Raw genomic sequence first — 144179 nt, 5'->3', positions numbered from 1 at the left:
GCCACCTATTGACGTTTGTGCTTGTAACGTGACCAAAATGGAGAAGTTTAAGGGGTAAAAATATTGTAAATGCACCTTCTGACACGAGTTTCGGTATAGTCAGGGATTTGACCTGTACTGTGCAGATATTCAGTACAACGGCACGACTGAATACGTGTGATATTGCTTTTATACAATAGTTCTGCAAACCTAATTTTTTAATCATCAGATTATAATTTGATTGTTTATTTAACTAGTTATTTTGCTCCGCCAGCATACCTCCACCTATACACCCTTCTATGTCTGGCTGAGCAAACTAACCGCGGAACTGGCGTAATTATCTGGGGTAAAAGTAGTTTTAAATTCTTACCAGTACTATGTAGACAAAAGTCGAAAAGTTGAAAAAAAAATAAACCATGTAGGTCGTTGACACTCCTGAGAAATCGTTTTGGATTTTCCCCCAATTTTCTCCCTAATTTAGTCGTATCCAATTCCTCCCTGTCACTAGGGGGCTCCCACATTAAGGCTACTACTACAACACACATTCGGAGGACAGCGCTATCCGCTCTTTTCGCGTGCGTGACGCCCCCGATTGGCTGTAGAGCCGTGATTAATGTGGTAGCACTAAGTACCTCTCATCCCTCCCCTCTGAGAGAGCTCGGCCAATCAGCTCTATTTAGAGCTTCGGCTACGAGAGGTTACAGCATCACCCGGGAGTCGAAATAGTGTTAAATGGAAAACTAGTGCGCTATGTGGGGTGGAACAACGAAGAAGCAGTTACAGTACTAAGGAATTGCTGTTCACAGTGCTGTTGTGCTCTATATCAGCACCTATGGAATGGGTGATATTAGTCGAAATCTATTTATACAACAGTTAATTCAGACCAAGGAATCTGAACGACGGATGGGAGGCATTTCATGAGTGCTGATAATACATAGTAACACCACTGCGCTGTTAAACTATATGTATCCCTCCACGTCACTGTCGGTCGCCAGTGTACAGTGTCGTCTGTACAGTCTACCATACAGAGGGGAGCAGCTGCCTGTTAAAAAACTCATACAAAGAAGCACTTTCAGAAATAAAACACATCTGATAATGTTATGTCATCTTTAAAAAACACTTCGACTCCTTAATAATTGCTTTCAAGTTGTACCAAATTACATCTGAACCATCCCTATTCTTTTATTTACAGCTAAAATTAAATACTCCTAACACATGGCTGAATTCCAAATCACTCTAATCAAGGTCCCTACTTGGTCTGTGTGTGTGTGAGAATGAATTGTACATCATAACGCACTAGCTTTGCATTTAACATTTAACTGGGATTCAACCCCAGAACCCGAAAGTTAATGGAATTGATGTTGTAAAGCTGCGGCCTCGTACCTACGACTGCATCACACCGTGCTTTATCCAGCAGTACAGCACACCCTCTCGTGTGATATTGCTCAATTATACAACACCACAATAAGCCACTGTCTATTACAATATTAAAGGATGCCTACAAATATCATGTATTAAATCAAAAGGGTGCTAGCATGAAACTGGTATAGACACACAAATGTTCATTTTAGTTTAGTTAATTAGTCTCTAGAGTTTTACGGGATGGTGTGAAAACCGAAAGTCACAGTTTTTATGTGCAGCACCATGACTGCAGTAGCACTTTCATCGATGATGATATTCACATTGCTTTGCCTCATCAAGGCCTGAAGCTATCACACACACACACACAAAGTGTAAAAAATATGTATATTTTCATATCAAAGTATGGCCTAAAGCATTTCCGTTAATTTACTCGGGAGTGTAATGAAGTCACTTAGGCGCGTGTTTTAACAGATGAGCACAGCTTTAATAACAACTCTTTTATTCATGAAGAATTAAATTAAATACACTTCCACATTACCATAAAGATTAAAATTGCACTCATTGTCCTTCCGGTTATACGGTACAAAACTGTTTGAGATTTCTTTTGCGTCTCTCGGTGTGTCTGATGGATCTCGTAATCGTGGCCCTCACAGTACGAGCACGGCGAGGGCAGCATTAATACAGTGTGTGAAATTAGATTACTGTGGCATAGAAGTGCTCTGAAGCGCACGCATCCGCGCACGAACCAGGGGTTCCTTGTAAAAGCCGCAGAGCCACAAGCACACATCAAGGACGCTGGCTTTGTGCCCGTGCACGTGAGTGAGCGCATGTGTTACACGGCGTTAAAGCTTCTTTAATTCGTTCGTCTCCGTCCAAATCCGTGTCACGCCGGCCCTAAGAACGTCTCGCCCCAGTATTTGTCTCCCCCAAACATCCATCACGTCGCAGCGAAGACGGGACAGGAGAAGAGACGACATGGCCGCTGCCTTGTCACAGCCCCGTTTTGTTCGGGGAAGTGTGGAGCTTGGCTACAATTCAGCTCGGTGAGGTCGAGTCAAGATCTGAGGAAAGGGCACGGGTGTTGTGAGCTTTACCGACTCCGTGAGACCGCACGATCTCCTTGTGAACTGGTGCAGTGTGTGTGTCGCAACAAAGCAATAAAAATGTATTCAGGTCCCCAAGGGTTTATCCAAGGAAAAGAAAGCATTCTGCGCATAGCACCGATATAACACGGACAGAAATATTAACAGGATATTAACAATAAAAACAACGCGACCTTCGAATCCGTCTTCTATTGTATCTACTGGACGATTATAATATTCTCCAAGTTAAGTGTGAGGTGCCAACTCTAAGACAAGATTATATTTAATGTTTCTATCCAAGATGTACTGTATTTTTTTTTTAAAAAGAGAAAAAAAAGAATAAAAAATTAACTTCGAGAGTAAGTCAAAAATTATTTACACTCTGAATGTAAAATAAATTTTTATTAACTTTTAGAAAAGACAAATACACAATTTTTCGGCATAATCTTCTTGCTTTTCATACGTTTTGTCCATCAGATCAGTCAACAAGCTGTCGTACTGTATTTCCTCTGTTTTAGCCTGAGCTGCAGGCTGTGAATGCATCGCTGTCTTCACTTCTTCATCAGAAGTGAATCTTCGACCTCGTAGGGCTGCTTTCAGGGGACCAAACAGAGGAAAGTCTAATAGAGAGAGATCAGGACTATATGGAGGATGATTTAACATTTGTTTTGTTTCGGATAGCAGTCCTCTGTGTTTAATCAGAAGTTTAGGCTTCAGCTCTTTAATAAGCGTTTCACTGTAACATGATGGTTGACTTTTGAACTTTTTCTCCAGGATGATTCTGTTCCATACTCTGACGTTTACTCTCAGGCTCATGGTGATGAATCCATGTCTCGTCAACAGTGAAGACTCTTTTTAAGAAACTTCCTTCTTTCTTAGGGTTCAAAAGGGTTAGGGTTCCAAATTTTGTTTGCAGGTATCTGAACCCTTCTGTTTATGCTCTTGGGTGAGTCGTTTCAGTACCAGGTACACCCTTAGACCATAAAAAAATAAAATAATAATAAAAATAAATTCAATTATTAAAAAAATAATCAATCACTGCACGAGTCAGCGTTTCAGGGCAATGATGCTCAAGGTTCCAAACTCTAGAGGTTTGTATGTGATATATTCTATAGTTAGAGGGGTTCTGTATAGGGGATGGGCTATTCAGAAAGGTAGCCCATGGAGTGTTTTAAATATAATAAACAGAATCTTATACAGACTGTGCCTGAAAAGCAGGTACAGGGCATAAAGTTTATAATATTCAAGAAAAAAAAGTTTATTTCAGTAATCGAGATGTGATGTACTAAACATGCTGAAAGCTTAGACAGGGCCAGAGGCGGGCAATACTGTTATCATTTTATTGCAGAATTTATAACAGATGACCGAAAATGGCATTTCTGTCTTGTCAGAATTCTTTCTGGGAACGTCTGAAGTCATTCAGCATTTGCTTTCCTGTAGGCAGACGAGCAGGAGGAGGGAGAGCAACAGAAGGGTTCGTGCTGAGATAAACTGGTGAATCATCGGCATAGAAACGCAAATTTAAACGATGTTGGAAGAATAACGGCGCTGAGTGAGATCGAGTCGATACGCTGCATAGCCACTATTTATGAACATCTGACCAACATCATATTCTTCCTCCTCCAGATTCACCCCCTTGTCTTTGCTATTAGAAGATCCCACACTTTCTAGGAATGCTTCCCAAAAGGCTAGAACTTTGAGCATGGCTGCGGGGATTAGCTCATACAGCAACAACAGCATTAGTGAGGTCAGGCTCCGAAGAAGCCTGGTGCATGTTGGCATTTAAATTCATCCCGAAGGTGCTCAGTGGGGTCGAGAACAGGTTTCTGTGCAGGCCACTCGGTCTTGATCGTTTACTTCAACCTTGTTGAACCGTGTCTTTGTGGAAACGCATGAACATAATTTTACAGCATTCTATACACCCGGGTCCAGTGTAGCTTAGTGGATTACGCTCTGGGTTACTAATCAGAAGGTTGCAAGTTCAAGCCCCAGCTCCACCAATCTGCCATTGCTGGGCCCTTGAGCAAGGCCAATAACCCGGTCTGGTCCTCGGGTGCTGCGTCACGGCTGACCCAGAGCTCCGACGCCAACTTTCAAACGGATTAGTGAAGAAAAAAGAATTTCACAGTGCATTAAAGTATATCTGGCTTTGTTTCTTGCGTCCTTCCAACTTAATGGCTTGGGGAAAGTTTGTGATGGTCGGGGGTCCATTCACTTTTCGTCATATTGCGTGCATTATAAAGAAGATCCTGCACCTTGCAGGATGTCGTAAGGAAACTGGTGCAATGTTGGATATAAACTGACCAATGAAACTGTCTGTCAGTAAGATATGATTTTTTTCCGTGCTAGTTGGATTCTTTAAAAGTTCATGACTGAAGATACACGCATAATCAATAAACAGACCATGAGAGGATGTCAGTCTCTGTGGCTTCTTAACAGAGTCTCTGGATCATCTGTTTCTGGTCCTGATACAGAGTGTGAAAGGCTTGGGCTAAACTCAGAAAAGGGGCATCACAATTCTCCATCTCTTTCTGCAACACACACACAAACACAAATGGGTCGGTAAGTGGAAAAGTAAAAGCCTTTCACCAGCACAGTGTGTAAAGTATGCTTAACTCGGGTGATGAATGAGAAGTGGTGGTGTGGATCAGAGGCCACTCACAGCGGAGGTCTCGTGGTACTGAAGACCTTGTTCTTGTGCCCACTCCTGTGCCATGGCTGTCTCTACCTCTCTCCTCGATGCCAGGTCCGACTTATTCCCCACTAACACACCTTTAAACACATGAACATTCTGTAACTCTCAGCTCACACAGATTGCTGGAGGCTTGGTCTAACATCAGCCAAGCCTGAGGCAACTTTTTAATATTCAGTTTGCTCTTTTTTTTATCTCGTTATCTAATTTTTGATTACTTAACCCACTTTATGTACTAGGATTTCTGAAGCTTTCTCTGGAGCTATGAGCATGAGACCCAATTAATCAATTAATATCTCTTTCTTTGTCCAAGATAAGATGGAGTTTTCTGTTGCAGCTTAATAATAATAATAATAATAATAATAATAATAATAATAGCACCCCCAAGACTTAAAAAGTTTATTTAAAAAAATATTTTTATTTCCCCAATAAAAGATCTGTAGTGTCGACTCCTATTTGCTTTATTCGATTTGCCTTTTTTATCTCTGGTTCTGTTTTGTACTGCTTTCTGATTACTCCATTTATTTATTCATTAAAATGAATAACCTTTTTTTAAATGAGATTTTCCAGAGCTCATTTTATGCTTTACTGCATTTTTAAACACAGTTAAATAACAAATAATATAAATAATGGAAGATACTATCATTTAATGTAAACAACGTTTCTTAATTAAAAGCTTATTAGGATTAAACACGAAGCATCCCAACTTATCCTGACTTAAAACCACTCTGTCCTTATGGTTGCTGGGTGTTTATATATATTTATATAACATAATGTTGTGGATATGAGTGGAGCCTATGTGGGGGGGTGGGGGGCGCGTTGGGACGGGAGCCTATTCCTGGAGATTGTGGGCATTAGGCGGAGTCCAGACGTTGAACAAGCAGAATTAAATGCTTTAATACTCTATTAATATACATAATTAAATAAATATCATTTCATGTTGTTATAGAAAAATAATAAATGATGGGCCAACTGGGATAGTGATAGTTAACTACAAAACAATGTGTCACACAGTAATTTTTAGGTCACATGATCTTTATGAATAAAATATTTAAGAAAATGTAAAAAAAAAAAAAAGATTGTAGTCTGCAATTATTATCCCCAATGTACGTAGCACATACAGTATCTATCTACAATATATAAATAAAAGAAAGTTTTCATCTGTACATTGGTCAGAACTTGTTTTTTTTATATGTCTTTACGTTTCATACCTGAAACAGGATAATGTCTGTCTGTGTTTATGTCTGTCTGTAGGTGTGTCTGTAGATTTATCTGTCTGTCTGTAGATTTATCTGTCTGTCTGCCTGCGGGTATGTCTGTCTGTCTGTAGGTATGTTTGTCTGTGTTTATGTCTGTCTGTGTGTAGATATGTTTTTCTGTCTGTAGGTATGTCTGTCTGTTCGTGTTTATGTCTGTCGGTATGTCTGTCTGTAGGTGTGTCTGTAGGTATGTCTGTGTGTCTGTAGATTTATATGTCTGTCTGTCTGTAGATATGTTTTTCTGTCTGTAGGTATGTCTGTCTGTATTTGTTTATGTCTGTCGGTATGTCTGTCTGTAGGTGTGTCTGTAGGTGTGTCTGTAGATTTATATGTCTGTCTGTGTTTATGTCTGTGTTTATGTCTGTGTTTATGTCTGTGTTTATGTCTCTCTGTCTGTAGGTATGTCTGTCTGTATGACAGAATTTAATACAACGTAATACTTAGATATCTGCCTTAAGGTAAACCCAACATAGTGAAATCAAAAATGTTGAGAAAAACAACGATGTTATGTGTCGGATTTAATAATCTACATTAAAATAAGCTGCTAATAAGCTACTTGCTTGATGTCGACAAATACCTGCACAAGAAGATATCAATTAGAAATTCTAAACTGAATATTTTTACTGGAATTAGCTAATATTTACTGACATAACAGCGCTAAAGTGGAATAAATGAATTTTAATGCACTTGAGTCATTTTAAGACAGATTAACTTAATCTTTATTCAATACTTTGGCAATTCCTCATCTGTGATTCACTCTTCGATTACTGAACAAGGAGTGTATTTGGCTGACGATGAAAGAAGTACAACCGTTTAAGTATTTCGACAAACTCTTTCCCCATCTACGACTTCAACTTAAAGAACTGAGTTATTAAACATGTAATGCTATTGTGAAAGGAATTGAATAGCCTTGGTGTGTACTTCATTATGACCCTATGCGATGTAAAGAGCATTACAGAAATGTCTGTGTGTGTGAGTGTGTGTGTGTCTCTCACAGAAGCGTTCTCTCACCTGGTAACTGCAGTCCGTTGCAGTGTGCCCGGACTCTCTCTAGCCAGCGACTGCAACTGTTGAACGAGTCCAGGCTGCTGATCTCAAACACCACGCACACCACAGACGGCTGCCCCCACTACGCAATAAAACAGCCTGTAAATATATACGCTGACGGACAAAAGCACACACACACACATGCGTTCAGCAAATACATACAGGAGCTCAATTAGCCCAGTGGAGCAGTGAGAGTAAAGCTCTTAACTAATAGGGCTAGGGAATTTATTACAGCGTGGGAAAAGACCACTGTTCTCGCCAGACACCAATTTTCCGATGTTTCTTAAATTACTGGTTCTTGCGCGAGTGTTTCCTTAGACCCAAAGCCCTGTGCAATTTGCCGTTTCTTCAGCTCTAACACGGCAGCTAATTACCGACCCATCCCCGAGTTTAATCAGGTGTGCTGGAGCAGAGAGAACATGAAACTGCAGCACAGGGCAGCAATCAGCGTTTCAGATACATCACACCCACGCTGCGTTCACACAAGCCACCGTTTCTTTCTTATGTAAGTCCATGACACAGAGCTGATCTGCATTTTCAGTGGCAGTGACAAAGTCATCGGAGCCACGTCCGGCGTTGGAATGAAGATTTTCTGCTGATTTTTATTCAGATTAATTACGACGCAGTAAAGCAATTAACCAAAATGATTCTCTTTAGTGGTTTAATGGTGTTTGTTTAAAAAGAAAAATGCAGTACCATTTTCTCACATGCCTCCACAAAAGTCTCCCGTCCTGCAGAGTCGAAGATATATAGCTCCTGAAAGAAAGGACAGGAACGAATCAAGGGAGTGAGGTACTGATTGAGTGAGTGAGTGAGTGAGTGAGTGAGTAAGTGAGTGAGTAAGGACAATAAATAACTGAGTGAGTGTGTAGGGAAAATACTGTAACAGCGTGAGTGAGTGAGTGAGTGCGTGAGTAAGGACAATAAATAACTGAGTGAGTATGTGGGGAAAATAAATAATTAAGTGAGTGAGTGACAGAGTGAGTGCGTGAATAAGGAAAATAACTGAATGAGAGAGTAAGTGAGGAAAATGCATAATTTAGTAAGTGAGTGAGTGAAAGGGTGAGTAGGAAAAATGAGTAATTAAGTGAGTGAGTGAGTGAGAGAGTGAGTGAGTATAAAATAAATAAGTAAGCAAGTAAGTAAATGTGAGTGAATGAGTGAGTAAGTGAGTGAGTGAAAGGGTGAGTAGAAAAAATAATTAATTAAGTGACTGAGTGAGTGAAAGTGAGTGGGTGAGTACGGAAAATAAATAACTAAGTGGGCAAGTAAGTGAATGTGAGTGAGTGAGTGAAAGAGTAAGGAAAATAAATAACTGAGTGGGTGAGTTAATTAGCAAATGAGAACATGAACAAGTAAAGAATATTAGGTAGCAAATAAGAGAAGTAGGTAAATAATTAAGTGAGGAAATAACTAAGTTAATTATCATACAAGCTACGTAGTAATCAATGGAGTGAATTAATTTGTAGGTGAGGAGGGAACGGGTGAGTGAATGAGTGATTGAGTGAGTGTGGAAATGAAATAACTAAGGCAGACTAACTAAGCGGGGAGTAAATAAGTAAAGGTGGTAGATAAATACCTGGGTGAGGAGGCAAGTGAGTGAGTGAGTGAGTGAGCGAGGGCAAGTTAAATAACAGAGTGAGTAAGTGCTTGATTGAAGGGGCAGTTACACAACTATTTGTAAGTGAGTGAGTGAGTGAGTGAGTGAATGGGTTAGTGTAAGTGAGTAAGTAATGAGTGAGTATGTGTATTTGTTTTTATTAGAATTTAATAAATGTGAGTAAGTGAAAGGGTGAGTGTGAGTGTGAATAAGTGAATATATAAAAAATAAGTTAATCAATTAATAATTTTAGTGCTTCAGCGAGTGAGTGATAAAGATACATAACTGTGTGTGAATAAATGGAGGAGTGAGTGTGTAAGTAAAAGAATATAAGTGAGTAATTATGAATGGGTGAATGTATAAATAAATAGGTAAATTCATTTAAAAATAAGCAATTTTAGTGATTCAATGAGTGAGTGAGTGAGTGAGTGAGTGAACGAGTGAGCAAGTGAATCTCACCCACCACACTGTCGCTGGTCCCTGGAATGTTGACAAACCTCATTAGAAGCTCCACACCAGCGGTCTACAAAGTGGACACACATTCACACTCAAAGAAGTGGAACCTACACCCCACATCATAAGTTGCCAGTTTATTAGGTACACCAACCTCATAATGCATCAACCCTGACTGTGAAACCTTGACGCCCGATTGTATCTGCAGTTGAGGAATAAATGACCTTGAGTATATTTAGAGACGGCTTTTTTTCCCCCCAGTCATTATTTGTGGCGGTCATGCCTTAGCCTTGGTCAGTTTCTGACTCCAGGATGGGAATTTGTGGACGGAGGATTGTATCCTGAGCTGAAAATGAAGCACCACATGCTACATAACATCTGGTAAAGTGGCGGCTCTGTGGCGGTCTTTGTGTGTGCAACTTGAACGGACATGTCTTAGATCAAGCGAATCACTTAATACAACGCTTGACTGAATTTGTTCTACAGGCCTGGCCTTATTAACTTTCTGTTCGGTATTATACAAATCCCAGGGGCGAGACGGAAAGAGATACACCGTGATCTTGGAAAGATGTGCCGGCTGGCAGAGGTAACGACTGCACACACACGCACCCCGGAATGCCAATGAGAGCTCGTTGCTCATAACCGCGGCCCATCCCTGCTTCGCTAACAAGCCTGCCGACATTTTCCACGAGTGCCATCGCTTATGGCGTGCCCTTCAAATCCCGCCTACACGCTGTCCGTCGATTCATCGATCGCTCGCTCGCTCTTCCTGTGTCATATTTAATGATCTTTAATGTTGCCTGGTTTACCTATTCGACCTGTATAAGCGCTCTCCCTCTCTCACTCTCTCTTTCCGTCTCACTCTCACTCTGTCTGTCTGTCGGTCTGCGAAACAACAATGCTCTACCCTTCTCATGCCGAGCACGTTGGCACTGTACCTACGCCTGCAAATCTCTCTCCAATACTACGACCTCACACAGGCACACGCCCACACGCGCGTGCAGCACCCAATTACTGCAGTGGTTGTATAAATTATTGACGTTCCTGTCACCTGTAGCCGTGCAGCATGCTGATGCAGGCAGCTGTGTGCGACAGCGCCTCTGCGTCCTTCTCTTTTGTATTCAAATGGCTTCGTCTCCGTTCCATAGGGCTCCATTGACTTTGCCACGACCACATAAGAGCCGTGCGTGAAGTCATTAGATCCACTAAAGTGGGTTAGCGGCGGGAGACGGAGCTACTCAACGAATGGGTTAGAGTCGAAACTGACTAGTAGATTGAGGAGACACTGCAGAGGGAGAACTCAAACGTTCCTCAAAAATCCTCTGGTGTTTTCCTACGTTATCTATGTTTTTTTTTTTACATGACAACATGACAAGATTCTTTTTTTGCTCATTTTATTAATCTTAAAAACTAGACCTACAACAGGAAAAAAAACTAACATGTTGCTTTATCCCAGGGAGCTTAGGGCACTTGACGGAGTGAGTGCACCCTATATAGTAGAGATGGTCAGGTATGTATCGCAATTCTTTTGTCATTTTCTAAGATCACATAAACTGAGACTTTAGTAATGATGCAAATTACAAGTCGACAAAGTCTCCTAAAAATGAAATTATCATTCTAGAAATCCTAGAAATTCTAATATTTATAAAGAACCGCCTGCATTCGATGCTTACTAATGAGTAGCATAAATAAATAAGGATTATAGTAAATTACAATAAATAGTACACAATAAATAGAAGACTTTAAATGGCAGATCCCAATAACCCACACACATCTGTGATCACCGATCAGGATTACAGATGATTCTTGAGATGATTTCTGTGATCAGCCCAAAAAACCCTGATTGGGGCAGTATGATTGTGTGTGTTTATATATAAACAATTTTGGAGTCAATTATTGCCACACCGATACTAATCGATGTACAATACAGGGTGATTTACTCGAAAGAGGCCCCAAATATTCTGTAATAACTCGATTTGAAAAAAAGGCATCCAATGTAAATTTGCTGCTATTCCTCCCACATATACTTCCTGATATGTTTAGAACCGAGGAGCTCCGCATCAAAACAGAGATAACTTCCAGCTCTGCATGTATTGCAATCGATTACACATACATTAAGGTATGTAGCATATTTTTTTGGTTCAGATTCCTTTATTATAGTGAGAGTTATTACAGAATATTCGGGGCCTCTTTCGAGTGAATCACCTTGTACAGTATATGTTTGCATTTGAGGTGGTAAAATGTTGCAGTTCCTCTACAAACCTGCAGGTGGTGCAGACTGAAATATCCACACTGGGAGGTAGCAAAGGATCCTTTTTTTATTTGCTAAGTTTATTTAGAATTGAACATTTAGTATAAAACATTAATAATAATAATAATAATAATAATAATAATAATAAAGAATTGGAATATTTATAAAACTGTGATACTGGATAGGGTGCCAACTTATAACGAGGCACAAGCACACACACACACACACACACACACACACACACCCTGTGTCCACATACTGTGGAAATGATCTTTGAGTCTTTGGACTGTGGAAGTAAAACCCAGAGGAAACCCACTAAGCACATGCAAACTCACACGCACAAAGGACCAGAAGTGGATTCGAACCCCTAACACACCGGGACATGTGAGGCGACAGCACTAGCCACTAAGTCACTGTGCTGCCATGTTGGAAAAATAAAAATGCAAAACTACTTTATGAAATGTTTTCTTTGGCTTTTCCCTCCTTACTCGTATAACAAAAAAAATCTAAACTACAACCATGATAGACTAATAAATAGTTTTTAGAGATCTTGTTTTTTTTTTTTGTTTTTTTTTAAAGAAAAATGTGTTTTAGAAAAAAAAACAGTGGATAAACATTTTATGTAAAGGTAAAATCCCCAAAAATGTGTCAGATGATTCTCAATTGAGTGCTTATTACAAAAGTCTTGAATTATTCTTTATGAATTCTGACGTAGTCTTCATCCTTCTTTAAACCCCGATCAGAGGCAGCATGCTTCATCCTTCAAGGATGAAGACTGTCCTTACCATGCTGTAGTTTTTCTGGAAGTGTGAACCATCGCTGCAGAACGTCTGAGACAGGGCAGTCTTTCCTACCGCTGCATCTCCTATGCACACACACACACACACACACACACACACACACACACAGAGAACCGTATCAGTATCAGTACCAGGGCTAAGGATAGCCTAAACCTTGGATGAGTCCCAGATCAGAGTTTACTTTTTATATGATCCTCTAAATCGATGGAATTTGCCAGATGCGTGTTGACAGACACGCTGATCTCACTCGGATCTTGCAAGTGAACGCAGGATACTGAATACCACCAGTAGCCCACTGGTACTCGGCCTGGAAACAGGAGCTTGCTTAGAATCTATAATCGTGGGATCAGAGTGTCTATAAAACTGTGGTAAAAAGGTCCGAATTGGATTTTCTCATATTATAGGAGTGTCTATATTTACCAGAGAACATCTTCTGCTGTTCAATTCTCAGTGCTTTCTCATCTTTAGCAATTTTACAGTAATTGCTTCTTATTATGTTGGTGCAGTTTTTTTATGGAGATAAAAAGAACATTTAAATATAAACATAAACTGGGAAAAAAAAACTTCAATTAATAAAGAGGACTGTAATCTCGCTGGAACTAATAAAGAGGTGTGTAATGATTAATGGGCAACTTGCTGTGGAGTACAGAGGGAAAGCTCTGTGAGGTGCTGCTATAGGAAAATAGTCAACCTGACCCTGGTCAGATATAACATTAATATTAAAACCAACTAGGTTTTTGGGTTCCCTTTAGCTTGGCTCTGCAGGGCCTCTGGTGGTACCCTGGCACCAAGACGTTGGCAGTGGATCTCCTGGGTGTCTACTTTAATGCCAGGCAGGCTGATGCAGCAGAGGAGAAAGTCTATAGCGGGGGTAAAGACTGCTACATGCCTTCACTACGGTCAGGACTGTCTGGATAAAAACTAGCCGCAAAATAAAAACATTAGGCGCCATGTTGTGCCCTGAACGATAAGTTGTGTTGTGATGGTTCTGCAAAATAGTTGAAAAACTTGATGTGTAAATTCTACCTTTTATGGTACACAATATGATCGTGCTAGGTTTTTTCCCTATTTTACATGGAATATTTTAGATGTTTTTAATATAATAAAACATTTTATTTAAAAAAAAAAAGAAGAAAAAAAAAGGAATCATTCATTTTGAAATTTATGGCCTCAAAGCAACATCGGGCTACATACAGTAGTCATTTTCAAGCAAAGGGTCAAACAGGCTTTTTATCAAACCACACTGGTACACTAAAATTACTATTACATCTGCATATATTGACTAAAACTTTTACTGGGACACCAAGATCCAATTCTGAGCATCAAAAAGCACAAAGAGGCAAAAATATAATGAAAACTACAAAGAAAACCAGAGGTAAGGTAAGAGAGTTGAATGAACAAGGGAAAAATGTTCTAAAAATGATTTAAGGTTGTTGCTTAAATGTTTTTTTTTCCGCAAAAAACAAAAAATCTGTAGTGTCTGTAACCATGTCAAATTTATGTTGCAATATCTTATCAATTTTGCATTTTAAATTAATACATATTTTCAGATTTACGTCTTTTCATGTGAACTCTAAACTGGCCAAGTTTCATTTGAATAACAGTTAAAATCATTGAAAGATCTAAATTTTAAAAAGTTACGGACACTACTGTACATAAAAGGGCATGAAATTGTATTTAGCAACTGTGTTTCTTTTTATCTGATAAAAATAAAAACATGCATGCGTATTTACAAAAAAGTGAAGCATGGATCGAACGATAAGAAGCGAATGTTATATGATCTGAATTCACTTCTCAGTGGGTCGAACACTTTTTAGCACCAATACGATGTTTTGGCTGATAGTACAAACTAACAGTTTGCTACAGTAAGTCTTGATGTCTAATTGTGCTAATGTAATATACTGGGTACATCTTGTCTTCCCTTCTCATAGAGAGTGGCCACACACAGGCATAGAGGCATAGACTTTAACCCATAGTGATATGGTAATACAACCCAACAGCACACTTCAGGACCTGCTGTTACATGAAACTAAACCACTTTCTTAAACCAAAATCCAACAGCAAGGGGTAGTGCTGATTAACAAACTAAAGAGGGACTGGAAAATAAATCAAGTGCATTACTAATTGTGTAGGAGCCTCTCTCAGGACAGACGAGTGGATTAGGACGCAGCCACTGCAAACGCGCACCGCGAACTAGCTCGTTAGCTCGTTTAACCTTATATACAATCAAACTGATCTTACCGACAAGAACACACCGGGCTCGTAATTTCACCATGGTGAGGAAATTTCCTGCAATAACTCGTTAATCTATATCTGTTTTAAACTCTTAAGTGATCTCCCCCTGAGTTGTTCTCTTTCGCCCCTTCCAAGCAGCAAAACAACACGGAAGTGCGTTGCTAAGTAACCGAAATATAATGTTTTCATTGGTGCAAGCCACAGCACGCGGACGAATTCTACAATATAATTGGTTGTTAGATACGGTGACGCAGCGCATGCGCGTTAAATATGGCTTTGAGTTGCAGTACTGATCTTAACCCCAAGTGGTCGTAATTTCTGATTTAATTTTATTTTAAATAACTCTTTATTTGTTCTGGACAGAGGTTTCAAAAGGTGATTGGAACAAAATACTGGGGAGTACTTTTACTCATGGCACCTGGATTTAACACATCTGGTTCTGGAGCATAATATGTCAACGTCAATTATTTTGTGTAATTAATGTCAATGACGTTTGGTTTTAATGAATTTTTAGAAGATTTCAAGATCCTGAAAATGTAGTGTCAACACCTTTTAAATTGAATGAATAAAATAAAATGTAAAAAAAAGAGTATAGTATACATAAGTTATAAGTATAAGTATAATATATAAGTTTGAAGAGATGATTTTATACTGTACGAACCCCAAACAATAATAATATGCAAATTGTTCATATTTTAGATATTTTATTTTAGAGTATTGAAACGAAAATTGGTGTTAGCTTCTAGAAGCATATGACCTGTAAAGATTGTTGCTTAAATGTTTTTTTTTCCGTAAAAAACAATAAATCTGTAGTGTCTGTAACCATGTCAAATTTATGTTGCAATATCTTATCAATTTTGCATTTTAAATTAATACATATTTTCAGATTTACGTCTTTTCATGTGAACTCTAAACTGGACAAACTTCATCTGAATGACAGTTAAAATCATTAAAAGATCTGAATTTTAAAAAGTTAAACTACTGTACATAAAAGGGCATAAAATTGTATTTAGCAAATGTGTTTCTCTTTATCTGATAAAAATAAAAACATGTTTGCGTATTTACAAAAAAGTGAAGCATGGATCGGAAGATATCCATTATAAGATCATGGATGTAATTCCATGGTCGTTCCTACATTGTGAAGCAATGCTGAACGCGTCCAAAATATGCAATAATCTTCATTGGACAGTTAATGTTGAGATGTATTTTCTTCTCATGATTTATGAAGTCTTTATAACTGCTCTAATCCAAGGTCCTATTAATTGTGATTTCTGAGGCTGGTAACTCTAAATGAACTTCTCCTTTGCAGCAAAGGTAAACTTTGGTCTTGCTTTCCTGGGATGGTCTTCATGAGAGACAGTTTCATCATGGTGCTTGATGGGTTTTGCAAATGCACTTGAAACTACTTGAAAATACTGTTCCTGCAAGAACTATTACAGAAAGGCTGACCTCCGTGTCCTAAAATAACAACTGTTGTTGTTGTTACATACAGTAATTACCTAATTCCATATGTGTCTTTTCAGTATTTATTTCTTTAATAAATGTAACCTATTTTACGTTACATATTTTTTTACAATTAATAAATACACCTATTACTAATATTTTCAAATGCTTTATTATTAGTAGTATTGTTATTATTATTATAATTATTATTATTGTTGTTGTCGTTGTGGTTAAAATTGAGATTTGATGTCCTTGAACATGTAAATAGCATATAGTAGACTGTATATAATAATACTATAATGATGATAATATATACTATAATAATATAATAGTATATCATATTAATTAATTATAATATATGATATATATTATAATAATTTCTTATAATACTATAATAAATGTATAATAAATAGCAGAAATTATAATTATTGGTGATATTATTATAGTCATTTTATAACATGCTCACCACGCGCGCCGTGTACGAGTTGCGCGCTCACTGTAAGTCATTGGCACGCGCTGGAAGGTGCGCCTGCGCGTTCACGCATGTGCAATCATCCTTTTTTCTTTTTTCTTTTTTTCTCTCCGAGTCCATCTGTGTGTCGCGGGGAAGATGGAGGGCACGGCGTACGGAGCGGCCAGGGCCGGAGGAGCCTTCGACCCCCTCACGTTCCTCCAGCAGCCTCACACCGTCCTGCGCATGGTGTCCTGGGTGAGTGCGCGAGCTTTGTTTATTAAATAACGCAAATCCCCCTGTTTTTTTTTTCTTTTCGTTTTTTTTTGGAGTCAAGATAAATAAATGCTGATGGGCAGCGCGCGAAGGAAGTCGCGCGCTCGGCATCGCGTGCCTCAGTGCTCTGGTGCTCGCGTGCGTTCAGGAAGCCTGTGAAGGTGACTTGTTTTAATATACATACAGGCTGCATGAGATTATTATTATTATTACTATCATTATTATAAATATTATTATTATCTGAGCTGCATTTTTCTGAGCATGAAGGGTGTTTAAAAAAAAAAGACATCCACTGCTGGTCAGGTTGTACGTTTTGCCCATGATAAGAGGATAACACACTTATACACACTTCACCATGGTACTCTACTCTACAGCATCCTAATTGTGTCCAAAGGGAGGAAAATCAACAGCTGAGGCAAAGGAGGATGCTCCTGCCTTCATGTTTTTCTTTAGAGACCACTGAAGTTTATAAATGAATACGATGCTTTCTTTCTTCGGAAAACAGATCCTTATGTACGTTGCTCATTTCTTACCACCGGTAGGATTTCAGCAGTAACATCTGAAGTGTTTAATAACTCCAGCAAAGCTGCCGCGTGTGATACGCTCGTCCCAGCACCGCTCGTTCCATCATGTCACACGAGAAAGCTACTTAAGCAATATCACATGCGGGAGAGGGCTGTTGTGATGAATATCAGCACAGATGTAATGCAGTCGAAGGTATTATAACCATGCTGATGGCACAACTTTGAGTGTGATTTTTATGCAATAGTTCAGCAAACACTAATTATTATCAACAGATTATAATAATTATTATTCCTTTTATTAAATACTTATTTTGCTCCGCGATTACATATCCTTCTGCAACCGGCAGAACTTACTAACCACGACTGGTGAAAGTAGTTTTAAATTCCTACCGGTACTATGTAGCCAAAAGGTGAGGAGAATTAACAATGTATGTGGTGGACAGTGCTGAGAAACTTTGCTTTATATTCCAATTACATGTGCATGTGGCACTATGTCATCTTTGGTGGTGAGGTTTGAACCTGGCACCTTCTAAGGATTAGTCCATGACTTTAACCTCTGAGTTATCCCTGCCTATGTTCCACTTATTCTGCTTTAGAATACAAATTTGTAGAATACAAATTTAGAATGTGTATGTGACAAATAAAATTTGAATTTGAATTTGAATATCAGCTCTGTTATCTTTCAGGTTCAGGAAGATATTGCATTAAATGGAAAGCTAGTGCGCTAGGGTGTACAATTACTTGTTCCAAGCACCAAGTATTGCTTTTAATTAGGGCTTACAGAGAGGATTGGGATTCAGACTTGTGTTAGAAGCTAGGTAAAAATGCAGCTCGGCGTAAAATAAAGCGGTTCAGAGCCAGTTCAGAATGACTTAGAAGCAAGTGCTGTTTAAGATGACATTATGTTATCAAATGAGTTTTCTTGCTAAAAGTGCTTCCGTGACTGGTTTTGACCCATGCTGTGACCGATGCATTGCCATGTTCATGGACATGCATTGCCAAGGCAGCACTACTAACAAAAAGACTAGATGACCAATGTACCATAATCACAAACAGAGCTGATTGGCTGGTAGAGTGGAGTGTGTGATGCAGTCTGTGCCAAATGATTTGTTTCCCATTTACGGACCAAGCGACTGTCTACTCTACGAACGCCACTTTTTTTTGTTGTTGTTGGTTTTTCTTTTGCCAACACACAAAATGTAAAGCTATTGTATTGGACTTGGTGACTCCCCCTTTAAAAACATCTGTGTGGCACAACGGAAAAGCATTTGCCTGGGTTTCTTGTCTGGAGATTGCAAGATCGAAGCCATGCATTTGGCCAAATCCCCAGACATAATGAACAAGATTTATAACCACTGTAAGGAAAGCAAGTAATAACAACAAGGTACAGAAAAAAAATATTTAGTTGTTGATCTATTAAAATTATGGAAAATTATAGATGAAGCTTTAGCAATTTTAATCTATATACCTATTTTTTAAATGCATCCATACATGCTTTGATTGGACAACATGTGCCTAGTCTATCTATTTTAATTTTCAACATATCGCAATTACAAGTCTAGGGGTCGTTTCATTCTGTGTAATCACCTGGCCTGACTAAAATGTAATCACCCTCTTATCTTCACACTATTCTTATTTTTTAATTGTATTTTTTACAGTTGTATTGAGTTTCACAAAATCCTAAATATATAGCTGTAAGAAGGAACTAATCTGATATAGTTACAAAGATGCACATAGCATGATTATGACTACTGTACACCTACAAAGTGATCTACTGTATATGCTACTGTGTACCTTATAACACAGCCAACGAGTGACACAAGTACCCAGAACTGGTAAAATATTGGTTTATACTGTGTTAAATATTTTATGGATATATTATATCCATTTATAACTTGTGTTAAAATAACCTCCTCATGTTGGTATTATAGATAAACATATACCGTGTCTGTGCCATAAACCCCCTAAAAATTAAAAGGAGCAGTGTGGTCTGAGTAACGGGGATGTTTTACAAAATTAAATGAAAACAGCATACACTGCATATGATATTTCTTGCATAATAAGTAATAGGTAATGATAAACATCAAAATTTAGATTAACTCCTTAATGTTCTTTTCAACTGTCTTTTTTATTTCCCTTGATTTTTCACTGATGTCAACCAACCAGGAAGGGCACAAACTACAGTAACATGTGATTCCTCCAAGGCACAAGAAGCCATCAACCCTATCTTTTTTTTTCTTTATGCTGCTGCCCGCTCAACGTTAGAAGGGTCATAAAACGCTCGGCAGGAAGCTGTATCCACCCATTCTGCTTGTGTGAGCTCACAGATGTCCTCAAGTCACTCGGGAATCACGCTCGTGATCTCCGTATGATATGGCGAACGTGTTTCCGTTGCAGCACCTGGGGGCTTGAGTCACTATATCTTATTGAAAAATGTGTAGAACTTAACCTGATTAAGTCATTTCTTCCACTTAGTATTGGTATGCTTTGCTAAAAAAAAAATTCACTATATTTTAGACACAACTAAAGATTTTGCATTTTATATCAGTTTTATATTGTTTGTAAATATATTGATACTTTTAGCATGAAGCAACATCTCAACTTGGCAATATTGGCAGTGACCTATATTTATGAGTGGTTTGGAATTTTTTTTCTTTCTGTTATTTTTGCTCCAGGGAAATAAAAAATGCATAGAATTTTTTTCCGTTGCTTTTTTCTTAATCAGGATGTTAAAGGGCTAACAGTAACCCATGAAAGTTTCTATTTGTAGATCTTGTTGAAGTCTTTCCTCGTATACAGCGTTCCTGATCAAATAGGATGACTACAGGACGCAACCTAACAAATGATTCTGAAATGAATTTGCAATTGATCCTCAGACCTGGCTGAAAGAATGGAAAAGAATAAGTTTGCTAATACAAGTTCTAACAAGGCCTTCAGAAGCAACAACGGCATAACAACAAAGCAAACGTTTAGTTGTCCTTGGGTTTAATTAGCAAAATTAAGATCCTGCTCAAAATATTTTTATAATTGATGACTAATTGTTCCAAAAGAAAATTTATGTTATGATTTTCTGAATTGCTTTTGGTTGAGAACTAAGTTTGGTGGGACTGGCTTATCCTTATTTATTGCTAGTGCTGATGATAATTAATGCTGCGTTATTAAGGTCCATTGTTCCAAACTCTCTGGACATCTCCAACATCTCACCATATTTCAGTGCATGCAGCGTTGGGGGTACCCATGGACAAGCAACTGTCCTTATTGCTTTCTGAACCAAGTTCCCCTTGTACTGCTCAGTTGGACCTGCCATTTCTCACGGTACAAAGAAGACAAACTTCCCATGGCTGTCTGAACTTCAATCAAAGACCGAAAAACATTAGTACTTTTTCCTAAACCAGACACGCACTGCTTCTGCACATTATAATATGATGGTGTGTTAATGACTGTAGCTTTTTAAATCTAACAATGGACAGTCAGTAATTCAACACAAATCTCATATTATGTTTAGTTTTTTTTTTTTTTTTCTGGTAAATTCTTAAAAGAAGACATATTAACACCACAAAGCTAAGTGTTCCCAGTGGGTTTAAGATGCCATTCTAATCCAGATCAGTGTCTGCTGTTTGATAGAGTCTGCCTGCGTCTCTCGTAGCAAAATCCAGGACACAAATCAGTCGGACTCTAATAGGCACGCGCGTACATACAGACACGCAACCAGACAGCCGCTCGGTCCCGTCGTTTCAAGGCCTGTGTGTTGCCACGGCAACCTGGAGACACAGCCACAGGCGCAATGCTGCTGACGTACACGCTATCCCATAATTCTCCTGTGCCGCAATGGGATCGTCACCCGGAGACATACAGGGGTGGAATGGACCGGAAAATCAGAAATGGTTGACAGGGGAAATGACAGAGAGAGAGAGAGAGAGAGACTGCAAGGAAACATGAAAGACATGCTTGTTCCCTCACAGCTTGGAAACACTACAGCACATTTTTGCAGCTACGATTTTGTCTCAGTCTGTAGAAGCATATACGATAAAGTCAGTGCAATAATACATTTTAAACAGATTTGAAGCACCTTGGTATTGATTATGCTTTGCGTGGTGAAAAAAAGAGTCATTGGTCGGAAGGGTCAAATTATCGGCCTGCATCAAGCAAGGAAATCAACTCAGGGGATTTGAAATGACCTGAATGAACCATGGATAGGGACACAAATCACTTAAACGCTTGCTAAAGTTGCAAAGGAAAACAATAAACAGTTGAGCTGAACTAAGAAATGTTTAATAGTGAAAGTAATAGCATTTGCGTGTCCATTAGAGTGTCCATAAGTACAAAATAAAAACTTTTAGGGAGATAATCAGAAAAAAAAAGGGTTAAATTTGCTAGGGAGCGTAACAATTGGACTTTGGAGCTATGAAAAAAGGTCATGTGGTCTGATGAGTCCAGATTAAACCTATTCCAGAAGCATGGGCGCATCAGGGTAAGAGGGTAAGCGCACAAAGCGAAGCACCCATAATAGATAGTGCCCAATGTACAAGCCTCTGGAGGCAGTGTTATGATCTGGGGTTGCTTCAGTTGGTCAGGTCTAGGCTCAGCATTGTTATGTGGCAATAAAACAAAGTCAGCAGACGACCTGAATGTATTAAATGACCAGGTCATCTATGGATTTTTTTATTCTTTCCTGAAGGTGTGTTCATATTCCAGGATTTATATTGGTTGTGGATTCCAACCACTGTTTAAAAAACAACAAAGAAGAAGAAGAATATTAGCAGTAATGCTTCTCTTGCAGTAGTGCCATTCAAGTCAATCTGCTCAATTTTAGCTAGTTTCAGTTTAGCTAGCTGGTTATCTATAAAAGTCCAGTAAGTAGAAAAGGTCCCATAAAAGGCTCTGGTTCACCTTCAGGTTTCAGATGTTGTGTTCTGTTTATTCTCAAATTCATCCCACAGCATGGGGCACAATGACAGAATGAAGCAGACTGTTTAAACGGTTCACATTGACTTTGCTTATCTTACAGGGCTAGTAATGTTATACAGCATTTGTCCATACAGCGTTGAAACATTTGATCCCAGCGATGCACACACAGACACATGAGCGTGTGTGTGCACCGAGGACGGAGTGTACTAATACTGTATGATGGTGAATAGAGGAGGATGGACAGAGAGACGAGATGTTAAAGGCAAAGAAAAAAGTGACACTCTAACAGTAGCTGTGTTTTCATGGACCCTGATAATCAGAATAATAGCCCACTCGGAATAAAATGGAATCATGTAAACATCTCAGTCGTAACAGTCCGACCCGATAATCCAGTAAATATTAGCCATGTAAACACTAGAGCTGATCATTTCTCTCTTGTTGGATCAAATATATTCTTTCTGCACATCTTTGCCCCACGTAGGGGTAGTTCGAGGAGAAGTGACAAGTTTCCATGAGAAATTTCGCTTCCATTTCCTGTGAGAACTACTGTCTGTCTCAAGTTTTTATTCTCATTCACTGTGTCTCTGGCTGAGGAAGGAGCTCTGATAGGTTCGCATTTGACAAATAAGAAAGCATCTAACCAATCATAGATTAGACTGAATTCTGGTAGCCAATCATAACAAAGACTGGAATTCTGACTTATCCTCAAAGTTGGAGAAAAATACTTCTTCCCCTTCTTCTGTTATATTTGTCGTAGATTAAACACTTTACAGCTTTGCACATATCCAAGCAGATATATTCAGATAAAATTCTTTGAGCATGTAAACGCCTATCTTATCCAAACAGTGTCCATGTAAACTGTTATGTTGGAATCTCTAATCAGAATTATTTTCCTTGGATAAAAGAAATGTTGTCTATTTAAATAATATCTACTCTTATCGGATATATAGGCTAAAATACGATACGATAAGATATATTATCGAAGAGGTCAAAACTGTACGTAGTTACATAACGCAGCACCTTACTGGACATACTGTACTGAGCATGGAACAGAAGGTTAAGTCTATAAAGGTTAATTTGATTAACTTTACAGTTTAAGACAAATACAATCTCGTTGCTCTTCAGTACATTATGTCTATCTGTTAACATATCTGCTTTCATATACCCTCATTAAAAATGTTTTAGGCTGAGCTGCGAGCCATGAATTCGCCGCTGTCTTCACTTCTTCATCAGAAGTGAATCTTCATCCTCGTAGAGCTGCTTTCAGGGGACCAAACAGGGGAAAGTCTGATGGAGCGAGATCAGGACTATAGGAAGTTTTTGCGCGACATGCATTGTCATGTGTTTAATCCAAAGTTTAGGCTTCAGCTCTTTAATATCTGTTGAATCCCAAAAAACTGTAAGCACTGATGAATTTTCCAGCTGATGTTTGACTTTTGAATTTTTTTTTGGTTGACGATTGAGGATGTTTCCGTTCCATACTCTGCCGTTTATTCTCAGGTTTGTAGTGATGAATCCGTGTCTCGTCACCAGTAATCATTCTTTTTAAGAAACTTTCACCTTCCTTAGAGTATCAGTCCAACTTGTTATCTCCAAACACTTCTGTTTATGCTCTTCCATAAGTTGTTTTGACACCAAGGTACACCCTCAGACCACAAAAAAAGTTCATCACTGGACACTGTTTTTCTTTAGTGCAAATCACAAGTGGGGGCTCCATTTTTGCTCACACTGCAGTTACAAATGAATGATGTAACACATTCACACCTGCACAGCAGTGACTGGGGAGACAGTAGCCCTGAACGGAAAGCGGCAATAAGACACCAACACTAGTCTTAATATATCTTTTAAATATATATAAAAAAAATTGTACAGTGTACTTGCAAGCTAATTTTTAAATACACTGCGCCAGCAGTTATGGGATTGTTATCACTGATGCTATCTTGTTAAGCAAGCAGAAACTGCTGTCACGGTGTTATTTATCTTTTGGGTTGTGAGATGGTGTTTTTGCAGACGCAGTTGAATCATTATAAGTAACTGATTTTACTTTTGTACGAATTTTTCTTTCTTCAAGACGGATAGTTCCGTTGTCCTTAGTGTCCACATATCATATGATGTAAGAGGTCAGAACTGGAGTTACATAACGCAGCACCTTACTGGACATACTGTACTGAGCATGGAACAGAAGGTTAAGTCTTAAGAAACTGCCAAGGATTTTCTGATGAATGTTCTCACACGCACACACACACACACCACATGGATGTGAACACTGACTTATGCAGCCAAATTGCTGTTTTGCACTTTGAAATCTCAAAATTCTTATATATTTGAATCATTATGAAGCCTTTTATGTTAACAAAGGATTAAAAAAAGAAAAATTGTGAGAGAGACAGGAAGGAAGAACGCTGAAGAGTCTGCAAAAGACTACAAAATTAGAAAAGTTTTAATAAAGTAAAAAAAACAAAAACATAATTTAATTACTGTAATTATGCCTAAGAGTGATCCTAACCCTAACCCTAACCCTAGCAAGTTCCTTAATAACGTAATTGCATACTAGTACTGCAGTGTTGTGTAGCTATTAATAAAAATCTGTATCTGCATCCGTAAGCCAATATTGTGATAAATCACAGTGCAGGAAGATATTTATTATCCCATGGATTTTTAGTACAGCACCAGCCCTGGTTTAGTCTTGGAGTTTTCATTATTTTAATACAGAGGGCAAAATGAAAGCATATTAGCATCATAGCAGCACAAGATTGTCTAAATTGCTGTTTATTTTTCCTGTTTATTACATTCATTCATACATTCATCATCCCCGGCTTAAACGCTGCGTTCGACGTAACTCAGACACAATCTGTGTCAAAATGTCTCCATGTTTTGTTAGGAACCAGGTAAAGCATTTGAATCGTGCAAATGTTTTAAATAAGAAATCAGTCCCATTTCTCCTTTAATGGATATAATAGGGGACACAACAGAGCATGGAAGACATTCTGAAAGAGCTCACATGACATTTTCTCTGACAATTTTATGTCAGGACTTGGAAGATGATGCCGTCAGCATGGCTGCCTCACGTTGTCAGCACAGACACAATGTCACAGTGAGATTTTATTCAAATTTATTTGATTTGGATTTGTTCGAGAAATGCAATCAGAACAGGTTGAATATTAAAGTTGATATGTTATTAAATCATTAGAATCGGTAAGTATGATGGAACTTCCTTTCAGTAATTAAGGGTTTTAAAAGCTTTATAAAATTAGCTAGTTCTGTCACATGTGCACCATTTTGGGAATGATGTCATTGGTGGACGAGTTTACAGATTGTCACATGACTTCATGATTTCAGGAGGTAAAGTCAAGGATAAAGACAAGAACTTGCATCGGCAACTTGCGGAAGAGATTAATCTGTCTGTGGGAACTGCACACGCAATCACTTGTACATTACCGGAACTCAACTGGAGGGTCCTGTCACACCCCCATACAGTCCTGACATTGCTCCAATTTTTTTCCACATGTTTGGGCCATTAAAGGAGTTCCCGGGAGGCCAGGGTTTCAGACTGGAAGCAGGCAGTCCGATCATGGCTCCGGTGTACTGAGAAAACTTTCTACCTTGATGGTATTCATGCACTAGTGAAACACTGGGATAAGTGCAGTAGTGTCTATTAATCTGTACAATCAAGAGTCCCAGTTTCACTTGAATGTCCATCGTGGATTTAATCGACTTATATCTGTGCTGATTTACCTATGTGAATAAAATTCTAAAAAGTGGTAAAGTGGTGTTTCATTTGGTGTTGACATCATGAGCAACCTTGCTAACGTCATCATTTTCTGATCTCCTGACTTTCTTGGGTATGAATTCCATTTTTTTTTCTTCCTTAAATTCCTAAATATGAGATTAACATGTAGTTGAACACAGCATGTTAGTTTGAAACAGGGCTACTGTGTTTGGGTGTAAGTGCTAGTGACAGTACAGGACTGGATCGTCAAAGAAAGAAAGACAAAGAGGAAGTGGAAAGAGTGAGAAAGAGCAGACCAAGAGAGACGGAGACTGAGATAGACAGCAAGAGATAGATGCTTTCTGTCAATCCACAGCAAGGTGTTCTTTAATGTCAGAGTTGTAGTCAACAGCTGTGCAAACCACGGCACCCACCAGAGGCACCCCCCCACACACACTCTGTCTCTGATCACCACACACACATACTCATCCATGACACCGTTGGCAAACAACTGCCTAGAGTGCAATACACACACCCACACGCACGCACACTAAAGCAGTAATCTTTCCCTCAGGCAAAACAGAATGTTTCCCTGTAGGCATCGCGTCCATTGATTAACTTCTGAAAGTTTTACAGCATCGGCACTGTAGGGGAAACAAAAAAACTCACAAAGCGAAAATTCTCAAAGTTTTTTTTCCCTACTTTTAGTAAAGAAAAGTGTGTGTCTCCACATTGAAACAGAAGGATTCATTGCAGTCCAGGTCAAATAACTCTAAACAGGCCCCTTAGGTTCTGTAGTCTTGATGACCTCACTTAAGCTAAAAAGAGGAAGCGATGGGTTGCGGTCACGCGTTCTGCACTGTCAGTGACTCTTGTCAGTATCCGTTTATCACTCCGAACACATCTGTTCTTCTGAATTAGGTACCACCTGCCTTAAAAAAAAAAAAATCCCCCTGAAACTCTTTTTAGTTTCAGCTTCAGATTTGAAATAAATACCGTAAACATTTTGTGCAGCAAACTAACATTGCTGAAGATCATGTGTATTATTGAATAGTTCTTGCAAGAACAGCATTGTGTCAAGTGCATTTGCCAAACCCATCTAGCACCATGATAAAATTGACTTTGATGAGGACCTTCCCAAAAAAGCAAGGTCAAAAAGTTCATTTAGAGTCACCAGTCTTAGAAATCACCAATAAACAAACAGCACCTCTGATTAGAGCCGTTCTGAAGGATTTACAGAGCTTAAGTAGCAGATACATCTCAATATCAACTGTTCAAAGGAGATTATTGCATATTTTGGACGCCTTCATCATGTATGTATTGTTTTACAATGATGTCCAAAGTGTGTCCAAACTTTTGCCTGGGAGTGTATATATGCCTGGACAAATTGGACATTGTGTAGATATTTATATCATTTTTAATGATTTAAGATTAAATGTTTCATTTTAACATGCGTAACGTTTTAGAAAGTGTTAATTTCTTAGCTAATTCGTTCCCTCTGATATTACTCTGACACAATAAAGTTTATCTGTACATGGTCTATGGTAATAATGAATGATGCTAAGTATTGAATTAATAAGTATTTGATTGTTATTATTGTGATTTAATATCAGTACAAAGCTTTAATGGATTTGATATCAATGACTTACTCATGCGCTCTCTCTCTCTCTCTCTCTCTCTCTCTCTCTCTCCCTCTCAGCTTTTCTCATTGGTAATATTTGGCTGCATTGCTAACGAGGGCTATGTGAACCGGCCGAACGAGGTGGTGGAGTACTGCGTCTTTAACCGCAACCAGAACGCCTGTAACTACGCCGTAGGAATGGGCACTCTGGCCTTCATTTGCTGCATGGCCTTCCTGGCACTGGATGTCTACTTCCCCCAAATCAGCAGCGTAAAAGACCGTAAGAAAGCCGTGCTCGCTGACGTCGGGGTGTCAGGTGGGTGTACGTCCTGATCTGGCTTAAGTCCCTCTCCATGTGAAGTTGTATGCTAATGTAATAGATGACGCTGAGGTGTAGCATTATGTAGGAAGGTTGGGGTCTTCAGCAATATTCACAGGAAAGAACAGTAGCAAGAACTAATAGCTAACTATATTTCAAGATGACAGCTTGGGCGGACGGACGGATGGCATTACATCATGATCTGAAAGGAAAGGACATTTAACTTATGAGAGTTATATTGCTAAGATAAAAAAAAATACTACAACACTGTCTAATTAAAGTGAAAGATACTGTATAGTTTGGTGACTGTTTCACTCCTGACCCTGATCTATAGCGTTCATTACTACATCTTCGTCCTGAATGTGGGTCCCTGTTAGTGGAGGATAAAGCTTCACTGAAAACAGAGGAGTGAAATATTGCGGCATTGTGCAGTAAACACTCAAGGACAATGGTCCTTTATGAGCCTTTTGTGAACCATTGCAACGGCACACACACACACACACCCACACACACACACACACACACACACACACACAGACAGACAGTTTGTCAGTTAAAGCTTTATTGGTATCTATAAAACAATCACAAACACAAATTCTAGCATAGTAAAGGGTCGATAATAAATTGACAAAATAATCAGAATAGATATGAAGGCAAAAGTAAAATGAGCTATGTAAAGCTATTTTTGTCTTATTTTATTGATGTCTAATGTATATAGGCCAGGTGCTTATTAAGATGCATTTTGCACCCATGTACTGTAGGTACTGGATACATCTACACAATGTTCATTTTGTACCTTTATACCTATCTACACAATGTACATGCATATACAGTACAGTATACATTAACAGTCAATAGTTTAGTCATCATTGGTCACTTTAATTATGATTGTTAAACAATACTGATGGCACCCAAAATATGCAATAATCACCTTTGAACGGTTTTGCTCTGTAAATCCTATATAATGGCTCTAATCTGAGGTGCTGTTTGTTAATTGGTGATTTCCAAGGCTGGTACTGTAACACTAAATGAACTTCTCCTCTGCAGCAGAGGTAAGATTTGGTCTTGCTTTCCTTATTGTCTTTATTAAGTGGTCAGTTTCATCATGGTACTTGATGGGTTTTGCAGATGCATTTGACAATCCTGTTCTTGCAAGAACTATTCCAGAACAGCAGACTTTCCTGGCTTAGTATAACAACTGACTGTTGTTGTTGATACTTAATTACCTGATATGCTATATGTGTTATTCAAAGGTTTTGAAAAAAATCCAGTACTGTTCAGAATATAGAAAATAAATCCGAATTTGTGTCCAAACTTTTGACTGGTCCTGTACATCTACATAGTCATTCTGTATGCTTAGTCACAATGCCCGCTCTATAGACATATATACAGTTTATCTACACATTGCCCCCTGTATAGACTTATATACATCTTCACAATGTCCTCTCTATAGACATGTATATATCTTTACAATGTCCACTGTATAGACTTATATGCATCTTTACAATGTCCACTCTATGGACATGTACATCTTTACAATATTCACTCTATAAATCTACAGTATATGCATCTTGACAATGTAAACTCTATAGACCCATATACATATTTAAAATCTCCAGTGTATAGACATTTATACATATTCATAATGTCCACTTTATAGACACATATACGTCTCCACAATGCTTACTATATAGACATATATATGTTTTCACAATGTCCAGTCTATAGACATATATGTTATCACAATGTCCAGTCTATAGACATATACATCTACACATTGCCCATTGTATAGACCTTTATACAGTGAAACCTTGGATTGCGAGTAACACGGTTTGCGAGTGTTCCACAATACAAGCAAAGATTTTTTATAAAAATTTTTTTTACTATAACACTGTGACCACGTGTGTGCGTAAAACATATTTTATTTTTTTGTTTTGTAAGCATGTGTGTACAGCTGTACAGTGTCTTGTTTATTATAACACGCGTGTGTAAAGAAAAAGCAAGTCTTATTAGAGAGGTTTAGATCCACTTTATCTCTCTCTGTATCAGCCTGTCGTTATGTGTGTGCGTGTGCGTAATTTGACACCGTGCCCCTTCACACCCACACTCTCGTCTTTATGCAACAGACCACCCCACCCCACCCCACCCTTTCCTCCTCTCGGCTTCACACACACACACACACACAGACACACAGACACACACACTCTGCTTTACACAAAAACACTGCTCTGTCGCGATTATTTTCAAAGGTAAGGTGCAGGTTCATTAGTTTGTTTTTTTACTTTACAGCAGTGATTCCATTAGTGTGTCGCTCACGCGAGTGTCATTAGAGATGTTCCTTGCAAATTTTTCCTATTAAACAGTCTTTCCGTTGATGTGTGTGTGTGTGTGTGTGTGTGTGTGTGAAACTCAAATAAGAGAGGAGAAAGGTTTAATGTGTAAGATGAAAAGGGGGAGAGGGGGAGGGGCTGATTCCTCCTCTTCTCTTACTTTAGCTTCACACACATACACAAACACACATACACACACACACACAGCGCCTGCATGCATTAACGGAAATACTTATCGTTCTGGATTTATTTTTACTTTATATTTTGTATAAATGATTTATATATATATATTTTTTTTTTGGGCTGTGGAACGAATAATTTGAGTTTCTATTATTTCTTATGGGAATTTTGCTTTGATTTACGAGTGTTTTGAAATAATCCCACCTCCAGAACTAATTATGCTCGTAATCAACGGTTCCACTGTACATCTTCACAATGTCCACGCTATAGACCTACAATATATACAGTACATCTTCACAGTGCACATTATATAGGCATATATACGTGTTCACACTGTCCATTCTATGGGCTCATATATATTTTTACAATATTCACTCTATAGACCAATATATACAGTACATTTTCACACTGTCCACTCTGTAAACCCATATACGTCCTCTAACTTTGTCTAACCTATAAACCCATATATAATTATACAATGTCTACTTTATATACTCATATGCATTCATATGAGTATATAAAGTACTCATATGAATATGAGTACTCATATGAATTGTCCACTTTATATAGCAATATAAAGCTGTAAAATATTCACATTATAGCCCAATATACACATATACAATGTGCACTTTATAGACCAGTATACAGCTATACAGTACAATGTCAACTTTGCTCACCCATATATACACAATGTAAACTCTAGGCTCATATACATCTACACATTGTTCAATTTTTACATCTCTATATAGGCAATACTCAGGGGTCATTCTGTATGCTAATTTACACCTGCACAATGTCCACTTTTTATACCAACCAATATACACCTACAAAATGTCATATCTATACACCAGTATACTGTACAGCTACACAATTTCCATTCTGTACATCCGGATACATCTACAAAATGACAGGAAAGTTGGAATTTAAGGAGCAGGTTCTAAAGGGACTAAAGACATTCTAGAGTGTTAATCCTACCTCTTTTTTACTTAGCATTTTGGTCCTTCGTCTGGTTCGTGGGCTTCTGCTTCATGGCCAACCAGTGGCAGGTGGCAAAATCGGAGGACAATCCTCTAAAGGAGGGTGCAGACGCCGCTCGCGCCGCCATCACCTTCTCCTTCTTCTCCATTTTCACCTGGGTGTGTACATTTATGTGCTTTTAAATGTTCTGAGAAAAAAAAAGAAACACTATATACAATACATTCCTGGTTACTGTAGTCGATAAGCTGCAAGTTTCCTGGAACTATCATGGAGATATGGTCACCATATTTAGCGCTTGCATGTTTGCTGATTTGTGTTTTCTCCATCACTGTGCGTGTGTGTATGTTTTAGGCAGCGCTCACATGGTTATCTTTGGAAAGGCTACAATCTGTGAATTTTGAAGAGGAATACCTTAAATTGTTCCCTACTCAGCCCCCCCAGTCTTATCTCTTATAACACACTAACACACACACACACACACACACACACACACATTATTTCTATGCTTTTTGTCCTGTAAGTGCCATGCTTTTAAGAAGGATAAAAAAAGAATATGATTATAGAAGAATTCAGCATTGTGCATGTGAGAAACGCTTATTTACTATTGTTTGTGAATTTATTGACTCATCTGGTGATAGATAGTTAGATCTAGTAGATAGCAAGTTAATTTTTAACTTTTGCCAAACTATAAACAAATTGAAATTAGCTCAAAGCTATTATTTATGAGGATGGTGTAGCATGTTTGTTCGGGCCCCCTAGTGGCGTGGATGCCAGTGTATACAGTGTGTGCAAATATAGCTTTCATACAAGCGGGGTACAAGCAACACTTAAAGTATATATACTATATACTCTATAGTGGTCTCCAAGCGTATAAGTGATCTCCATTCATGTGTTGTTGTTGTTGTTGTTGTTTTTTTTAAGCGTATTTCTTTTTCTAAAGCTGATGCTTCAGCACTGTCCTGCCAGTTTAATAATGCATTGGACAGTTCTTGGTCCAGTTGTTTCAGCAATCTCAAAAATTAGTTATTTAGCTTCAGTCATTTCCTTTGCATGATGCAGATCAATAATTTTAATCGGGCGACCTTTTTTTTTTGTCCAAACAGTTAATATGGTATGATTTGAAGCTAGTCAAGATTTATTTTATTTAAACACAAACTTAGAAATTCTTGATTGTTTTTTATGAATACCAAGTTTTTCCCTTGCAAATCATTTATGCATGAATGATTTTGTAAAGCAATTAAGCCAGGTGTACCTCTTTTATTATTTAAAAGTAAGAATAAACCACAAAAACATAAATAAGGTCTTATATTCTGTGTAACTACTAAATTATACTTACACATAGCTCTTGCCTGACAACCTCTTCACATTGAACTGCACTAATTGCTGCACTGTACTAATCACTGTATGCTCTCACTTTTTTCTCCCTCCCTCTCCCCTTTGATTTGCTTTTAATTACACCACTTTTGCTTCAATTTATTTCATGGCTTGTGGGTTGAAATCCATTATCCTTGGTGTGTATCCTTTTTCTTGCTCTTATTAAAAAACTCTCCCCCCACACACGCTTTACCTGGCTTTCCATTCAACACCAACCTTTCCAAACCAAATCCCCCCGGCCAGGCAGGACAGTCTTTCCTGGCATTCCAGCGCTTCAACTTGGGCGCGGATTCGGCGCTTTTCTCGCAGGACTACACCGATCCGAGCCAGGACGCGGCCGCTGCTCCGTACAGCGCCTTCACCAGCAGCGAGGAGCCCGAGAGCCCAGTGGGAACAGGCTCGTACCAGCAACCAAATGGAGAAGAGATTTTTGACGGGTCCACAGGTTACCAGCGTCAGGAGTACTAAGTAAAGGCAGGAAGTGGAGCTGTGTTAGTTTTGGTGTTATGTAAAATATGTTTCAAGTCACCACCATGCATCTGATGAGTTTAATTCGACTCAATGTCATTATTTTGATTTTAGGGCGTTATTTGGATTTTAAAGGAAGCATGTGGACAGAAGCAGGCAGCAAGGTTAGCATTTAAAAAGATATATGTGTGTGTGTGATTATACCAGTTTGCCTTGAACCTTTTTGTCTGGTGTCTTGCCTAAACAATGAAAAGAACCTTCTTTTTTGGGTTCGGACAAAATGTGACCAACGGCGGCCATGCTGAACAAATGATTATTAATGATCCCTGTTAATTAGGATCTTACATTGGGAAAAAACTACATGGCTACATTTGATTTCCTCATTAGTCAGAAATATTTTAACCCATACAGCATGAATTTTAAGACTAACCAGTGGAGTTGCATTGGATTTGCCACTTCATTGTTGTCGGCCTGTGTGAGGTTAAAACCCTAAACTCCGGTAGCAGCACAAATATTGATTAAATAACTAGCAAGACAACGCTGGTAAAGAAACCCAGCTAAATGTTAGAGACAGAGTTTTTTTTTTTTCAAACTGACTACAAACACACAGCACAAGAAAAGCAGTCTGGTGGCAGTTTGGTAGATTCAGCAATTCAACTCGAAATAAATAGAAGTTTTTATGCGGTTAGATGATAATAAAAATCACACTTGTTTAAAAAAAGAACTTTTATCCACAAAACACAAACAACGTTTTGATTAGAAAACGTGTAGAAAACGCTCAACAGCAAATTGTTCATGGTGCATCATTGACTTAGACTGTTTGATTTCGGTAATAAAGCGTAAAACAACATGATAATTATATTAAAATGCAAAACTTTTTATATGTTGAAAAGCTCATCATTTTCCGGTTCTTAAAATAAACAAATAAACAAATAAAAATGCACTACATAATCTGTATTGCTTTTCATTAGTTACATAGAGAAAACGTGCCACACTGAAAAGCAAAACATTCACTGTATGTATGGCCTTTTAAATTAAAAACAAACAAACAAACAAACAAAAAAACAATCAGACGTGTATTGGGTTTCTATTTCTTTATTTTATTTCTTTCTGTTTCATTTTCATTTATTAGTGGATATGTTGGCCGCTCTAATATAGACTCGTTTTAAGACAATATGAGTTTATGAGTTTATTTTCCTCAAGAGATTCAAGACAATTTTCATATTGCTCACTTGTCATAGAACAAACAATTGACAGTATATCTGAGACCCTATAAACCAAACACTGCCGCCAATACACGTCTGATCTCAGTGCCTCCACTTGCACTCATTAACCTTGAAATGAGCTGTGTTTCTTATGCCGTCAGAAAAGCCCCATGTCACTGTGAGTCCTTTTGTTTTTATGTGCAGTACGAGGGACGTTCAAGTGAAACCAAGACTTTTGATTGCACAGAATAACCGAACACAGTTATGAGATAAAAACTTCCTTTATTCTCTACAGTATATAATCTCCTGCTACACTAAAGCACTTATCCCGATGTTACACTAGTGCTTGGAGACCATCAGGGTAGACAGTTTTCTCAGTACACCGGAGCCATGATCGTACTGCCTGCTTCACGCCTGAAAACCTGGCCTCCCAGGAACTTCTTTAATGACCGAAACATGTGGAAATGGCTGAGGGAGAGAGGTCAGGACTGCACCAGTTCCTGTAATGTGCACATCTTCAAGCAGAATGCCTATCATGATCAAACCAGGTAGGGTTTTTTTTTTTTTTTTTTTTTATTAAAGGAGGCCAGCGTTTCAGACATAAAGCAGGAAGTCTGATTTAGCTCTGAGAAATGGTGTACTGAGAAAACTTTCTACCTTCATGGTATCCAAGCGCTGGGATAAGTGCATTAGTATAGGAGGAGATTATTATGGAGGTCAGCTCTGTGTTCCATTTTTTATGTCTTATATAACATGCCCTTGTTGACTTCACATTATGACTTCTAGAGGATGTATTAGCTACATCACTTTGTTCTCTATACTGTACAAATGTATACACAATGTACTTGCGCCATCGTTGAACCTGACTCTCGAATCCTCTTTGAAAATCCGTTTTGTCGCAGTTAATGGGCTTCCACTGTGCTACAGAACGTTTATGGAGATGACACCATTGACAAGAGCTGTGTGCACAGAAACCAGCATTGAAGATTTTCAAGGAGTTGGTTTCAATGATGGCACAAAAGCATCGCTAGTGATGGCGACTACAGCATATTACATTTGTACAGTATAGAGCAGAGATCGGCAACCTTAAACACTCTAAAGAGCCGTTTAGACCTGTTTCCCACAGAAAAGAAAACACCGGGAGCCGCAAAACCAATTTGACATCTAAAATGAAGATAGCACAGCATATATCGGATTTTAGCTTTACGCTGTGTATTTAAATAAAAAAAAAAACATAGTGTGTTGCATTTATAAAATCAATGAACTGCTCAAGAGAAAACCAAATCTTATTTCTTCGTGCAACAAAAACATGAAAAAAAAAAGACGCTGGGTGGAAGATTACTTTCAAATAAAATGTCTATTTGTCCAAACCAAAAATGCCGTGTGGTCAGTGGTCACTCAAAAAAATGGAGCTTGAAAAAGGATTAATATATTTATTATCATTATTATTAATGAGGACATCATATTAATATGAGACAATAATTTAAACTTTTTTAAAAAATCAAGAAATCTCTAATATTATATAGTTTAGTAATATAAATAAAGAAATCTCGGTACAACTTTATTTTTATTATTATCAATAAAACGGATGTCGAATTCCATTTGGAAAAAAAAAATCGAGCTGAAATAAAAGAAATTTCAATTAAATACTCATTATTTATTTCTAAAGCCACAGAGATCCAGAGCAGAGGTAATAAAAAGAGCCACATGCGGCTCCGGACCGCACATCACCAACCCCTGGTATAGAATTTATCTACCAACATGTGCATTTAAACCAGTTTGCCACTTATTGAAACATCACACACACTTTTGCATTATTTTTGGTATGACCTTCATACAGTATGATTCGCCTTACAAATGTAAAACTGCGGTCCGAGCAACTGTTTTATAAAATGAATCGACAGCTTCTGACCAACCAGAATTAAGAATTTAACAGCGCTGTGGTATGGATTGGTCAGATATGTTGTATTTCTTTGTTTCACTCTTCTTTGCATGCATTGTTTTCAGCCTGGAAATGAAAGGAGAGGGATTCAGCTCGGTCTTTATCCTTAATACAAGGAACAGGTATACTGTTTAAATGTTGGAACAGGAGGGATGGATTCAAGACGGCAAGGCAAGGTTTTATTGCCAAGACAGTTTGACTTGCAGGCAGTAGCAGGTGCCAAAAAGAGTTTTTATTATTTCCTGAAGAAGTCAACAAGGGCATGTTAAAACAGTACTGGAACATCTTATAACATGTAGCCAGAACAAACTCTACACTTCGTTATTTCAGTTTCACACTGGTAGCATCAGCATCTACAGAACGGCATCTCAATGCCAACTCTCCATTCGTGCTCAGACTTGTCACTCACTCGCTCATCTATACGTCTATCCCGCTTTATCCTGTATACAGGGTCGTGGGGGGCCTGGCGCCTATCCCAGGAGACTTGGGGCACGAGGTGGGATACACCCTGGATGAGGTGCCAATCCATCACAAGGCACACACACTGCTTTGTTGCTTGGTTTATCTTTAATCTGGTAAAAAAAAAAAATATGTGAATAGTCATGACTGTAAAAATGAAGTTATTTATTGAATATTATCATCCATATTTTCTGTGCTAGTGGAAATCACTTACAAGATAAAGCTTTAAACATTGATTTTTTTTTCAGACAGACAATATTTTTATGCTTAATGTGTATGACAGATCTGATATTTTGCTCCAAAGTCATGTCATATAACAGTATATATGTAAATCTGTAATTGAATATACAGTAAAACTTTATTTTAAAATGTTAAAGATGTGAAAAGTATACACTTTGGTGTCCTTCTCTGTCCCTCCTGTATGTACATGAACATCTTTTTCTCTTTCTAAATTTTTTTTTCTTGAATTCACATCCTAAAAATGTTTTTATTTTGGAATATTGCCTCTTATATGAATCTATATAAAACAGTTGGCAAATGAAACTATATAGCTATGTAGGATTGTGTGATCTCTGTATTATTCTAGATAGCCACAGAAAAAAAGGAAACCAAGTCTGTTGAGTGCTACTGTTTTTGATGTAATGGATTTTATGTATATATAATAAAAAAAAGATAATAAAGAAATGTATAACCAAAATGACTAATGACTAATAAGAATTCTTGAAAGGAGGTCAGGAGAGCACTGATAATCCTTTCAGCAGTCCGAATCGTCCTTTGTGGTCTTCTAATGTCTGACTTTGTAACTGACCCAAACCATTCACTGACAGATAGAGCTAGGAACAGAGAGCTGGGATGATTCTATTAAATGCCAACATGAAAATCACAAACAAGACCCTCGCATATGTCTCTGATTTGTCCAGATGTTGCAGGATGAAGTGCAGTCCCATGTTGACTGCACCATCCACAGATCTGTTTGCTCTATAAGCAAACTGCAGGGGTTCCAGTAAGGTTCCAGTGATTTCCTTCAGATAAGCCAGGACCAGTATTTCAAATGTCCTCATGACCACAGATGTTAAGGCAACCAGTCTATAGTCATTTAGTCCTGTATGACTATCATCTGTGTGAAGATGGGGACCAGCTGGTCAGCACAGGATTTCAGACAGGCTGGTGTAACGCCATCTCGGCCTGACGAACATCCTTTTCATAGACCCGAAGTGCAGAAGCGGAAAGAGGGGGAATTATTATTATAATAATAACTTTTCTTTGTGTGATATGATGTGATGTGGACACTTGCTGCCCCTCATTTGATGGCAGTTGTGTGTGTACACGCGTGACACTGTGCTGCTAGTGTGCAGCTCTTCCTGTCCTTCCCCAAAAGATGGGGCAATTAAAGTTGGAAATAATTTTGATTAAATTTGATAAAGAATTCAGTGCAAATGTGGTGAATATCTCTATTTTAGAGATTTTTTTACTTTTCCAGTATCATGGTTCTATTAAATGCTTAATGTTTGATGTGAATTTTGTATTTATTACTATTATTATGATTATTATTATTTTTAGAAGTAATACATGGGCTGTTCAATGACTTTTGATCAAGGACTTTTGAACTCAAGGGAATTTTTAGTAAAACAGATTGACGTTTACAGAAGACTTCAAGACTGCAGTAAAACATTTGAATAGTGCAAATATTCTAAAGAAGGCTGTAGGTCTGTGAATAAAGATCCCAGCTGAGCGAGGTCAGAATTCCTCAAGTTGGCAACAAGTTATCTGTGGATTTTCGTTCCACACGCTGAATTTTCACCTCTACAATGGGCTCTGATCTCCGTTCAACGTTTGCTCCATTCAAATGTTTTACTGCAGCTAAAAGTCTCATCACCGTACTGTACTTGAATCATTTTTACCAGAAATTACTGCACAAGTCCCACAAGTTTGACTTGAACACCCATTATTTGGAACTGTACACACAATCATTCACCAACACCACTTGCACATTACAGGAATTCATTTGGCAGTTATTGCCACATCTCCTGTATAGCCCTGACTTCACCCCGAGCTCGAAGTTTTCTTAATATGCCATGATAAGTCTCCTTTAGTGGCCATTTCCTTTATTGGGAAAAAAAACAGCCTGGTTTAATCACCAAAGGCATTCATTACAGGAAGTCGGCTGGGAATTATTGTCACATCCCTCCCCCCCTTGTTTAGATATTCCAAACAGTGGCTTGTTAGTTGTATTCATATTTCTGTTTATAACTAAAAGAAGAAAGAAAATGACTTTTCTATTTGTTTTTTTACTTTTTCTTTCCATTATGATCTACTGTACAATAGGTGCTACACAGAACTGTCCACTAGATGGAAGTACAATGAACCACTTGATGAAAGCTTTATGAATCTTTTGTCTCCCAAATGTGGCTTTATCTCACCATCACTAGCAGTAGTGCTATTAGTGTTTCTTTATGAAAAGTGACCACCCTACCAACTATTATCTCTCTGGAAATATTACAACCTTATTCTATAAATATAACGAATTTTAATACTTGTTTTTATAGTTAAACGATGGCTAGCGTCCTTATGCTAGTACACCATGTACAGTAGTGTAGTCACGTGCGCCCGAATATTCCCGAACGTTTCCGAATCTTCACGAAACCCTAAAAGTTCCGTTTCCGCTCCAAGATGGCGGCGTCGCGTAAGCCTCTGATGCATAGTGTAAGACAACAATTTCGTCTTGTCACTTTTTCCTCGTTGTCTATTGGGTTTCTTGGCAAAACTAACTACGTTGTCAGTTTTTGACGATGTCAAAAAATGACGCTGCAGTTTTCCTTTTGTCGCCGAATTATAATAACAGTTGTTGAGTTAGCCTGTTAGCATTTAAATACCCATAGGATAGTAACGTTACCCTGTCTAATTAGTCCTATATAAAAAAAGAACTGAATTAATGTTTGTACCATGTTATACATTTGAGCTTATAATGTAAGAAAGAGTTTTGTTTTCTTTCCAAAATGCTGTCTATTTTTTGAAAACACAGTGACGTTATTGTAAACACATTAGCAATGCTAACTTTCGTTACTAAATGGTTGTAATACTCCTTATTAAAGTGTTCTATAAAGAGTATGAGGATAGACCACTCTTTCCAGTTAAATGTCCTGGATGAGGCCAAATAGGGTTAAGGCACTGTACCTAACACTATACTTTTATTGCCCGACCTAAAACTCCTAAAATTATAAAAACTCTGGTCTTTTAAGATGGTTTAGTAAAATATTAAGGTACAGATTTATTTATTTTATAATTATTTTTTTTGGAAAAAGATAATCATGAACATAAACAGTAGGGATGTGCTTGAGGAGGCTCCTGATGTTATTAAATATATAAAACACAAATCTGTTATAAGCAAGTTAGTGTGCATGTATAACTAAAAACATATAAGAAGCCAGTATTGGCTATTTAATCCTCATAGTAACCATAGATTATTATATATTAGGGATGGGAATCACCAGTCACCTCTCGTCACGATATTATCACGAAACACTGGTGCCAAAGAATTGCGATTCTATAAGTATCATGGTTTTATAAATATCCCAATCCAGTATAAAATTTTTGTCCCGATTTTGTTAAACAGTACAGATAATGAATGATTAAATATAGCCAGTTCCTTTTAACATTAGTCTTCTCATTTAAAAACCAAGCCTAGCATTTAAACAATACAGACTAACTTTAACATTTAAGAGTTTAACATTTAACTTAAAAACTGCGCAGCATATACTGCATATTTTACGAAGCAGCACACATCTCTGTCATCTGCCATAATTATTATTTCTAAACAAAAATAGCAAATAATTCCCTTTTGCCACATGAGTCCGTCTGACTTCTAGTGCAAGCGATTTTTAATAACATAACACCATGAAATTGCTTTTGTTTTGCTTGTTCATTATTCACAGTCAGTCAAACTGAAAACCAGCCAATACTGGTTGAAAGACTGGTTCATATCTATTATAAATGTAAAAAAAATTTTGAGTCAAGATACATGAATAGTTAGTCAAATTAATCACGATTCATAACTGAATCGATTTTTTTCCCCATCTGTTATACACTGCTTAACACATGCTAATATTTAATTGGACCACATTTTGCTTAAATCACCGCATGCATTTATGCAAAATGTTTAATTCTGTCCGGAGTCACATTAATTCCTCTTTAAGATATTGTACAGTATCGATGATGGGAGAGTCAGACCACTGTGTAAAATCTTTTCCAGCACATCCAAACGATTCTCACTAGGGTTAAGAAGACTGTGGTGACCAAACCATAAGTGAAAATTATGTCTCATGCTTCCTGAACCACTCCTTTACAATTTGAGCCTGGCATTGTCTTGGAATATAACCCTGTCATCATAGAGAAAAAAAAAAAAAATCAACTGATGGAAAAACCCCTGATCATTCAGTGTATTCAGGTTGTCAGCTGACCCCCTTGTTTGGGGTAATAACATTGCTAAGTCTCGACCTGACCAACAGAAGCAGAACCATTAACTGTTTGCTTAGTTAAATCCAGTTGGTGACTTTTCTTTTTTTTTGGCCGGACAGGATACATATGCTACTTTAAGGACCCAATTCACCATGAAACTCTTAATGAAACGTCTCGTATAGGTCTTTAAAGGATAAGCAGATTGTGTTAAAGTGCATTAAAACAATGTTCTGGGCTTACTTTTCCCTGTGTGGGTTTTATTTTAGCACCAGAGCTGGACAGATGACCTGCCCCTGTGCCAGCAGTGTGGTGTGGGCACGGCCCCAAACTGTATGTACAGCGCTGATGGCAAAAGCACCCAGATGCACCCTAATGAAGACGGCCACTTCCGCTTCAGGTGAGCAGTGAAACACAAAACTTGCAACTCCTGTGATCAGGACATGCAACGAGTCAGGGCGAGGTCGTCAACCTAAGATTGATTCAAGCAGTCAAAAATTTACCTCTGTCTCATTTATACCTTGTCTCTATGAAAGATTGAAGTGTTCCTGTTAATTGTGCCCTGCAGTACCGATTGCTGTTTCCTGTACGGGGTGTTTAATGGTTACGATGGCAGCCGAGTGGCAAATTTTGTGTCCCAGTGTCTAACTGCAGAGCTTCTCCTGGGCCAGCTGAACTCTAACCACTCTGATGCAGACATTCGTCGCATCCTCACGCAGGTAGATGGCATTTTTTAAAACACAAAAGGGTGTTACAGAATTATCACAAAAGCCTGTACTATCTAGGTTAACATTTACTTCTAAGGAACATCAGATTTGGTAAAGCCACACAAGCTACACCTAAAATCACGCCTTAACAAATATTTGAAAGCAGCACAAATCTTATTAGTTGGTCACCATGTTAGCTGGACAGTATATATATACTGCATTTATATTATGTATATTATTTAATATTATATATTACACAGTGGAACCATGGATTAGAAGCATAATTCAGTCTGGAAGCAGGCTCGTATTTCAAAACACTTGTAAACCAAATTAAAGCTTTATGATGTTAGCGACTATTATGTCCTATAAGATATAATAAAAGTTCTCAGCCCAAAAAAATAAATACATAAAAATAATTAACACAAAATATAAAGTAAAAATAAAACAAATTAACCTGCACTTTACCTTTAAAAAAAGTGAAAATAAATCCTGACAGATAAGTGTGTAGAATAAGTGGTTAGTTAAAGTAACGAATCAAATGTAGCGGAGTAAGAGTAGCGTTTCTTCTTCACGAATCTACTCAAGTAAAAGTAAAACGAATTTTAACTTTTTTTTTGTCTAAATGATTTATTTCTAATTACGAAAGCTGCCTTTCATTAGGGTTCAGAGAGTACTGTACATGCATGATGCCAGTCTTTATATAATGTATACTTAAGCTTTATGATGTTAGCGACTATGAAAAGTGTCATGGGCAAGTGCTTACACATTTTGTAAGTCAACACATCATGTTTACTGATATCTTAAGGCTTTCTTTCATCCGGGTTTAGAAGAACGGTACCAGCATGCTGTCGGTCTTCATAATGCATACTTAAGCTGTAAGATGTGTTGATAAAAAAAAAAGAGTAAGCAACTGCACATGACACTTTTCATGTTCATGTTTGCTTTATTATGACATAGAGACAACCTTTTGATCCTTATAAGGAACATTCTAATGTTTAAACACCTAAACATATAACCTATAGAGTAGTGCAAAAGTTTGCACACCCTTAAAAAACAGTCCAAGATAACACATCAAATTGTGATGATGTGACTTTTTATTATTAAGGTTAGATGTAAGCAATGGTTTCTTTTTTTTAATGCTTTCTTCCGTTTCTCTGTGTCTGTGTCTTCAAGGCTTTTGATGTAGTGGAGAAGAGTTACTTTGAGACCATCGATGACGCACTGGCAGAAAAGGCCAACCTTCAAGCACAACTCCCAGAAGTAAGAACACTTGCACGGTCACAGACACGCAGCAGAAAGAATGGTTGCAGGGGAGCCTTTGAAGGTCTTACGCACAAAATTCCACAATTCCTTTTGTTGGTTCAGAACATGTGATGGTGTTGGTAAAGTGCTACCTTTGGAGTACAGCAGGGTATTAATGTATAAATAAAATTCAACATGCGTTTTGATTTGGTGCTTGATAAAGGAGAGATGAGCATTCTGCTTTTGTCTAATACAGGCTATTTGAGGGTATTTGTTTTTATAGTTTTATATTTTGGAGCATTTGTTAATTAGTTCATAATTCCATCCATAGTACAATGTTTTCACAATGCATAGTTTAAGTATGGTTTAATGCTCCTGCACCAGAAGAACTAGAGCTCGTGTCTACATTTCAGTTCCTTTTTTAGGGTTTTAGTCTTTTATCATTTGATTGTGACATAATTTACATATCATGATAATATCACATCATTCAGAAATGTGAGTAATGTGTTATACTTAAATTAGTTCTTCTGAGTTAGGAAAAATACACACACTGGATGCAGGGTTTCAATAAGTTCAATTACAACATATATAAAGCTGTTCTTCTGGTTATCCTGCAGGGGGCGATGTTTCACCAGCTGTCTCCCCAGAGCCAGAAGATCGCAGAAAGGCTGAAGACTTTGGAGCAGGAAGTGTCTGGGGGAGCCACGGCCGTTGTAGCACTCATTCTCAACAACAAGCTGTATATCGCTAACGTGGGTACGTATCAGGTGGGCAAAATCCACACTGTAGGAATCTTTGGGAAATATAGATATTAGATATTATTAATAGATATTAACCAGAGCAGCTCGTGTTCAAACATTCTCACAAATGCTGCAGTAGTTTTTTTCCCCTTTCACAAATAAAAGATAGATGATACAATCACTAAATATAAACATATTTAGCTCGCAGTGTGTGATATCGCCCACAACTCCAGGTCACCTTATTTAATGTTATCCTGCGAGAACTTTTCGTAAATACCATTAAGCTCTGGAGCTGATGCCCCTCCATTAGTGCTGCTGTCTATTCAGACAGTGCTTTGTTTTCCCTCAAGCTATACACACACACACGGACCTTTTGCCTCTTTCTTCTGCGAGCTTGACATTAAAATCCCTCATTTTTCTGTTTTGCATGTGGGTTACACTTTCCGAAAAGGTCATACTGCGGTCAAAGCGGTGCATTGCCGTCGGTTAGGTTGTCTTGGTCATTTCTGAGAATGATATGGTAATGCAGTCAAAGTTTATTATTCCACGGGGGGAAAAAAGATACCTGGCGTGAAAGAAAGAAAGCATATTTGATGAGCGCTTTCTGTCTTGAATGCTACCTTCACCCCTACCCAGGTCGGTGATGTCACTGCCTATTGAGACCTGTTTATTGTCTAGTTCTTAGTTTCCTTTTCTTTCACAACATTTATAAACAATGTATCGGGTAAGTCCACAGCTTGTGCAATGGCTTTAATTGATTGCCTTTTTTTTCCTCAGCTTTAATACGGCTTGCTTTTCTGCTCATACCATAAAAAATAGTGATGGGTCGTTCATAAACGATTCGTTCTTTTTGAACGAATTTCTAACGTGATTTAGAAGAACGAGTCTCGGAGAGTGATTTGTTTCTTTTCTACTGGGCGCACATGCGCAAATCATCGCAAAACCTCCGTAGGTTATGTACAGGAAACAGAAATGAGCGATTCTTTCTCAATGACTCTTCTTCTTCGAATTGTTCGTTCTTTTGTCACGAGACTCCCATAGACGCTATGCGGTTTAATAGATTTAAAAGAACGAACAACTCAGACTAGAAGATTAAAGAGGTGAGCTACTCATTCTGTTTATTATAATATATCTTTAGCTGCATTGTAATATTTTTGTTACTGGAACCATAGCCAAAAGTTGTGTATGTAGACGTCTTGGGGGTCTTTTTATTGAAAATGCAACATTTAATTTTATTTCTGATCAAAAGAACAAAATTAACTAAATGAGTCAAAAATTTTAATGCACGAGATTCAAAGAACTGAGTCACTAAAATGATTCAAACTTCTCATCACTAATAGAAAGCTCTCTGGTCATCTATTGTTAGTTCATCCTTTTTACAGAAATTCAGTGCTCTGACATTCAAAGCTGTTAATTGTTGAAATAATCAATCTGACAGTTTAGTCATGCGTTCCAATATTTTTAATCAGTAGTTTAATAGTTCAAACCCAAATTTTTTTTACATATCTAGATGTAAATATCTGGAAATGAAAAATTATATTCATATGCATCTTGTTTATTTATTTTTTATACCGTGTACCCGCAAAGCAGGGTGAGAACATGAAAATTCTAATCACAAAGACCTCAAGTGGGAATCGAACCCCCGACCCTCGAGGTGCGAGGCCACAGTGCTATAGTCGCCCATATTCATCTAAAAAAAAAAAAGGTTTCAAACCTTTGTATCTGTTAAACTAAAAATCTGTTGAATTTTCTAATCTGATTAGTTCAAGTTCTCGTTTCAGCTATAATTCATTTCACACCTTTATATTAATGCACCGTTACTGTTTTTTTTTCGTGAAAGCTCATTTACAGTGACTTGTTTGGTTGAAATGACAAGTAGACTCTAATTTACAGGTTAGGTTAACGCTACATAATCTATGGCTGACAATAAAGGGATCAAACTAATTTTTTTAAACAAAGGAATCTTAATATAAGGTGACGCTATCTTTAAGGAGCTGTTTATTTATGATGTATGAAAGAAACCAGTTAGTTTACCTCCTCGGTAAAGTATTCAGAGCAGAGGGATTTGTGCTGCCTAGTTTCTTAGTAACATGACAGGCTGCTGTAGTGTAATTGATAATTGCTGCGATGTTAGAGGGAAAAAAAGAAACACCTCAGGGCCATGCTGCTGTTATTGGAAAAAGCATTGCATCACACCAGCCCATGTCTGATTATTTTCCTATAACAGCGCTCCCTTTCGTGTTTTGATTTCAAATTTTTATTCGTGAATGAACTATTAAGAAGGTAAATCAGTCAGAGTAACAGATGTGTGTATGTGTGTGTGTGTGTGTGTGTGTGTGTGTGTGCATAGGCACCAATCGAGCCCTGCTGTGCAAGTACACCAGCGACCGTCAGAATCAGGTGATTCAGATTGGACGAGCCCACACAACCGATAACGAAGATGAGCTGGCCAGACTGGCTCAGTTGGGTGAGTACACACACACACACACACTCACTCACTGTGTGGGCAGTGAGCATTACTTTGTATGTGTCATAGTTAGGTAAAACTATCTCTTAGATTAATCTCTCTCTCTCTCTCTCTCTCTCTCTCTCAGGCCTGGACCCAAATCGTCTTAGACAGACGGGGATAATCGCAGGCCAGGGCAGTTTGAGGCGGATCGGAGACTACAAGGTGAAATTCAACTACACAGACATCGACGTCCTCAGGTGGGTTTCACAAAGGAAACAAAAACAGCACAGTTATTCAGGCTTTCACACACACACACACCCCTCTCCTTAAATAATGTACGCTTCGAGCTAAAACATACATCATTTTCATTTCATTAAAGCCCCAAACATTAAATTTAACATAACGCTCATTTCAGCATGATTAATTAACACTTCCATCTGATTGTAATTCCTCTAAGTTTTGAAATCGATTGCTATGTTTCGGTTTATGTGTTATATTAAAAAGTATCAGCTACCAGTATTAAAACAGATCTCTTTGATGTTTCAAAGCTTTAAAAACCATCCTCTTTTTTTTTTTTTTTTAAACATACAAGACTCATATGAGATGAGCTTTATTTATCAATCTTGGTGTGTAAACGTTTTCACATCGGATTTCTAAACATTTCACTAGGGTTACGCATTTCACACGTTTGTCTTAACTATTTTCTTTTCAGTAACTGTATTCAATATGTGTGTTTGAGTGTCTATATATATATACACACACACACAGTAAATGTATATAAACACTACAATTTACTCTTCTACTAGATCTCTATTTTTCTCCATCTATTTATCTTTCATCTAGCTTTCCAATTTTTATCTATCTATCTAGTTCTATCTATCGATCTATCTTAACTGATTCGTTGAACATGGTAACAATCAATAAATAATTTTTAATAATTAATGATAACCAGACACACATTCTCCCTTTGATTTGAGATTTATTTAAACATTAAACAACGTAATCGTGTTTCTCATGGCACACATAATATCAGCACAGATCTCCACATATTCATTTTTCAAATTTTTTTTATGGATAAAAAGCTTGTTTGCTTCCACATAGAAGCACAAATAACTTCTGTCCGTGAATAGCCCTGGCCCTTTATCCGCTCTCATAAACCGAGGTTGGTTTACTGAAATAGTTTTAGAACAATTTCGATCAGTTTTATGGCAGAGTGCTCCGTGAATGTAAAGCCGGTGATCATCGTAGGCAGGCCGGGTCAGTCAGGCATTCACGTAAGGAATTCTTCAAATGAGGTATTAGAGAGCATGTAAAGGATAAGCTACCTAAGTTACCGTTAGATTACAGCCTGGGTTGTTAAGGTTTACACTACATACACAACAAACCATATCAGTTAATATGTTTTTAATCTTAACAGCATTTCATTGGTAAATGATTATGCATTTAGATGCATGTATTGGTTGGTAAACACCAGTCAGGCAGGTTTACATCTAGAGACGTCCACAAAACTTCAGAAAAGGCAAAACACAGAGTGTAATCTTCCAGCTCAGAGCACAGACAGCCACAGACACACGTTAATACTTCTTATTTCTTGGTTCGATGTTTATCCAGACACAATAGCTTGTCTCACTTTACTTTTTTTTTTTTTTTTTTAGCTTACTTTTTTAAACCGTTAGTGGCTATTGAAATGTTCTCATTAAATTCCATTTGCTCAGTCGCAGTCAATAAATAAGATGTTTCAACTTGACACTGCAGTCTGTATATAAAATTACAGCATGTTGAGCGCACCTGTCTGCTGTTTTTCCATATCTCTGTCTCTGCATACACCAGACTGTCTCTTTCTCTATTCTATATTCATTCCGTCTCTTTGGTAGAGTTTGTTTCTTTGTCTATGGGTTTCTCTCTGTTTGATCTGCTCTCCACTTTTCCCCTTTGTTGCCTGTTTGTCCAGTTCAACTACCACTGCATTACCACTCTTTTACAAACCTGCTAACCTGCTCAGCCAGACCTCAGCTTCCTGCCTTGTAAAAGCCACAGCCATGCAAAGGAAGTTGCTGCTTTCTAATTCATACCGCTCTCACAGGCACTTGTTTAACGATGACTCAAGTTTTGGTTTGTTTTAACCTAAAAGATGACACAACCTGATGGTTAAATTATACGCTTTGTGTATCCGACATGTCCACCATCAGCGCGGCTAAGAGTAAGCCAATCATCGCAGAGCCCGAGCTTCACGGCGGCCAGTCGTTGGACGGAGTCACAGGCTTTCTCTTGCTGATGTCAGAGGGGCTCATTAAGGCGCTTGAGGCAGCACATGGACCTGAGCAGGCCAATCAGGTGTGTTCTCGCTCACATGAGTAATTCCCATGTTCTTATTTATGATGTAAGTAATATAAAGAAGACGATCTTGCTTGTTTTTGATCAGAAGTTTTATCATCAGATGTCCGCTGTATTTAGATTGCGGTGCTGAATTACTGCTTCACACTACATAACCATGTCGAAATGTAACCATGACAACAAGCATGAACAACCTTCCATATTTACACCAGCCATTAACTTACAGTGCATGGGAAAGTTTTAATCACAGCAAGATAACACCCTTCATGACACCACGACAATAACGTAATCGTAGCCTTTTGACAGGCCGTCAATCAGATGTAGTGTCTGGAAGGTGCTTATGCTTTGTTATAGTTTAATCACAATTTCTGACAGAAGAAATGCATAGACTTTGTACCAAGAGTCTGTATTCGAGCTTGTATTAGTCTCAAACTCTGACTACTTGGTTTGTTTGGTTTCTTTTTGCCATCGCTGTGTTTATAATCAATAAATGAAAGTGTTTAATTAAGTTTTTTCGGCCTAAGACACTATTCAACTAAAGTTTTTTTTTGTTCTTTGGTTGCTTTAATCATGTGGAGTGAACCTTAAAACCAAACAACAAACAGAACAAAAGTAAGAGTTTGGCTTTTATTCAGCCTCAGAAAACTGAATAATAGGTGATAAAACTTTCTAAATAAAAGTGTGCTTTTATTATATAACGCCAACAGATGAATTCATAGAGATTGTTATTATCAGTTAAAGGACAAAGTGTCTAATTAGACTGAACGCCATTCAAGCCTTTTCTCAATTGATTTAGTGGTTAAATAAATAAAATAAAAGCAATGTTTGCCGATTCTTTTGAGAAGAAAGTTGCTAAGGTTTGTTTCAAAAGTTTTGCTCTGCTGTTGCTGAGCTTCATTACTGAAAGATTACGATCTGTGGGTTTTGTCTTTTATTGGCCGTTACTAAATTAAGAAGGCTGTAGAAAGAAGTCTAGTTTTATCAGCATTGACAATCATTAATTGTGTTATTGTGTTAGTTAGTACTGTAATTCTGTTAGTTATTTCCTAAATAATTCATTTATTTGTTAAAAGGAGGTCTTCTTAGTTCATTTGCATATTAGTTTTCAGAATAGCATGCTCACTATACCATGCTTATTTCAGAATGATGAGCAGTGACAGCGAGACAGTCATGAAAATGTTAATTGAAAGAAGAAAATTGCGACTCGCTTTGGTAAATGTCTTAGAGATAAGTGAGGAAGCGGTACGAGGGTGTGACAGAGAGCGGTAATCAGTGATAGGCCAGTGGGAACAACGGGGATGGATGATTGGTTATCGAGAACATCGTGATCAAGGTTTTGTCACAAATACAACATTATAAGACTTTACACCAGTGACATTGAGTCAATTGAACCTGTTTTGTCAACTTGACTATCAGCAGCAGTTTAGCAACCTTGAGAGATTTATTCCTTGGCCATTTTAGCAACAACATTGGCAACACTGAATGAAATAAATAGAAAAAATTGTTTTAATTTTAAAAGAAAATATTTGATTAATATCTGATACATCCCAGGTAGTTCCTTTTTCTAATTGTTGACCATCAACCACACCTTTGTCTTTTCTGATATTATTCAATATACTAAATTCATGCATTTTCCATTTTTTTTTTTTTTTTTTTTTTTGACTAAATGAGCAAATTTCAGTCAAAAAAAAGAAAAAGTTGAACTGGAAAGCCTTTGTAAGGTTATACGATTAGACAGTCTTTAATTTAATATTACTAGCCACTTATTCTGCATATGGACTCCATGTCCCATAATTCCTTCCTTTAGGAGATGGTTGCCATGGTGTCAGCTGAGTTGGCCCAACAGGGCAACGTGGAGGCGGTGGCCCAGTCGGTGGTGGAACGCGTGAAGCGGCTTCATCATGACGCCTACGCCAGACAGAGAGCGGTGCAGTGTTCACGCCACGAGGACATGACCCTGCTCATTCGCACCATTAATTACCCTCTTTCAGACGGCTCGCTTACTCCAACGCAAGGTAAACATACCTCGCTCTCTGTCCCACTCTCTCTCTCTCTTTCTCTCTTTCTCTCTCTCTTAATGTGTGTTTCTGTGTGTGTGTGTATGTGGTTCTTTCTGTGCCTTATATAACTAGCGTATTCCAAGATCTTTTTTTTACCCAAAAGTGTTTTTTTTTGAGTGGTATTTTAAAGTCGTAAATACGAGCTTTTTTTTTTTTTTAAATCCGTCCTTGTTATGTTCTGATGGCGTCATAAATAGGGTGCTAGCCAAAGCTGTCCGAGCCTAGCCAAAACAACAAGCCAGCTGTCGCGTTCCACTTTCTCGTACGGCGTGTCATTGGCACCAGCCCGAGAGCACGTTCAGTCGTCGCAGGCCAGTGGGAGGTACATTCCTGTGGTCGGATGCTCAGATGAGAAAACAGAGCAAGCGCAGAGTACCTCGGGTTTTAGCTGTGGAAAAAAACGGCAGATAAATAAAAAAATAAACCACATGCCCCGAAACGATCACCATTTTTCACGAACACGAGCAAAAGTTCATGCAGAAATAATCGTTTAGCTAAAGATTCTGGTTTAAACACCAGGACGCCTGGAATCTCAACCTCCTTTATGCAGTTCATCTTAAAAAAATATTACTTTTGATATTTTTAAGAGCAAGAATGTAACATATATATTTATTTATTTATTTATTTTATTGTTTAGTTTTTTTTTTTTTCTCTAGTGATGAGAAATTATGAAAAATTTACAAAGAACGTGAAAATGTATTTGGTTTTCTAATTATCTGTTTTTGTTTTTGTTTTTGCATATTTGTCACACACAATATACAGATCATAAAAACTAATTTTTATATTATACAAAGGTAACCCGAGTAAATACCAAAATTCAGTTTTTAAACGATTATATTATTTCTTAAGGGAAAAGAGCCTGTTTAAACCTACCTGGTCCTATGTGAGAAAATAAGAAAGAGACTGTGCAAAAATGGCATCCATGGGAGAGTTCCAAGGCAAAAGCCACTGCTCACATTTTCCTAAGGTTAACTTGATTATCTCCAAGATTTTTTGGAAAAATTTTCCTGTGAATTGATAAGACACAATTTTAACTTTTTGGAAGGTGTTTACGTCTCGTTGGATCTGGCGTAAAAACTAACATTTCATAAAAAGAACATCATGCCAACAGTCAAACACGGTGGTGGTAGTTTGATGGTCTGGGAATTTGCACCTTCAGGGCGTGGACAAATTTTCATAATCGATGGAACCATAAATCCGGCGCTCTACCAGAAAATCTGCCATCAGTTTGTGACCTCCAGTTCACTTTAATTAAGCACATAATTAAGGTTTTGGAGCAGCCTAGTCAAGATGCGGACAGGAATCTGATCGAGACGATGCGGCGTGACTTTAAACAGGCCGTTCATGCTCGAACGCCTTCCAGTATGTCTGAATTAAAACAATTCTGCATTGAAGAGTGGGCCAAAAGTCCTCCACGGTTGTGTGAAAAAATCATTCACAGTTATCACAAACACTTGAGCCAGTTATTAGGTTTAGGGGGCAAATACTTCTTTACATAGGTCCAGGCAGGTTTGGGCAGTTTTTTGTATCTTTAAAAAATGAAATCATTATTTAAAAAATGCATTTTGTGTTTACTCAGGTTATCTTTATGTAATATTAAAATTATTTTAATGATCTGAATCATTTATGTGTAATAAAAGTAAAAAAATAAATAAAAAAAGAAGGCGCACATACTATTTCACAGTACAATAAACATTAGTTATGGTTTTAAACTTTTTTTTATAAAGACGGTTGCATCTGTTTTACGTACTTCGGGTCTCTCACTTCATGTCTGTGAATTTCACAATTTAATGGTTTGTGCCATTTCCTGTTTCGACACCTGCACCATTTTCTGTATGATAGAGTCAGCGTCAGTCTGTTTTCTTTTCTTTTCATTATTTATTTTTATCAAAGAGCGGGAACATCTTTTGAAGCAGCAGATTAATATGGGCCTGGATTTGATCAGCAATTAAAGTCCAGCATCAGTGATCGAAAGATTAAGGTCAATAAACGTTAACTTGATAAACGAGCGAAGTCTTGCAAAACGAGCAGTACGTATACGCTTTGTCTGCCAAGCGTCACATGATCACAACCGAGCCAAAGGTTCTTCTCTTTCGCATAGTCTCTGCACTTGTATAGTCAACGTCTGTGCGCACATGTAATGGTTACTATAACACTGTGATTACTGTGTGCACGTGTGAAGTTTTTTTTTGTGTGTGTGTGTCCAAGTGACTGTTCTTTAGTAAATGTACAGCAACAACGGCTAAAAAGGTTAAAAAGACTGCAGCAGTGCGGGAGGTGATTTTGTTTAACGACAACCCAACATCATATTTCCGCGAAATCCTCAAAAGGAGGCAATTACCCCCCTTTCTCCCTTCTTTCGTCTCACACCATCTATGATTCTTTTCAACAGTAAAGTGCAGGTTAATTTGTTTTATTTTTGAGTTGTGGAATGAATCATCTGAGTTTTCATTATTTCTTATGGGGAAAATTCGCTTCAATATAAAATGTTTTGGATTACAACCACGCTTTTGGAAAGAATTGTGCTTGCAATCCAAGGTTTAACTGTGTGTGTGTGTGTGTGTGTTTGTGTGTGTGTGTTTGTGTGTGTGTGTTTGTGTGTGTGTAACAGTTAAACCTTGCATTGTTTGCAAAATTCATTCCGGAAGGTCCATGAAATGAGAAAACAGAGCAAGTGCAGAGTACCTCGGGTTTCAGCAGTGGGAAAAAAAAAGTAACTTGGAGTATCTCAAATAACTCCCCATTACAACCGAGGTGTACCGGAGGTGTCTCTGGAAACTAAGGCTATCTGAGTGGAAACTGAGGCTACAGTCCACATCAAATGTCTTACCAAAAATGAACTACAGAAGACTGGAAAATTGTTGAGTCCTAATTTCTGCGCTAACACCCAGAATTTGACATAAACAATATGAAAGCATGGATCCATCCTGCCTTGCATCATCGGTTCATGCGGTTCAGGCTGCTGCTGGTGGTGTTATTGATGTGAGAGATATTTTCCTGGCGCATTTTAGACGCATTAGTACCAAATGTGCATGGTTTAAATGCCACAGCCTATGAAAAAAAATAAACATAAAAAAATAGAAAATTTAGCTGTACAAATATAGAAAAACTAGAAAAACTTGAAATGGAAATTGAAATGATATTTAAGAAGAAATGTCCGGAAAGTGTGCAAATATGCACGAAAGTGTAGATGCAGTGTGCAAAAATAAAATAGATATGTCAAGGTTGTGTATGAATGTGCAAAAATGGTTTAGTCCTGTGTGCTGTTCTGTTTGAGAGATTTTGGGGAGACTATGCAGACCGTAGCCTCAGTTTCCTGGTTCAGCAGGTTCGGAAATACTCAGACCAGCTTGTCTGGCGCCAACAAACATGCCACGAAGGCACCTTCCTTCCCCATTCTGATGCTTGAACATGTCTAAATGTACCGAGTTTCTGCCAAGTGATCGGATGATTAGATATTTGCATTAACGAGCAGTTGAACAGGTGTAATGAAGTAGGTGATTGATATATACACATACAGTGAGGTTAATAAGTATTTTAATATATCTATATATATTTTGCAAGTTCTCTTACATAGAAATCATGGAGGGGTCTACAGTTTTCAGCATAGGTGCATTTCCACTTTGAGAGACAGAATCTAAAAAGAAAAATACGGAAATCACAGTGTATGATTTTTTTTAACAATTTATTTGTGAATTACTGTGTCAAATAAGTATTTGATCACTTGTTTATCAGCCAGATTTTTGACCCTCAAAGACCTGTTATTTAGCTTTTAAATAGTCCAGCTACACTCTGCTCTTGATTCTAAATTAGTAGCACCTGTTTGAGGTCGTTAGCTGTCATAAAGACATCTGTGCACCCCACAATCAGCCAAAGTCTAAGTAGATACATGGGGTATCAATGATGCTAAGAATGCATATGGACTATTCAAAAGCAAAATAACAGGTCTTTGAGGGTCAGAAATCAGCAAGTGATCAAATACTTATTTAACACAGTAATTCATAAATACATTTTTTAAAAATCATACAATGTGATTTCCGGATTTTTTATTTTTTTTAGATTTTGTCTCTCACAGTGGAAATGCGCCTAAGCTGAAAATTGTAGACCCCTCCATAATTTTTCAAAGTAAGAAAAAATTGCAAAATCACAGGGTGATTAAATACTTATTGACCTCACTGTATATGTAAGGTTTCATGGTAAACCCAGTTTTATAAATTTACCATCAGATGTGTGAAGCCTGCATAAGATTTTTCTTCTTCGTTACTTATCAGTGGCTTTAGGAGAAAAAGCTTCGGTCGAGTGAATAAATGAAAGGCAGAGACAAAAAGGCAGGTTAGTGCAGTTTATATAACAGAAAGGATTTCAGTCATGGCTGCGTTTGGAGCAGACGTCTAGAAAAAGAAAGCTTAATTATTATAAGTGCACTTTAGCAGGAACGTTCTTGCGTTATCCATGGCAAGTCATGCGGATACAGGTCAAGAGCTTCTTTTAATGTTCACATCAAACACCACAATGCGGAAGAGTATTTTATTTGATTTTTTTTTTTTTTATTCCCTGAACTTGATGTGCTCAGTGCTATCGTAAGGCCTTTTCCTCAAAGTCTTGTATTTGAGTTACCGCAGCCTTCAACTCGGCATTTTCATTTTTAATTTTTTTTTTTTTCCCGATGTACTTTTAAAATGTCAGGTTCTCTGAAATCATATTTTTGTTCCGCAGCACATTCTCCGGAATGAGAAGTTTATTAGTTCTTAATAAGCTGTTTATTATTTTATTTCCTAATAAACTGGCCAGAGAATGCATATTCTGTTTTTACACACACACACACACACACACACACACACACACACACAGATTATTTTCGTTCAGTTTTTTCACTCGAGTTATAAGTTTCTGTAGTGCGCAGATTGTAAAGTGCGTAAAAATCAATACCGAGGGAACGACGGTGGAATCGTTAAGGGAATCATTACGGCAACTTCATACAGTACATCATAGCCATCTTTATTTAACACCGTCTGCTTTCTCTTTTACGCTGTCTCTCTCTCTCTCTGTCATCTGTTTCATTTCTCCTTTTTCACCTCATCTCTTTCTCCTTGCCCTCTTTCTGTCTGTCTTCTATAATGGCTTTTCTCTTCACCTCATTCACTGTTCCTTCCTTCCTCTCCTCTCTGATCTCTCTTTTTATTTCTCCTTTATTGCCTCAAACGCACCCCCCTTCCCCCTCCGCCCCCCCTTTCTTTCAATACTATCTACTTCTTCAATCTTTCGTTACCATCTCGCCGTTCTGCGCTTTCACTTCCTCTCTCTCTCTCTCTCTGTCTCCTCAGGTGGGCGTATCTACCCAGTGTCAGTGCCCTATTCGAACAACCAGAGCACCAGTAAGACGAGCGTGACTCTCTCTCTGGTCATGCCAGCCCAGGGCACGCTCACCAACGGGACCAATACGGCTTCCACGCTGGAAGGAGGCACCCCCACGCCCGGGTATGGTCCAGTCTGTTTTTTTTTTTTTTTTTTTTTTTTGTCTTTGCTCCAGTTTTTCCTATTAAAGTTTTGATAAATATTTTATGCAGAGGTCCATGTAGCATTGTGCACAGGCTGTTTTTTTTTTTCTTCTTCACATTTCCTGCTTGTTTGAAGAGTGCACCTGCGCCCTTCTCCAGAGGATGATTCCAGGACAGAGTATTGAATAGCAGTCTACCTTGATTCATTTCCATTTCTTTATTTTATTGTTGTGCTCAACATGTGCAGGGGCTCTTTTAAGGAAGTTATTTGTTGCACAGCTATAGTACGTCCTTGTACTGATAAAAAAAACAACAGATGTTATTTAGAAGTGTAATATAAAAGAAACATTATAGTTCTGGGATCAGATTCGCCTGTTTTTTTTTAAGTTAGTAGCTAACTGCAAAACTGTCTGTAGGTACGTTCACATGAGCCCTTACACGAGGTGGTATCAAAATGTTTTGAGATTTCAGACAGCTTGCATTGGGTTTACAAGTTTTTGTTTTGTTTTTTTGAATTGACGCCCTAAAACCCGGAAGTAAAACTCTACCTGATGGTTTGGCCCCTGGGGGAGAAATGCACAACGGCCCAAATGTGAAAAAAGATGACGAGCATGTACTTAGTCTTTCTGCGGACATGCCTCGCCTTTTCTGGTCGAGGGGATGATATTCTCTTCCACTGTTGCTTCGTCTCAGGGTCGTATCTAAAGTTTCATCACCAGTAATGATCCTCGACATAAGGGATGAGTCGTCCACAGAACACCGACGAAGTTCTTGGCAAATCTTGACGCGAGGTTCCTTCTGCTCCTGGGTACTGCAGCCTGGGGACAAACTCAACAGCGACATGACGCATGTTCAAATCACACGTGGAAATTTCGACTGGATTGTTTCGTATGACACTCCGAGAACGGCAACAGTGTTGTCGATCGTTCTCCGAAAATCATCATGCACAAATTGCTGAAGGGTTTCGACATTTTCGAGGGTTGAGCACGTTGAAGGTCTTCCTGATCTCTCATCTTCATCCGGTGATCTCTGAGAGTGATTCGTTTATTTTATGATGGGCGGCGCATATCATCGCAAAACCTCCGTAGGTTTAGTACAGGAAACAGAAATGAGTAGTAATCTTGAGTCTTTGGTCCGAGTCGTTTGTTCTTTTGTCACGTGACTCCCATAGACACTATGCGGTGCAGTAGATTCAAAAGAACGAATAACTCAGACTGGAAGATATGAGAGGTGAGCTACTCATTCTGTTTATTATAATATGTCCTTAGCTGCATTGTAATATTTTCATTACTGGAACTATAGCCAAAATTTGTGTATGCAGATATGTTGGGGGTCTATTTATTGAAAATGCAACATTTTATTTTATTTCTGATTAAAAAATTAACTAAGATTAAATTAACTAAATGACTCAAAAAAAGATTTTGATGAACAAGATTTAAAGAACCGAGTCCCTAAAATGATACAAGTTTCCCATCACTAGTCTTTTGGCACACCAACTTATGAAGGTCGGCGCTCCCTGTAAGTGTGCGCAGAGTCTTGTGCTGCCATCTATTGGTGTGTTACAAAACTAGACTTAAAACCACCACGTATTGCTCAATCAGGATAAAAAAATGCATCATGCAAACTCATGCGAGCAGTCTGACTCTGATGTGAATGAGAGTGGGGTGTGTAAACTTTTAACAAACCTGTACAATTAATAAATAATATATAATGTATTAAAAAAGTAACTTTTCCCTATTTTAGAACTCTTAACATCAATAAGCTGGTGAACATAAATAGAATGTGGACAGTAATAAACAAGATGAATAGTAAATAGTTAGTGAACGAACAAGTTTCAAGCTCAGAGTTTTTGTCAAAAAAATAAAGACACACTGCTCCAACTTCACCAAGTGAACTGATTAGCTTACGTAGGTCTGCCTTTTTGTTGATGTAAGTGGCAGCAGGATGCCTTTAATGAGGAACAGCGATGAGAGAAGCGATCGAGCTGTGTGACTGAATCATTTGCTAATCTCTGACCTGATTGGTAAATTAATAGTCTTTTGTTTTACACTGTGTGAGTGTGACTGATATAGCAATCTGGGATTATTGTCAAGTAAATAAATGAATACGTGATCTGAATGCATACATCGAGAAATCATTCAGAACTGAGATGGCGTGTAATAATATATATATATATGAATCAATATTCAGGGTTTTTTTTTTGGTGGAGATGAAGCTGATTTCTTGCAACTAATCACAGCACAGAAGGCAGGATTTACAGAGAAAGATGAACAATCTGACTGTAACTGAAACCTCAAAGTTGGAGAAATTATATTTTTGCTACTTCCAGCAGATTTAACAGTTCACAGCTTTGCGCATGTCACAAAAGTTTTATACCGATCGAATTTTCACTGGATTAGCGTTCATGTAAATAGTGACACTGAAATCTTTAAAAGGAATTATTTCAGCTGGAGTGAAGACACATTGTCCATGTACACATAGCCACTGTTTAGATTTATTTTTTTATTTTTTTATTTTTTAGTTAAATGCACAGCTTACCATAAATTTCCGGTTTATTAAATCAGATTTGTGAATTCAACAGCACTGAGGTAACGACTAATACAGATCATAAATCTTTCGCCTCATGTTAATTAGGATAGTTCAATAACTGTTAAACATTTACTCTCGTAGCCTGCAGCCTAATAGGTCCTTTGAGCCTTCTTACGCCTACACATTTTATGACCCGTCATAAGCCCTTAATGTGTCTCTGTGTGTCCCCTCCCTGTGTGTGTGTGCAGGCAAAGTCCCACGGCTACCCTACAGTCCACCAACACACACACGCAGAGCTCCAGCTCCAGCTCAGGCGACGGCAGCCTCTTCAGACAGCGTGCGAGCCAGGCGGCGCAGCCGGACGAGACGGGCCGCGTCCCGCCCTACGTCGACTTTACCCACTTCTATCAGATGTGGGGCTCGGAGCACAGCGAGGGATCGAGAGGTCCAGGACCTCAGTAAAGGACAAATCGAGGAACGAGGCCGCTTCCAGCAGTACGGACGTGTAGAATGGATTGTAGTGGCACGCAGTTACACCGAGTGTCAATCAGCAAGCCTTTGTGTAAGGACTTTATTAAGGCCAAAGTGTTTAATAGCCTCATTCTCAAGGTAATAGCCTCGGATTCGCAGTGCCTGCCTTTTCTGTTTGGTGCAGGAGCATTGTTCAATTACAGGTCAATTTTCATTGGATGATGAAATTCAAACATTATTATTATTATAAATAATAATAATAATAATAATAATAATGCTCTTATGTGTTTTTATATATATATTATATCTTAATCCTGCTGAACAAAGCCAATCAGATCCTATGTGATAAAATATCATGATGAAATGTCACTGTTAAAGTTTTCGAGGATGTTATAAAATGCATCATGTGACTACCAGGGGGAAAAAATACACCAACAATTATAAATTATAAACCGTATCAATTAGTGGAGTAATCTAAACACCAGTACACCACCACGATTTTTCGATCTCTTACTCTCACATTGTACGTACGGACATTGAGACTGTTTTACATTTAGACTTTTTTTTTTTAGTAAACTAAATGTATCACGAGAGTTAACTTTTGTTACGTTTGTAACTGCATCCAAACCGAGCACTCTGATACGAGGCTAAAAGTGAATCCTTAATAACAGGGACCTTCAACATCTCCACACAATACTATGAGACAGTGTAGCGTAACCTCTTTCTTTGTGACAGAGATATGTATCGCCCAGCTCGGATTCCCAACGCACGGACACGGCTGTTTGAGCTGCTACGTTTTTTTTTTTTTTTACGCTGTACCTGGTAAAGCCCTGGCCACGATGCTGGAACTCTGCATGCTTATACCGTATCATACGCCGAGTTCTCTAATAGACGCCTACCAGCTGAAGATCCAGAAGGGATTTTATTATTTTTTTATGTTAAATAAAGCATGAGGTAAAGCTTTAACACTTCTGTCTCTCACTGTGTTGATACCAAGGGGCTGATTTTAAAGCGTTCGTTCGGATTAGCCGACATGCTGGAGAGAGCGATATTATGCAAATTCAATTCAATTCAAGTAATTGTGTTGATATTGTCGTTTTGTGCAATGCTGAATGTCAGTGAGGTACTTGAGGGCATTCTCATACACGCCGTTACTAAATACACTTATTATAATACTTAAGTGTGTGAGTGTGTATACAGTACTGTGCAAAAGTCTTAGGCACCATACTACAGTACATGATCTACCAGTTTTATTATATAGGTTTATCATGTTTGCATAATTATGTACAAAATAATTCAGTATTTCCATATATAACTTTAAAATCAATAAATAACATTACAGGATAATATAAGCATGGCTGTAAGGAAAAAATATAAAGTACAAGACAGCATCCAGATGGAAACAAAAAACCTAATGTACGCTCCTGGGATTTGCATAAAAATAGAAAGGAGCGAGTGTAATAAAGTTACCAGAAGAACTCATATATTCTCCAGCAAGCTCAGTAAAACCTAACAGCTGTTTTCCTTATAGTTCTGTGCAAAGGTCTTGGGCACACACAAAAATATGGCATAAGCAAAAGATGCTTTTAAAAACATTTCTGCATAAAAGAAACTTCTAAAAAGAGCAATAAAGAGTAATAAAATAAACAGTCAATATTTGGAGTGAAAACTCATTGCTTAAAATCAGGAGTTTTAGACACAGATTTGTGCAGTTTTATAAAAAAACAGCTGTTAGGTTTTACTGAGCTTGCTGGAGAATTCTTCTGGTAACTTTATCACACTTGCCCCTTTCTATTTTTATGCAAATCCCAGGAGCGTACATTATCTGAAAAGTGGTCTGTCTTGTACTATTTTTTTTTTCTTTACAGCCATGCATATATTCTCCTGTAATGTTATTAATTTATTTATTTTTAAGTTATATATATGGAAATACTGAATGGTTTTGTACATAATTATGCAGACATGATAAACATATATAACAAAATTGGTACAGCATATAATATGGCACCTAAGACTTTTGCACAGTACTGTACACACACACAAACACACACAGAGTCAGCCAAAAAATTATATACACTTCAGGAAAGAATTTTAATACTATAGTAAATGTATTGTTATACATTATATATTGGTATATATGATGATATGATAATATTATTAATATTATATTAATATAATATACATCATACTATTTGTCTTTTCCTGAGGTGTGTATAATTTTTTGAGCTGACACTGTGTGCCATATAACTCTTGAAAAAAAAAAGAGACCAGTGAACAAATAAACAGTTTCTTAATCCATTCCTTTCTTCTTTATAGTCAGGTATGCGGGACAGACACCATGAATGAGTGAACAAGAGCATATTAATGTTGTTTTTTTTGTTTTGGTTGTACTTTATTGTACAGTCTTGCAAATACTTTGTATTTACTAGGTTAGTACGTGGTGATATTCAAAATTGATCTGCATAGGAACTTGAAGTGTTTAAAAATACTTTGTTTGCTCAGCAGGCCCTAGCACTTCGGTGCAATTCTGACATCATTCATTCAAGTGATGATTTTAGTACAATGTCTCCAGCATTGAAAATGACATTTACACAATATTTAACATTATAAAAAGTAAATGCTGTTTTTCTTTTATTCAGCTTGATGTGGCTTCCTGATGTTGTAGCTCACCCTCCTCAAATTTTATCATTTCGCTTTGAGTTTTTTTTTTTTAGTTACTATCACTTTTCTGTCAGCGCAAACCGGTCTGTGCATTCTATGTCGAGCTCTTCCCCTTATTACATTAAGGCATTTCTGCCTATAATACACATTTTTCCTCCACATTATTCTGTTTAGAGCTCACCTTGACTTACACACCAATCAGCTATAATGTTATGACCACCGCCAGCTGAACTGAACAACATGTCACCAACTATACACTAGTAAACTAGTGACAGGATCATGGGCACCCAAGGCTCACTAGTGCCCTCAGGGACCAAAGACGACCAGTCTGTCCAGTCCAATCACATAGGAACGCCAATGCAGCACAGCTAACCTGGAAAGGTCTTCATGCATGGCGCCACTAACCCAACCCCCCGAATTCCAATCCGAACAAGAACCAATTGAATGGGCCAGACAAACAAGTCAAATCCACGGAGGCCGGATCCCGCACCAAAAGAATCCGCTGCCAACCTCCCGGTGCCAGACACCACCAGTTTGTGTTGTAATATTATGGCTGATTGGTGTATAATTATAGTCTGTATTTTTATCGTGAGTTATTATTATGACTGCTCAAAGTACTGCTGTACAAACGTAGTAGTTTTGTTTGTACTTGAGTACCTGCTTTAAAATATTGTTTTTTATCTTTTAAAGATCACTTTATTTTAAAAGTATCTATATTATATAGCAGTAAATTCTATTTTACTACCACACACTCGCCTATTAAATACAAGCATGGTAGCATTCTGTAAAATAAAGTGATATTTTCATGTATTTGTGTGAGTGTGTGTGTGTGTGTGTATGTCATGTCTGTATAACTTTAGAGTTCCTAGTGCATTGCTGAAATAATAAACTTTAAATGCTGTAATGCGGTAAATGTTCTTGTATGTCAGAAAAGAAGGCATATCATCAAACGATACTTTTTTCAATTACACTTTTTTTTTCTTTAATTTGAACTCGCAATTAATTGACCTGTAGCTTTTCGTCACATTTACCACGACTGGTTGAGTTTCACTTCCATGTGCTTTATGCTTTTTATGATGATAAAAAACAAAATTTAAACAAAAACTGCATTTTGGATTTAGGTAAAATGACAGCTTGGGGCTAAATTAGGACTTTAAGACATTAAGCGAAGAACCAAGCTGCTTTAAAGCACTTTTATTGACACAGTGTCATAACCGTGGAAAACTGAGTGATTTGGCTCAATAGAAATGGCTCTAGCCGGTAGCTCCTACTTAATTTAGCATTTAGCTAAATGATTCTCTACATCTAAAAAAGACTTCCTTCTAGAAACCCATTAACCACCAAACTCAAGTGAGATGTTTTGTCATCGTTGCTGTATTAATGTGGTTTTCAAAATGGAGTGCATTAGCACAGATATATATTTTTAAGCTTGTTTCAGTGATGAAACCAAAAGGCAACACCATCCCAGCCAAATACGTAGTAGTTATTATGTTTATTTATAGTTCTGTTAGTCATTTCAGCCAGCTAAAGTTGTCTCAGGTTGCCGAATGCTTGTCTGTGAAAGTATAATAGTATTTTTAAAATCCTTAAATTGTATCAAATACATCAGACCGTAAGGGGAAGAAAAACTTGAGGTTAAAGGTCCTATATGTTGATATTAAGTTAACACAAGTCTTAGAGCTCCACCCAAGTGCGTGTGTGTGTTAATACTCCAGCTAAGATAGCCCTCAAATAATGTTTTTCTTTAATTCTTTAAATGTTTTTTTTTTTTTTAGACTTTTTTGCTTGTTTATAGATGTACACTGGAGACCGATGTTAATGTCTAAAAATGTCTTCTTTTTTTTTAAGTGAATTTTGGATAATACAGTATGTGCCCTTAAAAGTAAATTTTTTCCTAAAGTGGAATATTTGTATATTCCATATTTTACAGTTGAGTTAAAATATTAAGCAAAGTAATACAGCATTTAAACTTTTGATCAAATCAATAAACAAACAAGGGATGTTTAAGTCAAACCTGGACTTTTGATTGTACACAGATGTGAACATCCCCTGCTACACTGATGCACTTATCCCAGTGTTTCACTAGTGCTTGGGTACCATCAAGGTAGAAAGTTTTCTCAGTACACCAGAGCCATGATCAGACTGCCCGCTTTGTGTCTAAAGCCCTGGCCTCCCAGGAACGCCGTTAACGGCCTAAATATATGGAAATGACTTGGACCGAGGTCAGGATTGTACAGAGGATGTGGTAATAACTCCCAGCTAACTTCCTGTAATGTGCAAGTGGTGTTGGTGAATAAATGTGTGTACATTTCCCACATACAGATGCAGCTTTTCCACAAAATCATGTCAAGTCAATTGTCAAGGATCAGGTTCCACTCTCTGAATGTTTACAGGAATGATTGCAGTGGGCTCCGAGCCACCTCAGCCGGGATCATGATTCATGGACAAAAGGCCTTCTTTAAAACATTTGCATCATTCAAATGTTTTACTGCGGCTAAGTAACTACTGTGCTCGAAGTCTTCTGTAATCACCAGCACCACTAACAGGATGTGCTCGGATCGATTCTTCTTCTCATCATATGACAAGTCCCAGTTTGACTTGAACGCCCCTGCCACTTGCAAATACAACGATTTCCATGCAAATGTGGTGTGCAATGTGTTCTAAAGTGTGCTATTCTATGATGATATAGATCACTAGCCCTAGTAAGGGCTATTATAACAATCATATTATTGATGTCAATGTTGATATTAGATTGTAACTCACTATTACACTACACCAACATGTTGGATACAAATGCCCCTAATTCCAGTTTCATTTGAGCACACACACTCACTCTCAGCACCTTTACTGGAAGTTACAGAGAAACGGCAGATAAACTACACACTAATGGCCTTACAAGAACACTAATAGCAGATAGCCATATGGGAATTTGAGAACTGACAGTCCAGACCTGCAGGCTAGCACACTAATAATCTTAGAGGCTGGAAAACGTCTGGTGTACACAACGCTTGATTAGAAACAGGACATTTCGTGCAGAAGTCCTTCATCAGCTGCACACTGACATGTGATACACTTCAGCTAATGGAGCACAGAAATGCCCTGTCTCACAGCCTTTTTTTTTTAACTCTATTGTGTGCTTGTATAGTTTGAAAAGGGGATAGAACCATAAAGGAGAAAGAAAGGAGAGAAAAAACATTTGCTTACACATCTACACAAAACATCTGTACATCCATTTCTGCCTATAAAATGTCCACTCTGTATGTTTATACACCTACAGTACAGTACACAATGTCCACTCTGTATGTTTATACACCTACAGTACAGTACACAAGGTCCACTCTGTATGTTTACAGTATATACCTACAGTACACAATGTCCACTCTGTATGTTTATACACCTACAGTACAGTACTCGATGTCCACTCTGTATGTTTATATACATCTATTGTACACAATGTCCACTCTGTATGTTTATACACCTACAGTACAGTACCCAATGTCCACTCTGTATGTTTACATAAACCTATGTTTATATACACCTATAATACAGTACACAATGTCCACTCTGTATGTTTATATACTCCTACATTACTCAGTCCACTCTGTATGTTTATACACCTACAGTACAGTACCCAATGTCCACTCTGTATGTTTATATACACCTATAATACAGTACCCAATGTCCACTCTGTATGTTTATATACTCCTACATTACTCAGTGATTACTCTATGTTTATACTCCTACAGTACAGTACCCAATGTCCACTCCGTATGTTTATATACACCTATAGTACCCAGTGTCCACTCTGTATGTTTATATACACCTACAGTACTCGATGTCCACTCTGTATGTTTATACACCTACAGTACAGTACCCAATGTACACTCTGTATGTTTATATACACCTACAGTACCCGATGTCCACTCTGAAAGGTTTATATACACCTACAGTACACAATGTCCACTCTTTGTTTATATAAACTCATATAAACACATAGTACAGTACATAATTTACACACTGTATCTTTCTATACACCTACAAGGCACAATGTCCACTTTGTAAGTTTATGTGCGCCGACCGTAAAGTGCACATTGTCCACACTGTAAAGATTTCCAGTAATGGAAAGTCCATTCTGTATATTTATATTCACCAACAGTAAACAGTGTTCACCTACAGTAAAGAATGTCTCGTCTGCGTGTTTATATATATATCTACAGTACCCAATTTCAACTCTAATTTTATATATACCTACATTATGCAATTTCCAATTTGTATGTTTATATACACCTTCAGTGCACAATGTCCTCTTCATGTGTATATACATGTACAATGTCTACTTTGTACGAAAATATTCTTACAGTACATTTATTGTCATGCCATTTACATTTTACATTTAGGCATTTAGCAAAAGATACGGTTGGCAGTCATAGAATTTTGAACCTGGGACCTTCCGAACCATAGTCCAATGCCTTAACCACTGAGCTCCCCCAGACGCCTTTTTTCTGTTTTTACCCATACATACAGTACACCTATAAAATGCCCAATTTGTACACTAATATGCCTCTACACAGTGTCTACTCTGTGCATTTTTACACACTATTCTGAGTAAACTCTTGAACATCCCAGAAGGCCACTAGTTCCTGACATACTTAAACCAAGCTCATCTGGCACAGACAACCACACATCAACATGACACTTTGACTTTTTTTTTCATTGTGATGTTTAATGTAAATATTAAACAACATTATAACACCAGTTCAAACATGCTCTTGACCTGTATCTGCATGATTATATATATATATATATATATATATATATATATATATATATATTTGGCCTGCCTTGCCTTTTCCTGCCACATAATTGTCTGATTAGCATGAATGTGCAGACATTCCTAATAACACCCACACAAGCACAGTGTTTATCCTGTAAGACCTGGTAGGCTTTTCCCCTGAAACAGTGGATAGTAATAACTATTACAGTTGGTGACATATTGACTGTGGGTCCAAAAGGGGTTAGGGAAATTTAGGGGGGGAAGGGTCCTGAAAGAATGACGATTTCATAATCGTGCGACACTGTAACTTATTTAGAGAGAGAGAGAGAGATGTGTGTGTCTTGTGCAATCGCAGTGTACTTGTTTATTCCTATTATTGAATAATTATTGTTTAGTAATTAAATATAGTTGATTACCAGAATCAGAAAAAGCTGTACACATACAGTACAAGGAATTTGTTATGGAGACAGAAGCTTCCAGAAACAACACACACAAACAAAATAAAATAAATAAATAAATAAATAAATTACAATTAAAAAGAAAATGGAATATTTATCCAGGTATTATCAAATTAAATAATTTATGAACAACCCATTGGAATTGTTTTCCTCCCTCCATTAACCCATTTCCAACATGTACATGTATAAACTTATTAAACCAATATGACGTCATTAGTGTAATGCTCTTATCTCATTCTGTCCGTGTGCACTTTATGAAAGGACAGTCTCGGTGTGCACTTATTGTCTGTAGCTCAGGTTTGTGTTTACGATGTTGTTGTTATTCCACCCCTCTGGAGCCCCACCCCACCTCCCTTTGCGCCCCCCGCCCTGTGCGTGCGTGCGCGCGTTAAACGACCAAACTAAGAGGAGGAGGAGCCGTGGGCTCGTGCGATGCCCCCTTGTCTCCCTCCCTCCTTCCCTCCCGTATTCTTTTCAAGAGAGAATGAAAATAACGGAACGCGCGCGCGCAAGAGAGAGAGAGAGAAAGAGAGGCGGGGGGAGCTGTTGGTGGTGCTGCGCGAGCGGAAAGGCGTCATTTTAGCCCAAATACGAGTCACGCAAAGAGCGGCGGCGGCGAAGGAAGAAAGCAAGAAAGGGGGTGGCGCCGTGAAGACGTCAATATTGTAATAATAATTCGCGCGAGCCTCGGTTTCCTATTCTTCTTCGTCCGCATCATCATCATCACCACCACCACCATCATCATCATCATCTGCAGCAAAGCAGCGGAAAAGCAGCACAGCGACCGGGATGGCTGCGTCTTCGTCGGTGATCTACCGCGCGAGGCATCGCCAGGGCTGCGGCGTCGGTGCGCGGTCGCACGCGGGCGTCGTGTTCACGCGCGGCTGTCAGTGAAGTCACGCGCCTCCTCCTCCTCCTCGAGCTGCAGGTTCGCTCGCGCTTCCCCGCTGAGGATCCGGACGCAGGCCGCCGTCCCAGATCTCTCTCTCTCTTCCTCTCCTACTCGATTTGCACGCGACTGCGTCCTGATAACGGAAACCGCGCGTGGGTTTGAGTTGGGGAAAAAACACTCGAAAGCTCGAGACAAAAAAAAGAAGAAAAAAAAAGGCACGGATCTTCCTCGCTTTTAGCTTTTCTCTGGAGACCCCCAAACCGGGCGATGGGTAAGTGTGATCTTCTTACTGTCAGTGCACACATACACACACTCACGTATACTGCGTCTACTTAGGATGACCGTGCACACATACACACACACATGCACGCAACTCTGTACGCCTGTGTAAATTTTCGATTTCGAGCGTGAACTCGAATTTAAAAGGCGCACGTGATGATTGACACGTGACGATCAATATTAGTTACTTTGTTACTCCGGTTCCGCTCTGATCAGCTTCATCTTTCCTTCACACAATCACTTGTGCAGATGTTCACGATGATATCTGGTTTCGATAAGAGACGCGGCTCGACCCCTAGAATGTCTTATAAAACACTGTAACCATACAATCTGGAGAGAGATCAAAGAAACACACGCGCGCGCGCACACAAGAGAGAGAGGGGCAGGGGCAATTAAGATGTTCATTTCAAGCAGGTGTGTAAAGGACGTCTTCGAGGACTATTTGCTTTCTTATTGCTTTGACAACATGACAAACAAAAACAGCTTGTTTAAGTGAGTTTGAAGACACAGGGGTGAGGTATGAGAACAGCTGCTGTAACATAAGTGATATCAGGAACCTGTTAAAATGCACTATGTGGATTATTCATGATTATAAAAATGATATGTGATCGATGGTAAATCTGTCTGTGTGGTGTATAAGGAATGAAACACTTTGGGATGTGCCTTTGTAGCAGTGGAATTTCCAGATTAAATCCCAAATCTGTACACAGTTTTGAGAACAACACATATAATTAAAAAAAAAAATAAAGTTTGCTGCTTCAGTGTTTTTAGAGCTTTTTGTCAGATGCGATGGTGTACTGAAGTACAATTACAAGCATTTTATAAGTGTCAGGGCTTTTATTGACAATTACAAAAAATGTATGCAAATAGTCAATATTTTCAGTGTTGTCCCTTCTTTTTCAAGATAGTTCACCCAGGAATGCTGTCAATCAACTTTCGGGCCACATCCTGACTGATGGCAGCTTATTCTTTGTGTAGTCAATGATTAAAGTTCTTAGAATTTATAGGGTTTTGTTTGTCCATGTGCCTCTTAAGGATTAAAGTTCTCAATAGGATTAAGGTTTTAAGGACCAAAATTTTTGTTTTGTTCACCGAGCCACTTATTTACACTTTTGCCTTATGGCAAGGTGCTCCATCATGCTGGGAAAGGCATTGTTCATGACCAAACTGTTCTTAGATGGAAACGGCAGCCTTTGTGAAAATTAATATTTGTGTCATTGTCAAAACTTTGGCCACAGCTGTGTTTTATCTTTTCTGAAATGAGATGAGATTATACTTGCTGTACTAAGGGAAGCGTTTGTGACTCCTATGAATATGACAAGTCTTTGTAAATATATATGTGCTCAGAATTATTAATATTATTGATACGGTTGCGTTTTTGAAATCATAATACGGGTATGCTATTTTTTTTTAAATAGACATCCATCGTATGTTACAGTAGTTAAAACATCATTAGTGTTCACGAGAAAAGCACATAGTGAAATGAAGAACTGAGGCTGGCGCTGATTTCTTTCTAGCTCAGAGTGTAGATTCATCAAGTTTTATGCAGTAAATCGCCTCCTGGATTTGATCTCCTTTTGGGCTGATGTTCTACCATGGAACCAGAATTGTGTAAAAAAAAAAAATAGTTTTGAAAAATTGAAAAACTAAAATTATAGCAATTAACATATTTTCTTCACTTTCCGGTTATGTGCATCAGTTTATTGTTTGTACTTTTGACCTAAAGAGTCATTAAATGCTACTTCCCCCTTGGACACCTGCTTTTTCGGCAGGTCTTACAAACTGTTTTTTTTTTTTTTCCTGGATAAAAAACTGGATGTAACCTTTAAATTTCCCAACTGATAAGTTGTCAATCAATTGTTTTATATGACATGCCAACTCAAGAAAAAAATCTGTGCAACAGCTGTTTTATGTTGTTTATATTTGTAGTGGAAAAACGTTTACGTGCATTTCATGTTCATTAAATTATATAGGGACGTCTCCACAAGTATTAACACAGAAAAATAAGCCAAATCCATGTTTACAAGTACTTAGAAAAATTTATGATTTTCCACGAGGGAAGTAACATTCATTCAAGTCTAACACACTTTGTTTTTTTTTTTGTCCTGTCCATAAATTATAAACCTTTGAATAAACAACTCATTGAATTCAGTTGAGAAATATAAATGGTATAATTAGGGATGGGAATCACTAGTCACCACCTGATACAGTATTATCATGATACCCAGGTGCCATTTGATTAATATTGTGATTTTGTATAATATCAAGATTTTATAAATATATCGATAATTTTTTTTTTCTGACCTTTTTAAGCTATTTTAAGACCCTGAACCTTAAAAACTTTAATCAACAGCTTCACAACTAAATCGAACATGAGTAACTAATTGTAGCCCTGATAACATGACTTTTATCACTTAAAAACTAATGCGGTATTTAAACAATACAAAATTACTTCATATACAAGAGTTTATTATTTAATCGAATTAAACAAAACACTACATTTCAACTGAGCAGCACGCATCTCTGTCATCCGATATAATTATTATTTCCAACCAAACTTGGCAATGTGTGAATAGTTCAGCGTGTACCACCTGTTGGATTATAAAGAAACAACAACGTTTTACCGCCTCAAAGGCTCTTTAAGTATTCAGCAGTTGTGAGTGCAGCTTCTAACTTTTCAAGTCTTGCGTGTTTCAAGACTAATTAGCATACAGTACGTGTTTTAAAACTGGTTTAAGCGTTCATAATGTGTGGGTTTGACACTAATTTGCTTACAGATTTTGATTATAAAGGCTCTGAGGCTTTATAATGCACCCTTTTTAATGTGCCATGTAAATCCATAGAAATGCGTTTCTGTTGCACCACTCAGAAGCTTGTTTGAAATTGAGGTTAGTTGTTTTTGGCTGTGATTACTTATATTCATTTTCAATTGAGTTATTTTTGTTAAATTACTTTAAGTTGTAGGTGCAGCGATGTGGATTTTCATCATCCAAAGCAATAAAAGAAGACAGACTAGTAAACACCGTCCAACTGTCAGATGTCAAAGTTAGATTGTTTTGCTTATTTGATTAACTTGGTGCTTGAACTTGGCTGACAAGAAGAGCGTGTCGTGTTTGAATCGCCTCCTGATGACAAACAAGACAGACGTTTTTCATACAATTTATTAATCTTCCAGTTTTTTTTTTTTTGTGAAAATTCTACAAAAAATTATTTATCTGTAATTTAAATCCTGATAAAGTGTTTAAATCTTGCCTGGGCCTTTAGGCTACTTGGAGCTGACAGTTTACTACTGTGGGCCTTCTCAGCTTCAGTCTCAGAGGCTCACTGCTTTGCATAGCTGCAAGGTCTCCTAACTCCCAACACATCTGATCTAGTTCATCAGCTCATTATTAAGCACTTCGTGGGTGGGATGAGATGTGGTTGGAGCTGTGAAACCTCAAAATCGTGCAGGGCCCTGGAGTAAAGACCAGAAAAGGTGCAGTCATAGTCCAGAACAAAGCTTAGATTTTTTTTTTTTTTTAAAGTGACTACTTGGATCAGTGCATACAAAGACAGTGCTGCCTCTACGATATGTAGGAATATATGAACAGATTGATGGTAAAGCATGATACGGTAGTTTCTGACTTTTATTGATTTTGGCAAATTATTCATCTCCGACACACAAAGCTGTTGTCTATAGCAAAACAAAAAGAAAATTGAAAACTGATCTACAAGAAGTCCCCGACTTGCAAACAAGGTCCGTTTTGGGAAGCGATCGTAAGTCAGATTTGTTCTTAAGTCTGACAAAGTGAGTCTTGTACACCTTTGAAACAAATGTACAATATAAAACATAAAAAAAACAAACACGCAAGTTTGTTGTTTTGGTTCCGCAGTATACTCTTGTGAGCCTTCAAATCTCGAGGGGAATCTTGGTAACGCAGAGGGGTCACCCGGGGAAGATGTCAGGGAAGGACAACGCGTGTACATGGTGTTTACTGTGCGCTTGATCGGACGCTATTTTGTATTATAGCTGTTTTGGACTGTGAACTCTGTCTCGTTGAGGATTTTCTGAAATTAGGACTATTCACCATCAGGACAGCTTTATGGGACAGCCATTTTCTATCATTATGTCCCCGTACTCATTCAAACTGGTAAGGCCGACATTTTATACATTTTAACTTACACACTGAAAATATTAAATAGTAAATATTGTTATCTGGTGCCCTACAGTGTCTATTTTCTGTACAATACCACAATATACGAATGTTCATAATGCGAGGTCCGTTCGTATCAGTGAAACTTCACAACTGATGTTTGTACATTAGGGACTTACTGTATAAACTTCCACGTTTTTTGTTTAAAGCATGACATTTAACTGCCCGATTTTTTAGCAAAATCCGTCTCACACTGTGAGGAGCCTCATATTCACATTGCTTCTTTCTGTCATGTGAGTTGTTTGGATGTGTTCAACGCGTTTTTAGAGAATGTTAACGCCATAAAAAGGACGTTTACACTCCTATTGCAGTCACTCCAGCAGTAATAATTTTCAGGTGTACAGTATTATCAGTTGATGTCTGTGATACATTCTGTGAAATAGGACATTATGAGATTTGTGATGATGTTCAAGCACCGTGTTATATACTTAACAAAACCACATGGGGTACTGTAGTGTAAGCACTGTCGTGAAGCACAGAAATAAAATTACAAAACTTAAACTAAGCACGAGAGACATAAGACTCAAACGTGGTGTGTGGGAAGCTGTTGGTTAAACCAAAATGTACCCAGTTGAAAGTAAAATTGGTTTGATGTTTCTCATGATCTTTAACAATCTTCGTCCTTGTGTGCAACAAAACTCGACACTTTTGTCATCGATCTAATTTGCTACCAAATAAAGTGTTTTTTTTTTTTCATATAAATCATAATAAATTGCATACTTAAACAAGTGCAAACACAACTGCAGGCTAATCTATTCATTGTGACAAAACTGTGCTGATCAGTCCCTGCTATCTGTTTTTACCCAGATGAGTATGGGTTCTCTGTTGAATCCGGTTCCTCTCAAGGTTTCTTCCTACTGCCATCTCAGGGAGTTTTTCCTTGCCACTGTCGCCGGCATCCTTGGCTTGCCCCTTTAGGGACTATCTTATCATTTTGATTTATACGCATTCACATTTCATACAGACTTCAATAATTCTTTTGATTTTGTAAAGCTGCTTTGCGACAATGGCAATTGTTAAAAGCGCTATACAAATAAAATTGAAGTGAAATTTTTTTTACACAATTTACATGCATACAGACCAAACAATTTAGCAAAATATCACTCTTGTGACTCAAATAAAACACTTCCAGTTTGTAATACTTCTTGCTTCATTTTGCTCAAAACTGCAGAAATGGATTTATCTCATTTTGCTGGCAAACTGTTCAGATGTGTTTAAGAGAGATGGGTCGGTGCTAGGTATTTTATTATTTTTCTCTATTAATATGTTGCTTAAAATAAGTGCTATTACGTAAAGGCGGGATTAAACTTGTCCATCATAACTGTGCATATACTTTTTGGAACATTTAATGCACACTTTGACATCTAGAAGATCTTGGTTCTGGTTGACTACCATGTCTTAAATCTCACTTCAATCTGTTTGGGTTTCTGACGGTCAAGCTTTCGAAGGCGAGATGCAGTAACTGGCTCGAGGGTTCACCGCATCACATCCTTAGACTGTTACTAGAGAGCTTTGGTTGAAAGGATTTTTAGTGAATAAACATGATGTAGCTGGATGTAGCGTCAGGGCAAACATCCTCTTCCTGTGAAAGGACGTGGTTATACCTAATGACCAAGCGTGCCAGACACTCAGTGGAAAGCTGGAACTTTGAAAAACAAAACTCAGAAATTACATATCCGGGCACTAGATTTAGATTTAATAACAGATAAATTACTAAAGTGTGAATTGCATCCCTAATTCCTTCAGTTTGTCTGCTGTTTTTATACCGATTTACTGAAATTTTAAAGTCTGAAATATGAACCTGATAGTATTTTTTATTTTATTTTATTTTTTTATACACTTAAAGGGCCTAGAGGCTATTTGACCTCATTTTACGCCTCATTGAACTTGTCCCATAGACAAGGTCTTTAAACGTTCAATCTGGGTGTGTGTGTGGGTGTGTGTGCACTGTGACCATGTAAGGCTTTTGGGACCTGCTGGACCAGGACTCAGACTTCTTTGTCTATCTTTATTATTTGGTTCAAAATGGCTGCCTCAGCCGGCTCCTCCGTTGCTGAATAGAGATTGCCATTTCAACACTGAGGCATCCAGCTTGCAGTTTGGGCCTCAAACCACATTTTGTAATTGGGCAGCCAACACCGTGCAGATTAGTGTGCAACACATCAAGCAGCGCTCGCTCTTTCGCTCTCTGATGTGACATCCGTCTCTAACGGGGTCTCTGGCAAAGCCCCGTCTCCTTCTCCCACCCTCTTATCTGCTTTTCCTGTTTCCCCTGAGGTGTGTTCTCTGCGAATGACAGCTGCATGTAATGCAACCCACATCTCTTTCTTAGAAAAGAAACAAGAGAGGAAAAGCAAGCGAGTCTGGGAGAGGTGAAAGGAGAGATGAGAGACTCTTCCCCCATGCTGCGCTTGACGAGACCGACTCCTCGTTAATTCTGTCCGTGAGGGGTCCGACGCCTCAGAGCCGACCGAGCTCGGAGTTGAACTATAAACCTGACTCACAGGCTCTCGCGTTGCACAGAATAGGTCCTTGTTTCAATAGCACATAGTCTGAGAACATAGGTGAGATTTCTTTCTTTATGGAACTCGTACTGATTCATTGCGAAATACGTAACGCTACAGCTTTTCGTTATATGTACACGTTTTCACTGTTCTCTGTTCTGATAAGACTGATTAATTGTCCTTCACTGTAAATCCTCATTCATTATTACTTCTCTAATAACTTGCATTACGGATGGCTGATGCTTATATAAACAAATAAAAAATGTGGCAAAACTGTAGATTTAACACTGTTTGAACTGTAACTTTTTGCCTTATTTTCCATCTGATCAGAAAAATCAGGAGCAAGCTTGTTTTGTAGCGGTTACACAACATTAACTGTAACCATGTGCAATGTTAAATATACCTTCAAGTCAAATCTAAGAGACTTTATTGTATAAACAAATCTTTACCACTAAGTAGTGCCGCCTGCCTGCAAGCCATATGCGACACGTACTGTAGGGATTACCATCCGTCATCTCGTGATAGCGAAGTAGGCATCACCGCCATCCGTTGTTGCCACCTACTTTTTTCCAGCTAATCATTAATGGGAATTTGACCAAACCTTCACAGAACCTTTATTAAGAAGTAGCACATTCAGCAGAAGACTCATACATTTTTCTTTATTTGGACGAATAAATAAAGAAAAAATGTAGTTCATTACATCGTGGAGATTTAATGAACTACTTGTATAACTACTTGGATTATTTGTACTACAGGAGTCTAAGTCGGGGATGTGCTCCATGACTTAATAAGGGATCTTGTATAGGATTTAAAATTGTCCCGAGTCCATGCTAGTCTGCACCAGTTGCAGTCAGTTGACGTGGCAAGTTGGCACAGAAATCTGCAAGCGTGTAAGGGGTACAGACTCAAATCGGCGAGTGTGCGAGGAGAACAGACTCCTCTCGACATGCCTCGAAGAATATTACATTTTTGATCTTTTCAGAGGTGACTCTGGGCACCGGCTCGCCCACGGAATAGGTACTGTTCCGTCAGTAGCCAGTGAACATAGCGATGGGAGATGTGATCGTGGGCAGGATAATCTGTGTATCAATTATTCATTTGTTTTATGCGACCAAATATCTGAAAATGAGAAAAAACTGTTGTTTTAGGAATATTTGTTTCCAAAACCAAAAAGGAAAAAAAACTAACAATAATAATGGCTCATTTTATCTTTTATGATTTTCTGCTCAAATCCAAAATTATAATATGCGTAATATATACATGGTCAGGAATTGAAATGTAGTTTGTCAATAATTAAGGTTTTTGTAATAAAAAAAAGAAAAGTTTAGAGGTGATGAATAAATATTGGCAAATATCATCTTAATGAGATCATTTGAGTTATTGTTTGCTGTTAGCCTAGATAAATACGGTTCAATACAAAATGGTACATTTAAAAATTATTTATCGCTGTTTAAATCACAATCGCAGTATGTGGCAAAATAATCTCAGTTTTTGTTAATCAAATCATGCAGCCTTAATTCTCAGCTTTATAAGCAACCTGTGTTTGTCTACATACTGTATGGTTTCTCATAATGTAGGTCAACACAATTAATCACATTTTAATCACATGGCTAATCATTTTCTTCTTCCTCAATGGATTAAACAGAGTTGATTCAAATAAACGGCGCACTTAGCCAAAGTGAACTATGTGGCTAACGAAATTCAGACATTATTTTTCATTACGGAGTTTTCCATTCATAATCTGGCATTAATTTTATTACTACGCTTCAAGATAAATGTACTTATATAGCAATAAAAGACTAAGAAGTGGTCTTATAGCGGTTCAGGGATTTAAAAGTCTGATAATCTGTAGCGTGAAAGAAAATCCTATTTTCTATTAAGGTTAATGTTCATGATTTGGTAAAATAATAGTGATGAATGGCTGTGATCTCAATATCGAGCGAAAGTAATGGGAAGATCGTTTTAGCTGTTATTATGGAGACCTATTGTAATGGAAATGTTGGCCAAGGATACAGATTACAGAAGCGTTTTTTTTTTCTTTTCTTTTTTTTTTTTCTTTTTTATGATCAGCAGTATTTAATGGCGAAGTTGAAAGCAGTGTGTGCAACAGATGGCGAAGATTTTGAAGGAGGCCTGCTGTGAGCAGATTTCTTCAGCAAATTCTCAACAACAACAACAAAAAAAGCTCAAAAATCTTGAGAGAGTAACAGCTTTAAAAAGTTTAAAAAATAATTTTAGAAACCTGTGAGGATGTTAAATAATTGATATAAAGGGCTAAAGAGGATAAATTTGTCCTGTTCTAGTCATTAAGGTGCCTCAGTATTCGAAGGTGAGCTAGGCTACTGTTTGCTATGCTACGCCCTAGCTGTTTGATTGTATTTTTAATCAAATTATTCGGCTTATCTTTTCAATTAGCGACCCAAAGTTACATCTTATCATGCTTAACAAGAAGTGAAAGCTCTCGAGCCTTAATTAGCATGAAGCAAATCCTGGCATGCTAATGGAATGCTGCTAGCATTCACTTCTTGTTAGCTGTATTAGCCGCATGATGCTGTAGACCTTTTTTTACTTTTTTATTTCCTTTTGTTTTCTTGATTTTCTTCTAAATTATTTCTTTCTTTTTTTTTTAAAGGTCTTGGTGTTGAATTAGCTTTTGGCGAACTATTTATCAAATATTTATCTATCTATTAATTTAGTTGCTGCTATTACAGCTAGTGATGCTATATACTGTACTGTAGTGTAGCTCTTTATCTCCAGTCAGAGTAAGTATTAGGCGAAAAGAAAATGATTTTAAGTGTCTGTCATGGACGAAGACAGATAAATAGAGTTTGCATCTCTAAATATAGCTTTGTATTATTCGAACAAAACGTCTTTTTTTTGTTGTTGTTGCATCTTAGCTCCCCTTGTTCGAGCTGAGAAAGCTGTGAATGTGTTCAATCTCAAAACTCGCTCTGCGGTTTGAATTGAGAAAATGAAATGTCTTACAACTTTGAGCTGTGAATCCAGTGGAGTAGACTTTTAAAATGATAATTTCTTTAATCATTGTTTTTTGTCTGTTTTTAAAATATTAAAAACCTTTGAAAGTATCTTCTAACCACTCAATGATGTCTAACTAGTGTTGCTTTTCCTGATAATCTTCCAAACTTCCAAACTCCCATCATACAGGTGGCGGTATTGCAGCAACCGAGAATAAACTTAAAAGAAGAAAAAGTAATAATCTTGCAAAATGTGAGTATTTGCAGAAGATGCAAGCAGATTGTATTTTCAGCCAAAACTGGGATTATATATTTTAAGGATTTCATCAGTCTTAGACTGCTTAACGTTTTTTAAGTTTAGCTAAATTGGGAGAACACGACATCACAAGTCTTATGAACAGGATTAAATGACTAAACTAAAGTCACCAGTTAAATGGGCACGGTTAGCCTTTTGTTAATCTAATCAGAGAGTCTTGGTAATGTATTGCCTTACGAGGGGCGTTTAGGTCAAACCGGGACTTGTAATGACATTTCACATGGATGAAGTTGTTGAAGACATTTACAGTAGACTTTAAGCACAGAATGGTGATGAGACTATTAGCGCTTTAAAAAGTTTAAATTGTTGAATTCTGTTATTCTGCACGATCAAAAGTCACGGTTTGACTTGACTCCTCGTACATCATTTAAAACCAGCTCACTGAGGAGTGCTTAGTCTAATTACAATCATCTTTTTTTTTTTTTTGCAACCATATATTTATGTAAACTCCATGGCAGCCAGTGAGCGATAACAGAGAGTATCTGGCGCTGACTGGTCGACAGCACCGGCCCACGCTTTAACCACTTGATCCGATGTTTTAACGAGTGATGATGTGTTAGGGCTTGGTGTGGTGGTCCAACCGACGTTATTACAGTATGACCAGGGTACGTCGAACATATTCAGGACTCAAATGATGGGCTTGAGCAAGACGCCTAGATGAGGGATAATACGCTGCATACGCCGTTAGCGTGTCTATTTCGGTCTTTTATGAACGCCTCACTTGTCTTTGCAACTGTGATGCTATTTGCCAGGCACTTCAGAAATGATGGAACAGCTCCATCAGCATACACTTGTCCCTGAGCTCTTTCTATATAAGGCACCCCAGCGTTTTCTCTCTCTCTCTCTCTCTCTCTCTCTCTTCGCTCCCACACACACACAGGCACACATACGGACACTGTCAAAATGCAGGCACCAGAATAGCAGCCTGGCTGGCTTTTGTCCTGTATGTGTCACCTCACCGAACATACCTAGTTCAGGAAAAATAGTGCTGGCCCGGCTTTGACCTCTTTATGGCACGGACAGAGAGATTGGAAATTAAATGTTCCGTTTGATTTTACTTACGGGAATGATGTGTAAATACAAGCCATGGAAAGGAACACACACTCGCACACAGTCATAAAAACAGCAATTACAGGAAAGGCAGCTCAAGTTTAACCATCTTCTGAAACAGTATAAAAGTGTTATTCATCTTCTTTTCAGCAAACGCCACATTTCAGCTGTGCCAGTGTTTTCGCCCCCCCCCCAGTTGTGTTTCCGGGAAAGATCTTTTTGGTGCACCGGAGTAGGCAGCTAGGCGTATTCTGTCAGAAGATTAAATTTTTTTAATGCCAAACAAGCACGTCCCTGTTTGGGGTTTGTCTATGTACAAACAAATGAGTGTTTTTTTTTTTTGTTTGTTTTTTTTTGTTTTTTTTTTGTTTCCATACCTCAAACAAAAAAGGGCCTGGTTTTAAAACAATATGGGAGATGACAGCCATCGGAAAGAGATAGAGAGAGATAGAGAGAGAGAGAGAGATGGGAAGTGTAGGCAGCTGTTGGAGCCTCTGTGCCAGCCAGCTGTCTGCTGCGCTCAATCACTTGAACGAGGGATGAAGAAATATTAAAGGGGAAGGACGAATAAAGGGCAGCCTTTTTATTGGGTTTGGTGAAAATGAAAAATTACACATTTGTGAAGCAGCCAGGGAAAATCCATCAGGTTTCTGAATACCGGTAAATGTTTTTTACTGCCTCTGACACCTCAATTGATTCCAGAAATAAACAAACAAAAAGTAATGGGTTTTTTAAAACTTCCTTGTTTTGTTGAGGCCGATTTGACTTATCTGAATAAGTTGACATAAAAACCCCAGTTTTGGAACATTATGGTTCCCTTTCCTTTCTTAGTTTATCGTTTGGTTTTGGTAGCGTTTTGATTTAGTTTAGTATTTAGTAATCAATTAGTAGCTGTCCTGTATATTTCCAGTAAATAATGTGTGTGGGTGTTTTCGTATTTCTTGCTGCCTGTCAGTTTTGAGATACTGTATGTGTATTTTCTTAAAATCTTTATGCATTTGTACCAAGTTTATTTCTTTATTTTTTTTATTTATTTTTGGTCAAGTGGTCACATAAGGAGATGTAAAGACATGTTAGTTCAGTGGTTCCTTAAAGCCTCAACCACCAACGAGGACGTTCTGGTTCAAATCTTATTGGAACAAATCTCCGGCAGGTGGACTAATAGCGTTTACACTGATATAACTAAAATAATTTGACATAGAAATTGTCCATTTAAATTTTTGAGATCTTAGAACTCATTGATCCTAAAACCTGCCGAAGTGGAGATTTCTCATTTTTCTGTCAAACTTTTTGTATATAATATTTGTGTCACATTCAATTAATATTAATATATGGTATTTTTAATATTGTATTACTTTAACTTTAGCACCTAAATGGTTTTCCAAGACGCCCACTCTTACCTCTTTTCCTTTACTAGCTCTGAAGGTAATGGTTAAGTAATGTTGCTAGCAAGTAATGGAAATCTGCCCTTGAAGCTTCATCATACAAAAGTGCAAGCATGGCGTTGGTTGATTCATAACATTTATCTTAAGTGGAAAATTGTCACGAGTTGAAAAAACCCTCAAGAACAAAACCTTGAAAGCCCAGTGACAGCCGCACCACTTTGGCTTGGTCACAAGAGCCAGCTTTCCATGCCACCCGGAGAAAAGCCTTTAAAAGTCTATCCTTTAAAAAAGAGCCTTCCATTTAATGTCTTGTAGACGTTTTAAAGCTTTGGGGAAAAAATATGGACTGTCGGCCCTTCTTTTTCCCTCCCTGAAAGTTGTTTTGAAGATTAGAGGTCCTTTAAGGACTAAGAGTGGAAGGCTTTAGACAAAAGGCACTTGGCAATGGGAGAGGAAGGAAGACGCGCTGCTGGAGCTTCAGAGGAACATGTAACGCGTCCAAGAATAAAATTCTTCTTCAGTTTAAGGCTTGGTTAATGTAGAAGCTTAACATTCTGGAGTGTCTGAACATCCCATGCACAGGAACATCATGCGCCATAAACAGGAAGAAGGGATAAAGCAAAGTGTATATGTTGTGTACTGTAGGTATGTTTGATCAGTTCCTGTTAAAGCTGCTGCACCTGGGGATTACAAGTCATGAAAATGTATTTTTACAGGCGCAGTAATATGATAACAGAAATCGACTTGTCTGGAGGATGTTCCACTACATTAAACATAACAATACATGGATATGAAGTAGAGCTGTGTGAGATTAAAGCAATTAATTTACCTTTTGTTTATCGATTTTAATGAATTGAATTGATAGAGCAGTTTTCAATTCGGAATCGAGTCACACTTTTAAAACGTCCAAAAATTCCTTGAAAATACTAGAAGGAAAGACGAAGCACTTGCATCTTTCAGGAAAGTATTTGCAAAGCAAAAACCTCTCGTTTTTGCAAGAGCGTCACTTCTTCGTCTTTTAGCCTTGATGAGCGGTTGCCGCGTATTGGACTGGAGTGTGGAGCAGAAGATCAGCGGGAAACAAAAAAAGATTGTTGATTTGCGTGAGAATTTTAAAACATCGTCTACACAAGCTGCACATCATTACAGTGATTATTAAATTTTTTTTTTTTTTGGACTTTAATACAAGAAATCTATGTGATTGAGACAGTAAAACTATAGCTATTGAATATAATCTAAAAAAAATGCAATTGTAATCGATTGATAGTATGAGTCAGCAAAAAAGAAGGTTAATAGGCTTTGTTTGCTAGACGTTATTATTATGTCTTAGTTTTTAGATGAATTGTTGTTTTATTTAGCATTTTAAACCATACATTTTAATAAATGTTTACCACTATTGTCCAGTCCTTATTTAAAATCTTGTTAGAAAATATAACAAATTACATTCTTCTTTTGACTTTATGGGCGGTCTGTGCAATACTGCCACCTACTGGACTGGAGCACGAAGTAGAAGAAGATCTGCAGGATCTTCCAAAAAATGTTTTTGGGGAAGATTTTATAATTTGTTTTTTGATACACGCACTTGAAAATGTCTTGTGCATATTTAAGAGATTTTTAAAAAAGTAGGAAAAAAAACCCATAAACCTAAAAAAAACTAAACAAAACTAAACAACAGTAAAGTATGAGAATGGACAATTCAGGAAGCTTAGCTCTCCTTTTTCTCCCCCTAAAATCTCTGTTCTTCTTCTTTCTTTTTTTCTCAGCTGAAAGGAAGCCACAGTCCTGGTCTGTTCACTTCCACAAGCAAACAGTGTAAATCACAGTATCGAATTAAAACCCACACGCAGCTGAGTAGTGACCAAAACAGTGGCCTCACTGTGCCGGAGCTGTAACAGCCGAACAGACAACAGCGGCGTGTTTGTCTGTAAATAAAGGACGTGTCACATTCAACTCGCCCTCACACATATTTGTGTTTCAGGGGGTCTCTTTTACAGGCGATACCCTGAAGATCTGTTATTTCATAACCGGCTTCTCTCTAGGTGTGTGTGTGTGTGTGTGTGTGTGTGTGTGTGTGTGTGTGTGTGTGAGAAAATGTGTTTATATGTGGGTGACTTCTCCTTGACTAAGCTTGCATATATTAGTCAAGTCTGTTTATGGAGTATGGGTTGTGGAGTCGGAGAGAGCTTGAGTCACATCTCTGGTTTTGTAACTCCTTGACCAGAAGGATGTGGATTTTCTGTTTTTCTTTTCTCAACCAGTCTCTGAGACGAATATTTATATAATTTCTATATATTTATCTATATAATATGAGTGTGATATCATGATGTCATTTATTAGGAAATAATAGTTTTAGTGTGTTAAAAGTATTCACGTGACCTCCAGTGCAGTCGCTCAGCCAGCACTTGTTTAGTTTTGCGCTGACTGGCAACAGACGACTGTAGCCTTCACAAGATCTCAGATCCCTCACTCCAAACTCTTTTTCTTTGCTGCCTCAATGACTCTCTTCTTCCTCACTTTCTTCATTCCTTCTCTCATTTTTCTAGTTTCTTCCTTCCTTCTTTCCTTCCTTTCTCCTTCACTTATTTTATTTAATTTATTTTTTTTGTTTGTTGGTTCCTTTCTTCCTTTCTTCATCCTTCACGTAATTATTAATTTTTTCCTCCCTTCCTCCGTTCCTTCCTTCCTCATTGTCATTATCCTCTTCCTTGTCTTTTGTTCATTCCGTCCTTCCGTCATCTCCCACTTATTTTATTTCTTTACCTCCCTTCTTCCTCCATTCCTTACATATTTCCTGCCTTAATTACTTTGTCATTCCTTTTATATTTTGCTTTATCTTCTTCCTTTCTTTTTTCATTTGTTTTTTTCTTTATTCCTCACTTAATTTATATTTCCTTTTTACTTCCTTCCTTCCGCAATTATTTTCTCATTCTTTCCTCATTTTCTCTGTCCAGTTCCTTTCTTCCTTTCCTTTCTACTGCTACTTTCTTCTTTTCCTTCCCTCCTCATTTCTTTTTTTCATTCCTCTCGCTCTCTCTTGCTTTTGCTCTCCATCTCTCTCTCTCTCTCTCTCTCTCTCTCTCTTTTTATGGAGTTTATTCTTAATGTTTACATTGCATACAGTGCTTGGGAATTCTTGAATCTGATTGGCTAGAAAACTTAACGCGCTAATACACATACGTTATTGTTTCTATAGTAACAGCTCCTCTGCGACTTGCATACTCTTTAAAAAAAAAAAAAAAAACTAAAAAAAAAACTTTAGCATTAATAATACAAGCACATTTTAAAAGAGTCTGGTGAGGGTGTACATGATGTAATTAAAGATAATTATAAAATAACTAATTGTTTTACAAACAGTCCACAATATCAAATGACACTTTAATCTGTTAAAAGCATGATGTCATTTGTTAATTTAAAAAGAAAAAAAACAAAAACACCAGTAACAGATATGGTGAGGGCGTCTCCAACGTTAATTATTTTCCTTTAACTTTACCTCCCAGCTTGCGTAAATTAATTATGATTGTTTTAGTCAAAACACTTTTAGGGACGAGGGGCGTTCAAGTTAAACCGGGACTTGTTATGAAATTCCTAATGTGTAAAAATATTTTACTATGTTCTGTTTTTCTGCACAATCAAAAGTCCCGGTTTGACTTAAACGCCTCGTGCATGGTGCTTAGTCTAGACAAGTCCCTACATTTTTACCGCCATGTTTGGATTAATGTCAGTTTGAGTCAGGAATTAACTATGATTTATTTCTCCCATTCGTTATGACAGAGGACTGGCGGCCACATCGCTCAATCGTGTTTTTGTGATTCTGTGTCTAGGCGATGAGGATTAACTTGGATTCGAATGATTCTCAGTCTTTCTCTACAATCCATCTGATGTCTGTAGGGTCTGAGAACCGATTTCATAGCGCGGGGGAGTTTTGCGTTGAATCTAGCAGATTACTTCTTCATGCTCACATTCTCTAATTCTTACTACTCTAATTCTTCCCTCATTTCTCCTTCTTTCCTTCTTCTTTGTTCCTTCTTCCATCCTTCCTTCATTTGTCATGTAATTTTTAATTCTTTCTTACTTTCTCCTCATCTTCTGTGTTCTGTCTTTCTTTTCTCTTTCTCTCTCTTTCTCTCATTCTCTTTCTATTCCATTCCTGCATCAACTACTACTTCTTTCTTCCCTTCCTTTCTTCATGATTTTGCTTTTCTTCCTTGCTTCATTCCTGCCTCGAATACTTTCTCATTCCTAAATTTTCTCTATCCTGTTTCTTTTGTTTATTCGTTCATCCAATCATTCACTCGCTCCTTCTGTTGAGTCCTCTCTCATTTAATTCATTCTTGCTCACTTGCATTCTCTTTGTCCTTACTTTCTCACTTTCTCTTCCGTACTTCCTCCTTCCTTTCATACCTTACATTACGTTTTCTTTCCTTTCTATCTTTATTCTTTATTCCTCACTTTTTCTTATTCCTTCCTTCATTCCTTTTGACCAGAATGCGATTAAGTGTTTAATAAAGGATTCAGCAGTAGTTTGCGGACGCAGTGGGGGGGACAAGCCCAGTCATCTTTAACTCTTCGTCATCACAGCAGTATTACTCTGGCGAAAGAGAAGAGATGATATTAGGGCCCATTTTCGTCATATTGAACCAGAGTAAAAAAGCTGATGTGTAGTCATATCAGAGGGGAAACAGTGTGGGAACGCAAGCGCAGCAAAAAATACCACAAACCTGAAGAGACGAATCAAGGCATCCCATAAAAATCACCCAGTTTTACAGCCTTTTCATGGTAATTACGTTGTGATGTATTGTATTGCATTTTATTTTATTTTATAGTTAAACCGTTGCCAAACACATTAAGCTAATAGGTTAGCAAATGACTGTGACCCATAGAAGCTACAACAGTCCAAGTGGGTAAATATATATAAAAGTTTAAAAACGCACTGTATTGTCCACACTGCTCCTATTGTTTTAAAAAAATATATGGACAGGCAGCAGATGTTGTGATGGTAAAAATAAATATAATTATGGAAGCTTAAAACATCAGATGAAAAAATTATTTTTTTAATGTTAAGATAATTATAAAAAAATGGTTTTGGCTAGACTAGATGGACTGTAGGGTTAATTAATAATAATCTTATTCCTAAAATGTTATGTTTTCATTGACTAAGACTACTAGACTAAAATGTCCAACACTAAAAACTTGACAATCAATCAATCAACATTTGTTTATTAGAACTTTACAGCAACCTAAGTTGAATGAAAGTGCTTTACAGCACTAAAAATGACAATAAAGTGGCAATAAAAATAGAAATACAAAATAAAACACATAAATAAATAAATGAAAAATATTAATAAAAAATATAATAATGATGATAAATAAAAAAAATGATAAAATTATTTTAAAAACATAAAATTATAAAATATTGAAATATTAAAACATTAATATTGACTAAATAAAAGTAGGTTAAGATTGACTAAATATAATAAAAACTAACAGGGATATTTATCCCGGGACTAATACTAAGACTAAAATTGAAAAAATTTTACAAAATTAACACTACAGTACTTCCTTGCTTTATTCCAGCCTCAAATGTTTTCTTATTCTTAAGTTTTTTTATCCTGTTCTTTTTGTTGATTCGTCCATCTGATCATTCATTCGTTCCTTTCATTGATTTTTTTCTTATTTAATTAATTCTTGCTCACTTGCATTCTCTTTCTTGCTTTCTTGCTGCCTCAGTCCATTAATGCCTTCTTTCTTTCTTACTTTCTCTTCTTCCTTTCTCGTTCCATCCTACCTTCATTCTTCCTTCTTTGCTTTTTCTTATGCCTTCTTTCCTTCCTTTCTTCCTTCCTTCCTTCCCTTCTTCCTTTCTCTTGACCAGAATGTATTTAGTGTTTACTATAAGAACCAACAGGAAATAATACGGTATTGTCATCTTATCCTCTTATACAGTATGTCACTCGTCCTGGGTAGTTGTGTAGAGTATTGTTTTGTCATATTTATCACTTGTCCATCTTACTCAATAAACTTTATAGAAAAAAATAAAAAGAGTTAAATGTCTAAAACATTTACCTCAGTGGAATTTCTGAGTTTTCCCTTTGCGAGATCCTTTAAATTTGTACAGAAGAAACAGAACCTCAGGTGCCCCAAATCTTTGTGCTCAGAACCGCCGCCTATATAAATGACCAACAGTGCACCTTAACAATAACTATACTGTGTATATGTGTGTGTGTGTGTGTGTGTGTGTGTGTGTGTTGGATTTCCTGCAATCCTGTACGAGTGTACTGAGTGTAATCCATCCCTAGTGTTAAACACTAACTCGTTGCTGCAGATCCCTTCATCACACACCCCTTATGTTTGTTTTTGTTTTTTCCCAAAAGCTCGGCCCATCACCGTGCTTATCTCTGGCCACACCCTTCCTGTATCTTTGTTTGTACAGCACGGTGCCGTTATGGCTTTATAGCGTTTGAAGCCTGAGCTCAAACTCGCGCGGGTCAAAGTATTGTTTTTTTTTTTCTTCTTACCTTCGCGCTCTCCTTGTCGCATGCGCATGGGATCATCACGAAAGGAAAATCGGGAGCGCTCTCATACCAGAGGTTTTCAGCTGAAACCCAATGCTTTAGGGTTGTATGAAAATAAAATCCAAGTGCGTGCTCTACAGAGGGCGTGTCCCCACCGGGGGGCGGAATAAAAAAGGAATCTCAGGTGAGACATGCAGGAACGTGACATTAAAGCCGCACATGCAAGCTTTTGTTTTGTTCACACGCATCTCGCGTACTTGTGGATTCTAAAGTTGCCTTGAGATCTCGTCAGTCTGTGACCCGGACCGCTCTGATATACGCCTAGCAGTATAATTTAGCACTCAGATCAACTTGATAAGGACAGGCTGGGGACGAAACTGAGCAGAGAGGCAAGTTTCCTCGCTTTCTTTTCCGAGGCGCAGAACTGAAGCTGTATCTTTCTGATATTTCTTAAAATCAAATTCTTACAATTACAAGTACAGTCTAGGCTTTGAATTTGTCTGAGAGGTTTAGTGATCTCTGGGCGTCTCTTCCTGCTCGTATGAAGACGTTAAAGATGCCGTTGGTGAAGTTTACATGTTTTCCTCAGGCTGTGCTGCTGATTATAATTTTAAACAAACCTTGAAAAAGACATGCAGAACTTTTTGATTTGCGTTTTTAAGGTCCTAAAATAAACTTTTGTCCCTATAGTCAAAACAGGGCTATTCACCAGGTAAGCAAGCACTGTTAGTCTTTTGTTAGACTTCTGTTAGTCTAACGAGACAGGCTTGGCAAGATAATGTTCCGTCAGGGGCGTTCAAGTCAAACCGGGACATTTACGAAAAACTTTAAGCACAGAACGGCTTGGTTTCTGGGAGGCCAGTGTTTCAGATATATTCATGGCTCTGGTGTACTGAGAAAGCTTTCTACCCTGATGGTGTCCAAGCACAAGTGTAAAGCTGCGATAAGTGCATTAGTGTAGCAGGGGATTATGTAGAGAAATGAAGGGAGCTTTTACTCTCATTACTATGTTCTATTAGTCCCGGTTTGACTCGAACACACTTTGTTTATTTTACAGAGTGTGTTTCCTTTCACAGAGCACTATCACCTTATCATTTGCCCCACTCTTTTGCGTCTCTTCCTGTTTTGAGTCATATTAAAAATGTCCCTCTCTCTCTCTCTCTCTCTCTCTCTTACCTGTCACGGCTTCTGTCCTTCCTGAAACTTTTTTTTTTTTTTTACTTTTCCTTTAACGCTCTGCCAGAGTCAACACACTCCCCCTGTGGCTGTATCTTGATGCTCTGTAATGAGACGGATACGGTAATTAAAGTGTGCATACAAAAGAATCGCGGATTAGCGCTAATGTAGAGCTTTGTTTCCCAAGCAAGGAAACACAAGTTTTGAGGTGTTTAACTCATTACTGCTGGAAAACGTCTCGCTGCTACAAAAGGTTACTTGTTACAAAAGTAGCTTACTGTTAAAAAAAAAGAAATATATTGAAATAAATATTATATAAAAAAACATTTTCCTGGCATTTTTCTGGATGCCATAAAAGTCTCAGGAAGAGTAGAGATGATAGAATTGATGTGAGGTGTGTGTGTGTGTGGTTGATAGACTGAATAATAAGAGAGAAGGAGCCCATTGTATGGACAGAGTAAAGCTCTGATGGAACGAGATATTTGAGCTGGAAGAGGCCAACGAGTTTGCAGAATGGGCTCCATTGTAGACGTTGGCCTGGCAGTTTGGGGACAGTAATTTTGGAGCACACACACACACTGAGAGAGATGCACGTGTAGTTAATACGTGGGTCCAGGATCTGCCCCTCCATGCTGTGAAGGAAGGGGCTACAACTGGCGTGAGTTTCTTCAGCAACGTGTGTAGACAACCTTGAGTATAAGAATGGTAACTTATCTTAACGAATTTTCAGGAGTAGCATTTCTACCATAAACACAATTCTCGATTATTATTTTTTTTTCTTTCCTATTCGGTTAATTGGCACTAATGTAAAAATTAAGTCTTTTAAAGTATTAAAAACTACTAAAGTCATCTTTTAAGCCTTGAAATGTTATTGTTTAAACGTCATGTCTCAGATAAAGCAATAATCTTTTTTGCCCTGACGATATTCAGCACCACTACTCCTGTCCAGTAGGTGGTGGTATTGCACTGACCACCCATAGACACAAACCATGAAGAAGAAGAGTGACAATCTGACACTCAAAACTCTAGTGTATAGTGTAGTGCCTACAAAGTTTGAATCACTTTAGTGTCTCGGTTCTTTAAATCTCATCTTTTTTTGAGTCATTTAGTTTATTAAGTTCTGATCTTTTGATCAGAAAAAAAAAAAAAAAAAGTTACATTTTCAATAAAAAGACACCCAACATGTCTACATACACACATTTTGACTACAGTTCCAGTAATGAAAATATTACAACGCAGCTAATGACATGATAAACAGGATGAGTAGCTCACCTCTAATATCGTCTAGTCTGAGTCGTTTGTTCTTTTGAATAAATTGCACCACATAGCGTCTATGGGAGTCACGTGACAAAAAGACGACCGACTCGGACCAAAGACTCAAAGGTGACTACATTTTCCGTTTCCTGTTTATTCCGACTCATCTCAGTTTAGAGACCCTAGGATGTAGTACGAAGTTCCCCCTAATAATGTGCAAAAATGTGCAAAAACCTTCTCTTTTCCCTGAAGTACCTACGTAAATTAGCACTTTATTTAGTTAAAAAAAAAGCAAAAACTGTTAGTTGTACTATTAACTTTTCAACAGGGTTTTTAGTCTGACGATATTCTTAGCTCATGATCTACTGTTGGTCCATCCACTATCAGGGATGAGTTTATTGGTTGGAAGTCTTCACCAATACTTCTGTAAGTCTATCAAATGCCTTCAATGTTAATATCCCGGAGTAGCAAGTGTACCAGGACTTGATCAGCAGGTCTTATTAAACTAATAGAAAGAAGGCAAAGAAATACAACCCACTTTTTAAACAAGTCAAACTGGAACTTTTATTTGTTTAGGATAGCAACAGTTATGACAGTAAAACATTGTTTATTTCTTTATATAATCCCTCTCTACATTAACATGCTTATCCCTATGTTTCACTAGTGTTTGAATACCATCGAGTTTTCTCAGTACACCAGAGCCATGATTAAAGTGCCTGCTTCATGTCTGAAACGCTAGCCTCCCAGGAGCCCCATTAATGACCCAAACGTGGAAAACGCATGGTGTAATGTCAGGACTGCATGAGGAAAGTGCCAATAACTCCCTGCGGAATTCCTGTAACGTGCAAGTGGTGTTCATGGACAGATGCATCTCCTCTGCAATTTGGACCAAGGATTAGGCGTTCCATTAGCTGAATGTCCACGTGAATAACTGCAGTCGGCTCAGAGGCAGCTCAGATGGGATTGTCCTTCACAATAACGTACGCCATTTAAATGTTTTACTGGGCTAAGAGTCTTATCACTCGTCTTATCAATCATCCTGTGCTCAAAGTCTTCTGTAAATATCGGTTTTACACCTTTATCCAACAAGTAATTTCTTTAGAAGTCCCGGTTTGCCTTGAACACCTCTCGTTGAGTTTAGCATTTAATTCCTGTCGGGATTTTGCAGAGCCAGAACCAGTACAGAAGAGTGATTTACGTATAATTCCTGTAAAGTGAGACCAAAAGTGTGTTTGGGTTATCTAGAGGGTCACAGCACTTAGCGTTTTCCCCGCTGTAGCACCCTTGAATTCAAGTGTGCTCAGGATCATCGGTTGGCACTACAGCCTGCGTTTGTTCCATAAGCTCTTAAGCTGGCGTCGAACCTCTTTAGCATGGCACCAGCGCTAAATGCGATATATGATTCAGGAAACGATGGAACATGATACACACATGACTGTCCACTGCCAAGCTGACGCGATCTTTTACACATACACACAAACGCACACACACACACACACACAGTCTGGACTTTATTCTTGTCCTCACAGCAAGATCTCTTGAGTCACATCTCATCTCACAGAGATCTCGTGGCTCTTGCGTGTTCGCTGCCGTCACTTGTGGGTGGCATATGACACGGACTGTTATATTGCAAAAAAAAAAAAAAAAGAGGAGAAGTCAGTGAAATGTAGGCGTAATAATTGGTGCATTTGTTACATTTACAGATCGTATTTTGTTTTGCAAAACATTTCAGTCATGATATATACAGTATGAATATTGTTTGAATTCCAAATAGATCAAGTGTGCAGGTTCCCCGCAGTATTATCCTGCATGATATGCCTCGTAAGCTCATATGATACACCTCATTAGGCCATTTTGCCGTCACATCAGAGAGCGAGAGAGCTTAGGGGTAAAGGAGCCGGTTTTAAATGTCAGAATAGAAGGATGGAAAGACACAAAAGAGATAAAGGGCATAAACTGAGAATGAGAGAATACAGTTCTCAAATGAGGTGGATGAGCATGTAGAACTGCATTTTTATCTTAATGGAAAGAAAGATGAGGGAATAAGATTGATAATATAATATATCATATCATATATGATATCATATCCATCTATCTAGGAACCTCTGTAGTCCAACAAGGGACCGTGCTGGCCAATGGTGACCACTGTATTTACAGTATTCCCATTTTTTGAACTGCGGTAGGACCTCAACATTTACACTCCCATTCACACACCGTGGGGAATTTGGGTACGCCAATCAGGTTAATCTGGATGTCTTTGGACGGTGGCAGGAAACTGGAGCACCCTGAGGAAACCCACCAAGCATGCAAACTCCATGCACACAGATCCCCGAATCTATATTTATTAGATTTATATGATTTATCTTTTTAACTGTTTGCTTAATATTTCCAATATACAGTCAAATCAAAGAGCGTATTATTGTCTGTTGTACCTGTAAAAAAAGAATCCTTAGCCTCTCTTTCCCGATTAGGTAAAAGCAATGTAGAAGAAGGGACTCATTTGCATAACGTCGAGCTCCGCTCAGCTATTTTTGCCTTTTGAAGCTGTACATTTATATAAACAGGATGCAGTGTAAGTGGATATGCACAGTTAGAGGGGATATCAGGAACGCATGCGCATTTGTCTTGTGCTAGGTAGTGTGAGGGAGTTTAAGATGTACGCTGGGTTAGAGAAGAAAAAAAATAAGGAATGAAGATATTAAGAGAGAAAAAATGTAATGAATGACACAAAGAGTAAAGAATATGTAATGATGAGTCTTTTGTGGTGAGGGGAAAACCGTGCATCAACCCCAGAATTAACCATGCCTGTTTATATAATGTGTGTATGTATGTGTGAATGTATTAATTAGTTATTTTTTTAATGTGTCTTTTCGTGCCTCTGCATCTGTTATAGCTTCAACATTTCTCTTGGAGCACGTCCAAACAGTTTAATATTTCTTTCTGTTTTTTTTCTAGAATGCATTCGTATTTGCACGTGTGTTCATGCGAGTGGATGTGTGTTTATGTGGTTACTGCGGTGTGGGTGGGTCCTTGAGAGCCGTCTCATCTTGCGTGGAGTCATTGCCTAGGACGTAAGCCATCTCCTCTCCATTCCTCAGGGAGACGTATTATCTAGAATGCCCTCTCGCGCTTATGCAATATGCATGGGCAAATTAATCAGCCAATTACATTTGAGAACGGCGACGGAGCCATGTTAGAAATGTAGCCAGGGCAAACAAATTGCCCACCGTAACCTCTGCTGGGATTTCAGTAACAAGAAAACACATGCACTCCCAAGCTATAGGCAAGGTATCCTGGTTTTAAGCACACATCGCACACAGTCTTTAAAATGTGTTTTGTTCACATCTAGAGTACGTTTCAATATATATTACTAAGTGGTTTGGGTGTTCTGTATCCTGCAGCTAAAGTATCTACTGTCAGCATAACTGCATTGTAACTGCATAAGCTTTCTGTGGAGTTAGCGCTATGCAAAACCATTAACCCCTAGCTGGAACAGTGGGAAAAAAATAGCTTTTAAAAACAACTTTTTAGTGGCTAATATCTGGCGAATATCCCCCCCGATTTTCTCCCTAATTTAGTCGTGTCCAATTCCTCTTAGTCACTAGGGGGCTTCCACATTAAGGCTACTACTACCAGTCAGTCAGGGAGGGCCGTAGGCTATCACTTGTTTCCTCCACGTGACGCCAGCTGACTGAATAATTTTTTTTCTCACGCACCGTAACATACTCGGAGGACAGCGCTATCCGCTCCTTTGCTTGCGTGAGCTCACAGGCGCCCCTGATTGGCTGTAGAGCCGTGAATAATGTGAGAGCGCTAAGTGCCTCCCATCCCACCCCGCTGAGAGAGCTCGACCAATCAGCTCTCTCTAGGCCCTCGGCTGCGGGAGGCTACAGCATCACCCGGTAATCAAACCAGCGACCTCTGGATGATATGGCGATAGGGCATTGCTTAAGTTCATTGAGGTTTTTGGGCAGTCGCTTATATACAGCTCTCTTCAGGTCCCTCCCCAGCATTTCATTTGGCTAGACGTCTGGACTTTGACTAGGCCATTTCAAAACTTTGATTCTTTGATTTTTTTTATTATTATTTTTTTTAGCTATTATAATGTATACAGAGGAGTACATGGTTGATTTAGTGACTGCAAGGAGTCCAGGTCCTGTGACTGTAAAACAAGGTCAAATAATCACCCACGACCACCATGGCTTGATGGTGGGAACAAGGTTTTTTTTTTTTTTGCTAAAATGCTGTTTTAAGTTTTTTGCCAAACATGTCACTGAACATTAAGGCCAAACAGCTCCCATTTGGTCTCATCTGTCTTGAGGACATTGTTCCAGAAGTCAGAAGTGGTTTGTTCAGATGCAGTTTTAAGAACCTCAATCACACGTCCGTGTTTTTTTTTTTTTTTTTTTTTTGATCGAAGAGTCTTTCTCCTGGCAACCCTTCCAAACAAACAATAATTGTGCTGTCATGAACGTTAACTTTTAGCATGCTCAGTGAGGCATGTGGAGTCTGATTAATTATTGCTATTCTGGGATGTAGCTTTTGTTTTTTTGTTTTTTTTTGGTCTGACCTTGGGGTGAATGTGCTGGAATGTCCCCTCCTGGGAATATTGTCAACCGTCTTGAATGCTTTCCAATTGTAAATGATCTTTCTCAATACTGAGACCAAGTATAATCAGATGATTTTATTATGTTTTTACACAAAAATACATAGAATTAAACGAGGGCATATTAACCTTTACAGATAACATTTCCTCAGAAACATCTTGAGGGAAAATGTGTTTTCTTAGACTCACTTTCTTTTCTCTGGTGCTAATTCTAGGCCTACGCTAGCTATAACTTTTGACATATTTTTTACTTGTATCCTGTATACATATTTACTTAAATCTTACTTGACTGGTATCTGTGTTTTGCGTAGTTGTTTAACTGAATGCAAACGCACAGCACTGAGTGACTTGCTAGTTTTTAGCCAACACTCGGGTACCAAAAACTATAACTGCTAACTTGCTTTTTTTTTTTTTGATGTATTAATTATCTAAGAATAAGCATATTTTATCAATGTTTAATCGATTGCTCAGCCCTATGGCCAGCATAGCTAACACACCTGACTAATGAGGCAGTACAGTATTAAGGTTCATTTAGCATGACAAAACATGCTAGCTAGCAGCAACTAGCAAGTGATCTCTTGTGTGTTTAATTGTGTTAATCTTTAATAAAACTATATGAGGGGGCTTTAATATGCTTTTGGCATACATGTTGTATATCTTTTTCCACCCTGTTGTGTTTTACACTTCACTAGAAACTTGAATCAGATATAGTGAAGTGGGAGGAAGCGCTAAGCTTAGAAAAAGAAACACGCTAGTTCTAACTAGGACGTGGTGGGGTGCCAAGATATTTATTCACACAGACTGTATTTCCCCAAATTTCCCAGAAACCGAGTCACAGTAGAGGTTGGCTCGTCTCTGCATTTTTCTGCTCTTTTGTTGGTTACTGTAACGCTGTAGTTTCCCATGGTAAAGCTAAGGCATTCGTCTTGAGTCAAAATGACGATTGTCTGTATTAAAGTTGCCTTTTATTTTTTTATATATGTGGAAGATGATGCTTTTAATGAAATGTATTTATTAATATTTTTGTTGGTGTTTGCCGTTACCTTGAATTTGTGCATTAAACCGAAGCGTTAGATATCTTTGTAATGTGTTTTGTTTTGTAGTACATCAACAGTACTATTTAAAATGGACTTTTATTATATTTGTTTTTAAAACAAGATAACGAGATAAAATAACAAGATTTATTGGTCTCTGTTTTAGTTATTCTGGTTTTATTATTACTGAGGTTATGAAATCTTTTGTCAACATTGTCTGATTAATTGTTGGGTTACTCTCTGGAATTATTACTTTGTGTGCGTTGTAATACTGAAGTTGTGTGCAGTTGTTAAACAATCAACTTCTTTTCCTGTTATTGTTAATAATGCTAATGATTAATAAGCTCTCGTTTGGCTCTGGCACACATTCGAGCGTGTCCGGCCAGGGCAGCTTTTATTTTAAAAAGGAACACACGCGGGATTTTGACAACCCTTCATGGTTAATGATCTATGACGCCTGAGATCGAGGATGGTTACCCATACTGCAAAGTAAACTGTTGGTTTAAGAAAAACTATTCAAAAGCATACTGAAAGGCTTAATGTGTAACTTTTGTGTTTATTTGCTTTAACAGAAAGGGTCTTCCAGATGTTTAATTAATCCGTTATTGTTGATCAGATAAAGACGTATTTCACTGGAGCTAATAGATGAGAAATACAATCCTAACCGAAATCTTTTCATTAAATATTAGTCTTGAGTCTGATACCGACAATCATGCCGCATTCAAAGATATTTAAATCACCTTACTTCCCTGTTCTGGTGCTCTGGTTTGAACTTTCTGACCATGTCTCCATATCTACAGTGAATATGTTGAGATGTTGCTATTGACTGATTAGATATTTAGGTAAATAGGGGTACCTAATGAAGTGGCCGGTGATCACTGTAAATAAGAAAATATATTTAAACTCATAACATAATATGTATTGCTTAAATATATCATTAGAAATTATTATTATTAAGCAATAGTAATATTACTGTTTATTTATTACTTTTAGGTCTGTATGAGTGGAGTTTGCATGTTCTCCCCATGCTTGGAGGTTTTCCTCAGTGTACTGCAGTTTCCTCCCACAGTCTAAAGTCATGCAGGGTAGACCATGTGCTGTTTTCCCAATTGCTGATGCCCAGTTACAGACTGGACAGGGTGTGCCTAGTGCCTCGAGTGTCCAGGATGAGTGGTGAGAATGAAGAGAATAAATAAGAGCTTGCATCCTGGATAATAATGAACTGTGCATGAAATTAATGCCAGCTCTCATGCGAGTTCTGTATTTATTTATTTCTTTTTCGCACTCCAGCGAGGCACAGGGACTGCTGGGTAATTTTGCTTTCCACTTCTGGTGAAGTGATGAATCATTGTTTACTTGTTCCCTACACTGTCCAGCAGTTTTGCTTCCGACAGTTTGGAATTTCCCTCAAGATGGCTGAGCGACAGTCCTAGCCAAGGGGAACAGCGCGCAGGTTTTCCCCCACGTTAGTGTTTTTAGCATGGACGATGTTACACGTTTTTTTGTTTCTTAGGGACGTTTATTTTTTCATAATGAATTTAACATAAAGCTGTTTTATAGCTGCTATCTATCTATCTATCTATCTATCTATCTATCTATCTATCTATAATAAAATAATAATTAATGGCTGTGGTATTACAGAAAAAAATCTGTAAATTATGGCAAATACAGAACTGATCAGAACTGATGTTGTTCCATGGCGGGATGTCCAAACATACTGCCTTCATGTGAGTTGGGAGGTGTGAGGTCCGACTCTATTTGATGTTTAGTGGTTAGTCTCAAAGCCATCTTGGTCCTGAAATGAAAAGAAAAATACGCAATTTCATACAAAGAAAAGCCACCTACGGATCCAGACTCTCGCTGCAACACTCCTTGACTTGTTTTTATAAACCGACTTCTTCAGGATAATTAACGGCCGAATCACGCAAGACTGACAGTACAAGCCGTCCAGATTTCCTTATCATCGTGTACTGGAGCATAACGGCCCACGGGTAACAGCGTAGTCGTATCAGGCGGTGCTGAGGGTGACTCGGGTTCCTGTAAAGTTCGAGAAACAAAAACAACATGCATAAAAGTGTAGGAAAGTCTGTGTGTGTGTGACTGGTAAAACTCTGTATGGGAGCGTGGAAAGCTTATGCTGTGTGTGTGGGTGGGTAAGAGAGCCCGCTGTTTATGTGTAATTTTATTGAGACAAGATCTTATCAGGCTGTTAACATGAACTGCAATGGTTTGTACACATAACACGAGCCCCAGGCTCCAGCGGTGGTGTGTCTGTGTGTGTCTATGTGTGTGTCTGTGATGGAGAGAACAGAGAACATTTTGTGCAAAGGAGTCCATACGTAAACGGCACCTGGATTATTTCTTTCTCTCGACTTCTTAAACATCAAGCAGCTTGAAGCGCATCCCTCGTGCCGAGATGGATTCAGAGCCGAACCAAGGCTGACGCTAACACGCCAATGATCAACGTCTTAAATCTCAGGTTCTCTCCGTCTCATCTCTTCTTCCTGTTACTCTACTCGTACGAAACTTCATTAACTCTTTCTAGGTGCTTTATGTAACCAGATTAACATCAGCTGCTGAGCCTCAAGTCCTCTTCCACAATCCCAACCACTGAATCTTCACATCCGGTTTGGAGCACAAACATCCTGCTGGCTTAAACATAGTGAGATCTCTCTCTCTCCCCTTTCTCTCTCCTCTCTCTCTCTCTTTCTCTCTCTCTCTCCCTCTCCCTCTCTCTCTCTTTCTCTCTCTCCCCTCTCTCTCTCTCTCTCCTCTCCTCCCCTCTCTCTCTCCTCCCCTCCCCTCTCTCTCTCCTCTCTCTATCTCCTCCTCTCTCCCCTCTACTCTCTCTCCTCTATCTATCTATCTATCTATCTGTCTGTCTGTCTGTCTGTCCCTCTTCCTCTTTATTGTCTTCTCTTCTGGTTTATAGCTACCTTTTTCTTTCTTTCCTTCTTTCTTTCTTTCTTTCTTTCTTTCTTTCTTGAAAGCTAGCAAACCTATCAGGAATTATTTACCTACTGCACTTTTAAGGGTACATCACCGCAGCTTCTCTATAAAACACATTTATTGTGCTGTATTTCATTATTCTGGTTCTGTTAAGGAGATCTACCTACTGTACATACAAGGCACCATGAACACACCTCACCTCCGAGTCGCACTATCACCAGTCGAATGTAGGAAACTAAATGAAAATAAAACCAATGGATGTCAATGAAAGTAAATGTAATCTCAGAATTTGAATAAATCTTGGATGCTAAATACTAAATATTATGTTAATTATAACATGTAGTTGTGCACATTGGATCTGTTCTTGATAATATCTCTGGGTTATTTATTGGTGTTTGTGCTCCTCACTAGCGTCCTGTGCCAAGCCCACTGAGGTTATGAAATCTTTTGTCAACATTGATTGTATGTTTAATTGTTGGATTGCTCTCTGGAATGATTCCATGGGGTGCATTGTAATACTACAGCATCTCTATCTATCTTTGACCTGTCTATCTATCTGTCTGTCTGTCTATTTGTCTGTCTGTCTGTCTATTTATTGGGCGGGTTACGAATCACCAGGGACCAGCCAGTACAATATCATGATATCTGGGTGCCGATGCGATTTGTATTGCAATTCTTTTAGTATCCTGATTTTATAAATGTACCGATTTAAATATTTTTTTTTTCAGATTTTTTAATAATTCTAAATAAATGGAGAAAAAAATTTGCTCACTATTCTATCTCCAACCACGTCTCTCTCTCTCTTTCTTTCCCTTTTTATATATATAGTTTCAGCATACAGTATATTTTTTCAAATGGCAAACAAACAAGTTTCAGTTTCACTCTGAATGGACGAGTGGGTGAGAATTCTTAAGGAGTAGTTTAATTGGGTGAGTCAAAATACAAAAACAGCTTAGGCATTTGCTCAAAAACATTATTACAAAGCAGGTGCTTCACCCATAATCATACTCGCTGTGTACCGCTTTACACTGTAGTGATCAAGTCTTACAGTAACTTGAATACCCCTCTACAACCATGATGAGTAGAAACACATCATATAACAAGTTCACAGGTACAGTATATCCTGCCGAGACTCAGCTACCTCTACAGTGTAGTATCCACACTGACCCAGGCTTACCGTACGGCGTCTTAAGTGTTGCTAAGTGGCTGGAGCACGAGATCCTTTAGTTTGAGCTATAGGTGATCGTTTGTCTCAAAGTACATTACAGTCATTCATTCGGCAGACACTTTTAGCCACTTAATTAAGACTGGCGATGATCCAAAGATACATCTGAGCAGTCGAGGGTGAACACTTTTAAATCCTTTGTCATCCCAGTAACGCTTTACATTAGGCCTGATTTAACAGATGTTAAAATGTGTATAATTCATGAACTTTATAACTATAGTACGTAGGTACTATTAACAAAAGAAACTAACGCTTGTCAAAAGTGATCTTAAGGCTGAAGCAAGTTTGAATATGCCCAAACTGATAAATTTACAGACTGTTAAATTTAACATCTTTTTGTTGTTAGACCTTTCTTTGAGTAAACACTACCATTTTGCAGACTAATTGCTAGTAAATGTACTAAATTCAGTATAAACATCATAACACATAATGTGCATCATAAAAATGTATTTAGTTTTAGCATTTCTCCAAATACACCCAAACGTCCTTGGCTATAAATCAAACTTTTTTGTGAAATGATTTGTTAAATTGTTATTTTGTGGAATAAGAAGCCGTCACTGCAGGTAGTCAGAAAAGAAAAGAGTTACTCCAACACCAAAAACCGCTTCCCTTTCTCTCAGCTGATGAGCGACTGTGACAGAAACATCATCCAGCTAGAAATTCTTTTTTTGAACATTTCACTGCTTCCTCAAGAAAAAAAACTGCAAAAGGAACAGTTTTACTTAGAAAGGATTTACAGCAGTGGTTCTCATCCCTTGTCCTAGAGGACCATCTGCCCTGCACATTTTGTTTTTTTCCCTGCTTTATCACACCCATGTCGAATCACGGAAGACTGTTAAGTAGCTGATAAGTTAACTCAGGTGTCCTGGGAACAGAGGACACAATAAAATGTGCAGGACAGGTGGGCCTCCAGGAGCAGGAGTAAGATTATAGAGAGATGATCGTAATTTCCAGTAGTCACCTGACCCATCCAAAAAGGAATTTTTGGTCGTCAAAATGTTGATTTGGCAACGTTATTTACATAGGGACAACAATTATTTTTTTAAAAGTTTTTTATACAACATTAGCTACATGAATTTGGGTTAACATTGAACGAAAGCCCCAACACAGTGGTTCGAAAATGACTTCAAAGCAATATAAAGAGCAAACCGATGGCGTGAGTGGGGTTTGAATTCTGCAGCCAAAGTACTGTGCAATTAAATACAATTTTTAATTGGAAAGCAGTAAAAATGGTAAAAAAAAGAGAAAAAAAAACTGTTGTTTGAGATACCTTTGAATTACTGAAAACAACATTGTCCCGACGGTGGACATCATCGCAACATCATTACAACGAAATTACAATAACCACCCAACATTGAGCTTCCTGCTGGGCTACATCTAGTACTAAAATCTGAAAGCCCAGCTTTCGGTGTGTTAGCCTGACACCACAGCGCTGTTCATGGGAAAGAAGCACTCAATTTCGAGAATAATAATGCAATGCTTATTTTAACTCGAGTGATAATGGCACTGTTTCAACACGTCGCTGCATTTGGTGGTTGTAATGCGAGTTGTAATGCAAGCCGTCCACTAGCAGTCAAGAACACTGAGCAACAATGGTGCCTTCTTTCTGTTGTGCGTCATTATGAAACACCTCAGTCCACCCCTGCACATTTTTTCACTTGTGATCGACATGTAATAAAAAAAGCTACATTTCCACTTTGTCATCTGGTTGCTGGGAAGATGGCACACTCATTGTGTTTTTTTTTTTTTTTCGGCCTGCCTACCATACTGTCTTCAGACACAAAACAGATGTTTTTGTATCATCTAATTCTAATTAAATCATAGGTAGGGAAATTTATCATAAAAGTACCCTGTGTAGATCAATATCTGTAGTATCTATCTTGAACAGTGCTATAAGACTGTAATCAGTAGTTTGGACACACTTTGTTATTCAATGTTTTTTTGTGTGATTTACTTTCTTTTCTATTTCAGAACAATACTGTAGAGTGTTCAAAACTATAAAATACCACATATGGAATTAGGTAATTGACAACAAGAACAAGGCAGTTGTTAAAGTATTTTAAGAACTTTAAAACAGTTCATGTTTCCAGGCTCAAAAATCATCAATTAACAGATTAGAGCCATTGAAGGCTAGTAATGTACAGTAGCTGTATGAGTGTGTAGAGTATTTTATATTATTATTATTATTATTATTATTATTATATTAGTAGTATTTTTAGTATTTAATAAAAATAAAGACACGTGCACACACAAACATGTTTTTGAAGATAGAGATAGTATTATATTGTGTGTGTGTGTGTGTATATATTATACAGATTTTATGGAAACCTTATCCCCTTCCAATCTTACTGTACCGCACACACTTACTGAACAAAATAAAAGTGCGTTTACGTCTCGACTAACAGCAGAAAATTTTATTTATTATTCAAGGCTTACATGCGGTGCATTTTTCTTTTGTTCAGTGAATGTGTGCGGTACAATAAAGTGGGAGGAGATAAGGTTCCCATAAAAGGAAAGTAGCTTCACCCTAATGACCTTATACCACCTTTGTGAAAAACATAAACAGTGGAACAGAGATGTGTTAGGCTGCCAAAGAGGGAGGGAGGGAGAGAGAGAGAGAGAGACGGAGCAGAGGGGAATCCTCAGATGTTTTGAGACGAGAGGTAAGAGCTATGTTCGAGCTAGTTCAGCGAACTTGTTTCAGCACATCTGAAATACTACTGTGAGCTCTTACTCCATTGTCGTCTTGCCCCGGCAGATGTTTATGAGAAAGACAGAAAAAGAGATATGTAGTAGAGATGGAGACGAACGCGTGGGTGTTGCCTTCACTGAGAAAGAAATAAAGCCGGGAAGAGCATTACAATTCGTGCCAGTAAAGCACTAGTGATTTGAATTGAATTAGACAGTGAGAGAACCTTGGCTTTACCAGAAATGCAATCTCATTCGGTTGCGCTTATTTTAGCAGCGCAGGTAAACGCCAAGTGTGTGTGTATGTCTGTGTGTGTGTGTGTGGAGGGTTGTTTTTAGAATTCTCTGCATCGGTGATGGTTGTTTAAGGCTTTCTGTGGGTGTCTTCCCAGTGGTCCTGCAAATGAAAAATGTGTTAATCAGTTTAAAAAAAAATAAATGTATGCATGCAGAATACTAAATAGTTATCTGGTCCTAGAATAAAGTGATCTTTTTTATGCTTAGCAAAACCGTAGTGCTAAATAATGGTTCCTGAAATAGGGCATCTGGTCCCAAACAGCCCTCCCAGCTGAGACCACTTTGACCTGATGATGATTATGATGATGATGATGATACCATTGGGGTTTCCGCAATACACACGGAATGAGCCCAAAAGAAATCATTTCAGTTACATAGAATTTTGGACAGATTTGAGAAAAACTGTGAAATTTCCACTCACATGAGCATGCACAAATGAATGACATATAAAGTCTAGTATGTCATGTTGCTTAGCTCCGCAGAACTGTTGAACCTTTTGGCTGATTAGCATCTCCAATTTCAAGACAACACAAAACCAATGACATTTGTTAGCTCTTTTTGTTACCTCCTCAACTTTCTTCACAGTAAGTCAGCATTTGGACTCAATTAGCACTTTAGCCTTTGTTAGCGGAGGAGGATGGTGTATACAGAAGAAACCCAAGAACTCAAATTTCAAGACGCGATAATATACAGCTTTTGTTAGCTCTGTTTGTTAGCGCCTCAGCTTTCGTTTAATCAGCCCTCTTACTCCATTAGCACCTTAGCTTTTGTTAGCAGAGAAAGATTCAGAAGTATCCAAAAGACAAAAACAACAACAAACAAAACAAATAAAACTAATAAAACTTAAACTAGAAGACAACAAAACACCAGTGATTTTAACAGCTTGTGTTAGCACAATTTATTAGCACCTCAGATTTTATTAGTTAGCACTCACTTGATTAGCTTCTTAGCAAGAAACTTTCTCAAGTAAAAAAATACTGCTAAAATTCCAGAGGGAGAAAAATAGCTGTTTTAATCATGTGTTGCATTATGCATGAGGTAAACATTAAACATTTCTTGTCTCAAAAGGTTTGTTTGGTCAGTTTAACTGGTTAGATAGTACCTCAGCTCTCATACTGTAGTTAGCACTTCTGCCTTTGTTAGGCTAGTTCGCCTGTGACGAAGAAGAAGGGAAATTGTGTGTGTGGTTGGGGTATGGGCAATCAGGTTTTTACAAGATGGATAAATATATGATTTTGTGTGTGTGTGTGTGTTTGCACACCGCCTTTTCTTGATAACCGTGGCATCTCTGCACAGCGCTCTCCTCTCCTACTCTTTCGTCAGGTCACTTGGTTCACCCAAATCATTAAATCAATAAAACCGTAATAAATCTTGACAGCTCCTACACATTCAGACATCTTATTCTCTCCCTGCGTTAACAGCTTGCTCTCTCTGGTACTCTTCACAGACTGGCACGTCCTAAACAACAGGCTCAGCTGCGGTAGTGACGCTGGACGAACACGCCAGGATCATTACTAATGCACTGGTCTGTTGTCCAGTGTCCAGATTGAGAATGTGTCTATAATAAAAAAAAAATAATAATAATAAAAAACACAATACTGTTAATGTTGACAAAACACCAGTACGACCCCTGTGCTCCATTTTCAAGGAAGCTATAATCAGTCTTCATTTTCATGTTATTTAATTTTTTTGTGGCAGAATTTGTTTCTTGATCAGAGAAAGGGAACAAGCTGGCTTTGAAGATTGTGTGTGTGTGTGTGTGTTATAATAATAATTATTATTATTTTCACTTTTCAAAATTGGAATCTAGGACCACAGGTATTATTCATCTATTTAAACAAAGTTTTTTTTTTTCTTCTTCTGTAAATAGGTCAGAACTCGCTTACTTTCAGTATCTTTACATTTCATCTGTTAAAGGACCCGAAACTAGTCTTTTTTTTCTGTCTGTCTGTATGTCTATTCAGTCAAATTTTGTCTAAGCATCATGCAAAACTTGCTGGACAGAATTTAATGAACCTTTTGCAGTATTTGGATATCTGCCTGAGGTTAAACCTGTGCCATAAATAAATTAAGAATTTTGTGTAGAAGTGACGTTAGAAGCAGCTGTTATGTGCTGGACTTAATAATCTACTTTAATATAAGCTAATAGGCTACTTGCTCAATGTAAACAAACACTAGTTCCAACAGATATTAACTAGAAAAGCTACATGTACTGTATACTGAATATTTTTACTGGGATTAAGAACAAAAATAACAGCGCTGAAGTCGTATAGGTGCATTTTAATGCGCTGGAGTCCTTTTAGGACTAAACTTGATCTACTTTCTTCCTTTTTTTACTTTTTTAATTCACTCTCCGATTACCAAACAGGGAGTGTACAGTATTTGGCTGACAACAAAAGTGGCGTAAACATAAGCCTTTCTACACACCCTGAGAACAGTCTTTTGTCTAAACAAATTCTGACCTTTCTGTCCTAATTAAATAATTAAAAATCACGGCACGATAAGATTCATTGGTCAAGATTTTGGTAAAATAAGCGTAATATAGCGGCATTTGCTCTTCATATAAACCACTTCTGATTCCAAATAATTAACTAGAAGTCAAGTTGTTATTTGTTGTTCCTACAACTTGGATTGGCCACAAGACTTTTGTCAGGGTGTGTATATCCTAATTTTGCCATCGATTGTACAGTAATAAGATGAAATGACAGAGAACTAGGTGTAAATTGTGTACAATTTCCTAATATTTAACCACCAATCCAGTGGAAACCAATACAGCATAATGTCATCACCCCAAACTAAATTGTGAAACAATAACAATTAAAAAAATGTTAGGGGTTCATCTTTGTTGCAGACAGACATTGTGGGCTTCAACTTAAAAAATATCATCACCCTGATTAAATTAAAGCTGTTAAGCTTATTTTTTACTTTAACTTTGAACTATTTCTACAAACTCTTTAAACATCACCGACGCTTACTTCAGCTAGTTTTAGCTAAGGAGATCTAAAGCTAATTGCATTCAAGACTGAAAATTATTCTTGTCAGAAGATCTACCCATGCTTCATTTTTTTCTAGTCACCGTAACTAGTAAAGTAATAAACAGATAATTAATTCTAAACAGATAAGGCACAAATACAAGCAGAAGAAGCGTTATTAGTGCTTTTAGGGTTTTTTTTTTTTTTTTAAACACACATTTTTTTTTTATTTGGGTGTGGGCAAGTGGTTAGATATGAGTCATATAATAAAAAATAGAGCCCAACCACATAACTCAATAAATTCATTAGAAACTGAATCACAGGAAAAACGAAACTTTACAAACAGAATGAAAGTTGTAGTTTAAGTAATGTTGCTGAGGGCCAGGAATTGCCAGAACCAAAATTTACAGATCTTCCTGGAATTTCTTCCTCTGTTTTTTCCCTCAGTCTATTAATGTATTTTTAGTGTTTAATAAATATAAACACACACACACACACACACACACACACACACACACACACACACACAAAGAAAGCATTTCCTGTTTATCCCATTTTCAATTAAGGTTTGAACCAGATACAGATATAAATATTTGGAGATACAGATGAGTGTCGATGTACTTTTACTACAGCATCTGCCTTGCTTCTAACTTGTATTCGTTATTTTAGTATGTGGAGCATCAAAGGAAAACTGGGCCTTTCCTGGATGAAATTTCCTGTTAAAATATGTTTTCTTGTGAAAACACATCAAGCAAAGTACGGTGTTAAGACTCTTAGCCTCAGTAAAACATTTGAATTGTGCAAACATTTTAAAGAATGCTGTACGCCCGTGAATAGCGATTCCAGCCGAGGTGGCTCAGAGACCACTGCACACGTTCCCGTGAACATTCACTGACTGGAACGCACGATCCTTTTTAATTAACAGTTAATTGACTGATTTATGTGTGCAAACTGTACATGCAGTCATTCACGAACACCTTCATGTTTCACATCTCACATGTTCCTGGGAGGCCAGCGTTTCAGATATGAAGCAGTATCATGGCTCTGGTATAATGAGAAAATCCAAGCACTAGTGAAACACTGGAATTAGTGCATTAGTGTAGTAGGGGATTACATAGAGAGATAATGGGGATTTATACCTTCTGTACAATCGAAAGACTTCAGGTGACTTTAACGCCCCTCATAATAATGCTGTATTATCTGGTTATTATCTGCTTTTATCTGTACGTAGTGATTGTGAGTAAACAAACAAGAGCAACTTTTCGACATATTTTTGCATACACTTATGCTTTATGGCAGGAAGCAACATGTAGTGCATGCAAATTAAGTTTTTAAAAAAATTATAGCTTATATAATAATATAATATTTGTATTAATAAACACTGCTATTTATTCCCCGGACATAAAGCTCTCTATAGCTAGTGTAGGGTTGATTTTTATTGGTGGTTATCCAACTGTTCCCCCAACTACTTGTACTTAAATGTGTGTTTGCACAGCTTGTTTCCCTCGGGACAGAATTTAGAACCAAGGTCAGTATAGTTGCAGGCAGGTTGGGTGAAGTTCAGATTTCATTCAATTAAAGAAGAGATATTGTGTAAATTTTTCTTTTAGTCATTTTTATTAAAGGTGCTCCACTCAATCTTTACAGATCGGTTGTCTCCCAACTGGCCGCTCACGTAAACCGATACTATCGAGTCGACATGCCATCGCTGACCTGGGGCTATTACCGAGTTTCTTTAAAAGGCATCAAATTTGCAATAAGTTTTTTTTTATTTTTTTATTCCCTGAAGCATAACTACAGTACATCTGGGAACTTGTCTCTTCGCACTCATCCTGGACATTCATGGTGACTTATGGACACATTCATGCACCCTTACATATTTTTATTTCATTTCTTGGATCATTGCACACAAGTCACTTTAATAAGACACTTTCATGCATATTTGCACACCCCCTAGTCATTTTTCTTTATTTACCCAAAAACTTCTATTTTTTTCAATATCTTTATTTGTACATAATATTTTTATTTTATCCTACAGTAGCTAAATTTATTATATATTGTATTTCTTTTTTTATTCATATTCATTTCTTTTTAATAAGCTTTTATTTTTAAGGTCATGGAGGGTCATATAAGCATTTCGCTGCATATCGTACTGTGTATGTGACAGATAGAATTTGAATTTGAATGTCCGCCAAAATCTTCAACTCGGCTAACCCTATTCGCCGGTTAAGAACAATGCACAGTGAACGATTTGAATAGGAAAAGTTATCTGCAGACGCAGCAGCTACATCTTTTAAGTCAACTCTCACTCAACCACCTATAGCAGAAGCCCTCAACAAGCTCGAGCCTTACTCTGCAGAGAGTAAAAAGGCCGAAACCATTGTCACAAAAATAATAATGGAGGTACAAAGGTAGTTTGAAGTATAAAAAAAATGCTTGCTCATTTTAACAATACTGCATGTTTTCAAGCAATACTGCGATTATAGCATTACCACTGAGATAAAATAAAAATGTATTGTGTCTGTATGTAGTGCAGTAAAAGAACTGCTTGTACGGCTAACATAATATTATTTTTTATTATTTGGTGCAGCGTGTTTTCCTGTGAATATGCCCTTAAATGATTACCAATTAACTAAACTGCCTTATTTAAACAGGGTAGAAGAGTAGCTTTAATCAAGATACAGTACCTCATTACATGCTACAGAGAGTAACTTAACTACTTTTAAAATATGTGTGTTAGGGGAGCAGATGGCATGCTCTCTGCTTGGTTTTTGTTTTTTTTACATTTAATACAAAAAAATTTCTTTTTACAAAAGTCTCATTTAAGTTTGTCAGTCTGTGCAGGCGGTCCAGTGCAGTCTGGCAAACAATCACACACACGCACACACACACCTGGGGACAAACTATAAAAGGACATCTGTGGGCAGGGTGTAGTCATGTGTGCCTGTATGAAATGGCTGTACAGTTTTGCTGAGTGTGTGTGTATTGGTGTGTGACTGTGTGTGAGTGAAACCTGACTGCGCCATGGTAGGGACCTGGTTAATAAGGAAACCCAAATGACATTGCTTGAACTGATTCGGCAGAAATTAAGCTAGTGTTTCTGGAAGTTCAGTAATCAGCACTTCTGGGCTCATCCTCGGAGGAGTTGTTCGTGTGTGTGTGTGTGTGCGCATGAATGTGTGTGTGACAGAGAGACAGAGACTTTGTTCTGGGCTAATTTACTGATGTGTGTCCTGCTGAAGTCGAGGAAGTGTGACCACTGTGGCAGTGCCAGCGAAAGAGGCGCGGCCCCTTAGTCTTTCAGTTCTAAAAGACGGTGTGGTTTCTAAGGCTGTCGGATCCAATTAAAGTAGTGTGGCGTCATTCTGTTAGTCCATGTGAAAGAGGTGTGGCCTTGCTGGCTTTAACCTTATTGAAGGAGGCGTGGCCTCTGTCACAGTAAAAAGAGGTGTGGCCTGTGTAGCCAGTGGTCTCTGTGACCTCTATACAGTAGGTATCACTCCAATGCAGGAGGTGTGGCCTCTGTCTGTATGTCACAGTAAAGGAGGTGTGGCCTCATTGGGTGCCAGCCGCAATCAAGGAGGTGTGGCCCTTGTGGCTGTCAGTCATAATAAAGGAGGTGTGGCCTCGTTGGCTTCCTCTCCCGGTATAGCCGCTATGGCCTCGGCCTTATTCAAAATATCGTATTGAATTTAATGAACATTTCACACCCTGATTATCTAATTATTTATAAGGCTCTCCACTAATGTGGGCTCACTCTTCCAAAAAGTCCAGATCTGAGCAGCATCTGGAGCTTCATTCTGCTCTGGAATTGACTTCAGCTTTAAATTATCCAGCACAGCTGTGTGTGTTTGCAGGTTTTTCTGCTTTCTATGTGCAGAGAGCTCAGAAGAGATCTGTTCCTCCTGTAGAGGCTTAGCTGCATTATTGATGAGGGCATTGAGGTGACTCGGTGGATTGTAGAACTCCATTTCAGAGGAGACCAGATTTGTTCTCACTGGCTCTTTCTCTCTCTCTCTCTGTCTCTCTCTCTCTCTGTCTGTTGCTCACGTACACAAAGCTGTATCAGCTGGGAGAAATCCTCTCCTCTCTGTCCAGTACACGTCCATTATTGATGAATATTTTTAGCTAGCCCTTTCCTCACCTTGCCGGTTCCTCTCTTTCTATCTCTCTATCTATCTATGCTTCCTCGTCTTTCCTCTGCTCCTGATCGTCCACCATATCCCTCGTTTAGTCTCGTTGTATAATTCAGTGTGGATCTGTGCCCTGATCTGCTCCAGTGCCTGCTGGCCTTCTGTCTGCCACCGTTCTTGGGTGCGAAGCAACATCGCTCAGAAACCGGAGAACAACACGGGCATCGTGTAACGGATCCGACAGACACATGCAGCAGTTTCAGTGCAGAGGTGTGAACGTATACTGGCGCATACCGAGAAATCTGATACGGATACATCTTTAATGTTAGCACTATAACGGGATATGCATGATGAAGTCGTGAAGGGTCATCAGATTCGGGCCATCTCACCAGATGGCAGTCTAGGAAACTCCTCTTGCTGTGTTGACTTTATAAATTACAGAAGGATAAGCACAATCCTCTTAAATCCATTTTAATAAATATTTTCGCAGATTACATCCCTCAAATATTATTTTAATACTTGCTCCACCTCCGGAGATTTATTTTGGCATTTAATTCTGTTTAATGTCAACCTCTTTAAATACATGTTCGTGTCAGATGCTGGGATAAAAAAATAAATAAATCATACCACTTGGACAGAACGAAAGCATACAAATTAAGCTTCTTTTTTCCAGCCTGATGTTTGATTCAGGGTATCTGGAGGCCGGGGGAATGGTGGTGTGTTTGGGTTTTTTTTTTTTTTATAAGGTTTTTGAATGTTTTTGATTGATTCGGACAAGTATTAAGGCTTAAAAGACTTACGATATTGATGGAATCAGGCAAATACTGGTCCTTTCCAGTTTTTACAGATAAAACATCTTCAAAGTACGATGTTAAAAGTGTATATAAGGCGTTGATGTCTAAAACTTCGCCGTTATCTCGACACTTGATAAATCCTGTGTTTTGTCTATGCGTCTGAGATATGTCTTGTTTGAGAGGTCAACCATTTGATATTTCTTTTTGTCATCAACTTTATTTGACCTTACCAGAATTTTACAAGAGTTTTCCAACTGTCTGAGAAACTGGCAGTCACCTACTCTATATACGCCAAGTATAGCTAAAACCTTTGGTTCCTACTTTATTTCTAGCAGTAATAATGATATCAGTTTTTATTATTGGTTGTCAAAGGAATCTGAAAACTTTTCTGCTTTCCCAAGGAAACAAATATCACTTGGCAGGTACAGACAGTTCACAGAAGTGGCAAGTATTTGCTTCTGGAAGTAAATCATTTTCACTTCAGTTTTATTTGGGTGAACTTTAACTGTGAATTCGCAAACAGTTCAGGCTTGTGAGCCCCAAAAAAGCAGACCTCTGGTCTTTTTTGTGAAATAAATGAAAAATTAATACTGCCTGGGTATTAACTTGACTTGTCCACATTGTGGACCGCAGGCGCCTCTCCAGCAATCCGGCAAAACTTTAGTTTAATACATGTTTTTTAATGTTTTTACATGTTAAAATTGAAGATTCAGTTAAGTTTGATAATATATTTTTACACAGCTCTAATTCAGCTATGTTGAATGTAAAATCTTTCTAAGGGTAGTATATTTAATTCAATTCAATCTAGTGATTTTACCAATGGTTCTTGTCACAAAGTACCTTTACAGAATTAAAAATGAATCAAAATAATTAGAACATGTATAGACTATATCTAACAGCGCCTGACCTTGATGAGCAGGCCAAATGCGACGGTGGCAAGGTAATGACATTGGGAAGAAACCTTAATAGGAACCAGACTCAACAGAAAAACCATTATCATTTGAGTGGTATCAGATAGTACAGGTCAAGGGTGCATCCTTTGTGTCTTTAGTACCTACACTACATACTGTATAGTGTTTTAGTTAGTAGCTTTTATAGTAAATCTTTAAGAGCTGTCTATAGGTTTATAAATGTTAATTGTTTTTAAGGGCGAAAAATACATAATAAAGCTGTATTATTATTTAAGAAAGTATGACTGATTGCTGCTGTAAAGAATTAATTACAAGCACATAAACTTCTCTACAAGTCATAATTACTAATCCTTATGAGCCATTTTGATGCTCATGTTTACGACGTATTAGTCATGTTTACAATTTTTATGGCTAATGAAAGGACAACGTAAGCCACACCACCACGTTATGAATTGAATAACATTGATTATCAATTATATACCAGAAAACCGTTGACCGGATAATGAGCACCCAAAGGTCATCTATGCCTGTGGAGGCCAAAAGCTAGTCGATCTGGTCTGATCCCACAGAAAAAGGTAAGTGCTGGGTATGATAGAAAGGTATCAGAACACCCAGTGCATCACTGCCTGCTGCTTATGGGGCTTAGCAGGCAAAGAGTTCAAGCTTCTTAATCAGACCGAGCATGCATAAAATGCAGCAGACGAACCTTCAAGTCCAATCCATGGTGGGCCCAACACACACCCCACAAAACCCAAAGGATCCGCCAATAATGTCCCAGTGCCAGACACCACAGCATGTCCCCAGAGGTCTTGTGGAGAAATGCCCCGAAGGGGGTGAGAGCTGCACAGTGGAGTTTAAAGTTTTAATGTTATGACTGATTGATATAAATGGTCAATGGAAAGTTTTTCCAAAAAAGACTAACTTAGGGGTCACCATAGACAAACATCTACAAACAATGGAAACTGATAGTAAAATGATACCAAAACAGATTCCTGCTAGCAGTACACCTCCTAATTTATCATCCGGGGGCATATAAAAACAGCATAACACTTTTGATCCAAAAGCTCTCCAAGCTGACATGAATATTAAACACTTTAGGTAGGCATGTTACCCAGCAGGAAATTCTTTATTAGGAAACTGATACGCCTTTGCCGAAAAGCCAATCAACGTGGTCCTAGATGGAGCACATCTGCCGTACTTTAATTGCGCTCAACATGACAGATGGCCTCCGACGTGGTGAGTCTTACCGAAGCTTGTGACTAAATCCAGTATTACACATAATCATTAGTACTTTTTTTAGTGAGATGCTTACTGAAAAGGAAATCGATGCATGTGATGAGTCGGGGTCCAGATGCAAAAACAGTTCATGGTTAAAAGCACTGAGATCATCCTGGTCATCCTTGGCAGCCAGAGAAGTTATGAAGTAAGTCCAAGACCAGGACAATGCAAGGACACCATAACGTTTATTGACTGTCTGCAAAGTCAGCAAAAGATCTTCATCTGAAAAGAAACTTCATCTGAGCTGTTGCTAGCCTGTCTAAATGGGATGTAACGGATAGGTGCAGAGGTCAGTGTGGACGTGCTTCCATCCAAATCTTTATGTCCATAAATAAATTGCAAATATTTCTGGATCCATTCCACAGCCCACCGGGAAACATTGTCTTAGGGCGAGGTTTATGACCTAGTTTTTAACAGAAATCTGTCCCTCCTGTTACACAGAATAGGTCTGTGTAGATATTTCTTTTGAAAAACCGATCGAACTGCTTTGGCCATTTAGGTTAGAATTTCTTCGCAGACTCATGGTGTTCTTTTATGAGCTTTTAGTCTCAAGTCAGGTCAGCTCTGCCTTGAATGGCTCATGCTTTTGTATGTGTGTATCTAGGGCTCACAGTGGGACAACTCGCTGCATTTTTAGATTTTGTGTTTGTTGAGCAAGTTTGTTGTGTTAAACCCAGTTTTGGCTCCCAGATGAAATGACTTTAGTGTTCCCATGGTTACCCAGTGTGGGGTTTAGGTCCTCTTCAATTCATTGTACATCTTTGTAAGCACATGAACAGGTAGATAAATTTTAATGGCTATTTTTGGAAACATCAGAACTGAAGTAACAACCCGATCATACGCCGCTGTAATAGCCCTATTACCTCCGAAGCCATTATTTGCCTCACCCACTCCTGGTAGCAGCAGCTGCTGGTATGACTGGCATTAGAATGAGGTTTGTTAGCATCAAATTATCACACATTTCACTCCTGAATACAACATGTTCCAGTTATGTATTTCACTGTCAAGCTTTTTCACCCTCTGTTTATTATCTGCAAATCTGCCAAAGCATAAGTTCCAAATATTTGGTTTTGTAAATTTGACTGGCTCTCGGTTCGGGCCGTCCGCGGTCTCCTTGCCAATTTTAAGATTTGTGTTCCCTTAGATTAACAGGTGGCCATCACAACAAACAAACCGTTAGGGAGAGATGCAGACGCTCGATTGATGTGTGTTTGACTGCGAAGACAATGGAACTGTTAAGGATCTTGGAAGTGTTAAGAGTCCTGGTGGCTTCAACCAGTCCTCATGGGGAGTCTGTTTGTGGAAACAAAATCAGTGCTTGAGTAAATACCCACTACAGTGTGTTAGCAGAACAGTATAAGGTAGATTCATGCCCGTGATCTATTAGTTTTTTGTATCCGCTAGCCAGATAGACAGATATATAGATTGATTGGTTGATTGATTGATTGATTGATTGATTACCAATTCCCCCTATAGCATGCCGGCTGCACATCTGACAGGGTCAGATGAACCCTTTAACTAAATTCAGTAGAAGTACTTATGATTTTTGACCCTCTTTTAAGAGAAAGTAGAAATTTTACCAGGCACAAAAGCTAATTCCCTGAAGGGGAAAGGATGCATCATGTGAAAGGCACACATTTGAAAGTGACTACTTGTCAGGATTTGACCTTGTGATCTCCCAAATGACAGGGTGATTAAACTTTACCCATATTGAAAATGTTTTCACTTGATCAGGTTTTTATTTATCTTTTTTACCGCTGCGGCACCTCCAGGGTTGAGGGTTCGATTTCCGCTGTGTGTGTGTGGAGTTTGTTCTTCCCATGCTTGGTGGGTTTTCTCCCACAATCCGAGCAGATACAAATTAGGCTAATTGGCGTTTCCAAATTGCCCGTAGTGTGTGAATGAGTGTGAAATTTGGAAATCAGATGTGTGGGACTGTCATTATATCCGTCGATATTAAAAAATAAATAGGATTGGATTTGGTCGGAGTTGCTGTTGACCTTGAAAATTTGCAAAGTTTGGAAAACACTGGAAAAGAACGTGATGTGCTGTGCATTCTGCTTTCTGCAAGAAAAACTGAACTGCATCATTTCAATGTCTAGGTAATTAAGTTGGCGTGTAGGTATCTCATTGAACCCACTTATTCCATTTTGACATTGCATCACATCTCCACAGCAAAGAAGAAAAATCACAAGAGGAGTAATGCAGTAATGGAGTTGCTGTAGATGTATAATACTTATCTAAATAACTCATGTCAGGCGTCATAATGATCTAGTAAGAACCCAGCTGCCTTTTCTGTGCTAGGCTGTCTTGTGAACACACACATAATAAAACTGATAAGAAAAATGGTCATGCCAAATTCTTTGCACAGCTCAGAGTTCGACAATAAAACTGGAGTGGAGCATGAACCTTAGCGTTTATAGACTCTAAAATCTCGGTTCTCAAAAAGGCAGTGTCATCATTTCTTTAAAAATGATCTCATTACTGCCATCACTCGTGAGGTTTATAACTTCATTAATTTTTCAATTACTTAAACCCTATTGTACTACTATAGCTTTGCTTTTAACAGTTGTGCACTTAAGTGCAGCTTTTCGTACAGAGTGCGCAGGATCCATAAGGTTAGGGGCAGAAGAAGCCTTTTTTATGTATACAGTAATGTTTATTCATTCTTCCAGTCACACTCTGTCCAAGCACTTAAGCACCTTCCCTGCTGCTATTCTGTAGGACGAATGAAGCAGAAGTAAACCAAAAAAAAAGGGGGGAGGAAGAATCGGCAGTTGGGAATAGAGAAGAAATAAAAACAGAGAAACAGGAAATCAGGGCCACAGGATAGTAATAAAGCCAAACACATCCTTTCTTTCTCTTTTACTTTTTGTCCTCTCTATTCATGCACACAGCTTGTACAGTTGAAGACTAGCCAGAAGCCTCTTTGACAAGGGTCACATCAGAGCCACAGCAGCTTTATTGTCATTGTCGGATTTCGTCAAATCTTTTTTTCCTTGACAGTGTCTTCTTGCTCTCTTTTCATAACTCTTTTATCCTCTTGCGACAGATCCTGCTATGAAAAATTTGACCTCTCTAGATTTAGCTGCAAAATGGACGGCCATGGGCTCTAGGCCAGAGCAATTTGATATTCAGGCTGTGTATCAGATGCTATTTTAGCCAGATTGGGTGTCTCTGCTTCTGTCTGGTTTCCCTGTTTAAGGTGGACTGCAATCAATATGGAACATGAAGATGAACGAGAGGCTAGGAGCAAGTGAGAGAACCTTAAATGATAGGAGAGGGTCCTCCATTACCCTAACCTGACCTTCATTACAAGACAGCTCTTATGATATCTATATATGCTTGCCTTTGTTTGCATTGTAGCTGAATAACATATATGTGCTACTGTATATAAAGATGTAAAGAAGGCTCGTTTTGGAGTCTCAAAAATCTGTGAATAATTAATATTTCTAATAAAGTTTTTTCTCTTCTTTTCTTTTTTGTGACTATATTTCTAGGATGAAAATGCGACGTCATAGAGTGTTTTTGCTTTGCACAGTGGGGCTGTGTGTCATTTCTTTCCTGCACTATTACAAGGCACTGCATTACGTGTCTTTGCTACGGGAACTTACAGCTCCATACCCAAACATCAAGTCCTTTATAATGGTGACTGGATTTTTCTGGAAAGAGAAAGCCACCCCACTGTCCAGTGCTTCTCCAGAAGAGGGACCTCCACCAGTCCTTAGATCTTCAGAGACCAGGCATCAGGTTCAGGAAGGAACCGGAGGCATGGGTGCATTATTGGATTTGAACATGCCTGGAGAGCCCAGAGCACCACAGCCCTGGGTGAGACCGGAGGAACCGCAACAAAACAATCCAGACACTGAGGTAAACAAAATAGTTTCTTTTGATATGCAAAAGCCAAGTTCAAAGATGCAGATTAGGCTACTTGGTGTTTCAGAATGTGCTCGTATGTGTGTGCCCGTATGTGTGTGCATGCCCTGAGATGGATAGGCACCCTGTCCAGGATGTACCCTGGCTTGTACCCAAAAACTCCTGGGAGAGGCTCCATGCTCCCTGCAATCGTGTACAGGATAAGCAGTATAGAAGATAACCGAATAAATGGTCATCTCTTTGCTGCTATTACAACCTTCCTCTTTCTGCCAAATATTTCCATTAGATCTTGAGATGTAGCTTTAGGCATTTGCTCATTCAACTAAAAAAGCATTAATAAGTGATTACAGGTAACAGGGCATGGGGTACAGTTTGCTTTACAATGTATCTCAAAGCTGTTTAATAGGGCTGAGGTCGAAGCACTATTTGTGTCCAGGTGTCACTATAGTTTCAGCCATAAATGTAATAAATGTGATTTGTATCTATGAAAATGCCTGTGTGTCAAAGCTTGACCATATCTTTACTTTTCTGTTGTCTTTGTGGAACAAGAGCAGAAGGAAGATGATAAGATGATCATGTGGAAACCCAGTAGTGCAGTTCGCCAAGGAATGGAGCTTGTTCGATCGAATGCTCCCAGTGTGGTAGTGAAGAAGCAGGAACTCCAGCATGCGTCAACTCCAGATCCCCTTCTGTTTCTGGGTGACTTACACAAGAGACACTTAACCCTTCAGGAAGACAACACACCCTACTTTGTTCGCACCAAAGCTGGCGCTCTGTGTTTCCGTCAGGGGACAGAGATTGTGCCATCGAGAGATGATTCTGGGGCAGGTAAAAGTAAGCCTACAGTGTCTGGGGTCTTTCATAGGAACATCTTGCAAGTTGCAGAGGAGTCCAACACTCATGCAAAATCAGTGGATGACTCCAGTCCCAGCCAATTGAAGCCCAAACGCGGCAAGCGTCTCGTAAAGTGCGTATGTCGATCTGGCTGGCATGGTCCTTACTGTGGAGTGCCTACAATGGTGTACCACTCAAATCTGCCCACGAAAGACAGACTGACCCCTCGTGAGAAGCCACGACGTGTCATTAATGCCATTAACATCAACCATGAGTTTGACCTACTCCATGCTCGTTTCCATGAGCTGGTTGATGCTGTTGACATCTTCCTGGTATGCGAATCTAACTTCACAGCATATGGAGAGAGGCGCCCGTTGAGCTTTTTGCATCTGCTGCTCAATGGCACTTACGACTACGTACGTCATAAGATCCTTTATGTGTTCCTGGACCACTTTCCTGAAGGTGGCCGACAGGATGGCTGGATTGCTGACGACTACCTGCGCACTTTCCTTACACGGAATGGCATGAGTCGAGTGCTGGGTTTGCGGCCTGATGATGTTTTTCTCATCAATGATGCTGATGAGATCCCCGCCCGTGAGGGCATTCTTTTTCTCAAGCTGTTTGATGGCTGGACCGAGCCATTCGCCATCCACATGCGCAAATCACTCTATGGCTTTTTCTGGAAGCAGCTTGGCTCTCTCGAAGTGGTTTCAGGATGCACAGTGGGGATGCTGAAAGAGGTCTATGAAAATGACGGTATCCGCTTGCGCCGGAGAGAGTACTACACAATGCCTAATTTTCGCAAATATGAAAAAGACACAGGACACATTTTGGTGCAGTGGTCAGTTGGAAGCCCGTTCCACTTTGCTGGGTGGCACTGCTCCTGGTGCTTCACACCTGAGGGCATCCACTTCAAACTCATATCTGCCCAGAACGGTGACTTCCCCCGCTGGGGTGACTACGAGGACAAGCGGGACCTTAACTACATTCGTGATCTGATCCGGACTGGGGGTTGGTTTGATGGGTCTGTGCAGGAATACCCGCCCACGGACCCTAAAGAGCACATGTATGCCCCCAAGTACATGTTAGACAATTATGAGAACTTTCGTTACCTGCTGGAGAACCCTTATGTCAAGCAGCCTGCATTGAGTGGGGGGTAAGGAGGAGACAATGTGGGGTTTAGATGTAGTTCATCTGAATAATCAAGAAAAATAGGGTCCAGTGGAAGTTATCAGGGGAGGAAGGGAACTAAACTTTGCTTACATCCTATACACCTTCCTTAGTCATTGGAACAAACCCCAAAGGTTATTTACCACCACCCAGTCCCTGGCAGAGAAGTTTGGGAACAGCCATGAAAATGGATTGAACATAAGTGATTTTTTGTTTGTTTGTTTCTATTGCTCTTTGCTCAGTGGATATGCAGAACCCATCAAGAGCTGGTGTCAGAGCACTCCATCGGTGATGAGCTTATCACACTCTGACCCTTGTGTGTGAGAGATGAAGAGAAAGAGTGTGTGTGCATTCATGTGTTTGGCCTTCATGGTTCCTTGTGCACTCCTATCACTTTTGCTTAAAGTTAAAAAAAAAAAAATTAAAACCATGCAGATTTATCATTTATATTTGACTCTTATTGAAAAATCTCACTATTTTTGAGATGATTCTGGCAGTTAGAGAGAAAGCGGAAAATTTGCATATTTTCTAAAAACAAAGTGGGTTTAGTTAATGCAGCACTTTCTGTCCAGACTCAGGTCTGATTTCTAAAGCCGGTATGGCAATGTACTTTTGCACTCTTGGCCATTTGCATGAAGTGCACTCTGAGGTTCAGTCATGGAGAAAGAAAAATGGCTCGTATGTTGGGGACAGTGTTGCTCATGCATGCAGAAAGGATAGAAAGATTCTATCTTTTAGATAGAAAAGAGTTGGTACAAGGAGTAAAAGGTTGATAGAAAATGATAAGAGGGCAGGGGTTGGTCTGTCTGTTCCCCTGCCTAACTGGGACAGAATATATTATAAATGGTGGTAATGGTCAGAACAGCAGGAGACCATTACAATTGAAGAGCAGGCCACAGATGCGAAGAGAATAGTTCCTCCTCCTTTTCTACCCTTCTCTCCCAGACTGTTTAAAGGCACATTATGCATTTTGAAATGTTTGGTGGTGTAGATGATGGAAACCAGTTATATCAACAAACCCTTTGTCGCATCATTCTTTCCCAGTATGAAAAATGTTGGAGGAAATCTAATCATAATGTTTTGGGAAAGTACTACAATTACTCATTATCCATATGTTCATGAGTATTTCTCCCAAAATGTGCAAAAAGCAGGACCATCTGAGATGGGAATAAGACAAGAACCTTTACAAAGTCCACTCCAAATTAACATGATGTCTAATTTTTAATAGCCAGTGATCAATTCCTAGATCAGGCGCTACAGAACGGTCAAAGTAGCCAAATGAGTTTGCCAAATTGAAGAAATTCCTAATGGAAATGTGTTTTCAAGCTTTATTAATAAAAACAAAACCAACAGCAGTTTTTATATGACATGACTTTGATATAAATCATGAATCATGAAACCTTTAGACGGAACCAAGCTTATGGCAGCAAATTTCTGAAAGTTTTTTTTAAAGCTTTTTTTTTTTTTTTTTACATAAAAAGTCAGTGAAAACTTGGCTATCCAGCCACACCTGAATTATATCTCATGTTATCTTATTTTGAGCAGTTCTGTGTGTTGTGTCATTGTGGGAGTGTGAATAGCAGGGTAATAAACCAGTAGGGATTGGAAGGGTGGGGGAGAGAAGCTGGGGTGAGGAAGAGAGCGGGATCAGCAAAATCCCAGCATTCAAATGAGGTCACAAAGTCCTCAGCATGGGGCGTCCACTTCCCCTGTGTGTGTTCATGTGTGTGTATGAGAGAGGGAGAGAGGCCGAGCTATATACTGCAGCAAAACCACTCATGAGTGCCAAATGAAGGGAGAAGCGGAGGTAGGAACTGATACATTTTTCCTTTGCTTTTAACTAAATAACCATGGTTCTAGCTACGTTTTCTGTTCCCCACTCTATCCTTCTTTGTCTTAGCATCTAAAACACACACACACACATTCCCTCCCTGTATTTCCCTTCCTTTCTGGTTTTCAAGCTCTTCCTGACTGCCAAAAATAACCTTCATGACAGTGGGATTTTTCCCCCCCACTCAAGCTGCTTATGTGTAGGGATTGTGCAATCCTCTATCTTCCCGACAGATGATGATGAGGGTTTGATGGGTATTCTCCTCAAATCGACACGTCAACCCATGCTCTGCCGCATCAGGCTGGGCTGTTTCCATAGTAACATACCGCACAGTGAGCACCATTAGCTACTTTTACATACCTGAATGAAACTTTGATCCAACTCTCTGGGATAGATTGTATGTCTTTGAAGGAGGAATAAATCCCAATGTATGCTTTCGAATCCAAATCCTATTCTATATAGCTTATGTTTCCATGCAGGTGCAATTTGCTGATAAATACAGTACGACACGCACCAAAATTTGGTCCTGTCACAGTATAACCAGGACCATTAAATTCCCATTGCATCCTAAAATATTGAAGACCACAGTGAAAACAGGTTCAAAATGGATAAAAATGCATTTATCAAGTGCATACTACTTTCTGGCCACATTCCTGTCAGGTTCCCAATTCATCCATCACGTTGTCACTAATTTCCTTTTATGCCCATGATCACGCGCTCACCAAATCCAATAAGATCAAACTGTGCTGTTACTATGTCCGATCAGATCGCACCCGCTCTTCCCAGGTGCTTAGTGCGTTGTCATCGGTGAGTTTCCTGAGACGTGTTGGTTACACTGTTAACTGGTCAAAGCCGTCGTTACTTCATCCTTATCAAGTTCTTCCTGCGTCTTGCGTCGACACTTCCTCACCAGGCCTCCGAAGAAACATGGCAGTTCCACGTGAAAGGAGACAATACTACTTCCTTACCCAGTTTTCTGTTTTGACTAACTTCCTACCGTGTTCACGCAAGTAGTGGGAACGTGGCTGAGCATGGCAAGGAGGAAACATTAGATTTTTTTTAATGGCGTTAAATGGTGTTGGAATCTAATTTTTATTTTTTTTTTACACTTTAAGGGTCCCATATTTTACTATTTTGCTAATAAGTTAACACAGGTCCCAAACCTCCCCCAAAGCCTGTTTGTTAATGCTCCAGTTGAAATAGCCTTCAGATAATGTTTTTCTATTCATTTCACTCCCCCTCTGAATGCATAGTTATCCTCAATGCCTAGCCGCAATCCCCGGAGAACAGAAGAGCTGAGCAACATGCTGAATGAGGTCACATTAGGGGAAAACTCCAACAGCTTGTTTAAACCCAAGAGAATACAAAAACAGAAAAACATCAAAAACTGTTTGATTTTCACACACACACACACATATTCACACACACCCTCTCTCTGGAGACCCATCTGAATGTCTAAAATGACAACAATGGTAATTTTGGATAATAGGTGCCCTTTAAAATGGGCTTGGCACCTATTTAGGTTAAAGCCTCTTGGGTATAATATCCTTTTTGGCGACAAGAACTCACATATAAATATCATAACATTTGTAATGGCAGATTATGATTTCTACTAGTGTAACAAGTTAAATAAAAAAATGCCGTTCCCATTGTGAAAACCATGGCTTCAGAAGTCATACAGTTTGTCTGAAATCCGCAATTGGATGGAATTCATTCTGGTTGCCTTAAATCTGTAGGTGTTGTGAAATAGACCCGAGTGACTCAGAGATGAGGAGAGTTTAGCGTGAGTGTTTGCAAACCTGTTCTCTCAATAACTGACCAAAAAATCTGGAGGAGGATGTTCTAGATGCCTGCGTTCTGCTGTCATCTGTGCTCTCTCCACGTTTGCTGACGCATTTTCTCATTCCTCCTAGTGTGCACTTGCTCTGAGCTCTGAGCCAGAACAGCAAGAGGATTAAGAGGAAGCGCTTTAATAGCATCGCCCTCTAAGCTGCCTTGTTCAGGACAAAGCTGCGTTGTGCCCTGTCACATCTGCAATGCAGCAGTTTCTGTGTTTACAACCGGGATCCTGGATCCTATCACGCGTTACAGATGCACACGCGCAGCTGGGAATGCACTTGCTTGGTGACACGTCAGCCAAGCGAGTCACCGCTGAAGTGCAAAATTCTTTCATGCTATTTGGGCTGCGCTTCATTCAGACTTTTCTCAAACTCGGACAATCTTACGAACATCCTAGCTAGCATGCAAGCAAACCTGGGTCTGAGTCTTACTCCAGTAATACAATAAAATGTACTATAATGGACCTGATGTTATTAAGCTTACTACTTGATTCTCAGGTTTAATTAATATAGTTTGCTTCCTTGGCTTTTTGTTTGTTTGTTTGTTTTTTGGCTGCTTTAAGACCATGCCTGCATGTATAGGTTGAGAACGTTCCAATAAGATGAAGCATATTTAGGGGATTTCATTTTCTAAGATGTTGGAATTTTTACAGCAGCCTTTTGACATTCGTCGTTTCCATGGAAGTCACCGTTCAGCCTTCAATAAACGCAGGGGTCCAGGTATGTTCAAATTAAAATTCAAGACCCAGTGTTTTTAACACAGTCAGTCATTTGGCAAAATCAGAATGCGCTCGACTTTCTGAACCGGCGTTCCATTAAAGTGAGAGAGAATGAGCGTGTGAATGGTGCCGCAGGAAGTCTTGGTCAGCGTAACATAAAATTCCAGAGCCAACTGGAATCATAAATATGATGCTCAGTGCTTTAGGAGAAGAGAAGGGGGAGGGTAGAAAAGCCTTTTCAGGGTGTAGTGTAGTCTTGGAGTAGGAAAGTGCATTTTTAGTTCCTGATTAAAAAAACAAACAAAAAAAGAGCAACACACTGAATGTAATAGATTTTTAAATGCTTAAGAAGTCATGCCGTTCTGTTATTGTATTCAGAAGTCTGTACAATCCCACAGATTTAACCACACCATTTTAAAGCTGATTTAAAACCAAAATGATTGGTCTGATTGGTCAGAATTTGTTCAAAGAAGGGACTAATTAGGAAGGTAAACCTTACACCCAGACTTTCTTTACATAAGGATGCTGATTAAAAACGTCTTTCCTTTTGAGGGTTTGCAGTTTTTTGATAAAATGATGATGAGCTGCTATTTATTCTAATGAGGCCGGGTTAGCTCAGTGGTTCAGGTGATGGACTATTGATCAGAAGGTCCCAGGTTTAAGATGGTGGGCCCTGGCCATATATGGGCCCTTGAGCATATGTGTAATGAGAATCGTCTCACAAATGCCATAAATGTAAATATAATACTGTATAGACAAAATCCTTTGCATTGGAAAATTGTGCTTATTTAAAAAAAAAACAAAAAAACTTTGGGCCACACTTAATGGAAAATAATCAATTATAAGGGCTGATAGCTTTATCTTTATGTCGCCCCATCCTTAGCTAAAGCCGGGTAAAATGCTTGACCATTCCGTAAAGTTAAATTTTAACTTCTGATCTAAAAAAGGAACTAAAGTGTACTGGAATTAAGGCAGTGTACCAAAATTGCCAAAAGCCCAAAGTTCATTTATAACTGAAAGAATTCACATGGTGAAAATTTACCTAAATGTTCTAAATTCTGGTAAATGTTCCTGAGGTCAAAAAAGAAGGACTAGCGTTTCTGAAACTCTCTCTGATCAAAATCTTCACAAAGTTCTGGCAAACTGAAAAGCTTTCAGAGAAAGAGATATTTACCAAGTTCCTAGATTCCTCTAAAGATCCCTGTGGTAGAGAAAAAAATCGGGCTATTTAATTCACTTAGACCTAAATTACTACTACTGTTGTGTATTTCTGTTTGACTATGAACTTAATAAATTAAGAATAAGAGAAATAGGTTAATGGCGGCACGGTGGTGTAGTGGTTAGCACTGTCGCCTTGCACCTCCGGAGTCCGGGTTCGATTCCCGTCTCTGTGTGCATGGAGTTTACATGTTCTCCCCGTGCTTGGTGGGTTTCCTCCGGGTACTCCGGTTTTCTCCCACATTCCAAAAATGTGCCGGTTAGGCTAATTGGTGTTCCTTAATTACCTGTGGTGTGTGAATGTGTGTACTGTATGTGTGTGCCCTGCGATGGATCGGAACCCTGTCCAGGGTGTACCCTGCCTTGTGCCCTAAGTCTCCTGGGATAGGCTCCAGGTCCCTGCAACCCTGAATACAGGATAAAGCGGTATAGAAGATGAGTGAGTGAGTGAGAAATAGATTAACAAAATAAAAACTCTGGTGGTCCTCATTTGAGGTTTGTCCAAGGATACATAGACAAATGACATCTTATGATGATATAAAAAAAAAAAAAAAGCTTCCTGGCATAGATAAGCTTCCCAAATTCCTGAACTCCTGTGAAGGTTCCTGTTTTAAAAACATGGCCAAAGTTTCTACCATACTATGATGGTTCCGATGGTGAAAATATTCCCAAAGTGCTTGTTTCCCAGAAAAATATTCCTGGGATAGAAGTGTTCCCCTGGTTCCTGAGTTGCTTAAACGGTTTCTGTGTTGAATTTTTTTTTTATTTTTTTTTAAAACAAAACGTGCCTATATACTGTAGGGAGAGATGAAGGTAGAGAAAAAAGGGGAGATGGAACGGCGGGCTGTGTAATGAAAAGTGCTTCTCAAAGGCCACGAATCAAAACACGGCATCCATTTTAATGGCCTTATAAACGATTCAATTATCTGACATCTCATAATAGGTGAGCACAAATGAGCTCAAATTGCTTTGATTCTTTTTGCCGTCCATTCTGAGCGAGGGATAAAAAAGTGTTCGGTGGAAAAACAAAGAGCTGGAAAAGCCGGCGGCGTTAGAGGAAATCTATCTGGGCCGCTCGAGAGTGGATGGTTCCTGAGAGGTGCAGATTATTTCTCTTTACATCATTAAAGTGCCACGTTTTATTGGAAATTATACATCTCTTGCAGTCTTGCGAGTCAAAACCAGGTCTCGGAAGGCTTTCTTTTTTTTTTTTCTTTCTTTCTTTTTCTTTGTTTGTTTGAACGTGATGTGAATTTTGGCTGTTCCCCAATCCTGAGGCTGTTCTTACTAATCAATCTAGAAATTGACTTCTATGGGAGTTGCACTAGGGATCTCTCTCTATAGCTTATATATAAATATCCATCTCTCTTTCTCTTTTTCTGTCTCAGCAACAGAACGTCCTCGTCTTGTTGTGTGCGGGTTCGTTCGCTATTCGTTGTCGGTTGTAACGATTCACGAGTTGTACATGTCCTCATTTTTATTACTTAAGCACGTTGTTCCAAAGGTTTTTTTTTTTTTTTATAAATGGGAATTAAAAGAAGAAATCATAACATTTTGGAGGAGAGCGGGAGAGAGATGGTTATGAAGTGTAAAATTACGTAATCTTTATCACTTTTTTTTTTTTTTTTTGGTTTTAAAACACTGTCTGTCCAGCTTTGACTTGTTCGTTCTGTTGATGTATATAAAATCGACATTTTGAACTGATATTTTTACTGAGACATATCTGACATGCACTTGTCTTTTATTTTATTTGATATATTTTTTTATTATTTACCTGTGAATTTTTTTAACCCATCTATCAGGGATTTCTGCCTGTCCATATGTTGCTGCTTTTTGTCCGTCCCCCCCCCCCCCCCCTTTCCTTTCTGTTTTAGGATCTGAAAGCATATACTGTACCATTCAGATCCTGCGTAAAAATAGCAGCCAATCATATCATTTTATAACACAAAGCAAAGGTAAGAATAGAAAAAATAGAAAAATAGACAGACAGAGATAGAGAGAGAGAGAGAATGTGTGTGTGTGTGTGTGTCCCATATGTTGTGTCAGAATAGATCAAAAGTCCTACTGGTGATTTTGCACTCAGCGACAGATGGACACACATGCACACACACACACACACACACATGGACGTGCACTGCAAAGTCAGGAGTCATTCTAGGCTCTGTCATGATGCACAATGTAGATTGTGTGTGTGTGTGTGTGTGTGTATGCGTGTGTGTGTTTGCTTAACCTGTGTGACTCACCACACTCTTTCCTACTTAACTTCTCTCCATTGAACCGCCATTAGACAGGTCAGTATTCGAGGATGCAGGTCTAATCATGTGCTGTGTATAATGTGTATAATGTATATTATCAAACCACTCACTTACTATAAAAGTCCAAAGAGGACATCTGCTTTTTTTTTTTTTCTTTTTCTTTTTTCTAGTCCTGTTATGTCGAGATCAAATATCACTTTCCAGATAACTGTATTTGTATCTGGATAATTCCAGAGAAAAATAGTCTACGGGAAGATTTTTCAATCCTTGGCACCGTGTTTAGTTGTGGAATTAAGAAGGTTTACTTGTGATTACAGTTATTTTTCTTGGAGCAGGACTGAAGAAATTATAATGACAGGTGGCCTCTGTGGATTTCACTAACTTGCATCTGTTTTAATTTATTTCTCTCCCTTTTTTTTTGTTGTTGCTATGAATCATCAGGTTTAAATGTGAATCTGATGCGGTTATCAGTGAAAAAAAAAATGCAACTTTTTTTTTTATTTGTAATTATTTTTTTATTCAGTACATTTCTGTAATCTATTCAGTGATTTTACACTTGCGGCAGCTTGTCTTTTTATTTCTCGGAAAATGGCTTTCTGTGTACATTTTTTTGCAGTACTTCTTATCTTGAACTTGAGCACTGAGGTCAGTTTTGCCATTAATGCTTATCTTGTGTTATGTTATGCTATGCGATTTCTGATAAGCCTAGAATCATGACCGCGTCCTCAGGGTGGATCTCAATTGATGCCACACCGCAGCCACTAGAGGGCATGAGTACACACCTCAGCTGAATCTGCTCAGTCATCGGTCCCACTGTCTGTCTCGGTGGATCATCCCAAAGTGGGTGATGAGACGCACAGTGACCCCTACTGACCCGTAGAATCGAATACAAACCCTCAGCGCCTGTAAAAATGTTCATACGATCAGACCCGGGTTGCCAGATTAACACAATACTCTCCCTGTGAGCTTTTCCTCTCTTTTCTGTGATGCATCCTAGGATTGCTCCAGATTGCGCAGTCTCATTATTTTTTTTTATTTGTTTTCCCCTTCATTCTTATTATTTTCCTTGAGAGGATGTGGTTAAACTACTCTGTGTGATTGTGTGTTTTTCAGTGGCTTGGCACTCCTTTTTTTTTTCTCCTTTCGTGCTCACATTTCTGCATTTGTGTCCCATTCAGGGTTCAAACCACTTCACTAAAATATCTTTCCCAGCAGAGCGAGAGAATAAAAAAAGTAACAAAAACAAACAAAAATACCTGATGTATTTACACTAAAGAGCGCAGAAATTTATGAGACGAAATGACTTTTTTTTTTCCTTCTCTGTGGGTAAAGATGAAAGAGTGTACATTTATGAATTATAAGAAAGACTTTTTGTTCTGTATATGAATGGCTCTATGTTAACCTGAACAGAAAAATAATGAATTCTATGACAAAGAAATTATAATAAATTAATTTTAAAACCCTGTCATTGCTCTGACTTGTGTTTTCTTTCTAAAGATTTATAGCACAATAAAATCAAGCTTGAATTCTGTGACAGACGTTGGAATAAATGATGTCTTCGTCATGCACTGATTATATCATGTAGATCGTTATACGATAGACATGTGTTTGAAGAAAATGACTACATTCTGTTTACAATACCAGTGAGGGTTATCCACGTTTCTGCTTAACACGCATTCTCCATCGTGAGCTTGAGTTTAAGTCCATTACATTTTCCCACTATTGTATTTGTAGCTGTTTTATGAGTTTTGAGTAATGCTAAGCCATCCCCAAGTAAAGGAGTTCCAGTATCCCGGGGTCTTGTTTACGAGTGACGGGACATTGGAGCCAGAGAATTGGAGCATTGACGGCGATGTTGCATTCGCTTTACGGCACCATTGTGAGCCAAATGACAAAGCTCTTGATCTACCGGTCGATCTTTGTTCCTACCTTCACCTATGGGCATAAGCTTTCGGTCATGACCGGAAGGACAAGACGGCGTATCTAAGTGGCTGAATTGGGTTTTCTTAGGCTTTAGAGATATGGATGACTGAGCTTCTCATCCTGAGAGACTTGGTGTGGAAAGGACCCAGCTTGGGTGGTGGGGTGGTAAGGGTGCCACCAGGACGCCGCCTGTGTTCTTGGCACATAAATCTAAAGAGAAAGTCATCGAGCACACCGAGGACTAGGTGGACAGTTTATATCTCCACACTGGCCTGGAAAGGCTTCGGGATCCCCCAGTCAAATGTGGCTGAAGTGGCCAGGGGCCGTGAAGTTTGGGGTTCCCAGTTGAAAAAGCTACAGTAACCCTGTTTGACAATGACAGGATGGATTGAAGGATGTCTAAGTCGGACACCTGTGGGGTTAAACTTTTAATTTAAAAGATTCGGACACAGCTATTTTTGTTCACTTTTTTAAACAAAATTTGTACGTGTTTTGATGCTTATAAAGTGCAAGTTTATGTTTATCCCCAAACATTATAATACTTATGGGGTTATGGGATGTTAAGATGGGGAGTAACGTTTACAGGTTTCAACACCATATAGTATATTATAGTAGAGTTTTACTAGTGATTGGATACCATCAAGGTAGAACGTTGGTGCTGCAATAACTCAGCCAAGTTGCTGTAATGTGCAAATGGTGTTTCATGGATGATTGTGTGTACAGTTCCCACAGAGAGATACGTCTCTTCTGCAAGTTGCTGAAAAGTTCTCTTTGATGATCAGGCATTCTACTCACTGACGGTTCAGAGGAACAACAGCTCGGCTGGGATCGTCATTCACGGACATGAAGTACAACCTTCAAAATGTTCTCACTAAAACCCTCATTGCTGTACTCTACTTGAAGTCTTCTGTAAATGTCAATCAGTTGCATTAACATTTCCATTCAAAAGTCCAGGTTTGATGCTTCTTGTATGAACTTATCCTTTTTCATGACAAATGTATTCTATACGATATCTTCACACTATCACAAACGATGCTCACTTCTTGGAATTAAGATCCCAGTTTGAATAGATTTATGTAAAATATAAGCTTTAATGCACTGGAGGTGTGAGTAATTCATGACCTTTCTAGTGTTAAATCCCTGTACAGACACCAAAGATGTTAAATCGTAGCGACAGAGAAATAAAAGAGTTCTGGTTCTGTCTTCTGGGCTAATTTGTGCTCGAGCTCCTGCCAGGGAATAAATCAGGGAATAAATCCAGTCTTTTGCTATCCGACTTTGTAGTAAATAAGTAGAGACAATCCCTAGAGGGCACGACTTGGCTTTCTCTGCACAATACTGGATTGTTCGTGTTTGTGGAGCAAATCTTTTGGCTCTCCTAAGGCCCGCTACGGGTGGAGCTTCACCACAGTGTATTGACCACAAAATCTTTGCTATGGAGTTTGAAAATAACGTCCTTTTTTCTTTTTTTTCTTTTTTCAAAACATCTTCGGATTATATACCAGTACACCAAGAGCATCTGGTTTGTGTACTAAAAAACATCCAATCTTTTCCTGTCTTTGTTTCACATTCTTTGTTTTTACAGCTTTTTTTAAGTAACATTTGAACTTGTTAAAGCGTTGCTCCAGCCATTGTCTATCTTGAAGCTTTCCCTTCTCAAATCCCAAGTCACTATGGATTACCCGAGGACATTAAGGCTATTTCCTTGATGTTAATTACCCCAGAACTAGATACTGTAATGTGTTTTTTGCTCTCAGTCTCTCTCCACATATGCATTCTCAATTTTTTTTTGTCTTAATTCATTCTTTATCCAATCTTCAGACTTCAATGTTTTTTTTTTTTCATTTAGCTTAAAGTATTTCAAAGAAAAAGATATATTAGGACAAGGTGTCTTTCTCAGACCTCTTTCTCGTGGTCCTTTGATCACTTTAACAACAATTCCCAAAACCATGCTTGCTGATGATCTGAGTAATGAGAGAGCTCGGTCTGCATTGCATGTGTGTGAAAGGATTTTTGCGAATTCAACACATCATCTGGTTTGTTTGAAAAACAAGCAGTCTTTACTCAGTTTACTTTAGCACATGCACTCTTAGACCTCTTTAAAATCATTTTTAAATATGCATTATGCAAAGATCGACATTTTTGTGAACATCTTATATTTAAATAAACAATTTCAAATATGCAGATGAGATTTGCAATATTATGATATTTTAGGAAAACAAAAATTAATAGGATAGATTATTTTTTTCAGATTTCCATTTTCTGTCCAGGAAAAATAAGCCCCATCCATTACTATCATACTCACTTACTTAAAAAAATTTATATTTTTTACCAAACTGAAATAATTATTTGAAAGCACAGAGACAAAAAATAATAATTCCTGCAGTCTTTTAAAAAAAATCAGTTTGGAAGGTCATTATTATTATTATTATTATGTTATTGAAAATCAGCTAGGAATAATATGTATATGATATTGTATGATGGAATATGAAATATATGATGGCATCATAAAATATAAGAGCCACTATGCCATTGCAGGCAAACAAATAAGTGCACTATGGGTATATTTTAAGATTCAGGAAGTTGCATCTCATGTTTTATGGGGGAACATCGTAGACTTGTTAAACAATATATGGGAAAAAATGTTAATCTTTCTCAGGCAGCTCCATGATAGCAGGTTATTTCCAATCATATCATATCTGATAAAGTCTGATATACGCAACTCCATATTTAAAGGCAGCCATGTTAAATTAGGCTGGGATATAACATTTCACAGGACGTCGGATCTCCAAGCGCTGATTTAGGCGTTCTCGCTTTACTCCTGCAACCGAAGCTAGTCAAATCAGATAACTGCAGCATAATTCCTGTTCATCTTGTATGTGTCATGATAGACTATCTCTGCTGGGGTGGAGGTAGAGACTGATATTACATTCTCCCAGCATATCTGATAGTGTAACAGCAGTTCATAAAGAGGCTAAAACAAAGCCAAGACTTTGCTGGCAGCTGGCTAGAAACGATATTGCCAAAAAAAAAAAAAAAAAGTGTGTATATGTGCAATGAATAAAGGCTGAGACAGGAGAAAGATAAAGAAGATGGAAAGAGAAGGGTTGGGGAAGGGAGGAAAGAAGAGGACGTGCAGATTAATTACACAGGGACAGATGAGAGCAGAGGAGAGAATGTGCAGAATAAATACAGATGAGAGGAAGACAGAAGAAGATCAGCAGATTAGTTACAGAGGAGGGGAAGGGGAGAAGAGAAAAGAGGAGACGAAGTGTAGGTTAATTACAGGGGATGGTGAGAGAAAGGAGAGGAGATGAGGTACAGACTCATTCCAGGGAAGAGGACAGAAGATTAATTACAGATGAGGGGGAAAAAAGAATTAAGTGTGGAAAATAGGTTAAATGTACACAAAAGTACATGTTTTTATATAGTACGTCTTAAATTTAACAAGGTAAAAATGCACATTTTCATGTTATTGAGAAACTAGAAAGTACAAAATCTCTAGAAAATTCTCATGGTGGAAAAGCTGTGGACGCTGATGACTCCTTGTATAGTCTCCATCATAAAAAAATAAAAATGTCGACAATGTCTACATGAACCTACATGGTGTTCTTTGTTAAAAATAAATCTGTTTTGAAGTTTATGAGAAGCGTCTGCTAAAAGATTCAGTATGAATTAGCCGTTACCATGGAAACGGCAAGTGCAAGAACATCCAAGGTAATGTTTGAGAAGATCGATCAACTACCTTTGACCCATCCGATCTGAGAATTGAGCAGCGATTAAGCATCAACAATGGTGCAACTACTGACATCTTCAGAGGAAACATGATGCAACACATTGCTGCCATAATTCAATTTGAGTTTTAAAAATAGGTAGACACTTTTCGGAGACGCATTTTTGGCCCTCTCTCTCTTTCTCTTATATATACTCTAAACTTTTAACTTTGTTGCAGATTAATTATATAGTATAGCACTATTATTACAGATGAAGGGAAGGTTGAAGGAGTGCAGACTAATAACAGAAGAGTAGTAGAGCTTAAAGTATAAGATGAGAAACTGTGCAGAATAATTAAAGGAGGCAAAAAGTAAGGTGAGGAAATGGGAGACGAGATGAGAAAGCTAAAGGGCTAAAAAAAAAAAAGAAGGGCAAGAAACATGATGGGAACTGGAGTGTGAGTCTGTAGAAAGAGAAGCGATGTCTGTAGTGTGCACACTCGAGGTTTATTCTTGTCCTGCCTTCATTAGTGGGCAGGGTGGAGTGTCTCTCTCACTCCTTCCCAGGCTGCACACGTTTATAGCAAGGATAAAATGAAGCCTGAGCAATGTTTGGAGGACACAGAGGGAACACAGCCTACCAGAGTATGTTTTTATAGCAAGACAATAAGAAGGCACAGATGGATGTGCTAATAAATACGAGTCGACAGGATGTTATTTTATACTAGCCAAGGAAAAACCACAGGAGGAGACCAGAGTAGCTTTGCTGCAGAATTTAATGGTAATATTTGGTACATAAAATGTATTTACATAATACAAGCAATATTTATATTCATGTATACAGAAAGTGCACTTTTGCCAGTAAACCTACAATTTAGCACCTTTATTATACAGCACCTATGTTCGGCCCGGCTTTAGAATCGCCTGAAGAACACCAGGTATGTAAGTCCCAGCTTGAACCAATAAAGAAAAAAGAAAAAAAAGTAAATTGCAAACATGATGGAAATTTCAACCGCTGACAAATGTAATTTGCTCAAGTGTGAAGTGCAGTATGAAAAGGCTCAGTGAGATAAGCAAGCTGCTATAACTCTTACAAATCCTGATAGAAAATTGTAAAAAAATTTACTCCAATAAAATAATAATTAAAAACAATAAAAAAAGAAAAAAAGAAAAGCCAAAAAATGGGGTCAGAAATATGATATTCTTTATACTTTTTTGTGGAAAGTGCTCCAAGTATGGTTTCTGACCTTTGCCCAGTTTAATTCCAGTCATCTGAAAGTCCACAGTAACATCTGGATTAGATGTAGACCAGAGTAGATTTTGGTTGAGCAGTAAACTGGCAAGACTGAAGTATATGAACCATGTTTGCTAAGCTCTATTTGGAAGTGACAGCTTACTTTGTTAGTGTTAGTGTGGTAGTGTGACTGTGCGAGTCGATACAAGCTTTCCCCGCAGTCGAACGTTCGACCGCATATCATTTTTATGATCCCAACAAGGATTTTCTCGTACTACAACAGCTACAGACAATACTTAGTTTTTCAATGACACAAACCCTCTGAAAATCTCTTCTAATATGCTAACCGCTAATTGCTAAGGCATGATTTTGATACTACTGAAACCTGAGAATGGATTTTCCAAGTCTACTTTGAGCTAGTTTGTTTTACTGGTAGGATCAACTGAAAATCTTATAAATCGGGTTTCTTGTCCAGTTTCTTTTGAGAACAGATAAAAAAATAAAAAAAAATACATGTCAACTCCAGCCAATGCTGACGATATTTCTAAACCAAATGGCAAAATCACCTGAAAACCCTATTTTCTCCTGCTTGTGATATGCTAACTTTAAATAAAATTTGTTTTAATAGCAATGACATTTAAATTTCTTTCGCTATACTAACTACAGCTAATACTAGTCTCACTGTGAGGATATTATAATAACAAAATCACCTAAAAATGAATTTTGTTATATGCTAATATGCTAACTACAAAATATACTAGCCTCAAAGTGAGGCATGTTTTTCACTTTATTATTTTGTTTCAGAATACACCATTTCTAGACAATGCCTTACTCAGAATGAGGATCACATAAAATATCTCATTAGATTAACTTTCTTGTGACATCCTAACTCCAGTCAATACTAGTCTTTTATTTAAGGTTGTTTAATGCCAAAATGACCTGTAAATCTCATAAACTGTCTTTCCTGCTTTCTGCAGACTAACACAGCGGTACCTCGGCATACAAATTTAACCTGTTCCGGAGATGAATACTTAAGACAAAATTCCGTACTGTGAAACGCATTTTCCCATAGGAATCAATGTAAATGCAGATAATTCGTTTTTATTAAAGTAAAAACATTACCAATTTTCAGCACTATTATCATATTTTTGCATATAAACACATCCAAAAAAATGAGTAAAGACATGCAAATTTAACAAAACATGAAACAAATAGACATTAAATCTCACTTCACCTTAATTTATGATCCCTCTTGGCACCAGGTGCCATTTAAGCAAAATTAAAAGTGTCTCCATTTTCTTCTTGCTATTGTCCTTGCTATCATTCTTGGTGATTCTATGTCTTCACTAAATCATTCACAAAATGCAAAAAAAAAAAAAAAAAAACACAAAAAATATGTAAACTCGCTTCCCTTGTCTTTACACTGACGCAAACAAATTTTGAACGGCTCCCGGACATACATGCAACTTAGCTGGCGTAAGTTCAGTTCAGCTCAACTCGGTCGCTCTTATGCGAAAGCGCTTCATCCGGCAAGGTAAATTTCTTGCAAAATTGCAGTTTTTAAGGCGAAAATATGTGAGGTTCATATTACGAGGTACCATTGTACTAGCCTTACACCGAGTCTGAGTTTTTGATTGTGGGATCTAGTAATTGTTTTATTTTCTTGTGTTCTACTACTCCAGCGAATATTATCCTCACTCTGATTCCTTGCTATTGTTCAGGTTTTTTGGCTGTAAGATCAACTGAAAATTGCATAGATACTGTATATGTTTTAGTAACATAGTGAAGCAAGTAAAAATCAAGTCTAAACAAACCCAGACTCGCACACATACATGCAGGAAAACTGATCCGAAATCGGCTAACACTAAACCCCCTCAGTGACATTAAAACCACATTTATACAATGGGGCAAATTTAACAAGATCCAAATGGTTGGAGTTTTATGTAGACGCTGTCTACCCGTGACCTGCTTATAGCCTTCTATTTAATTGTTTATACAGTAATAACATCAGTGTTGAATTAACTCTGTCTCAGCCAAAAGTGGTTTTCTCTGTCCAGAACTAGCCATTTTAGATGGTAAAAAATGTCTTTAACAGCAAAAATAAGTCCAATCTACACATTTCTTTGGCCTCTACAAAGAATTCTTGGCTGTGTTGGTGACTAATATTGATTTTGACAACATGCTGCTTTATCACATCGTGTAATAGGAGGAAAGAAAGAAGGAAAGAAAGAAAGAAAGAAAGAAGAAAAAAGAAAGGAAGATGGAAAAATAAAAAGAAAGAAAGAGAACAAGTGATATGTGGTTTATTTTGAGCAAGTAACCACCCACTCACCCCCCCCCACCCCCACCCCCCTCACCCCCATCCTTCATTACTCTCTCTTACTGACTTGTTCCCTGGTTGTGATTACAGATAGTTGGTCTGGTTTCCTGTTTCTGGTGTCTATAAACACAGCAGCTCTAACGCAGCTGGGTTTCCTTCCAGAGACAGATGGGTGGCCTCTTTTTCTTTCAGCTCCAATCAACATCACCGGCACTGTCTTAAGACGGTTCAGTTTAGACACTTTTACGGCACTCTGTTTATTTCCACAATGTTCTGCTGACCCCAAGTTCCTCCATGTCGTCCCATCCTAGCAGTCCACTATGTGACAGTGTGGGCTTCACACAGTGCAATCATGAGTAATGGGGTGTATCGATATATGAGTCAGAAAAGCACATTTACTGTGCCAAGTTGTTTAAAATTCATCGCCAGTTGGCTATTCTTTAGGGACATTTTGCCATTAAGCCTCCTTTTTGTCATACTTAAGTGCTAAATCATGTTCAGAATTAATCCCTCCGTGTGCATTATCTTAACATCAAAGCAAGTATAAAAGCTTTCAGGCTTTTGCAAGCATAGTTTAGAAGCGCATCAAATCTGTAATGCTAATTTGGTTGGTCATCAGCCAAGTTTTCTTCTTCTTGCCGAAATGCTGTTTTCAGGGCAATCACAAAATTCTCTAATCTGATATAGGTGCAGCGAGAGAAGTGACAAATAAAACCTGCCAATACAAGAATATTTTAAACCACTCTTTTTAAAACCACTTTAACCACAGAATTGCAATAATATTACTGATTTTGTGCATAATCATATTTGTCTTATTGATTGTACACTGTTTAGGTCACTTCATATCACCCAACATCTAACTAAAAACAATCAATTTAATTAATGTAGCCTTTAAATTATTACTATTTGGCACCCAAATTAAACATCTACTAAAATGCACCAAAGGACAAAAACAATTGTTATTCTAATTGATAAACAGCCAGCCGACTGCTTATACTACTATTATAGGCAGCTGATCATTTATACCAATGAATATATATCTAAAATCCAGGTGTAGGTCATTACAGCAACAGTAAACTGAATGGGAATAAAATTTACATGGTTCATCTAACCGCATCACTTCATAATGGATTTATCATGTACCACATGCCAACTACCTTATGCCTTATTCATGCATTTAAAAAGAAAAAAAAAAAAAAGACAGGATGATTATGTTATGACTGCCAAAATTTGACTGCTTTTTTTTTTTTTGCCAGTTAGCAGGATGGGTTGGGTTTTTGGTTCCTGCACAGGTATTGCTGCTGCTGCACCTTCACTCCTGTCACTCTGTATTGGTTTTAATGGCATTGAAAAAGCCTGTCCAGCTGGTATAAGCAAAGACCTCAACAAAACAGACCAGACTGGTTCCAGAGACACTGTAAAAAGTAAAGACGATGAGCCGGGCCAAATGCTTATGTAAGTCTGGAGTATTTTCCACTCAACCCCCTTTCAGGAAGTGATGGATATTTTTTTTTTTGGAAGGACAAATACAGTACAGGTGACCTGGTTTCCTTTCACAATGAACAATTCTGTGCTCAGAAAAAAAGCTTCTAAGAAGACTTGAAGGATATTCTGCACACCTTTGCCCACTGATAAGTTAATGAAGCTGCTCTGCAGCCAAATCAATCATATGTAACGCAGCAAAATAAAGGGCCAAAATGTACCAAAGGTACCAAATTGAGTCGTTAGTTAGTCAGCTAGTTTTAGCACCAATATGTAAATCACCTGTCAACTAAATGTACCTAATACATTGTTATTATTAAATTAGCACTGTTTCCTTCCTCTTCAGAGAACTCCATTGGCACGCGTTTTCCCTGAGAGAAGCCTCAATCCATAATTCCCACTCTCAGTATCGGGAAACCATCCTTACAGCGCCCTTTTTTTTTACGCGGCAGGAGCCACCAGGTAGCCATTAAAGGTGATGTAGACGTCAACGTCATCGCTGTAAATGGCATTCTCACGCTCGCGCTTGAAGAGGCGCACCCAGACTTCATCGTTAAGCTCGAGGGTAAGCATAACGCTCTGGCTTTGCATGATGGACCGGTCACTGGGTTGCGCATACAGGATCACCTGCTCGCGTTCGTTCTGCATCAGGTGTAGGTAGGTCTCCTTGAAGTTCCACGTGTGGATGTTGATGTTAAAGAAGTAAATACCCGGCACATAGCAGTAGAACTTGCCTTTGAACATGTTGAAGTGTTCGTCGAGGTTGACGAAGACGGTGTCGAAGAGCAGCGCCTGGTAATAGTCGTCGCTGTGGAGGGCCTTCCTGCGGCCCACCGAGAAGGATGAGTGCTGTGTCTTGCAGGGGTCTCCTGGTGCTCCGGCTTGGCCTTTGCTGCCTTTAGGGCCGATGGCACCTCTGGAACCTGGAGGACCTTCCGCTCCTGCCTTCCCTGGAGTTCCTCTCTCACCTCGATCGCCTTTATCTCCTGCGAGATAGGAATAAATTAATGGATAAAGGTGTGGAGGCATGGAAAATTTAAGTGTTTTTTGGGGGGAGGAGGAGGAAGGAGAATGAATGAGGAGCGGATCTACTGAGAAAGGAAGTAAAGATGCCAGAGGGCGAGGTAATTAAATGAGTGAGTGAGTGAGTGGACAGACTCCAAACATCACATGGTTTACATTATATAGCATTTGGATCCCTGCTAGTAAAAGCCAAATATCATGATTAACACACCATTTCTAGTTGCCACAACATATTAACTATCCTGATGTGGGAAGTTAAATGTAGTGTGTATTGTATAGTATAGTATAAAAAAGATCCTGTAGTTCACAAGCACTATTTTAAAGAGGTGGTGATCTGCACATCGTCTTCCCCCACATGGTTACTGTTTCCTTTCATGGCTGTTTCGGTGAATCCGCAGCTTTTACTGAGCTCTGAGTAAGCACAGGCAGCCTGCGAGTAGCTGAGTGTTCTCAGGGCTATAATCTCACAACACAGACAAACACGACACACATGTTGCCGCTTGTAGGTTACTGCCACATAGGCAAGTTTCCTGCCAGGTTTGTACGCCTCTAGAGCCTTCTATCGCCTTTCGGGATGACTTCGACTGAGTCGGCTCGGTTGTTCTGATTAACAAAACAGAAGAGAGCTGAGAGCTGTGGTCTGCATGCCGGGGGCTGAGGTTAAAACCAGTGCAGCATTTTCCAGAACTGGGTGGGAGGGTCAAATTTCTGCATGTTAGGCAGAGGATAAGCAGTGAGTGCATGAGAGAGAGAGAGAGAGAGAGAGAGAGTGGGTTAGGTAGGTGTATGTGAGGGAGAAATAGAGTGGGGGATAGTAAGCATGTTAGTGGGTGTGACTAGTACAGTGTGTAGGGTCATCCCTGGGTTATATATGATATAGGAGTTCTGTTCCACTCTGACCACAGAAACATATGCTGCCTGGTTGAGCTGAGATTCAAGTAGACACATCACAGAGCAGAAGAGGGAGGGATGAAGGGAGTGCGGCAATAAGGCACTAAGGTCAGAAGAGAGCTAGCATGGGAGTGGATGAGTAAGCGAGATAAAAAAAAGGGTGTGTTTGTATGCGTAAATGGGTGACGGATTAAATAATCAAGCAGAAGAGTTTGTTCATGTGGGAAAAAACGTAGCTGTTAATAGCTTAAACACTGAGCAGTAACACTGTGTCGATATCCACATCTGTATCTATTTAGTGCTACATCTGTTTTGATATTTGGATATAAATTTGAAGTGGAAATGGGCTATACAAAAATTGGAACTTTGAGGGGCCTCCACGTAAAACTGGGACTTGTGATGATTTTGAAGATGTAAAACCTTTTACAGAAGTCTCCAAGCACATTTCGCTGCAGTAGGACACTTGAAACGTTTTTAAGGAAGGCTCTACGTCCAAGGTGGCTTGGATCAGTCCTTAACTCTCCAAGCTATTTTCACATTTGAGCCATTAAAGGGAGTTACTGGCAGGGTGGGCAGGGATGGGTTCATTAGTGTAGCAGGGGCTTATATAAAGAAAAAAAGTTAATTCACTATCCCTAATTGTGTTTTGTTATTCTATGCCCTCAAAACTCCATGCAAACAGGCCCGAGGAAGGAATCGAACCCTTGACCTCGGAGGTACGAGGCCAACATACTAATCACTATCCCACCATCCCACCATGCTGCCATTTACATATTCATTCCGATTTTCGATGCAGTTTCAGCCTCACCTTTGAGAATGGTCATGTTGATGAACGTCCGAACTTCTGGCGTCTGATAGGCCACGGGACGAGGCGAGTTGACAAGAGGTGGGTCCAGGTGATCACAGCACCTGCGGCAGTATTTGGTAGGTGGTGACCTGGAAGGGGAGGGGACAGAGACCACCAGGGGGAGAAGCAACAGCACAGGTAGAAAGAATCCAGCCATGACCACACCTGGAAAAAAAGTTAGAGTGAAAAATCAATAAACAAATAATAAGCAGGGAGCAGTGTATCTTCAGCTTCATTCAATGCATTATGGAAGCAGATCCTCAGCTTAATTATTGCAGGTGCATGGTTAAGACGCAGGCATTAGGAAAAGGCCATTACCTAGAAATTATATGATGTTTAAATAACAGCATAGAGTATAATTTGCCTGATCTTTAAGGGATTTAATACATGGAGAGACAATCTCTACCTAAAGACATTGGTGCAGCGGAGCTTTAATCCGCGAGTCTGTTCAGGTCTGTTTACCTTCTCATTTGTGCACCTATAATTATAACTAACAAGCCTAGCTTAGTGTCTGAGCATAATGGGAAAATGTTATAAGCATTGAATCATGTATTCATTTAAAGTATGGTTAGCATTGATTTACACAAAATCCTATGACAGTGCTCGTGTTTGTTCAAAGTTGAAAAAAATCTTTTGACTGTATAACATTTATCATTACAGGGGCATAAATATAAAATAAAACAGAGTTGATTTCTATAGTGTAAATCCAGTTTCTCATTCTGCAGGTGCCGGGCTTGAATGAGTGACGGACCACATGGAGAAAATGATAGTGTTTGTTTGGTGACCGCATTTATTTTGATAGGCAATCTGCCATGAACTGTGTTTTCTCAAGCTGAACGGGCCCCAAGGACACCTGGTCGGCGCTGGTGTTTTGAGAAAGCCCAGAGAGTGAGGTGGGAGATGGGGGAACATTAATACGAGACCGTGATGTCTTTTGACAAGGGCAGAAATAGAGGTCGAGCTCTTGGCATTGCAATAAACATTGGAAAGCACAAACAAGCTAGGTAGAAAATTGAGAGACTGAAATGGGGGTTGGTAAAGGAGAGGGGGAGGGGGAGGGTGGTTGGGGTTGCAGAAGCAGAATTTGGCCCCGTGGGCTGTTTTGTTTTAGCTGTAATTTAACTTCCTTCCTGAACATTACCTTTCTACACGTCCCCTTCACCCCCTCCTAAACTAAAACCCTTGCAGCGTTGCATCTGTCGCTGTACTGTATTATGTCTGTATCCTTCAGCTCGCAGACATTACGTACTGTATATACAGGTGCAGAGTACTACTTTCTGGAATTATGTAAGCCATACATCAGTATCAGTGCCATGACCATTTCTCATATTTACAGTAAAATGGTCTTGCAAAGTAGTAAATGAATTGCGTGCAATGTCTCCTGCCTATCTCTCTTGCTCCTGCGCTTACTTATTTTTTATTTCAGTTGCCGGAAGCTTGACCTCTATTTCCGCCCCTGTCAAGACACTCAGTCTCGCCGACGCTCCTGTTTACTATCTGCCGAATCACAGTTATGAAGAATTTTAACACTCTACTACAATATATCAAATTGCAAGTTTAATTAATTAGACACTTAAGTTTTAGAAGTGTTTTTATGGCTCCCACTTACATCATTACAGTATTCATGTGAGACTGTTAGCATGGAAACTGATTTTTACGATAATTCCATCAGCGCCTGAAGACAGCACGAGTTTATAAGCCTGAACCACTTATTATTCACAGTGGCTTAGCGTTGTCGCCTCGTAACTACAGGGTTGGGGATTGGAATCTTGCTTCTGGTTTGTGTGTGTATGGAGTGTGTTCATCTCATGCTTGGGGTGTTCCCTCCGGGTACTCCAGTTTCTTCTGATTCTCCAAAGCAATGGTGTGTGGAAGGATTGATGTTTCAAACTTGCCCATGTGATTTAATGTGTGCTTGTGACATGTGATGGGTTGCCATCCCATCCGTGGTATGTCTTATCTTGTGCCCAAGGTTTGCTGGGACAGGCTCTATGCCATAAATAATGGATGGATGAATGGATGGATGGATGCAGATTCCAATTAGTTAGCTTAATTATTCAAAAACTTTTTTTGTATACTTTCCACTTTCATGTGCAGATGTAGCATGAAAACTGACATTTACAATCAATCCTGTTAGCGTTACCTTATTAGCATTATTGGAAACTCGCAGCGTTGTCACATAAAATGTGGTGTTTGTTATATAACGCACCGTCGCCTTGCACCTAGGGTCTAGGTTCAATTCCTACCACGGGGTGGGTTTCCTTCATGTGTTTCCTCCCACAGTCCAAAGACATGTAGATGAGGCTAATTTCCAAATTGCCCGTAGTGTGTGAATATTGACTGGAGGTTCTACCACGGTTGTAAAAATTAGAATAAATGCAATAAAGATATTGAATATGTGAATTATGAGAAGGTTACTTAAGTAGCTCTTAGTATTTACACTGAGATTGTGTGCTTATTCCGAATACATGTCATCTGTGCAACTTGTCCTTATTTTACAGACTTCTATACTGTTGGCAACTTTCATAATAATAAGCACAAATATGTAAATGAATTTGAATATTTTTAGAAGTTAAACAAATAGGGCTGCTGGCGTTTTTTTTCTTTTTAATTGGAATATTTTTCCCCAGCAATTATAGGAATTATAAGAATATGTTTCAAAATTGCCGTCAGATCCAAAATTAACATTTGCTGAATAACAGCTGAGGCTGCACAGGTTGCAGAACATTTCCTACATACCAAACAATTCAACTCGTTTATATGCTTGCTTTTTTGCAGATGTGGACTGTCTTTTTTTTTTTATTCAAAACACATTTTTTTACGGTTCAAATCAGGAGACTAAGTTGGCTGTTGCAAAACACTGATTTTTGTGTCGTGACTAATTTGTAACCATAACTAAGTCTTTGCTGATTTGAATGCATGTTTTTGGTCTTTATCTTCCAATCTGCAATCTTGTAGACTGTAGGATTTGTCTACTGCCAAGTTTTTTTCCTATTCAAGATAAAAATTCTTTCTTTTTTTAAAGCCTTGATTGTGCTTAATTCGATTTTTGTTATTAATTACAACCATTTTCCAACTTGTATTTTTTGTGAATGTTGAAAGCTCAGCCAATCACGTGGCAGCAGCACAATGCAGAACATCATGCAGATACAATTTAAGAGGTTCATGTTCAAATTAAACATCAAAATGGAAAATGTACAGGTATATGATTTCAGTGACTGTGGATTCGATCTATTTCTTTGCAAACTTGGTGAGCAGAGTAGCATCTCAAGGTGCACAACGCATGATGCAGGCTAAATAACCAGGCACACTGGTTCTTACTCAATACTTCTGAAGCTCTTTGTCAGTTTGAGTGTGCTGCATTAGTGTTAATCTCTGCTCTCTTTATACAGTAGTTCTGTAAACTTTTAGGATCTGATTCGATTTGTTTGTGACAGCTGTGTCAAGAATATATCCTCCTAACCCACATAACAGAACACACCTTCCATGTAAACATAAGGATTATTACTGTACATGTTTATTTTTCTCATAACTGCTTCAAACCGTCGTGACCAGATGTTACTGAGTTAATTATCCCTGTGCTACTGGAGTTATTGTATCCTGAGAACTTTGGCTGGAACTTTCACGACACATGTTGTGACTTTGGCTTGCCTGGCTTTCACAACCTTAAGAAGTGGGTGAAAGAGGAAATCTGCATCATTTAACTGAGTTGTAGGAATGTCAAACAGAGTCTTTGGGCTGACTTGCTCCCCATTTTTCATGCACGGCAGATTTCTGGGCTCCCTTATGATGATTAAATATGCTGTCAACTTTTTTTCCTTTTTTGCACTTTGGCTTGTCGGACCCGTCTTATCGGAAATGTTCAACAATGCACTGACTCGGGGCTCAGGTTTATCCGTCTCTTGATTCAGTGCCTTGCAGAAGTATTCATCCCACTTTAACTTTTCCAAATTTTGTCACGTTACAACCACAAACGCTTATGTATTTTATTTTTATCGCTTGCGGTTTGCGACGAGCCATGCGGAACTATAAGCAGGATTTCTTTTGGCTTTCTTTTAACAATGACTTTCTTCTTGCCACTTATCCATTAAGCTGTAGATCTCAGTAGATTCTCCAGAGTTGCCATGAACCTCTTGGCTGCTTCTCTGATTAATGCTCTCCTTTAGGTGGACGGCCATGTCTTGATAGGTGTGTCATACTCTTTCCATTTTAAGATGTTGTTGATAGTGCTCAGTGAGATGTTCAAAGCTTAGGATATTG

At 38.4% G+C, this 144179-nt stretch overlaps 4 protein-coding genes across 9 annotated transcripts in view; 2 read left to right on the top strand and 2 right to left on the bottom strand.

Annotated features, from left to right (window-relative positions):
• Positions 1–3455: 3455 nt before the first annotated feature.
• Positions 3456–14893, bottom strand: ift27 (intraflagellar transport 27 homolog (Chlamydomonas)). Its single transcript, XM_053497850.1, has 7 exons — positions 14767–14893; positions 12511–12590; positions 9485–9544; positions 8118–8177; positions 7386–7503; positions 5086–5195; positions 3456–4954 (listed from the first exon to the last, which is right to left on the bottom strand). Exons 1-7 carry the CDS (start codon positions 14798–14800, stop codon positions 4856–4858), a joined length of 561 nt encoding a protein of 186 aa, XP_053353825.1. The 5' UTR covers positions 14801–14893; the 3' UTR covers positions 3456–4855.
• A 1829-nt stretch (positions 14894–16722) lies between these two features.
• Positions 16723–60395, top strand: tab1 (TGF-beta activated kinase 1/MAP3K7 binding protein 1). 5 transcript variants are annotated; one of them, XM_053497849.1, is made up of 13 exons: positions 16745–16912; positions 27771–28008; positions 31512–31657; positions 41669–41799; positions 41968–42118; positions 43280–43366; positions 43966–44104; positions 46439–46555; positions 46683–46794; positions 48727–48871; positions 50679–50886; positions 56256–56409; positions 59207–60395. In XM_053497849.1, the coding sequence occupies exons 1-13, from the start codon at positions 16814–16816 to the stop codon at positions 59418–59420; spliced, it is 1941 nt and encodes a 646-aa protein (XP_053353824.1). In that variant the 5' UTR covers positions 16745–16813; the 3' UTR covers positions 59421–60395. The 5 variants fall into 5 exon arrangements, 4 of the variants coding, with proteins under 4 accessions (XP_053353822.1, XP_053353823.1, XP_053353824.1 ...); XM_053497846.1 differs by lacking the exons at positions 16745–16912; positions 27771–28008; positions 31512–31657 and adding an exon at positions 39598–39650; XR_008360787.1 differs by lacking the exons at positions 41669–41799; positions 41968–42118; positions 43280–43366; ... (5 more) ...; positions 56256–56409; positions 59207–60395 and adding exons at positions 33117–33505; positions 34890–35094; positions 36939–37637 and having other exon boundaries at positions 16723–16912.
• A 7290-nt stretch (positions 60396–67685) lies between these two features.
• mgat3b (beta-1,4-mannosyl-glycoprotein 4-beta-N-acetylglucosaminyltransferase b) lies at positions 67686–119072 on the top strand. Of its 2 annotated transcripts, none has more exons than XM_053498222.1 (3): positions 67686–68485; positions 116246–116615; positions 117176–119072. In XM_053498222.1, the coding sequence occupies exons 2-3, from the start codon at positions 116247–116249 to the stop codon at positions 118613–118615; spliced, it is 1809 nt and encodes a 602-aa protein (XP_053354197.1). In that variant the 5' UTR covers positions 67686–68485; position 116246; the 3' UTR covers positions 118616–119072. The 2 variants fall into 2 exon arrangements, with proteins under 2 accessions (XP_053354197.1, XP_053354198.1); XM_053498223.1 differs by lacking the exon at positions 67686–68485 and adding an exon at positions 87306–87612.
• A 16646-nt stretch (positions 119073–135718) lies between these two features.
• The window catches only part of c1qtnf6b (C1q and TNF related 6b), a 9798-nt gene continuing 1337 nt past the window's right edge, over positions 135719–144179 (bottom strand). Inside the window, exons 2-3 of the mRNA XM_053497830.1 lie at positions 139881–140084; positions 135719–138144 (exon numbers count right to left, since the gene is read on the bottom strand). Coding sequence (XP_053353805.1) covers positions 137600–138144; positions 139881–140076 — 741 coding nt within the window. The 5' untranslated portion in view covers positions 140077–140084 and the 3' untranslated portion in view covers positions 135719–137599. The remainder of the gene's footprint in view (positions 138145–139880; positions 140085–144179) is intronic.

The sequence above is a fragment of the Clarias gariepinus genome, chromosome 6, assembly GCF_024256425.1.
Source record: "Clarias gariepinus isolate MV-2021 ecotype Netherlands chromosome 6, CGAR_prim_01v2, whole genome shotgun sequence".
NCBI classification, from domain to species: Eukaryota; Metazoa; Chordata; class Actinopteri; order Siluriformes; family Clariidae; genus Clarias; species Clarias gariepinus.
Note: the sequence above shows the minus strand (reverse complement) of the source record. Positions and strands in the feature narration are given on the sequence as shown.

Excerpts from the sequence above, each read along its gene's own strand:
- ift27 (XM_053497850.1), bottom strand. The coding sequence starts at position 14,800 with ATGGTGAAATTACGAGCCCGGTGTGTTCTTGTCG. Across the intron at positions 12,591-14,766 it reads AGCCCGGTGTGTTCTTGTCG|GAGATGCAGCGGTAGGAAAG; the intron begins GTAAGATCAGTT and ends GTGTGTGCATAG. Across the intron at positions 4,955-5,085 it reads AGTACCACGAGACCTCCGCT|AAAGAGATGGAGAATTGTGA; the intron begins GTGAGTGGCCTC and ends TGTGTGTTGCAG.
- mgat3b (XM_053498222.1), top strand. The coding sequence starts at position 116,247 with ATGAAAATGCGACGTCATAGAGTGTTTTTGCTTTGCACAGTGGGGCTG. Across the intron at positions 116,616-117,175 it reads AAAACAATCCAGACACTGAG|AAGGAAGATGATAAGATGAT; the intron begins GTAAACAAAATA and ends GAACAAGAGCAG.
- tab1 (XM_053497849.1), top strand. The coding sequence starts at position 16,814 with ATGGAGGGCACGGCGTACGGAGCGGCCAGGGCCGGAGGAGCCTTCGAC. Across the intron at positions 46,556-46,682 it reads GGCCAGACTGGCTCAGTTGG|GCCTGGACCCAAATCGTCTT; the intron begins GTGAGTACACAC and ends TCTCTCTCTCAG. Across the intron at positions 48,872-50,678 it reads GACCTGAGCAGGCCAATCAG|GAGATGGTTGCCATGGTGTC; the intron begins GTGTGTTCTCGC and ends TCCTTCCTTTAG.